The 136,540-nt window shown below is 36.3% G+C and overlaps 1 protein-coding gene across 1 annotated transcript; it reads left to right on the top strand.

Annotated features, from left to right (window-relative positions):
- The first annotated feature begins 6,693 nt into the window (after positions 1 to 6,693).
- Positions 6,694 to 121,446, top strand: NBEAL1 (neurobeachin like 1). Its single transcript, XM_036319816.1, has 56 exons — positions 6,694 to 6,821; positions 7,649 to 7,932; positions 24,981 to 25,072; positions 29,326 to 29,487; positions 31,494 to 31,575; positions 32,129 to 32,256; positions 34,502 to 34,584; positions 34,938 to 35,023; positions 37,539 to 37,845; positions 38,011 to 38,117; positions 39,082 to 39,168; positions 41,137 to 41,220; positions 43,607 to 43,705; positions 43,794 to 44,374; positions 45,462 to 45,594; positions 46,792 to 46,911; positions 47,864 to 48,167; positions 51,247 to 51,332; positions 52,521 to 52,610; positions 54,080 to 54,248; positions 54,674 to 54,807; positions 55,234 to 55,393; positions 55,501 to 55,603; positions 56,539 to 56,695; positions 58,471 to 58,629; positions 60,061 to 60,220; positions 62,890 to 62,978; positions 65,253 to 65,828; positions 66,187 to 66,362; positions 67,576 to 67,729; positions 68,025 to 68,153; positions 70,163 to 70,468; positions 70,558 to 70,707; positions 73,144 to 73,301; positions 78,479 to 78,603; positions 79,535 to 79,661; positions 81,352 to 81,500; positions 82,102 to 82,235; positions 83,207 to 83,308; positions 84,833 to 84,928; positions 85,735 to 85,859; positions 89,749 to 89,889; positions 93,073 to 93,203; positions 95,848 to 95,957; positions 100,022 to 100,139; positions 101,545 to 101,642; positions 104,433 to 104,549; positions 105,675 to 105,764; positions 106,946 to 107,055; positions 108,298 to 108,470; positions 109,470 to 109,564; positions 112,032 to 112,148; positions 114,376 to 114,537; positions 115,419 to 115,567; positions 116,867 to 117,002; positions 117,572 to 121,446. Exons 2-56 carry the CDS (start codon positions 7,882 to 7,884, stop codon positions 117,671 to 117,673), a joined length of 8,169 nt encoding a protein of 2,722 aa, XP_036175709.1. The 5' UTR covers positions 6,694 to 6,821; positions 7,649 to 7,881; the 3' UTR covers positions 117,674 to 121,446.
- Positions 121,447 to 136,540: the final 15,094 nt, after the last annotated feature.

Consider the following 136,540-nt stretch of genomic DNA (forward strand, 5'->3'; position numbering starts at 1 on the left):
TTCCTCCAAAATACCTCATAAGACGACGGTATTGTAGGTCTAAAAGAGAAAAATCACTTTGTTTCGTATGAGAGACACCACTTTCCATACTTGAAGTATTTACAATTACTGCCTCCTGCACGCCCCCTACTGGGGTTGACCGGGACTCAAACTGACAACATTTTGGTGCATGGGACAACACTCAACCAACTGAGCCCCACCAGCCAGGGCGCTTAACTAACTGCCTTAAACTATCAATTTTTAAAAACCATTTGTATACATTATTCAGCTTTTAATAAACTATTTAACTTTTCACTTATTTTGCTTTTACCTAAAATATGGTTGGTTGGCAATACAAATTTTGGCTTTTAAAAGATGACTAGAGCATCCTTCTAGTTGCGATCCTGTTCATGAATTGCTTAAAGCCAATTAGATCTTGAAATTCTTATGTAAATACACTCTCTTAAGATCTTTCCACCTTTTCAAGTTTGATTAACATTTGAAAATATATTGTAATGTTTTTAGTAATAAAAAAACATGGGTATATTTAGACCTTCAAGAAGAATTTAACCAAGGGAAATAGGCAAGAACAAAACAGAAACATTAGCTTTTAGTAGCTGTAAAACAATGTGTGGCTTTCACAGTAACAGACTTCTATATCAGTTGCATAATAGTAATTCTTTATTCATGAGGTCTTTATTTCCATGGAAACACTGAGATCATTTTAATTTTTAATTACACTAGAGTTTACAGTTCCATAGATTTTAACTCTATCAGTAAGCACAGAAGCTAGAGCTTCACCCACTTCTAATTAAAAAATATAAAGGAAGAAAAGGTAGTTTAAAATGATCAAGAATTTTATGTAGCTGTAATTGTTTTTTTTTCTTTTTAATTCTTACAACATTGTATTGCTCTAAGAAAGAAATATTCCTTGTTACATGACAAGTAAAGAAATCCAGATATTGATTAACATGAATTTGAATGAGAATAATTGAATTTCAAGAAAACTGCTTTCTGCCGAAACCGGTTTGGCTTAGTGGATAGAGCGTCGGCCTGCGGACTGAGGGGTCCCGGGTTCGATTCCGGTCAAGGGCATGTACCTGGGTTGCGCGCACATCCCCAGTGGGGGATGTGCAGGAGGCGGCTGATCGATGTTTCTAGCTCTCTATCTCTCTCCCTTTCTCTCTGTAAAAAATCAATAAAATATATTAAAAAAAAAAAAAAAAAAAAAAAAGAAAACTGCTTTCTGAGGACAAGAAATCTCTCCCAGTCTCAAAATTTTCTTTTCTTCTCAGGAAATAAGAACTTAAAAAGAGAAAAATGCTAATTTTTAAATAAAAAATTTCCTGTAATTTCCTTTTTCTTCTTGATTAAAGAGTTTTCTCGACTGTAGATTGTGGAAGTCTTAACTTTTAATTAACTTTCCAGCCATGATAGAAAGTTCATTATACACGAAAGCAAAGTGGTTTTCTTTCATGTTTCGACTGAATTTTAAGTACTACATTTTGTATGGTGAGGGGAGTGTATGATTACATGTCGCCTTGGGAAATACATCACAAGGTCTAGAACAACAAATATAGTTTTAATCTTGTCCTGTCTCTACTTAAAAACTCTAATTTTATACAGAATGAAATACAAATCATTGAGCCAGCAGTCAGGACAATTGCAACCGGAAAGGGGGCCAGGCCAGACTGGGTCTGCCTCTGGCTTGCCTGTAGTGTGTGGGTTCCTGACCTCATGCAGGAAAGAGTCCAGGTGGTTTTGAGTATGCTTATTCAAGCTGGGACAGTGGAACAAGGAAGGTCCTAGGATAGAAGCAGCAGCAGGAGACAGCCTAGGCGGGGCTGCTTTGGCTCTCTAGAAAGCTTATAGGAAAGAAGTGAGCCGAGGGGGGCTGCTGTCAGCTCACTGGAGAGTCAGAAAAAGGGGGCCTTGGGAACAGGTTCAGGGGTTAGCATGGGGTGAGCGGCTACTGCCCATAGCTCCCCTGGTTGCAAGTCTGGTGGGGTCCCTTAGAGCAGCAGTTGCTAACCTGTGGTCCGTGGACCACTGGTGGCCTGTGATGTCCGAAAGGCTGGCAACTGCTGCCTTAGAGCTTAGGAGATGCACACCTGTGGGGGAAGAAGAGGGAAAAGAGAAAGGTGCTGTTGTGCTCCCGGGAGGGTGGGAGAGTAGGAGCAGGGTCCTTCATCTTGAGGGTTTTAAAGGCTGGGAATTTAGGGGAGGTCTGAGGGCAGGATCTCAGTAGAATATCCGTCAGCTTTTCCAGGTATCCTTTCAGGTCATGGCTCCACTGATTGTCGGCATCAGGGCAGGGGTCACTAGTCATCACAGTTGGTCCTAGCATTGCCTACCTTGTGTTGCTGCGCCTGGAGCCGAAATACAACGGAGGCCTAGAAATTATCTCCAGGGAGGAAAGGTGTGTGTGTGTGGGGGGGGGGGGGGGTTGGGTGGAAGGGTGTCTACATCCCATGACTTGTGATATGAAAGGTCACGGGGATCTAAACCACATGGTCAGTGATTTGCCAAGGGAGGATATGCCAGTTTTGCCCATTGCTAGGCACCAGCGGCTTTCTGCCCTGGTGACCTTCTCTATCTGGCTGTAAATTGCTCAGCCAGTGTTCAGCTGTCTGTTTCCCCATTCCACTTGCCAAGGAATTTTCATAGCTTTTTACTATCCTGCCTCGGTTGGAGCATGCATTTTTAAATTTTTAATATAAAAATAAGTTGGAAAAAAGATATCAACTACCAGCCTGGAGAAGGTGACAGTCCAAGTGTGCAACAACCGTCCTGCTAGCCAAGAACCTACATGGCCTTCTTTTGGCCAAATATTGAAAATGTTTATTTTTTAAGAAAGATGACAAGCCCTGGCCAGGTGGCTCAGTTGGTTGGAGAGCTGTCCAGTTGCAGGTTTGATTCCCAGTCAGGGCACAGACCTAGTTGTAGGTTCTCTTTAGGAATGTTAGGAGTAAAAGTGATTGTAGCTTCACTGGAGAGACACTGATGAGAACTGGGAGAGCTAAGGGAACTGGGGATTGTCCAGTAGACACTTCTTATTAAAACCTATGCAGTGAAATATTGCACTTGTTTTCTTTTGGTGTAAGAAAAGAAATGACCTAAACAAAGACATAGCTCCTAACCTCCCCTGTGACTCTCTATAATCTTTGGTTGAGTTGAAACCTTCAGCACAAGAACTGCGTAATCCTTCACTGCAATTCAGATGCTAAGTGTGTCTTTCATCTGAGGGAAAATGGAAAGGAGATCTTAGAATGGGATAATCCTTGTTCACAAAAGTTTAATGGTTACCTGCCTACCCCAATATTAGAATGATTAGATGGGAAAGATAATCAACAGAGACAATATAGATAAATTCCCTGACTTTCTCCTCTTTAGTGCATAGCTAGGGACCTTCTGTGGAACAGAAAGGATGAACCTGCCCCACAGGTTACATGCATTGGTCCTTGGTGAGTTTACTAGGGTAAGTCAGAGCCCAGGAGTCTCCTTACTGGTGGCAAAGCTGAGGCCTGATCCTATGATGTGAACATTAAAACAAAATACTGCCACTCTTTGTGTCCCAACAGGAACATCCATGTGTCACATGATGTATCTATTTCTTTCTAGATGTAACTGCAATGATGTCGTGTTTGAAGACTCAGTGCCTACATGTAGCAATTCATTTGGTTTTGTGTCACAGATTACATCTCTTCAATATCTATTTCATTAGTCACAAGGGAAAGGTGAGGAAGAGGAGAATAGATGGATGCAAATTTATCAGTACTACTCCAAAGCAAATTCCATCTGTATCAACAGTGGGAATGTTAATACTCAAAGTGTGGACTGTGGATCAGCAGCATTGGCATTAGCTGGGAGCTGAATAGATCTCTGACCTACTGAATTCCAGACCTCCTGAATCAGAATCAGCATTTTACCAAGATTCCTTGAAAGTTTGTGAGGCAAACATTGAGAAGCAGTGCATACAACATTATCATCTTTGCTTATGGACAACACATTTTTTGCTATAATTTACAAATTGATTACATTTGTATTTTATAGTGCTATTATGATGAGTCCAAGATGCTATAAACTAACAGTTTGTAGTGGGAGCAAAACTGGAGGTGAAATAGTATAGATACATAGTGAAAGAGATCATTTATTTCTTTGATTATACTGTCTTCAAACACTTACTGTACTCCTATTGTGCATAAGACACTATTCAAGGACCTGAAGATATAGCATTGAATAAAGTCTCTGTTTTCATAGTTCTTACATTTTATTAGAGGGAAACTCATAATAGGCAAATAAATATGTCAGCTGGTAAGTGCTATAATGACAAATAAAGTAAGAGAGAAAAGGAGATACTATTTTCTAACAGAGGGTCAGGGACTGCTTCATGGATGTGTTAGTCTTTTGGGCTGCTGTAAAAAAATACCAGACTGGGTCATTTCTAAATATAAATTAATTTTCTCAGTTCTGAAGGCTGAAAGTCCAAGATTAGTGTTGTTGGAAGAATGCCCTCTCCCAACTCCCAGACTTCTGCTTACCTTCTCACAGGGCAGAGAGGGCTGGGAGCTCTGTGAGATTTTATAAAAGCACTAATCCCATTCATGAGGGCACTCTCTCATGACCTAAGTAGCTCCCCAAAGCCCCCACCTCCTAACCCCATCACATTGGGGTTTGGATGTCAACATATGAAACTTGGCATACACAAACATACACACTGCAGGAATGGACAAGGGGATTCTGGAGTGGAGACTTGAAGATTGTGTGTGGACATCAGGGGAAAGCATTTCCGGTCCGGTGGCAGTTGATGTAAAATCCCTGAGACTGCAGTGTGCTTTGTGAATTTGAGGAGCAGCAAGGAAGACTTGTGTCTGGAGTGAAATAAGGAAAGCGCAGGATATTAGAGAAATTAGGAAAGTGTGGGAGGAAAATACAGGTCCTTCCTGGCCATTTAAGGTAGGATGGGAAACCATCGGAGAGGTTTTAGTAAGAGGAATGGCATCTTATTTCTGTGTTAAAAAGATCACTTTTGTTGCAATGTTGAAAATCATCCACGGGTGGGGAGAGTGCATAAGTAGTGGCAGGGAGAAAAATTGGCTTTGCAATAAACCTGAAAAGATTATTTTCAAGTGTTTTATTTGTTTTTGTCTTTTTGCTTTAAAATGTTTTTATTGATTTCAGAGCGAGGAAATGAAATATAGAAACATCAATGAGAGAGATGAACGGGTACCTCCTGCACACCCCCTCGTGGGGGGTGGAATCCGCAACCTGGGCATGTGCCCCAACTGGAAATCACACCGGTGACCTTCTGGTGCATGGGCTGACACTCAACCAACCGAGAGCCACACTGCCGGGCAAACCAGAAAAGATTTAATGGTAACTCACATCAGGGTGGTAGTGGTAGTGGAGTAGATAATGGTTAAGTTCTGGATATAGTTTGAAGATGTAGCTGAAAGGATTAGATTGAATGTGACGTACTGTATGTGCGACAGGTGGCAAGGATACCCCCGAGGTTCTTGGACTGACCAGCTGGAAGAATGGAACTGCTAATGACTGTAATAGCAAGAGGAATTCCTCACCGTCCTTCTGAGCTGCACATGCCTGTTAGCCAGCCAAGGAGAGATGCTGAAAAGGCATAATTGGCAAACAACTACTCTTTACTCCCAACTCAGTCATCTTGGAGGGAAAGTAGCTATTAATAGTAAAGGAATGGGCATGGCGGTATCCCAACCATCTTTACAACACTGAAACTTGAATTTCACCAATTTTTCATGTGTCATGAATTATCCTTATTTTGATTTTTGTTGTCAACAAAACCTAAAATATTTACTCTCTGGCTTTTACAGTTTGCTGACTGCTGGTATATATGAAACAAGATGGGGCATTAGTTGATAATTTTTAAAGATTGGTAATGGTATGTACATGGGGTTTCATTATATTAGTTTACTTTTGTATATGCTTGACATTTTCCATAATAAAACGTTTGAAAAATGCTTAGGTGTACCAACGGCGATCAATCTTAAGAACTATCCCCTGCCCCCTTTAAACACACACACACACACACACACACACACACACCCTGAAAGTTGTATCCTGTAAATGCAGCCGTTTGTCTCTTCTCTTTCTGACAGAGTAAAAACCGTTTTTGAAACTTTGGGTAGTGGTAAAAGGAGATTTTTAGGACTGGACGCTCAGCGACAGGGAAAGTACGAGGCATAAAAGCACGTTTAAGGAAACGGATTTTTTGTGGCGTGTAGGGACCGTGGTCTGTTTTTTGACATTACTATAGACGACGAGGGCCAATTCCCCTTTTACAACAAGAAATCCAAACAAAATACACATTAGCTGTCACCGTATTGCCCGCTGCCCTCCGATGATTCCCGGAAATGACGCCATCAGGCCATTGCTACGTCAGCCGGACCCCAGCAGTGCCGGGCGCCGACGTCAGCACGTAGGCGCCCCCCTGCAGGTTCAGGCCTGCGAGAGGACCGACTGGAGCGGCGCCCGCCGCCGGGTTTTCAGGAGACGGCGGGAGTGCGACTGCGCCGGCATTCCGGGGCGGGGCTTCCCTTCACCCCGCCCCTCCCCAGCATGAGTGACCAATGAACAGCGACTGCCCTGGGGCCGGGGAAATTTTCAGAGGCTGGAATGATTAGCCGAGGGGACAGCCCCGCCCCTGGCCCCTCCCAGCCCTCGCGCCCCGCCTCACGCCGTCGCCGCCCCGCCTCCCTCTCCCGCCCGCCTCCCAGCTGCGGGGTGACACGGGGCTTCGGGTTGGTCAGGGGGCGAGGCAAAGTTAGACGAGGGCCCGAGGCGGCGGCGCCGTCCCCAGCGCGAGCGCGGTGAGGAGGAGCGGGTCGCCGGGGCGAGGGGGCTGCGTGGCAGAAACGTGAGGGCCCGGGCGCTTGGTGGGGCCGCGCTGTGGTCCGAGGGGCGGCTGTGAGGGGGCGAGGTGCACCCGGGTGTGTCCCGGTGCGGTCGGCCGGGCGTGGGCCGCGGGTGGGAGCCGCCGAGCTCTCCTGGCCCCGTTTCCAAAGCTTTTCTTGGCGGCCCGGCCCCCGAGTTTGCCTCCGGTCCGGTTGCCTGGGATGCGAGGAGGAAACGCAAAGCGCTCCGAGAGCACTTGGAGGCTTTCCCGGGGTGTGTTCCTCGCCGGTCGCGCGTGCCCTTTCTTCCGGGAGGGAGCGGCGGGGGCAGGTGGGCAGGTAGCTGTTCACGCTCGGAGGACGGTTCCAGCAACAGACAGACAGACAGAGAGGGATGCCCCCCCCTGCCCCGCCCCGCCGCCCGCGACAAACAAAAGTTTAAAAAGAAGCAGACTCGGGAATGCTGAGCGGTTCTGTACGTCAGGAGTACGATCGCTTTTTCTTTATTTACATAGAAAATAGGAGCGGCGACGTCGTGCGCTGTGCATTGTGACTGGGCGAATTTTTCGTCCTGAGCACGCGTCTTCCCGAGTCTGCCCGGGCGGCTTCTGACTCGATATTCCTGGGAGAGATACTGTTAGCTGTCATGTCTCCCTGCAACGCAAGTTTCCGCGAAATTAACTGTAAAGAAAGGCTGAGGCTGCTGTTCGTGGGGCGTGAGGCAGATGCCTCTCGCGTCCTGGTAAATGTAGTGTTTGCGCTGCTCTTTCCAGCAGGTATTTGCATGCTTCTCTCTCCCGCAGGTTTGTGGGGGGACAGCGACCGCCGAGGAGGAGAAGCTGGGTAGCCGCTGAGACGGAGTGTCAGTGACCAGAAGACAGCCCAGGGGCGTCGCGTCTTTTTTGCTTTCCCTGCCGCTTTGAGCTTTACTGTAACAGCTGAAAAACTTGGAAAATAAAATGAGCACGCTGTGGTCTTGAACATCAATTTTTATTTTTTTGGAGGACACATTAAAAGTGCCAGAGTGACAGCCAGAATGGCATCCAGAGAGAGGCTCTTTGAACTTTGGATGCTTTATTGTACCAAGGTAACTGCTTTCTTTTTTTTTTTTTTTTTACTTGTACGTTTTAAAATACTTGGTTATCAGATTTTGTGACTGGCCCTCTTAGCACTTCATTTCATGGATAATAACCTGTCTGTTGGTCGTTACGGCCCGCAATTTAAAAAGACGGCTTTGCTGCTTGCCATTTCTGCAGGTTCGAACACATGCACAGCACTGGCACACTGTTCCAAGCTCTGGGGTGTGGTTTTTATTTGATATTTGTCTCCAGTGATCCCCAAATTATATAAGTAACATGACGACCTTAAGAGAGAAATGAAGTCTTTTCCGTTTTTGTTTGTTCACTTTCCTCTTTCTTCCACAAGTGGGAGGAGACAGGATTTCAGGAGAAGAGCCTTGGACATTTTTCTCCTGGTTAACCTTTCACGTCACATTAACCAGGTGACTGATGATGACATGGGAAGGTCTTTGATTGGAGGCGGCCACTGCGATGGCCGAGATACTCGCACCTCTCATCTCCCCCTCACAGCCATCCGGTGCGATGGGTGTCGTCATTACCCCCTTTTACCGAGGAGAACAAGCTGGTGCTGAAGTCAGGGGGCCTGATGAGGTGCAGAACCGAGTTTGAAACTCAGCACCACCTGATTCACGCCCATGGTCTTACCCATGATGACCCCTTACTATTTTTGGTTTTGTCATTCACACAGAATTTTCTTTTCTCTCTCTGCCTTTATGTGAATTTTTTACACGTTAGCTTTGACTTTAGGGTTATTGGGAGGAGAAGGGTACCGCTTTAAGCATCTGCTTCAAGCGAATAGCTGCAGTACCACCTTGAAGATACTGGAAGGGTCAGAGGAACGGCTTTAATCTACGTTAGTTACTTTAGGTCTCTGTTTTCAAGTCTCAGCTTCCTTTTCTGTTACCCCTTCCGGCTTCTTTTTTATACTTTCAGCTCTTTAATGAACAAGTTATTCTTTAACAAATAATCTCAGTTATCTGTAATGTTAAATTTTAGAGGTCACACTGGAATTTTCTTTGACTTTCTGGCTTGGTATATATATTTTTTAAATATATTTTTATTGATTTTAGAGAGGAAGGGAGAGGGAGAGAGAGGTTGAAACATCAATGATAAGAGAGAATCATTGATCGGCTGCCTCCTACACGCCCCACAGCCTGGGGATTGAGCTCACAACCTGGGCACGTACCCTTGACTGGAATCGAACCCAAGACCCTTCAGTACATAGGCCGACACTCTATCCACTGAGTCAAACCAGATAGGACTGGTTTGATATTTCTTGCAATTATAGAAGGACATATCCTTTGAAATGTTTAATATGGATTTTTAAAATAGCTTTTAGTCTTGTGTAATTTAATGCCAGAGATGTCTTTTTAAAAATAGACCCCTCTTCCAATAAAAAAGAATCCAAATCACCAGACACTTTTGAAAATAGTAACACATTAGCCAAAAATTAAAATGCGTTTTAGTATGAATGCCTAGTAGTTTGAAAATGATTTTATTTAAAAATATCTCAAACTAATTAGGCTTTACTGTTTTCTGGATGACAAAAGGTAAATGGGGTTATATTGTCTTATTAATTAGTTATGTTGTTTCTAGGTTGAGTTCATGTTTTATTTATGTGACACTGCTAATTGAAAAAATAGTATAGTTCGTTGGCATACACAGAATTTTGTTCTTAATGACGCTTAATATAAAGAAGAACCCTTCTGTTCATTAAAATCTAAGTAAATAGTGAAGCCCTGTCAGTCAAATTTTGAAGCTATTCTTGGACAGGAATATAAGTCCCATTTTTCTGTTTAAGATTTAAATCACTTGTGCACTTAAGATTTAAAAATCTTTTCAAGTGTTTTTAAAAATTGTTATTTAATACAATGGTTTTATGTTTCACTAGCTCATGAGTAAGCTACTTGTAAGCTAGACAACAACATTCTTTCCCACAAACATCTTGACTTCAAGTAGCTTTCAAATATACTTCATAAATTTAACACTTCTGCTCCGTGGTGAGGATGATTACCATATATGCAGTTCTCTATACATTCTCTCTAGCTTTATTGCTCTCCCTCTAGCACAGCCTTGGGCAAACTATGGCCCCCTGGCCGGATTCCGCCTGTTTGAAATGAATAAAACTTAAAAAAAAAAGACCGTACCCTTTTATGTAATGATGTTTACTTTGAATTTATATTAGTTCACACAAACACTCCATCCATGCTTTTGTTCCAGTTTAAGAACCCATTGTGGCCCACCCCTGCTAGCATATAGCCCTTCAAGCCAGCTGACTTTTTTTTTTCACCTATTAAGACCTTTTTAAATCTTTGATGGGTTTTCGGACTATTTCAGGACTGCTTGCATCTTCTTTTAACTGAGATCCAACATGGAGCTATTTCTGGGCTTGCAATTGTGGAATCTAGTTTTGGTTCTGCTGGTGTTTTGTTTTGTGAACTTGAACAAGACTTATTTCTTTGGGTCTCAGTTTTCTCTTTTGTCAATTAGTAATAGTGTGTGTTCAAGGAGAATGCTTGTCTAACTCACCATTAAGATTTTAGTTCATTTGTTTTGACCTCTGAGGGACATAGAGTTCTTTTGTCCTTATTCTATGAGTTATCATACAGAACTTTTTAGTCCATTTTTCGTTTTTAATCTTTTATTATGGAAAATTTCAGGCAGTTAGAAATAGAGAAGATACTGTAGTGAACCCTTTTATATCTGTCACCCTGCTTCAGTAATTACAATTTACTGGAGGCCCAATACACGAAATTTGTGCAAGGGGCTCGGCCCTCACAGCCTCGGCCGGCTCTCGCAGCCCCGGCTTGCCCTCACAGCCCCGGTTTCATCCAGAAGGTCGTCTGGAATGTTGTCCAGACGGTAGTTCTGCTGTTCGGTCTAATTGGCATATTAGCTCTTTATTATATAGGATTTTCAATGATGTTTCATCTATAACCTTACACTCACTACACCATCTCTACCCCTGAATTATTTTGAAGCAAATTCCAGATAATATACGATCTTAGCCATAAAGATTTTAAAAATCTATCTATATATATATAAAAGACCAAGTGACTGTTCAACCGTCCGACCCGCCAGTAGGTATGACACACACTGACTACCAGGGGGGCAGACGCTCAACACAGGAGCTGCCCAGCTGCGGTGACTTGGCAGTGGTGGTTCTCAGGTGACGCACCGAGGAACCAGAGAGGAGGGAGCCCAATTCCGGGGTGTGTCACTCGAGAACCTCCCTCTTGCAATCCGGGACCCCTCGAGGGATGTCAGAGAGCCGGTTTCAGCTCTGTCCCCACAAGCCAGGCCTGCCAGAGAAACCCGGCCCACTCCGCAGAGCCCTTAGAGCCACGGTGTCACCCCAGGTGCAGCCTGCCTGGGAGGGACAACAGGAGGTTGACACCAGGGCGTGTCCAGCATGTCTTGCCCAGACCTGCCCTGCCGGCCACCTTCTAATTATTTTCCTTTCGATGTGCACAAATCCGTGCACCAGGACACTAGTTTATAAAATAAGAACTCTTAAAAACATAATCACAATATAATAATTCTTTAAATCAAAAATATTTGGTCAGTGTTCAAACTTTCATGGTAGTATCATAAATGTTTTTATTTATTTTTCCCTGTTTGTTTGACCCAATATTTATACAAAGTATACACATACTTTGTTGAAAATATCTGTTCAGTTTTTAATCTATACATTGCCCCTCACTATACTTCATATTTTTATTCCTTCTATATGTTGAAGAAACCAGGTTTTAACATTAGCGCTTTTCTCAGTCTGGGTTTTCTGGTCAAATTCCCTTGATTTAAATTATTATTCCTCTCTACTGGTGTCTGCAAACTGGGATATCTAGAGGCTTGATTGATTCACATTGTATTTGGTGGGGGGAGGCTAAATTAATTTATGACCGTCTTGGTTATCAGTGGATTTTGCCTGCATGCACTAATTATTTTGTTAGGAGTTTGCAAAGCTGTGACATCTAATCTGTCATTTCTATATTTATTAGTAGCACATATATTGAGAAATGTCCCCTCATCAGTTATTTTATTTTATTTTTTTAATTGTTTTATTGCTTAAAGTATTTCAAAGGGTATTACATATGTGTCCTTTTTTTTTTCCCCTGCCCTTGACAATCCCCTGGCCTCCCCTACCCTCCAGTGTCTTATGCCCATTGGTTATGCTTATATATACACATACAAGTCCTTTGGTTGATCTCTTACCTCCCTCCCTCCTGCTCCCCAACCCTCCCTGGCCGCAGTTCCTCCTGCTCCCCAACCCTCCCTGGCTGCAGTTTGAGGCAGCTCTGCCTCTGTATCTATTATTGTTCATACGTTTATAATGGTCTTTATTATCCATGAATGAGTGAGATCATGTGGTATTTTTCTTTCTCTGACTGGCTTATTTCACTTAGCATAATGCTCTCCAGTTCCATCCATGCTGTTGCAAATGGTAAGAGTTCTTTCTTTTTTACAGCAGCATAGTATTCCATCGTGTAGATGTACCACAGTTTTCTAATCCATTCATCTACTGATGGGCACTTAGGCTGTTTCCAGATCTTAGCTATGGTGAATTGTGCTGCTATGAACATATGGGTGCACATATCCTTTCCGATTGGTGTTTCTGGTTTCTTGGGATATATTCCTAGAAGTGGGATCACAGGGTCAAATGGGAGTTCCATTTTTAGTTTTTTGAGGAAACTCCATACTGTCTTCCATAGTGGCTGCACCAGTCTGCATTCCCACCAGCAGTGCACGAGTGTTCCTTTTTCTCCACATCCTCTCCAGCCCTTGTCGTTTGTTGATTTGTTGATGATAACCATTTTGACAGGTGTGAGATGGTACCTCATTGTTGTTTTGATTTGCATCTCTCGGATGATTAGTGACTTTGAGCATGTTTTTATATGTCTCTTGGCTTTCTGAATGTCCTCTTTTGAGAGGTGTCTATTTAGATCCTTTGCCCATTTTTTGATTGGATTGTTTATCTTCTTTTTGTTAAGTTGTATGAGTTCCCTATAAATTTTGGAGATTAGGCCCTTATCAGATATGACATTGGCAAATATGTTTGATGACAGTTCTTTAAAGGGAAGTCAGGCAGAATAAATGTTTGATATTTCTCTCTGTTTTTAGAATGACTTGATATGTTAGCATCCTTCCAAGGTGACCAATTATTTTTCTTGAGTATCAAGTTCATTTTTAATGATTAAAATTTAAACATCGTCTACTATTTTGCTGCTCTAGTTGGTATGCTATTTATACCAAACAATGTATACACTCCTGACTAAAGAAGATGACTTTGAAGACTTTTGAAGGTCTGCTTCAGGGCATTAAGATTAAGAGACATCCCTCTTATTTGCTACAGGGCTAATCTTAACACAGGTGTTCTACAGGGTATTAGCAATAGATCAATATTAAGTTACCATCCCAGCGTTTGTATGTAATGTGATGTTTTAAAAGTTTAGTAGGTGTTTAAGTAGAACTATATTAGAAATAACTCTTGGGTAATATTGTTCAGTCAAAGGACTATTACGAGAATATATAAAGGTCTTCTATCTATTAGTCTGGGTTCATTTGCAAGCCTATATATTACGATTGAAGTCCTTTAAATAGAACTAAAATAAGTTACTGGTTTTGGTTTTTAGCAGATAGATGCTCATATATTAAACTCAACATTTGAAAAGAATTTGGGTAAAAAAACTTTGCAGTTTATTTTTTAAACAAGCTAGCCTAACTTTTCACTTTCTCCTGCTGTAAATAAGATTTAATTGCATTGTTAGAAACATTCATTTTCTAGTAGGTTAACTGCAAGTAATTATCATTGCATAATACAGGCAGGATAATTTATGATCACCCAACATTCCTACTCTATACAGATTATTTCAACAGTGTATGAGACTAATTCAAATTGCTTCTAAATGGTCATCCCCACCCAGGGTCAAGGATTCTATTAACAGTGGTTTTCATATAGCTCTTACAAGTTAAACATTAATTAGAACAGGTTTAATGTTGTATCTGGATTTTAGTTCAATAGTTAACCACTACTTCTTGTCTGAACATATTTTTCTTGAGTGTAGAATGCAAATTGATTTACTTCTTAATATCTAAAGATTTTAGCTTAAAATATCTGCATTAGGCACCTTGTTATTTATTATTCCTTGTATCTTCTGACATTGCTTCATTTAATGTGCTTGTGGTAACAGAGATAGTGCTGGCAACCATTTGGTCTCTACATTATCTGACAACTTTTTGGAATTTATGTATTGCATAGAATAAGACATATGTAACATAAAGTCCTCGTTAGATAGGAATAAGGGTATATTTTTGTTGAACACTTAGTCTTTTGGGAGTGCTGCAGTTGGTCACCATAATATGCAGAAGAGAAACTGAGCCTTGAGAGGCTTATCAAATTCTTTGATAAGATTAAGTTATTTTTGTTCTGTCTGGTGGAAAGTATCAAATGCATTAACTCAGTAAAGAGATACAAAGTGACTCAAAAGCATGACATTTTGAAATGTGGCAATGTGGGATGAAATTTGTGGTTATTTTTGTCATTAGCAGGTTTATTTAATTTTTGGTAATTCAATTTACACAGAAAAATTTTGTGAAGCTACAGAATCAGAGCCAAGATTAGTCCACATCTGCTTCTGATCTTAAGGACCTAAAAACAAGTTACCTAATTTATTTATATTTTCAGATTTCTCATCTGTCAAATGGAAAAAAAACAACACTTTTGCATATTTCTCGAAATTGTTGAGAAAAAAATGAGTTGATTATATTTAAATGCACCATAAGGGGAAGAAATATAAAGATGTAATCTTTTAAAATGTAATCTTTTATTACTATTTTAAAAATACATATATGGGCATGAGAGTATATTAATATTACTTCCATTTTGCCTTTGTATTGTATAATAATAGAGGGCAGTATTTTGTTGTCTTTTTATCAGTAGGGATGAAGCTGTGCTCATGAGTGTTAACTTTTAATTTATCTTCTTGCTTTTAAGCATAGTGCTTAATTATCCTAATGATTTGTGGTTTTAATTTATTTTTTTAACTCTAAACCAAGTTTGTTTTGGACCTTGATGATGCTCCATTTCCTGCTGTTGCCCTTTGTCCTGCTAAATCTGGAATATGACTGAGATGGATAGTTTTGAAATGAGCTCAGAGTAAAGTTCCTTTTCAGAATAAAAGTTTTGTTTCATAAAGAAAATAGGTTATAGAGGTGTTTCATTCAAATAAAAGAGCAAGCACCTCTTTATATACATATATTTGGGAAAAAATGGAATGAATGAATATTCTGAGAAAATTATAATTTATTTGTTCAATTTTGGTTATAATCCTAAGCAAAGTTTTTCATAAGATACACAGTATACATCAACCCTTATAATTTAACCTCATTTAGTAAGTTTTAGTGTATGTAGAGTGTATTAATGGCTCTTAATTTTTTGTGGCTTAATCATTACTTTGTATATAAGGAAAGTAATGTTAGATCTAAGCAAAACAAAACAAAATCATTAGCAGCTCAATAGTAGTGGCTACCAATTGCATTTTTATTTGAGGACATTAGATGTAAAAGCAAAAAATGAATATTTGATATCTATAGACATGGGAATAGCTTTTAGGAATATTACCTTTGTGGTTTGAATTGAGCTTATGAACTATAAAAAGTTAAGATGCTTGAAAATTTCTTATTCTTTCCTTTTGAATATCAATTTAATATTTTCCTGGTGGAAGATAGAATTGATAGTATTTAAATGTGTAGATGTGTAACATGAGGGAAAAGAAACAATTTAAAATAATGACTAGTACTTGGTCGTCCCATTCACCAAATTAGCTAGCACAGGTTCACTAGGTGTTCAGGTAAACATGTGAGTTCACAGTGGGACATCTAGGTAGAGATACACTTGTAAGTCTGGAGTCCTAAAGGGTAGTCTGTCCTGGAAGTAAATATTTGAATATTAATCATATTGGCAATTATTGAAGAATTATATGAGAGAAGAGGTTCAAAGTCAGGGAATCCTGGAGAATGTTATCATTTAAGAAGTGGATAGAGGCCCTGGCCGGTTTGGCTCAGTGGATAGAGCATCAACCTGGGGACTGAGGGGTCCCAGGTTCGATTCCGGTCAAGGGCATGTACCTTGGTTGCAGGCACATCCCCAGGAGGGGGTGTGCAGGAAGCAGCTGATCGATGTTTCTCTCTCATCGATGTTTCAAACTCTGTATCCCTCTCCCTTCCTCTCTGTAAAAAATCAATAAAATATATTAAAAAAAAAAAAAAGAAGTGGATAGAGGAAGAAGAATTTGTAAGGAGTTTGAATGGGAGGAGAAACAGGTGTGAGTGGTTGCTTCTGAAAGTATAGAGATGTTATAAAGAAGGGAGTAGTCAGTAGTGTAAAAGTCAACAAAGCAGTGAAGAAAAACATTATGGAGCATGTATTGGATTTGACAGTTAAGAGATTATTGCACATATGCATAACCCATGGACATAGGCAATAGTGTGGTGAAGGCCGAGGCAGGGGGCGGGGGGCGGGCAGGTAGAGGCCAGGTGGAGGGAGTCAATGGGGGGGGGGGGGGGAAGAGGGATATGTAATACTTTCAACCAATAAAAATAATTTTTTAAATTGATTTTCAGAGAGGAAGGGAGAGAGAGAAACATCAATGATGAGAGAGAATCATTGATCATCTGCCTCCTGCATGCCTCCTACTGGGGATCAAGCCTGCAACCCCGGCATGGGCCCTTGACTAGAATTGAACCTGGGACCCTTCAGTCCGCAGGCTGACTCTCTATCCATTGAGCCAAACAGGCCAGGGCAATAAAGATAAATTTTTTAAAAGGTTATTAGCAAAGTAGTTCTAGAAAGAGTGGGGGAAAAAGATGTTAAAAATACAAGTTCTCATTTTATTTTTAAATTCAAGACTTTAAATTATTTCCAAATTGCTATTAAGTGTTTACTCTTCACTTTTGTATTTATCTGGATAAGTACCTTTATTGGTCTGTGTATCACCCTTTGCATGGTACTAGTCAACAGCATCTGAAAATTTTCAGATTGCCAAGAATCCATCTGTAATTTGAAAAAGACTGCTCTACAAATTGAAATCACAGATGATCCCTTGGTACCAAAGCATATGTGATCACTGGAATTGAGTAATAAATAGTACTAGTTACAAGGTAGTCAGCCCTAATATGCTTAAATTAATTTAAAAATTAATAGAAGTGTTAATGTAGACTTTAAAAATTCTTATATGGAATTTTTGGACTTGGGAAATATTTCTAATGACCCCAGTGTTGTTGCACCTAGTTTCAGAAACATAAGCCTCAATCAGTATCTGATATACTGCTGCAACTTTGCTTTTTGTACAGCTTAACTTTTTCCATTGCAAAATTACATGGCAAATTTACTACAAAGGAGTGAAAAATTGGGACCAAGCATCCAGTCTACTACAGTCATATTTCTTGGTTACAATTATTTGTATCCCTCCCATATGCAGTGTCTACTTCATGTCTATCTTAAGAACTCCAAAAGTCTCATCCAATCATGATATCAGTCTTAACCCCGAGATTTGGTGATATATTCAATTGTGATTTCTAGTCATACTGAAATCTTTGACCTCAGAAGGCACTTGATAATCTGGCCCCATATAGTGCTGAAACTGAGATAGGAATGACATAATAAAGACTTCTGAAAAAGAGAAGAAAGGTGCTTAAGAGGCATTGGTCCATGGCAATTCCGAAAACTGGGCAAGTGTTGCCTGGTGCTCCCTACCCTAAGAGAAGGAATGTTCCATTATTTATTTGACTCTGGTTCTGTTCCTTGGGAGTAGCTGCACAGTCTGCTGTTCTCTATTGCTTTTGGCTCCATACTCTAGGAGAGTCTTTTTCTAACTTTATTTTTTAATTATATCTAAAATGGGCATTGGAGACTATGTACTGTCTTGTGACTGAGCAGCTCCCTCATCTGGCTTCCTGCATATAGAAAGTTCCCTGTGAAAACTCTTCTGCTAACAGTTGTTTTCTCATGTCTAATTATATGGTTTAAAAACTCCCAACTTGTCTTCCTCCTCACTTTAGTGGGAAAAAGACTGGAGTGTCCTATTAGGTTATCTTCAGACTTTGGGGCCCCACCCTGCATGACTGGCTTCAATGAACTTTTAAAATCCAACTCATATATAAGTTGGGAGCTGCCTAACATAGGGTTGAAATATGTATTCTGAAAGTTTCAAGTTTTAAAACTTGAAGGAATACTGTAACCCAAATATTATTGCAAAGAGGAAGTAAGGTGTTTTCCTTATTCTTACCTGTAACTTTATGGATAAGAACTAGGTGAAATTGTGTGGATTCCTTCATTTCATTACCTGCTAAAGCCTCCCTGCAGGAGAATGGATGTTATCTATATATATAAAAGCCTGTTTGACCATTCGACCAGTAGCCATGATGTGCACTGACCACCAGGGGGCAGATGCTCAATGCACAGACATGGAAACATGGAACAGACTGATGAATCTCAGAGGGAAGAGGGGAGGAGGAGGGTGGGAAGAGATTAACTGAAGATCTTATATGCATACTAGAGGTCCGGTGCACAGATTTTTTTTTCTTTATTGAATAAGATATTACAAATGTGTCCTTATCCCCCCAATGTCCTCTCATCCCCCCAATCCTGCCCTCCCCCTCCCCCTCTGTTGTCCACACCCATCACTTATGCTTATACCAGTGCACAGATTAGTGCACCAGTGAGGTCTTTTGTCCTGGCCTGCGGGGACCAGGCCGGAATTGGCAGTCTGATATCCCCCGAGGGGTCCCGGATTGCATGAGGGCACAGGCCTCTAGTGAGAAGATAAAAGCCTCCTTTATTGTAATTTCAATCACATTTGGCTAGTGGCCACTGTATTGGACAGCACATCCCTAAGTGTTTAGATTTCATTTTATGGTAATGGGTAACCATTTGAGGTATTTGAACTGGAGAAAAGAGATAAATTTTAATTTAACAAATTCCATTATTAGCTGTATATAGGTGGAAGAAATTGAAGCTACAGAGACCAGTGGGAAGCTACATAGCAATTCAAATGAAAGAGTGTATTTATCTTAAACAGTGGCAGATAATTGAATGAATATTTGAGTGCAAAATCAATAGTTGATTTTGTAATTATTTTATAATTGCTTATTTTATTACATTGGACCATGACTGATACAATAGCACAGTCAATATTCTAATAGTGGTAGCCAACATGTTTTCAGCATTTGCTAAATGTCAAACCTTACATTTATTATTTCTTTTAGTTCTCTCAACAGCCCTGTGAGATAGGAAATACTATTTTCAATTTACAGATGGAAAACATCAGTGTGACACAGATAGTAAATGCAAAAAAGATTTGAAAGGAAAAGAATACAAAGTAATGTGGCAAGCAGGATCATGAAATATTTAAATATGTTTATATGTAGCATGGAACATTTCTATTTTGTGGGAGCTTCCTAATTTTGGTACACAGGTTATAAAAATATTTTATAATTATTAATATTTATTAAGCATATACTATGTGTTAGGCATTGTGATGTAATAAGCCTTGTACACATATTAGGTTGCTTAATTTTCACAATAGCTCTGTAAAGAAGGGCAATTTTCTATCATTATCTTCATTCTTATAGACTAGAGCAGTGGTTCTCAACCATCCTAATGCTGCGACCCTTAAATGCAGTTCCTCGTCTTGTGGTGACCCCCAATTTCATTGTTACAAATGGAACATAATTAAAGCATAGTGATTAATCACAAAAACAATATGTAATTATATATGTGCTTTCCGATGGTCTTAGGCGACCCCTGTGAAAGGGTCATTCGACCCCCAAAGGGGTTGCGACCCACAGGTTGAGAATCACTGGACTAGAGGAAGAAATTGATGTGCAATCATAGGATGACTTGTTTAAGAAAGTGACAGAGCAGGGATTAGGAGCCACATAATTTGGCCTCAGTGTTCCTGTAGTTCTTAATACATTTGTGTGCTGTGTTAATAAATATTGTACAATGTGGAGATAGATCATTCTGTAGTGTTTCAATATACCAAACTCTCTTAGCCATGAAAGTGACTAAGCTTGAGATTTAATTAATGTTGTTTCTGGGTGTGTATGTATCTTTCTTTTTGTGGCCTCTGGCAGTAAAGTATAGATCCTCAAAGGCTTTACTCAGGCTGTGTGGAATGGGGCTGATTTATGTGTTAAATTAGTAAGGCCTTGAGTTTATTAATTCTGATTAAACGCTTACCTCTTTTTGTCCACTAAACTCCATTTTATTCCTGCTCATGGTTCAAAGACAGTGTAGTATAGTGGGAAGAGCACAATTGGATTCGTATATCCTTGCATTTTAAACTCAGAACTATTGATTATTAGCTGTATGATCACAGACAAGTGACATATCCTTAGAACTTCCCTTTTTCTGACCTTCAAAATGGGGGAAATGAAACCTCAGGTAGTTATAAGAAATACATTGGATGATTTTATATGCTAAACTCTTTAATGTTTGCTATAGTACTAGACATATGGCAGATGCTAAAAAGCTAACTGCTTTACTTCTTAATAAATGAAACATTTAAGTATCATTTCTTATCCTTGTTCAACTTCCTAGGAGAACTCTGCATGTGCCAAACACTTGGTCGCTCTGACCTTTAGACTTTAAACCAGATTCTGTCGAGTTCCTAGATAAACTATAAGGAAAAATGCATTAATTCTTTATGACATTATGAGACTGTTTTGTTTCTAACTTTTACAGAGAGAATCCTCTGCTTTATTTAAAAGAAAAAATGATAAGGAAGCTCCAGTTACTTGTATTTCTGGAGGCCTATCCTGAATTGATGAATGAATGAATGCTCGAATGAATGAATGGCATGATAGTTGGAAATGAAAAGGCAAGTAATGAAATCCTTGAGAAAATTGCCCAAGAGATAGGTTTTTTTCCTCCCTGAAATATTTCCATCTTCTCAGTGATGATGAAGACTGGCAATTTATGATCTGATTTTGGAACCGTATATTAATAGAAAAACAAATACACAAAAGGTCAGCAGTCTGCATATTTTGAGAACATTCTTTTAGGAATTCTGATTTGTAGCGTAATATTTTTATTTTAGGGAAATAACTAATGATAAAGTAACAAAGACTCATGAATATCATGTTGAAATTGATTAAAGAAATGTCAAGGATGTGAAGGGAACAAATTTGAACATCATTTTAAAAAAATATATGTTTTTATTGATTTTAGAGAGAGTAAGGGAAAAGGATAGAGAGAGAGAAACTTCAATGAGAGAGAAACATTGATTGGCTGCCTCCTGCATGTCCCTCCACTGGGGACTGAGCCCACAACCCAGGCATGTGCCCTGATCGGAAATAGAAATAGCAACCTCTTGGTTCATGAGTTGACACTCAACCATTGAGCCATAAAGGCAGGGCTGAACATCATTTTTAATGATGCAATTGTAATTTTAAAATACATTCAATAAATCATTTTTTTTTCCCAAATCAGCTTTGAGGTGTAACTTACAGAACACAAATGCACAGATTATAAGTCAAATCTGATGAGTTTGATAAAACACATGTTAATGTAACTGCTATTCTAATAAAAAAAATAGAAAATTTCTATCACCTAGGAAAGTTCTCTTTGTGTTCTTTTGTAGTAAGTCTTCTGAGAGACAGCCAATGATCTAATTTCTGTCACCCTGCTCTAGAATTTTGTATAAATGAAATACACAATGTGTATGCTTTAATGCCTATCATCTTTTGCTGAACATGTTTTTAAAATTATTGTTTGTTGTTGTATCAATCGTCCATTCATTATTAGGGAATAGCATTCCACTGTGTGAATGTAGCACAATTTTTTATCAGTTAACCTGTTGATGGAATTTTGGTTTGTTTACAGCTTTAGGCTATTAAAAATAATTCTATGAAAATTTTTCTTATTGAATTTATTGGGGTGACATTGGTTAATAAAATTATATAGGTTTCAGGTGTATAATTCTAGAATACATAATCTGTATATTGTATTTGTGTGTTCAATGCCCCAAGTCAAGTCTCTTTCCATCACCATGTATCCATCCTGTACCATCTTCTACCTTCCCCCAACCTTCTTTCCCTCTTGTAATCATCATACTGTTGTCTGGGAATATGAAGTTGGTTTTTTTCTCTTAATCCCTTCACCCATTTCACCGAGTCCTACAACTCCCCTCTCCTCTGACAGCTGTCAGTCTGTTCTCTATCTATGAGTCTGTTTCCATTTTGTTAATTTTGTTTATTTGATTCCACTCATGAGTGAAATCATATGGTACTTGTCTTTCTTTGACTGGCTTATTTCACTTAGCATAATGCTCTCCTCTTGCAAAGGGTAAGATTTACTTTTTGTGGCTGAGTAGTATTCTATTGTGTAAATGTACTATAGCTTTTTTATCCACTCATTTACTGATGGACACTTGGGCTGCTTCCAAATGTTGGCTATTGTAAATAACACTGCAATGAACATAGATAGGGGTACATATATTCTTTCTAATCAGTGTTTTTGTTTCTTTGGATACATTCCCAGAAGTAAAATCACTGGATCATAATGCAATTCCATTTTTAATTTTTTGAGATAACTCCATATTGTTTTCCAAAGTGGTTGTACCAGTCTGCATTCCCACCAACAGTGCATGAGGGTTTTCTTTTCACCACAGCCTTTCCAAACCTTGTTTGTTGATGATAGCCATTGTGACAGGGTGAGATGATATCTCATTGTGGTTTTAATTTGCTTTTCTCTGATGATTAGTCACATTCAGCATCTTTTCATGTCTATTGACCATCTGTATGTCCTCTTTGGAGAAGTGTCTATTCAGGTTCTTTGCCCATTTTTTAATTGGATTGTTGTTGTTTTTTGGTATTCAGTTATATAAGTTCTTATACATTTTGGATATTAACCCCCTTATCAGATGTATCATTGGTGAATATATTTTCCCATTCAGTGGGTTTTCTTTTTTTAATCCTCACCCGAGGACATGTTCATTGATTTTAGAGGAAAGGAGATCTGAGAGACAGAGTGAGAGACGCACAGACAGAGAGTCAAAGACAGAAACATTGATTGGTTGCCTTTTATATGCACCTTGCCCAGGGACCAAAACCTATGACCTAGATATATGCCCTGAACAGGAATTAAACCTGCAACCTTTCTGTGCATGGAATGATGCTCAACCAACTGAACCACACTGGCTGGGGCGGGTTGTCTTTTCATTTTGTTGATGGTTTCCTTTGTTGTGCAAACATTTTTAGTTTGATGTAGTCCAATTTGTTTATTTCTTTCTTTTGTGTTCCTTGCCCAAGGTGATATATCAGAGAATATTGCTATGGGAAATGCCTGAGATTTTACTGCCTATGTTTTCTTCTAGGATTTTAATGCTTTTGAGTCTAACATTCTATGGCCATTTTTGTATGAGGTTTTTTGTGGATATGTTTTCACTAATCTCAGGAGAAATGGATAGGCCATGTGGTAAATGTATGTTTAACTTTAGAAGAAATGCCAAATTGTTTTCCAAGTGATTATACTATTTTATACTCTCACCAGAAAGGTGAGTTCCGGTAGCTGTACATTTTCACTTATGTCTTTTAACCATCTGTATGTCTCAGAAGTCACTTATACTTGTTACGGTTAGTCTCTTTAATTTTAACTATGTTAATGGTTGTGTAATGGAGTTTCATTTGATTTTAATTTGCATTTCCCTGAATAACTAATGATGTCGAACATGCTTTCATGTGCTATTTATCCATTTGTGTATGCCCTTTTGTAAAGTTTTTGAGTCTTTTACCCATTTTTAAATTGAGGTATTGGTTGATAGAACTTCTTGATAGAAGTTCTTTGTCAGATATATGTACTGAGAATATTTTCAGCTGATATATTGCCTTTTTATTTTCTTAATGATGTCTTTTGATGAGTTTTTAATTTTGATTAAAACCACATAATTTTTTCTTTTTTTCTTTTTGGTTTGTGATTTTTGTGTACTAGCTAAGAAATTTTTATCACAACGTTGCAAAGGTATACTCTTATATTTTCTTTTAGAAGATTTTAGTTTTCATTTTATGTTTAGGTTAATGGTACATTTTTTATTTGATTTATTTATACATTTTATATTTCTCAATTCATTGAGCAAATATTTATTGAGCACCTGTTCAGTGCTAGGCACTATTTTAGGCACTTGATGTCCATTAGTAAACAAAAACAGGTCACTCATGGTAGCCCCTTAGATAGGCCCTGCACTTGTGAAACCTACATTTTATAGGGAATGGCAAATTAATAAATAAGTCAATTATACAGTATTTTAGAAGCGAGAAAGAACCATGAGGTAGGGCAACTGAATAGGTAAAAGTAAAGGTGAGTAAGAAGGTTTGCAGTTTTAAGAAAGGGTGATAAAATTAGGCTTCATTGAGAATATGTCATTTAAAGAGTAAATTTAAGACGAGGGAATTAGCCATTCACCTATTTGAGGGAAGAATGTTCTGGGTAGAGAAAACAGCTATTACAAAGATCTTAAGGTTGGAGCATGTCTCACATGTCCCAGTAACAGCCAGCAAGCCAGTGTAGTACAAGGTAATAATGGATAAGGTCAAAGAGATAGGGGAGGACAAATGATTTAACAGCGGTTCTCAACCTGTGGGTCGAGACCCCTTTGGTGGTCGACCAACCCTTTCACAGGGGTTGCCTAAGACCGTCCTGCATATCAGGTATTTACATTATGATTCATCACAGTAGCAACATGACAGTTATGAAGTAGCAACGAAAATAATTTTATGGTTGGGTCACAACATGAGGAACTGTATTTAAAGGGCCAGAAGGTTGAGAACCACTGGTTTAGAATCTTATAGGCTATTATTAAGACTGTAACTCTGTGTGACACAAAAAGCCATTTGGGGGTTCATTATAGTTAGAACATATGTCTTCCTGAATGTCACTTAGAGATTTTATTTTATTTTTTCTTCAGATTTATCAATTTACATATGCATAATAGGAGTAAAATCTTTTTTTTATTTTTTGACAGATATACTTAATACTCTAACGGTTTTCTTATTTCAGAAAGATCCAGATTACCTGAAGCTATGGTTGGACAATTTTGTTTCTAGCTATGAACAATTCTTAGATGTTGACTTTGAAAAGCTGCCTACCAGGTATGTAGAAACACTTAATTTCTTACCCTGGGGTGAGTTTCTTAATTTTTGGCACAAAGACTTCATTGGTGACATTTACAAGGAAGGCAATTATGTGACACACATGATACTCCTTCCTGTATAACCCTGCTCTCATGGCAGACATTGCTCATTGATCACAGCAGCCCTTTTTGCTGATACTAGACTTGCTTCTGGTTCTTTTCTTTGGTCAGTCCCTGGCAACTGTCCTGCAATTTGCTTCAGTTCTGAAACTACACTGAGCATTCGATCCCACAATTTAAGGGGAAAGTCCTCCATAAGACTGCCTAAACTTAAACAGTTTGTAAGTCTTGGGAGCCACACATCCCACCAACCAGCTATAAATTTGGGGATTCTCACAACTCCCTCAGGTTCAATAATTTGCTAGAACGACTCACAGAATGCACTGAAAACACTATACTTACTGATTATGTTTTAATCATAAATGATACATGTAGGACATGGCCTGGAAGGGTCTTGGATGCAAGGCTTCATGCTCTCTCCCTGTGGAGCCAGGGCATGTTGCCCGCCCTGAACATCAGTGTGTTCAAATAAAGAAACTCTTTGGGCTTTGGGTGTCAGAGTTTTATTGGGTCTTATACTTCATTGATCATGTGGTTGAACTCAGTCACCAGCTTCTTCCCCTCCCAGAAAGTTGGGAAAGAGGGTCTTTTAGATGTGGCCAGCCTAGCTTTTCTCAAAACCTGCTAAGGGCCTACCCTGCGTCATTTCTTTTGTATAAAATTTCTTTATTATACCACAGGCATTTGAATTGAAACTTACTTTTCTATTTCTGACCTTAGAGTAGGGCCTTAGAAAAACATCTTGGTAGATGTGAAGTATTTGTATTTTAAAAAGCTAGATTTGGAAATGGGGGGAAAATTCAAATCTATGGAGACGTGTAAGTGAAAGTACAAATCTTCTCCCATTCCTCTTCCTGCCACCCCTTCCTAACTCTCACAGTTTCAAGCTCACTTCCCAGTTAAAGTTGTATCTCAAGTCATCTTGAAGACGCTAGTATAAGTCAGGTAGCAGAGGTTAGGTTGGCTGACAGGGTTAAAAAAGCTGGAGAAATGAGGAGACACTTTAATTATAAGAGAAACTTCATTTATAGAGATGTGTTGAGAGGGGAGGGGAAAAACGGATGGTGTTTGATGATGAGAAAGAATATCTGGAGAATTAAAAATCTTCAAGGAGGAAAACATTTGCAGTTTGGGGGTGGAGGTAGGCAGTAAGAGGGTAGGCGCAGATGAGTTGAATATGGAGAATCAAATGGGAACCAGATCATGAAGTTCCAGCATGCATTGTTAATGGACTTTGATTTTTTGTTATGGAAGATACAAATCTCTACTAAAGAATTTTCTGCATAAGAACATCATGATGAAGTGTTTTTAAAGTCGCTTTGGTGGAATTTGGAGGTTGGATTGGAAAAGGGTTAAGACTGAAGGTAAGAAGCCCAGTTAAGAGGTGATTGTAATAATTCAGAGAAAAAAAATCAGTAGAGCTTTGGACCAATGCATTGAACTTTTTTTTTTTTAAGGGAAAAATGGTTGTTTTGTTTTTGTTTTCAGTGCATTGAATTTAAGATGTGGTTGTGCTTCGAAAGCAATAGTGCTGCAATATTTATAAATACAGTTTCAGAATTCTTCCTCATTAGATTATTTATAACAGGTTTATAAAGGTTGAAAAGTATTAAAATTTTAACTCAAAATAAGGTTATATATTGATTCCTCCAAAGAGTATTCTTGTAGTTTGTGCTTAGAAGTGCTTTTAAAATAATTTATAGCTCACTTTATATCTTGAACCTAAGGATTTTATGGAGTTAAGATTTGGACTTTTGAATGCTTGGGATTTTCTAAGGGGCACTTGTTACTGTCCTTACATTATAAGTGTCTCTTTTTTGGGGACATCACTTCTAAAAATATTATGAACATTTATAGTACCACTACTATATTAAAGTAAGTGGAAGAATGCCAAGAACATTGCTTTATTTATAATTTTGTTGGCTTATTTAAAATTGTATTATATCTTCATCAGAAAACTGAATGATAAATTAGATTTTACTAGTAGAAAACTTTCAGTTTTTCAAGTGAATGCTATGTAGAAGATGTATGAAATTAGTCTAGTCAACCATAAAGTGGAAACTCACAGATAATCATTTAAAGTAAACTGATCTATAGAATTTACAAGTTAATTCATACCACAAGGCAAGGATTGCTTTTACTGGAATTTAAAGCCTTGGCATGTAAGCTGGATTTCTTCCTGTGTTAGAGACAGCAACTAGCAGCTCTTTACAATAAACATTCAGTAGCCAAATAGAGGAGTAGAACAGATTCCTGGAACTGATTTGGGAAATTTCAGGGAAAAGGAATATAGAATTTGGGTAGTAAAGTCCTAGAGGTGGGAAAATGCTTCGCAATTCTTAAATCCTCATCATATTAGAATATGGCTAAAAATTTCAACTTTGTTTATACATCATGTTCTAACCAAGCCCCAATTTTATAATGAGTTAGTTAAAAAAAAAATCAAACATAGATTTCTCTTTTAGAAGCTGATTTTTTTCCTGTTTAGTAAATACAAACGTGCAAATAGAGCATGGGACAACTAAGAACAAAAGGGACTACTTCTTTAAGTAACTAGATTGAATATTAGAAAATGTGGTGTTTGCTTACGTTTTTGGAAAAGTGAGAAAGAATAGGTGAGCTTAATCTTGAAAATCAGTTATCTTTAAATATTTATTATTTTGAAGTTATTCTGGTTTTTCTAATCACCTCTTTTTTTAGCTTTTCAGCAAGAAAAAAGTATATATATAAATGAGAGTTTCTGTGGTACCATCTATAAATAAGAAAGAATGAAAGAATCCACAGCTACAAGTGAAGTAATGCCTAGACTAAAATGAAACATGTAGTTTTGTAAGATGGTTGTAGAATTTGACAGTCTTGGCAATGTGACCTGTGATTTATTTTCTGTGTAATTTAATTAAAGTCAGGTGTTTATTTTATAAAACACTTTACGTTGTAGTGTGGTTCAGAAAGAGACTAATAATACTTAATATTTTTTAATGTGACTACTAGTAATGTGCTTTACATTTTCTGGCCACAGTGAATTAATTAACCTTTTTTTTAACTCAGCGTAAAAATAGTAGTAATACTTTATATTAAGCATTTTCAGAAGAGAGACAGTAATAAAGTATAATTGTTATTAGAAGTTTTTTAGGGTACTTCTTTGTGATTTGGGCATTTTTCTTAATAGAGTTAGGGAAATTAGTATACAGTGGCTTACAAAAAGATTCTTAGGCTTTAGTGATAGTACTTTTAAAATATATTACATTTTTAGAGTTATTTACATATTTCAAAGCTGAAAATGCACATTAACTTTCTGGTTTCAGAGCCCTGTGAAGTGAGGCAGATGATACTACAATTTTATAGATTAGGGAACTTTAGAGATTAAATGAAGTGCTTCATGTTACAGAGGTGGAACTTAGTAAGCAGGTCTTCTGACTGTGAATCTAGGGCATTTTTATTTAAGAGATACACAGAGGAGCCAGTTACATCTGGTGTTGGATTTGTCCTTAAAGAACCATATAGTTTTTTACACAGAAACCAGTTGTCAAAAATATTGAAATATTACTTTAAAAAATCTTCTATCGATGTTCATGCTTGGGGTCTACATTCACCTCTTTATTCTGTCTGCTTTCCTTTTGCTGGTTATCTTCTCTCCTTCATCTGATCGCATAGATAGGTGAATATTATTTATTTAGTAGAGCACTTGACAAATATTAAACTAGGTATAAGTACTACATTTCTGTTTGCTAGTTATTTCTTTTAGAAATAGTATACACACAGTATTTCTAAGTAGAAAGTGAACTAATTTATATTCTAAATATTTTCTTGAAAAATAGCACAATTGAAAATATAAAAAGTCTTTTTCTCTGTCCTTTCGGTAAGCCTCCTCTGAAGTAAGGCTAACCACTCCTCTCTAATAATCTTCTCAAGTATCTCTAATCATCTGGCGGTGCCTTGCAGAGAAGAAGGCATGGAGTATCTGGAATAAAAGAGCTTCTTTAGGATTTGAGCTGAAAAAGCAATTCCTCTAAAGTACAAAACATTTTCTTCCTGTATTTAAACACTCTCCTCCTCTCCCTCCTCCTCTTCGTTTAAAGTATTACATGAGTCTCCTTTTTCCCCCCATTGACCTCTCCCCACCCTTCTTCTTTTGTTCTCCTAATATTGTAGGGTAGATGATGTGCCTCCAGGAATATCTCTGCTTCCTGACAATATTCTGCAGGTTCTGAGGATCCAGCTACTACACTGTGTTCAGAAAATGGAAGATGGGTTGGAGGAACAACAGCAAGCCTTATCAATTTTGCTTGTCAAATTCTTCATTATTCTTTGCAGGTATCTAGTGCAAATAAACTAGTTATTTGTTTTAAGTAAATATTACCAAAATGGTAATGCATTTATTGATTATCAATGGTATATGGAGCATTAAAGAATGAGTGTACCTTTTGCAATAGGCTTGTGGTTAGTTATTATATTGAAAAGCCTTTTAGTAACTATACCTAGTTATAGAAAGATTCAGCCAAGATTTAAAAAAATTGCTTTAGAGCAGTGGTTCTCAACCTTCCTAATGCCACGACCCTTTAATACAGTTCCTCATGTTGTGGTGACCCCCAATTTCATTGTTACAAATTGAACATAATTAAAGCATAGTGATTAATCACAAAAACAATATGTAATTATATATGGGTTTTCCGATGGTCTTAGGTGACCCCTGTGAAAGGGTCATTCGACCCCCAAAGGGGTCGCGACCCACAGGTTGAGAACCGCTGCCTTAGAGTAAAGACAATGACAGTTTTTCCTAACCAAGAGTTTGTTGCACTGGTATTTTCTCAGTGGTTCTCACCTATAGACATATATACAGTTTTAGTATTGTGAATTATTTTTGAAATGTATTTTTCTAATGTTTTGTTTTATAAATGTACCAAGAAAGTATAGTTATTCTATAGCTTATATTTTCCAGGGTTTTAGATAATTAGGTCTGTGGTACTTAAATTTTGGTATGTCTAAGTATCAACTGGGAAACTTAATAGAAATATAGAACGTGAGCCTTACTTACAGAAATTCTGATACAGAAGAGCTCAGGCACGCTGTGTCTCAGTGGTTGAGGGTTGACCTATGAATCGGAGGTTGCGTTTCTCTTCCTAGTTGGGGGACATTTATATCTTGCTATGTTTCTGAATTCATTTATTAAATTTAGTGGTTTTTTAACACTAGATTGCCCAAGGAAGTCATTTGGACTGCTTTTTAATTTCAATTAGAAAAATAATTATGTATATAAGGACACAATGTCTTAGAATTTTGTGACTTTTTGTACAACATATAAATGCGTTTATTAATAATTGTAGTTACCTTCTCCTCCTTCATTTCCGGTATATATATGTGTGTTATACCTATATTGCCCAAAAGCAGTCATTTTGACTGCTTGGGGGGGGGGGGATTATGACTCTTATTATTGAATTGAGTAAATTTCTTATATGACCAGTTCGGCTCTGTATTGAAATAACAGTTTTCATTTTTCTTCGATTACCATCACATGATAACATAAAGTACATGATAAATTGTCGATACTTGATAAGTTGCAGTTGCTCAATAAGCTAAACTAGTACTTGTTATTCGAATCTTTATGTATGCAGTGATACTTGTTCTAATAAGTTGTTTATTTTATTTCTTTTGCGCCCTAAATTCATGAAAGAAATGTCGAATAGAAGTGAGTTATTGGAAAAGCTAAGGAACATAAGTGAAGAGTGCTCCGATATTATTCTTTCACAATGCAGTCATTTTGACTGCTTTTGGGCAATATAGGTATATACTAAATTTCAGTCTTTCTAGTGTTAATAGAGTCTTTAGGGTTTTATATATACAATATCATGTCCTCTGTGAATAATGATAGTTTTACTTCCTCCTTTCCAATTTGGATGCCTTTTATTTCTTCTTGTTTGATAACTCTGGCTAGACTTCCAGTACTATGTCAAACAGGAGTGGTGAAAGTGGGCATCCTTGTCTTGTTCCTGGTCTTAGGGGAAATGGCTTTAGTTTTTGCCCAGTGAGTATGAGTTGGCTGTAGGTTTGTCATATAAGGCTTTTATTATGTTGAGGTATGATCCCTCTGTTCCCACTTTGCTGAGAGTTTCTGTCAAAAAAGGGTATTGGATTTGTCGAATGCTTTTCCTGCATCAATTGATAAGATCACGTGATTTTTGTCTTACAATCTGTTAATGTGCTGTATCACATTTATTGATTTATGGATATTGTACCAGCCATACATCCCTGGAATAAATAGGAATACATTTTTCTCACTGTTCATATATAATAAATATATGTATATTATTTTCTTCTCACAGAAATCTATCTAATGTGGAAGAAATTGGGACTTGTTCTTACATAAATCATGTCATCACTATGACAACACTTTATATCCAGCAAGTAGGTGTGAATTAATATGTTCCTTTTTGTGGCTTTACTGAGAGTAACTAAGTTTTACTTTTTCTGTAGTATAGTTACTAAAGTTAAATGTTTTCAGAGTACATAATAATTGAGGAGAGAATTAAAATTACTATTGATACAATATATTTCAGGCATCTTATACATATCTAAAAGTAGAGATGCAATTATTAATATATTTAAATTTAAATAAGCAAATTATTTTATAAATGGCTTTTTAAAATGACACAACTTGTCATTTTATGTATTATTTATTCATCAAACATCTCTTATTGAGCACATAGGTTTTTTTGAAAAGATGTTTGGTTATTCAGTGGAAAACCTCCCTAGGAAATAAAGCTTGAGAGGTTACATTCAGTTCATCTGATTAATTGACTATATTTTTTAGATTCAAATGGAACTTAGACTTATTTGAATAAAAATAATTTATTATTAGATAATGAATGAAACATAGTCCTTTAATGTTACAGGTAAGGATGTTATACAGTTTAATATTTTTAACTAAATATAATTTTATGATTAACTTTATTCTCAGTTAAAAAGCAAAAAAAAAGAGAAGGAATTGGCAGATCAGACATCTATTGAAGAATTTGTAATCCATGCATTGGCATTTTGTGAAAGTTTATATGATCCATATCGGAATTGGAGACATAGAATTTCAGGGTATGTCTTATAAGTCGTAATTTTCATTTGAACCTGAATGTCATAATATGTGCAATTCTTCAAAGCAGATTTTATTCTCTATCAAAGCAATTGGTAAGATGTGTATAAGATGACCCCCATTTCTGTCTCTGAAGTAGAGACTACATTGGAGGTAATGAATTTATGATAAATGCCACTTCCAGATAATCAGTTTACCCTGAACTTTCATTTTGTGATGCAATTGAGTACTTATAATCAGATAGGGAAATTTCAGAGCACAGTAGCATTAAGTAGGGAGTACATATTTTTCAAGGAAAGGTCTCTGTTTTTAAAGCATATTTCATAATTTGAAAATGATTTTTAACATTTTGTCTAAGGGGCGGGTGCAGGGTGGAGGGGATTAATGGGAAAAAAAACAAAGGGGACATCTGTAATACTTTCAACAGTAAAGTTAAATTAAAAAGCAGAAATATGCTGAAACCGGTTTGGCTCAGTGGATAGAGCGTCGGCCTGTGGACTGAAGGGTCCTGGGTTTGATTCCTGTCAAGGGCATATACTTGGGTTGTGGGCGCTTCCCCAGTGGGGGGTGTGCAGGAGGCAGCTGATCGATGTTTCTCTCTCATCGATGTTTCTGACTCTCTGTCTCTCTCTCTTCCTCTCTGTAAAAAATCAATAATATATTTTTTTAAAAAAAAAAGCAGAAAAAAAAAATAGCAAACCCCACAACATTTTGTCCATTTATTTTTATTAAATGGAGCTTGTGTCAGTCATGGTCTAGTCAGGAAAACAAACCATACTAGTATTTAAAAAGAGAGAACAGCCCTAGCTGGTTTGGCTCAGTGGAACTGAAGGGTCCCAGGTTCGAATTTGGTCAAGGGCCCATGCCTGGGTTGTGGGCTTGATCCCCAGTAGGGGGCATGCAGGAGGCAGCCAATCAATGATTCTCTCTCATCATTGATATTTCTATCTCTCTCTTCCTCTCCCTTCCTCTCTGAAATCAATAAAAATAAAAATATATTAAAAAAAGAAGAATATAGGATGGGCAAAAGTAGGTTTACAGTTGTAAGTGAAACACAGTTTATTCATGTATTGCTATTATATTTTCTACAGGAGCAACTGTAAATCTACTTTTGCCCCACCCTATATAAATCAAGGAAATTGTTTAATAGATATTAGAGAACTCAAAAAGCATAGGGGGGCACTGATAATACAAACACAGTGACTTCAGGAAGCAACTACTTCCCTGGGGCCGAGGGAACAAAGGGAAGAGATTGGAGTTATCAGAAACTAGAGGTTTGGAGAGCTTCTGAAGTGCGGCTTGGACCTCTGAGGAAAGAGCATTGCTTAGCCAGTGTGGGTACTGCTGAGCAGCCATAAAGAGGCTAGTTCTGAGATTGCCAAAAATAAGTGGAAGATAGGAACCAACTGCAAATGTTGCAGTTAAGAACTATTGGCTGGTAAGGAATAAGGAATGAATCCCTTTTTTGCTCTTTAACCTTCTGGGCTCCATTTAGTACTCACCGTTGGGGAACTCAACAGTGGGGTTTCTTGGAAAAGTGAAATATAGTTTGCAGAGTGCCTGTCCCAGAATCACAAAGCAGATAGAATATAGGATGATGGGTTTGGAGTTTAGTGACAATAGTGTAATTACCAGTACAGAGCTCAAAGAGAAGAGTGGGTAAAAGTACATTCTATTTGTGTTGGCCTCACAGAAGTCTGTGGAAATATTTCAGCTATCAAAACTACTGGAATTGTCATTAAAAAAAAAACAAACTGATCCCCACCCATACTGGAGCTATATTCTTAAAATGGAAGAAGCCAGTAGTGTGGACTCTTTGTGTCTAAATAAAATTTCAAAAAGTGTCATAGAGTCGCCTGATTTCTGATGAATTTTAATGGCACTGTCATAGTAAACTATCTTAGGTACCGAATTAGCAGTACTGCTGAACAGTTCTTTTACAGATTGGAAATTTTAAATAGCTAGTTCCTTTTTTCATTTCTAGTTTGGAGACTTAACCTGGTAGCTATGTTTAACCATTAAGCATTTTTTAATTTCTGCTCACTTCAAGAGAAGAAATCCTTTCATTGGTGAGCATTTAAGTGATTGACTAGATTTCTTCTTTAAGATTATGTCAGTCCTGGAGATGTATTATTCAGTACACAAATTAAAAGTAAAATATTAAATTTATTTTATAGTTATTTTTGTAATCGTGCTATCTCTACTTGTCCATGATATAATTTGGTATTAACTTCTTTTTAATGATAGACGAATCCTTAGTACAGTGGAAAAGAGCAGACAGAAATATAAGCCAGCTTCTCTCACTGTGGAGTTCGTCCCCTTCTTTTACCGTAAGTAACTGCTCTAATTTCTCTTACTTTGATTTGGTGTTAGTAGCCCTGTGACTTTAGGGAAGATATTAAATTCTGACTTTCCATTTGCTCATTCGTAAATGGGGGCATAATATCATCCTCATATGGAATATTATGAGAATTAAATAAGATGGCAAAAAGTATCTAACATACTACCTGAAAGATCGTTTCTCTTTTCCTTTCCTGTGAAAAAATGCATATCAACCTTGCATTTTATAGATACTAGCCTTTTCACAAATAGTTCTTAATGCTTCATTGTCAGACATTCCCAAGACATAAGTCATATTATAAAAGAAAAATCTTATTTATTTCTTTGTGTATTATATTCACAGAGTGTTTTCAAGAAAGTGAACATCTCAAGGAAAGCCTTAAGTGTTGCTTATTGCATCTCTTTGGAGCCATTATAGCTGGTGGGCAGGTGAGGAAAGTGTTGAATGTTAACATATGAAACAGTGGTTAACAGTGCAAAAAGCTTTCCATGATTATTTAATGTATTCTTTGTCTTATTTTAATTTCATGAACCTTACAAATATTTTTCTAAGTTTATATCTTTTTAAAAACTAATCTGCTTCTTTTGTTAACTTCTGAGAAACCTAAGTAATAATATTATCACTAAAATTAAATTAATGCATAACCAGATTTAACAGTTTTGGGTATTATAAGTTCTTACTTGTGGTGACTTTTCAGCTGCTAGTTCTTTCTTTAGAGTATGGAGGATAGGAAGCCCTATTAGTCCACTTGATGAAATCATGCTCTAGCAATTTGATTTCCTAAGACATGAATTTAGTCACTCTTCTGTTGTCTTATAATTAGTAAATGCATATAAACAAAGTTTAAACAAAGCCTTAAGAAAAAAAAGAAAGGTTTATTTTGTAATGTTAATTTCTTTTTTTTTAAGTTGAACATCTTCAAAGCTGTCTGGTAAACTTTTGAGCATGATTACCATTTGAAGACAGGATTATAGTTCAGAAAGAACATTCCACATGTTTTCTTTAACCACACAGTTTAGATGAGAGGTTTCTAACACTTTTTGTATCACGTACCCCTTTGGCCTTCTGGTAAAGCCCTTTTTCAGAATGTTTTCAAATGCCTATAATAAAATACATAAGATCACAAAGGAAACTCATTCTACTGAAATACAGTTACTAAAATGTTAATAAAACAAATTTGTAACATAGTAACATGTGCTTTATAACACATTAAATAAAAAGATATACCAGCAAGTCTAGTATAATTAATGTAATTTCAGAGAAGAGATGAGAATAAGTGATGTTTTTAAAACACTGCAACATCTATGATATATGAAAATGTGTTTGATTTCTGTTGGTGACAAAATCACAAGTATTACTAATAATATTACTAGGGTTTCCTAGTGGACTACTTTGCCTTCTCTTCACTCTAGTAGAAGAGGGGGAGTCTCTTTGTAATGAGAAGAATGGTGATCAAAATTGTGTTTTTCAATTTGTTTTCTTTATCACCTACCTTTGTTAGCTGATATCATTTTTTTTGCTTTAGTATCTCCACTACTAAGAAGAATTAATAAGTATATGTGAATAAAATTGGAAATGACATTGTTTTTGACTAATGGAAGAAGCTGGTTTGATCCCATTTCCTTTTTGAACACAGAGACTTATTGTTAGTGTCCAGGGGTAACCAAACCCCGAGAAACCTCCAGTATTAAAACTAACATGGAAATCAAGTAGATACTAAAAGGCCAATTTATTATTTTATATACTGAAAATACTCAAAATCGTTATAATCAGATTATAGCTGTAATAACTGCTATATTGAAGCCAGAAGGTTATTTATTAACTACAGCATCAGTATAAGAGTATTTAGATGAATCGAACATCTAAAGGCATAAGAATGGCCTTGTCATAAAGAACAGAAATATTGAATTCTGATGACTCTTCTCCCTTCCCAAGCATTATGCCTTACTATTGGTATATTTGTTCTATTCTGTGTTATATTAAGAGCAAGGGCTTTGGAGCCAGATACTAAATTCTAACAGCTTAAGTTAGAAGTTTACTTTTTCTTTCATTAAAACAAAACAGCAGGAAGCAGTCCAGAGTTAATCTAGTGGCTCTAGGATCTTCAGGTACTCAGGCTCCTTCTGTGAAAGTCAGTTTATTTTTTCTTACTATTTCTTATGCTACAAGATAGCTCTAGAGCAGTGGTTCTCAACTTCTGGCCCTTTAAATACAGTTCCTCATGTTGTGACCCAACCATAAAATTATTTTCGTTGCTACTTCATAACTGTAATGTTGCTGCTGTTATTAATCGTAATGTAAATATCTGATATGCAGGATGGTCTTAGGCGACTCCTGTGAAAAGGTCAGTCGACCACCAAAGGGGTCGTGACCCACAGGTTGAGAACCGCTGCTCTAGAAGAACTCTAGATGGAGAGGGGGATGAAGAAGACAAATGGCATGTGCCAGCTTTTTTTAAATGCGATACTGAAAAGCTGACACAATGTTGTTTATTTTAATCTCATTTGCTAAACTCCATCAGATAACTGCAAAGAGGGCAAATACATCCAGATAAAAAATTTGATAAAACTTGCTTCGTTAGCAGCAGGGGAGGTTAGGAAATGTAATCTTTATTCCCAGAGCAAAGGGTCCTTTCTTTTTATTTGTAAAGTGATATAGTCTACTGACATATCGTTGACCAAAACTGTGTCACGTGGCTGTTCCAAACTATAAGGGAAGGCGGTGAGTTTTCTATGTGGGGAGATTGCTATCTGAGTAAGAATTCTGTTAGGAAATGAAGACATGTAAATCATTGGTAGTGTCTGTCAAAGTATCTGATTAAAAATGTTTTATATTTGATATACTAAAATAAAAAGTTGTCTGAAGACCTGTTAAATTCCTTTTTTTTGCAAACACAGAAATTCAGTTTTTTGGGTTTCATTTTTGTTGTCTCTCATGTTTCAGAAGAATGCTTTGCAAGCAATTTCTCCAGCCACCATGGAAGTTCTTATGAGAGTTTTGGCGGATTGTGATTCTTGGGAGGACGGAAATCCTGAAGAGGTGGGTAGGAAGGTAGAACTGACTCTGAAGTGCCTTACAGAAGTGGTGCATATCCTTCTCACGAGCAGCTCTGACCAGCGTCAAGTGGAAACCAGCACTCTTTTGGAGAACTACTTCAAATTGCTGAATTCAGATCATTCAGCTTTACCTAATCAAAGGAGGTCCAGAGAGTGGGAAAGCCGGTTTATAGCTCTACAGATAAAAATGTTGAGTAAGTATCACAAAGAGTTTATTATACCCATTCCTATTATTTCCTAATTAATTTACCTCTGTTTGTCATCTGAAAAGCCTAAATTTAAAGTATGGCTAGATTAAATGTTTTATGATCCCAAATTTTCTACTTCATAAATGGATGATTTTGTTTTTATTCCCCTAGATACCATCACAGCCATGTTAGATTGCACAGATAGGCCTGTTCTTCAAGCCATTTTTCTTAACAGTAACTGCTTTGAACATCTCATACGACTGCTACAGAATTGCAAGGTATTTTTCTATTATTACTATTCTTGATTTTTAAGAAGTCATTTTATGTTTTGATTCAATTTTGCGCATATTATTTCCATTTATTTATTGTGGTAAAATACACATGAAAATGTAATTTTAACCATTTTTAAGTGTATAGTTCACATCATTAAGTACATTCACACTCACATAACTGTGCAACAATCACTACCATCCATTCCCAATGTTTCTTTTCATCTGGTAAAACTGAAAGTCTATACCTGTTAAACAACTTCACATTTTCCCTTCTACTCAGTAACCACCACTCTTCTTTCTGTCTCTGATTTTGACTACCCTTAAGTACCTCATGTAACGGGAATCATACAGTGGTTTTTTTTGTTGTTGTTTGTTTGTTCGTTTGTTTTGACTTGCTTATTTCATTTAGCATAATGTTCTCAAGAGTCATCCGTGTTGTATCATATCTTCCTTTTTAAGGCCAAATATATTTGTGTGTGTGTGTGTGTGTGTGTGGTACTCCATATTTTGTATTTTTCATTCATTGCTTTGATTTTACCTTTTGGCTGTCGTGGCTAATATTGCTATGAGTATGAGTATACAGATATCTCTTTGAGACCGTATTTTTAATTCTTTTGGGTATATATCCAGAAGTGGAATTTAGTCTGTCTCAATAGCACATTGTCTTTTCTGTGAGACATTCTCTGCTGATTCTTTAAGAATTTAGGGATATTAACTAATTTAATTATTGCTATTTCTTATTTTAGTAACTTTGCGTTCCAACAGAGAGAGAAATAATAATTATAGTATGTGAATTAATGGTTGTTATCAAAAATGAATAGTTGATTGTCATTTTAAAAGTGGTATACTTCACAAGTGGATTCTTGGATTTATTTTCAAGATACGTGGAAATCCATTTAAGCTTCATTTCTGCTTATGGGTTAACAATCCAATGTTCTTTCTCCATTATTCTTGTCTCTGTTTTTAACAGCTGTTTTTAAATGCTAACAATAAGGTGGCAGACAAGAACGAGAAAGACCTGGCCAACAAATTACTGACAGAAATAAATGAGGACCAGGTATCTACAAAGCCTGCATCTTGTTTCAACTGAAGTCCAAAATCAATCAATGGGAGCAACTATTCCTGTACTTTTCTTTCTTTTGTCTTAAAATACACAAACATTATCTAATTCTAATCTAAATTATTTTTGAAAATTCTTTAAAGTAATTTTTATTTTTAATTTTTTAATCTAAAGTCTATTAACATCTTGGTAGTTGATATAAATGATCAATAGCATTCCACCTGTGTGTGCGTGTGTTCTTTTTAGTATGAGGAGATACAAAGTACAGGAATGGAATCCCACTATCAATGCTGTCCACCTGGTGGTGACTTCTTATTTTTGGGGCTTCCTTTTCTAAACATTGTGGTGTATTGGGACTTTAGGGCTTTGTTTGTGAAAACGTATGATCAGTTTTAATATCTTGATTCTTTGCTTCTTGTTGACAAATAATTATTATAAATCAATGGACAGCCTGAATCTTGGAGGAAGGGAAGAAGATGCTGAACTCTTTGAGTCTAAATTTAGAATAAGGCTTAACTTTTTTCTTTTCTAAATATTCAACTCTGTATAAGGTAGAAATATAATAGCTACGTTGCTTTTATAATACATTAGGTAATTTAGTTTGGTTAGACCACCTACAAAGTTGCTTTGTCATTTTCTTTTGCCCAAAAATGTTTGTGAATGAGCTTACATGATGTCATTATCTTAATGTTCAGGTTTATAGAGCTGTGATATAGAGAAGGACATGATAATCTCTCATTTTCTGTTCTGGATGTGCAATATCAATTACAGAGTATTGTTTTAGATTTCTCTGAATTAGTCCCTCTTAAGGCCTTATAGATTAATAAAATAGTATTAATTCTAGTATTTCTAATTTTAGGTACTGTGATGCCTAGTCCTCTTAGACAAAGTCTAGGAAAGATCTTTTTTGTATGAAATTCTGTATGCAGAATGTTTAATGCATATTATGTTTGTTAAATATATAATGTTTAATAAAAAAAGAACATCAAGATAGCTTAAATAACTTTCCTGAAAGTGTTAGAGCTTGGCTTTAAACAACAAAGATCAAATCAGTCCCCTTGTACTTAAACCTTTTTTTAGTGGGAGGGAGAGGAAAATTCTCTTTGTGGAGTGACTAGCTTCAAGTCATAATAATATATTCCCAAAAACAAATTTTGGGGACTCTTAGATTTTACAGCTTTCTAGTCCTTATGTTATGCTTTTGTGGTGGATGATTAATGTTCAGGTTTTTTAAAAAATATTGTTTAATTTATATTTGTTTTTGGTGGTGTTTTTTTTTTACTATAAATGCACTGATCTGAAATTTAATACATCTCTTTTTTATGATGAAGTTTAAACCGAAATAGGCAAAACAACTTTTGCATTAAAGGTTACCTTCTCAAAACATGACGATGCTTATAGATATATACTTCATTTTCTATTCTGCTTCAAATTCTGTATTTTATGTAAAAATAGATACACTTTATTGTTTGCACGTATGATTGATTAGTGCATGCACATATCATTTCAGGATTTGGAAACGAAGTAGACAAGACTATTTTAGACATCTCATTATACAAGCTAATGAAATTTAAGTGTAGGAAGTTCATGTGTATTTTTTAGGAAGATTAAAACATAATAGAATTTCCAATGATAGACCTCCCTCCCTTCCTCTTGAGATTGTCCATTTTTAAATAAAAAGCATGTATTAAGCTTGGTGTTTTGTGTTGTTGATCCCCTCTCCCCCAAAAAACACATTTTAATGTAATGAGTGAATGTAACCCTATCCTTGACACATGGCTTATTTTCTCTCAAGTAGGTAATTTTTCTTGCAGGTTCTATATTGTTTCAGAAATCAATTTTATTGAAAGAGGAATGTATTGCATGTTAAGTAATTATTTTTTCAGGTTTTCAGAACAAAGGTTTCCTAACTGAATATAAACCTTGACTACATTTATTAATTTCTTGCTTTTTCCCATCTGATAGGCATTTCAGGGACAGTTGGATTGTTTGGCTGTATCAACCATTCAGGCTTTGACAGCAGTAATGAGCAAATCTCCAGCTGCTAAGGTAAAACATATCCCTAAGTTATAAAATGTTATCTTAGATTTATGAGTTTGCAATATATAATCCCCAAAGTCACATAGGAAAGTGTAATGCGTAAAGTTTCATGCCTGAAATGTAATAGTTCACAAAATATCTCATCTTAGTGTAGGAGTTTTTTTTTCTGATAATTTTCAAGACAGATGCCTGTGATCACTGCTTTGGGATTAAGACATTGATGACTAAACTGCAAGCTAGTAAGGCTTTACAGTGTCAGTCAACACATGGGTAGAGAGCATTGGTTTTGAAATGGTGAAATGATTTTTTTAAGTGATTTTATGTAGTGCATTTAAAGAATTAAATGTTACAGTTTTTTTTATTAATAAAATAATCACACTTTCACTATTTGGTCATTTCTGACTGATGAGAACATGGACATTTTTCACACATCAATATCCCTATCAATTCTGGACTTGTTTTTCCATATGGCAATGAAAACTTTGCTCTTTGGTTGTGGTCACTTAGTATTTTCTTTTTCTTCTCATTTGTTTCACTACCATTGACTCTGACTCTATACTCATTTTGTGATAGCAGTTTCCTCATTGAGTAGTTTTAAAGATAGTGAGATCATCTATATAAAGTGGTAAGCATAGTGTTAGGCACATATAAGTGTTTAAAATGTTATTGTCTATTGTTATTAGCACTAGAGGCCTGGTGCACGAAAATTCATGCACTCGGGGGTCCCTCAACCTAGCCTGTGCCCTCTCGCAGTCCGGGACCCCTCGGGGGATGTCTGACTGATGGTTTAGGCCCGCTCCCTGGAGGATTGGGCCTAAGCTGGCAGTCAGACATCCCCCTGTCAGCCCAGGAGCCCTTGGGGAATGCCCACCTGTGGGGAGCGGGCCTAAGCCATTAGTTAGATATCCTTTGTACTACTGTGGAGGCAGGAGAGGCTCCCGCCACCGCTGCTGCCCTGGCCAGCCATGAGCCGGCTTCGGGCTGAGCGGCGTTCTCCCGGTGGATGTGCACTGACCACCACGGGGCAGCTCCTGAATTGAGTGTCTATCCCGTGGTGGTCAGTGCGCATCATAGCAACCGGTCATTCCCAGTCGTTCCACCATTAGGGTCAATTTGCATATTTGCCCTTTTATTATATAGGATATTATATAGGATTTACTTTTTTATCCATCACTTCTAATATGCTTTATGCCTCAGTTACCTTTCTAATACCAGAAAGGAATGAATTACTCCTTTTTCCCTGAGCCCTGCCTTCAGTTATATTCCACTCTTTGTTGTTTTTTGTTAGGGGACTAACTTTTGCTCTATATTCTTGCTATATATGAATCTTGGTTAGATTTCTGCTGAATAGGCTTTTACAACTGTTACAGGCTGGCTTGGGAATCTAATCTTCATTTATGACAGTTTATGTAAGGAAAAAGATCATTTCAAGTTCTAAGTATTTTGGCGTATGAGTATAATGGATTGCTTGTATTTAAAAAATGCCTTTTGGGAATATTTTCTACCCTTGATTCTCCTCCCCAGTTTTACTCATTTAGTTTAAATCTTTTGATATTATAATGAGTATATATATTTCTGCCTACTTTACTGGACCAGTTTAGTGTTGCTAGGTTTTTTTGTGTCTCACTAGTTCATAAATGTGGTTTAGACCTTACTAGAATGAACTCAATGTTCCACTTAATTCAGACCCTTTAGATCAGGGGTGGGGAACCTTTTTTCTGCCAAGGGCTATTTGGATATTTAAAACATCATTCCAGGACCTTACAAAAGTATCACCTTAAAAATTAGCCTGCTATATTTGGTCAGACATTTAATTAACTTATCCCTAATGCCTTAGCAGAGCCAGACCAAATGATTCCATGGGCCTTATATGGCCCGCAGGCCAGACGTTCTCCACCCGTACTTTAGATAACAAAGTGTCAAAAGAAAACTACCCAGTGTTTTGTTTTGTTTTGTTTTGGCCACTACTCAAAATTGTCAGGACTCTTTTGTCCTTTGAGGCTGCTATGTGACTCCTGTTACTACCAAATTCTCATTTTTTCTCCATTTTCGTTTTGACTTAATATAATACTGCCGTAATTATAAATCAAGTGAAGAAAGTAAAGTGTCATGTAACCTAACCTGTAAAATACAATCATTTTATGATACACAACTATTTGCTAATTTTATTTATTTTTCATTTTGGTAGATTATTGTAACATTGTATTCCAGAAGGTATATGGAGTTTATTTTAAGATGAAGACATGTGATTTGAGAAAACAGAAATGTTAAACTCATAATTTTTTTAATATTAAATTCATTAGCTTAAATGGATATTATTCAACATTTTAAAAAATACTCCAGCAAATTTGACCTTTGAAAATATGCTTTGATGTATTTATTTTCCCTCCCCTAGGAAGTATTTAAAGAAAGAATTGGTTATGCACATATGTTTGAAGTATTAAAGTCCCTGGGTCAGCCATCACTGGAACTACTTAAAGAACTTATGAATATGGTGAGTTTTTAGCTCTATTAAAAAAAAATTCTGTTATTTCCATATCAAAGACAGTAACTAACCTTTTATCTCTTCTGTTGATTTACAGGCTGTAGAGGGTGACCACACTTCAGTTGGGATTTTGGGCATTAGTAATGTCCAGCCTCTCTTGCTTCTTATCCAGTGGCTTCCTGAGCTAGAATCCCAAGACCTGCAGATCTTCATCTCTGACTGGCTGAAAAGAATTTGTTGTATTAATAGGCAGAGTCGAACTACTTGTGTCAATTCAAACATGGGAATTAGAATCATTGAAACCCTTGATTCCCATTCTTCCCTTCATCGAACTTGTGCTGAGAACCTGATTGCTCTCCATGGTTCCTTGGGGAGTCAGTCAGTGAGCTCAGAAGAAATCCGTCGACTACTGAGATTGCTGAGAGTGGATGAATCTGAGTATATACACCCTTACACTACTCCTGTGACTCGAGCAATCCTGACAATGGCCCGAAAACAAAGTCTAGAGAGTGCACTGCAGTATTTCAATTTGTCACATAGTATGGCAGGAATTTCTGTGCCTTCCATACAGAAATGGCCAGGGTCTGCCTTTTCTTTCAATGCTTGGTTTTGCTTAGATCAGGATCAGTTGACTCTTGGCAATGCTAACAAAGGAGGAAAAAGGAAACAGTTGTACAGGTACTGGTACAAGTTATGGAATATAAGTGAATGCTGTCATAGGATACATGCTGTGATTCTTAAAAAGCTTTTTCAAGCACCAATTTTTAATATATTTTTAATTTTTATAAAATTTTATTTCTCAGGTAACTTGAATGAAAATGTCAGTCCTTTCCCCCACAGCAGGGTGTGTGTGTGTGGTGGAGCTCAAAAGCAGAAATGCAGCTCAAGCATCTAGTTTTAAATATACAAGTTACCTGAAGCTTCTTCATCCTTAGGGTGTATACAGTTTAATTATAGGTGCTTTGTTGCTTTCATAATATTAATTGTATATCTTAAATATTTTTCTAGTTAAGTTCTGAGGTTAGTTTGGAAACAAGTTCCATCTTAAAAATATTGTAAAAATGGAGAAAAAAGGAGTAATAAATTTGAAATTGAATGATAATCTCTCTATCCCATTGAAGGTGCTATGTAATTATATGAAGGACCAGGAAACCTTTATGTACTAGTATGTACATCCAAAATTAGTTACTTCAGTAATAATTTTTATATGCCTTTGAATTTTAAGACCTTTATTTATGCTTTCTGAATCTTATTTGGGCAAATTTTTAAGATTTGAAAGCTTACAGCTTTACTATTGTTTACTCATGGGATTCAACCTATAAGACTACCTTTTATAATTTACTCAACTCTTATGCCCCCCAAAAAGACTTAAAAAACATTGTTGAAGCAAGGTTGAACTGACATGTGATAATAGAATATAAGCCATGACTTGTTTTTTTTTAAAATATATTTTATTGATTTTTTACAGAGAGGAAGGGAGAGAGATAGAGTTAGAAACATCAATGAGAGAGAAACATCGATCAGCTGCCTCCTGCACATCTCCCATTGGGGATGTGCCCACAACCCAGGTACATGCCCCCGACCGGAATCGAACCTGGGACCTTTCAGTCCACAGGCCGACGCTCTATCCACTGAGCCAAACCTGTTTTGGCGCCATGACTTGTTTGATAAAGATATTCATCATGATGATGTGGTGTTTTGTGCCTCAGTGATGATAAAACTGAAAACTGATTTTAAAAGTTCTGATAATATATATTTTTGTTAGCTTTTTTACAGGAAGTGGCATGGGTTTTGAAGCCTTTATTACCCATTCAGGTATGTTGGTTGTGGCTGTGTGCACAAAAAGAGAATATGCGACCGTTATGCTTCCTGATCACAGTTTCTGTGATTCTCTCTGGGTAAGGCTTTAGGGCATCACATTTAACTTTTTTAAAAAAAATCTTTGTTGTTGAAAGTATTACATATGTTCCCCTTTTCCCCCATTGACCCCTTCTAGCTGTCCCCATACATTTCACTTCTTGATTTTTTTTTCTTTTAAAAAGCACACATTTGGTGCATGTACATCAGGTGTTGTCATCTGCTTTTTTTTGTTAATCCTCTCCCAAGGACATTTTTTCTATTGATTTTTTTGAAGGGAGGGTGGGAGGGAGAGAGCGAGAGAGAGAGAGAGAAACATTGATGATGTGAGAAGGACACATTGATCATTTGCCTCCTGCATGTGTCCCAACCGGGGCCAGGGATTGAACCTGCAACCCAGGTACATGCCCTTGACCAGACGAGATCCTTTGATGTGCGGGCCATTGCTCTAACCACTGAGCAACATCAACTAAGGTGTCATCTCCTTTTTGAAAATCAATTAATTTTCACTTTCTATTCATGTTGAAGTTCATCTATAAGGAAGTTAATACTCTTTATCATTATCATTGTAAATTTAGCAGTAGTCATTTTTCTGCTAAAAAAATAAAATGCAATGTTACTTCTTTGATGTGTTCTAGACCTAAATTTGATTTTTGAATTCCAATTTAAAATGACAACATAAATTGTTAAAAACTACATTTCTGTTGCTGCTCTTAAAATATAAAATGCTTCTCATTAGAAAAAATTGATTCTAAAGAATACTCATAGACTTGGAAAATGCAGAAAAGATACTATGTAACAGTTGTGTATAGATTTTCTAGAATAGATGTAAGTGCTTTCATAGTACTTCAGGAAAGTTATTTAAGATCATTTTTTTAAAAACATTTTTATTGATTTTAGAGAGGAAGGGAGAGGGAGAGGGAGATAGAAACCTCAGTGATGAGACAGAATCATTGACCAGCTGCCTCTTGCATACCCCCTACTGGGGATCAAGCCCACAACCCGGGCATGTGCCCTGACAGGGAATCAAACTGACCTCCTGATTCATAGATCGAAGCTCAACCACTGAGCCACACCAGCCGGGCAAAATCATCATTTTAATCAGCATTTAGTCATGCTTAAACTTAATGTTCTGCTCTTCACACAAACTAGTTAGAGAGTACTAAATACTCTGATAACATTGTCATTCGAAAACTTAATGTGATTCTCACCTTTAAATATATGTTTTACTTTACCAGCACAACATAACCATTGTTCACATGCCTGGAAAAAGGCCCTTTGGTCAGAGCCTTGTCTATATCTACGATAATGGCCAGCAGAAGGTCTCTGCCCCTCTCAGATTTCCTGCTATGAATGAAGTAAGCACATCTCACTTACTCGTTATAGGACCAATTGATTGAGAATTCTTGAAAATTTTCAGTTTAATGTGGAAGGTTCTCTTTATTCTAAATATGTGCCCATAAAATTTTAATGTTTCCTGTTTACCAAGATATAGTAGGTTCATATTTAACTCAGTTCGCCTGTCATCATTAGATGAAGTCAGACAACATGTAATAAAAACAATTCAAGGAAGAAATAAATGTAATTAAAGACTTAGAAAAACAAAAACCACACACAACAGCCAAAGGAAAACCAAAGAAAATGAAGAGAGCAGAGCAAAGGATCCTTTAATAAAGCTCTCCAACTATACGAAATACAAACTGTTATGATGAACTTGTTTCATTTTCCTGTGAATTTGAAACAATAATGAGGAAACTTTACATCTTCACATTATAGTTGGAATTTATTTTCTAGGGTGACTCTTAAAGAACATTAGTGCAAAAGTTCTTTGAAAGTATTTGGATAATTTTGAAAGGGCCTTTTCTGAAGGTAATGGTATGGATTAGATTGCTTCCCGAGTCCTAGGATTCTAGTAATTTCTTGTTGCTGTTTATCTCAATGACCATTTCAGGGTAACCTGTAATTGGCATTATTTTACTGATGTATAATTCTCTGTTTATAAATTTGAAGGGAGAAAAGGAGTTTCCTCTATTTCATAATAGAGTAAAGTTGTTAAAAATTTTGTTCGTATACACTCATTAAAAATTAAAAATTTGCAAAAGGATATAAAGTGAGATTATAAAAGTAATGCATCCAAATCAAATAGGTCTAAGGTAACATCTGTAATATTCTCTTATGTGTACACATGCATACACATATATGATCCGGCAGATGTATTTATTTGCTTAATTTTATGTACTGTTTCATTTTAAACATGAGGATAGAAATTTAATTAAAAGAGTGTAATTTGTTTTGTTTCCTAATTTTTAGCCTTTTATTTCTTGCTGCATTGGTTCAGCTGGGCAAAGAACCACCACTCCTCCACCATCCCAAATCCCAGATCCACCTTTTTCTTCTCCCATTACCCCTCATCGGACATCATTTGGTGGAATTCTGTCATCAGCCTCCTGGGGAGGAACAATTGAAAAATCAAAATTGATGACCAAATTGATATCTGCGGGAACCCAGGACAGTGAATGGGGATGTCCCACATCTCTGGAGGGTCAGCTAGGGTCTGTTATCATCTTCTATGAAGCCATACAGCCTCCTCAGGTGAAGGCATTATATTTAGCAGGTGCGTATATTAACATTCATACTGTTTAATTCAGCGGCTCTCAACCTGTGGGTCGCGACCCCTTTGGGGATCGAACGACCCTTTCACAGGGGTCGCCTAAGACCATCGGAAAACACATATAATTATAATTACATATTTTTTTGTAATTAATCACTATGCTTTAATTATGTTCAATTTGTAACAATGAAAATACATCCTGCATATCAGATATTTACATTACGATTCATAACAATAGCAAAATTACAGTTATGAAGTAGCAACAAAAATAATTTTATGGTTGGGGGTCACCACAACATGAGGAACTGCATTAAAGGGTCGCAGCATTAGGAAGGTTGAGAACCACTGGTTTAATTAAACTTAGTTTTTTTCTGTTGCCTAAATCTGAAAGGTATATTTGTTTTAATTGAAGCTTAAAGGAAAGGGGGGAAAAACCTCCCACACACCATACTTCCCCCCCTTGGCATTATTCAGATGTTATTGACATATAATATACGTACATTTAAGGTATACAATGTGATGAGTTAATATACATATATATTGTAAAATGATTGCTGTGGTAGTTAACACCTCCATCCACTCTCAGAATTACAATTTTTCATATGTGTTAATAATATTTAAGCCCTTATCCGGCTTGGCTCAGTGGATAGAGCATCAGCCTGCGAACTGAAGGGTCCCAGGTTTGATTCCGGCCAAGGGCACATGCCTGTGTTGCGGGCTCGATCCCAAATAGGGAATGTGTGCAGGAGACAGCCAATCAATGATTCTCTCTAATCATTGATGTTTCTATCTCTCCTTCTCCCTTCCTCTCTGAAATCAATAAAGAAATATATTTAATAATAATAATATTTAAGATCTTTCTTAACTTTTAAGTATATTACATAGCATTCTTATTTTAATAATTGCATTATAGTTATTTTCAAAATTATAACTGTATTTTAGTAGGTTGTTCAGGAGTTAAGCCTTAAGTAGCCATGTATATTAACGCTGCAGAATAACTTATTAGTGTCAAAATTTCTTTTATAGATTACATGGGAGATTTGAGATGAATGAAAATGTCCAAACTTTCAAAGTTTTTATTACTTTAAAACTCACCAAAGTATTTGAAGTTGAACATTATAATCCATGTAAATTCCAAATTAATAATAAGTCATTTAGTGCAATTATCACAGCTCTATAGTTTTGATTTTATTCTTACAATTTTTCCTACTTATAATTCTGCTCTTGTAAATAATAATTATTTGTAACATAGTGTTCATAATGATTGTTCTTAATTGTTGCATATTATATTGGATTCATAATGCATGATTTACTTAGGCTGTTTATAATTTTTAATATTGATATAAATGTAAATATTCAATATTATAGGCCTGGTGCACAAAATTTGTGCATGGGCGGGGGGGGGGGTGTCCCTCAGCCCAGCCTACACCCTCTCTGGGACTGCTGGCTCCTAACAGCTCACCTGCCTGCATGCCTGATCACCCCTAACCATTCTGCCTGCCTGCCTGATTGTCTCTAACCCCTCTGCCTGCCTCTCTGATCTCCCCTAACCACCTCTGCCTGCCTGCCTGATCACCCCTAGCTGCTCTCCTGCTGGGCTGATCACCCCCAGCTGCTCTCCCCTGCCAGCCTGATCGCCCCTAACTGCTCTCCCCTGCCGGCCTTGTTGCTCCCAACTGCCCTCCCCTGCCAGCCTGATCTCGCCCCCAACTGCCCTCCTCTGTCAGCCTGATCACCCCTAACTACCTCTGCCTTGGCCCCCACCACAATGGCTTTGTCTGGAAGATGGCTGGTTGACCCAGTCTAATTAGCATATCACCTTTTTTTTAGTATAGATAGATTATATAGGATAGGATTGCTTAAATGAGGGGGGAAAGTCTTTTTCAGCAGGAGGAGATGCTCTTTGCCGACAGAAATACATAATCCCTATATCTGGACTGATAGCCAGCCATATGCATTATACCGCCAAACTGGTTATTGAAAAATTGAACCGCTTTCTTATACCTTACACCAAACAGCTATTGCCCTTAAAACCCCTCCTCGGCCCCCACCTTAGGTTCTGCCTTCGCAGTTCACCCAGATTAGGTTCTAATTGGTTAGTTTCTATGCCAGTCAGTGTCAAAAGCTCTGCCTCCTAGGCAGCCATTGGCTCCTCATAGTTCACCCAAATTTGATTCTGATTGGTCAGTTTCTACACCAGTCAGCATCAAAAGCTCTGCCTCCTAGGCAGCCATTGGCTCTTCTGGGAAATCCAGAATGGCCCTTCTGACAGCTGTCTGTCTCTCTGGGTTTATCTTCGGGCCTGATCCGCAGCCTCCACAGCAGCTGCTAATCAGATCCTGCCTCTCTCTCTGGGCCTGATCCATAGCCGCTGCTGCAGTGGTGAGGTCCTTAGGCCTCCGGCCCAGCACCAGGCCAGAGACTAAGGACCTTTCCGTGCCTGCCTCGCCCCCCTCCTCCCTGCCGCCCCTCCCGCTGGCCACCAGCCTTGTGGGCCTCGGGGGAGGGACCGAGAGGTGCTCCATGCACTTCCTGGTGACCGGTCATCCCTCTGGTCGTTAGGTCGTGACAGCCCTAGGCTATCATTAGTGTAGATGATGAACTGTTGTACTTACTGTTTTTTCTTATTTTGACAGATATCCTTATGATAAAATTGCAGGATAAATATTCAGAGTGTGCATATTATTATGGTTCTCAATGCATATCACCCAATCAGCTTCCAAAGGGATATACAGTCCTTACCAGTAATGCATGAGTATACCAAATTCATCACAGCCTCAATACTGTTTCCTCCATTTTTTAATGTAAAATGGAACCAGTTTTAATTGTATTTCTTTGATTTGATTTTTTATTAGTAAAGAGTTTTGTCCTGCTCATTTGTTACTCCATTTCTATGATATCTATTCAGATATATTAAAAGTGATATAAAAATAAAGTACATTTTGGCTAGTGTGTTTTAACTGTGTTATATGAGTAGCTAGAAACAGCTCAATTTAAAATTTTGTTCTGATTACGCAGAACTGAAGAGGTCAAATCTATTCAATGATATGTGTGTGTGTTTGTGTGTATAAATAATTTTTAGGTCCAAACTGTTTAAGCCCTTGGAAATTTCAAGAGTCTGACATGGCGGACCTGCCTGGTAATGTCCTCCTTCATTATACTGCAAAGGTCAGAGTAAATTCATGGATTGTTTATCTAGTTGTAACTAACTATGCTATCTATGAACTAGAATTTGTTTTTATATTTCTTTTGTCATTTCAGTGGGTAATTGAGAAGGGGCTTGAATTGCCATTAAAAATTATTAATTTTCAAAGGAAGATGAGAAGCATTAAAAATAAAGGTGCACCTCTCATCTACAGTTTAAATGTGATCATTAGTCATCCCAATAATATGAATAGGAATAGCTATAATGGGAATTTGTACAAATGAATCAACTTCAGTAAATGAAACTGTTTAAATTTTTTCCCCCCTACTTTTTTGGAAGGAGCAAGAAAACAGAATTGCTCAGCATTTGCTTTGTTAATTTTTAAAATAGGATGTTAGAAAACAAAAACAAAAAAGGAATGTTTACTTAGCATGGAGAAAAAAGCAACCTCCTATAAGCATACCATTCTTAGTAATTTTTCCCTTGGACAAAAGGTCAGCAAGGACCAAGTGAAAGAGATCAAAGGTAGAGCTGGGAGAAAGAAAAGGAAGAAGTTGCAAAAACAAACTATCAGTTGCCCTCATTATATTCAATGTTACATTGACCAAGAAAATGCTTTTGCTGTGTGAGATTATACATTATAGAACTTTTTCCTAGTTTAGTCTTCTAGTTTAGTCTTCTGGCCATAATTTATTACTTTGAATACTCATTTGTTATATCTAGCCTAATAAAATTTACTTATCAGTTGGAATTTCCCCCTAACTTTTTATTTTGATTCATTTCAAACCTAGAGAGAATTTGAAAGAATTTGAGAGAATTTGTAAGGTGAAGTCTTATGTACTCTTCACCTAAATTTCCCAATTATCAATGTTTTTAAAAAGGTAAAAAAGTCTTCTTGCATATATTGGTTTAAAAGAGAAAGAAATGTAAAACTATGTGGTTGGTGAGTGGTAAGTTCTAGCCTTAGCTCATCTGTCAGATGACAAGCAGCAGTGACCTGCATTTGATGAGTACTTTAGAATCTAGTCCCTGATTCTTTTAAGAAACAATCAGAGACTAATAATACTAAACTTAATATTGTAGGCATCTTAGGACTATGCTATATACCTTTTAAAGTTATGGTGAAATGTTCCATCTATAGTTAAAGTTATGTTTTGTCTTCGTTGTGCTTAGCTGTTTGCCATGTTATTTATTTATTTATTTATTCTTAGGCCTGCAAAAATTCAATCTGTCTTGATTTATCTACTAATTGTTTGCATGGAAGGTTAACAGGAAACAAAGTAGTAAACTGGGACATTAAGGTAAGTTAATGATAAATTGTAGGCAACATTTTTGTAAGTTTACTGATTCTTTAGAAGGGTTTAGGTTTTAAGCACCACCAGATTTATTTGAATAAGTAGTCACCGTTAAAATGTTTACAGGATGAACAAGTAAGTAGTTGAATGGCTGATTTGCTTGAAATTTAGGTTTTAAACTATGCTGTCAGCTTAACAATTTTCATGATAAAAATATACTATCTTATTAATTAATTGCTCTACTTGTTAAGGTATTTAATACCTAAAGCTATGTGGCAGATTTCAACCCTTCTGGTCACTTTAACACCAATTGAATATGCTTATTCTTGCAGTGGAACAAATCATTAGGATAATTTCTCCTGTCTAAAAATAAATCCATCAGTTAGTATTAATCCTCATGTTATTTCTGTGGTATAAGTAAATAAATATTTATTTATGGGTTTATTTATTTATTTATTTCAGAGAGGAAGGGAGAAGGAAAGAGAGATAAAAACATCAGTGATGAGAGTACCATTGATTGGCTGCCTCCACTACCCTACTGGGGATCAAACCCGCAACCTGGGCATGTGCCCTGACCGGGAATCGAACCATGACCTCCTAGTTCATAGGTCAACGCTCAACCACTGAGCCACACCAACTGGGCTATAAATCTTTTTTCTCTTTGATTTTAAGAACAGCTGTCAGCATAGTAAGATTTATGATATGCTTACCAATTTGTAAGTTAACTTTGGGTGTCACTTGTAAGATTGGTTTTACAAGGCTTGTAAATATGAAGAGGTGTATACAAAGTTTAGCTGGGTCTACATGGCAGTTTAGAACATTTTAGCAGTTCATAACAGCTAATGTTATGTAGACTCACTATATGTGAGGCACCGAGCTTACTTAATCCCTGTAACAACTTTACAAAGTAGGAATTAATATCATCCTAATTTTAGAGACGACGAAACTGAGGCAGAGAAATTAGTAACATGTCAGAGGATTTTGAATATATTTTGTTAAGCTATTCAAAATAGTCACTTTGAACTTTGGTTGAAGCCACCTATTCCACCTTTTTTGTTAAGTAAAAATAGAGGAGTCAGTCATATTTCTCCTGTCAAATATATTCTTTTTTTTTTCATGATTTATTCCCCTGTTCATTATGCCTGATTGCCTTTAGACAGTTTCCTCTTACATCCTTAGTGTTACATTATAAAGTCAACTCATGTCATGTTTAGATTGCCTGTTTGGAATTCCTGAACTTTGGAAAATGAAGGTGCAGTAAAAATGACCTAGCTTAGTCTCTGCTGAGTATTGATTATGGTGACTTCTAAGGCTGCTCTTTAAAGCGTATGCACATACAAGGGTTCCTGTAGCTTAGACTGTTCCATACATTGCCTAAAGATTTAGTAAATTATAACCTCATACATACTGTCTAGTTATCAAATGACAAAATTGCCCTTGTTTTAAAGATTAAAATACTATAATTTTTTTTTCAGGACATCGTAAACTGCATAGGTGGATTAAATGTACTCTTTCCTCTGTTGGAACAAATTAGCCACTTCAGTGAAGAACAGATTCCTAAAGGAATAAATGAAATAACAGTTTCTGAATTGATAACACCTGTAGAAGGAGATTGGGTGATACCGACCTCCCCAAAGACATCAGGTATTAAGATGAAATTAATACAAAATAGTCATTGAAAAATTGGAGAATTAATTGAAAATAGATTAAGATGTCTGTTAGGAAGAAATTTAACCATTTGTAGCTGAGGCAACCCATCCCTAATTTTACTAATGTTCAGAAAGTTTATAATACTTTAGTCAGAAGACTTAAGATGTTGGTTTTACTCTTATCCCAAGTTTGTACTTTTAGTGGAAATATGACAACATTGTTAAATTTATGGTAGAGAAAATATTGACATGTGCATATGCAATTGCTTCTTTCTCTGATATTTGTGTTCTATAAGTGGCCGTAGGAGGCAAATTTCTTAACTGGATTTTTGTATGTTATAATAGTCATTATGATATAGAAAATATGATATAAAGTGATTAGAGTAATTATGATAATTAATGACATGTTCACAATTCCAGAGTCAAGACTAGAGAGAAGTTTAGTTGCAACATTTATCTTGATTGTGAAACACTTGATTCAAAGACATCCTATTAACCAGGACAATCTTATTCACTCCCATGGAGTTGCCACTCTTGGTGCCTTACTTCAGAAGGTGAGCTAGTCTAACATTATGTAGATGTGGCTGATGATTGTAAATAGCAGTTAGTGTTGGAGGTTTTTCTTCCTAATAAGTAAATTTTTTTTAAATTACACTATTACAGCTTGTTATGTTAGTGCATATAATTTATTTCACAAGTAGATTTTAAGAATCATTAAATCACCTTATGCAAGAATTACTTATCTTACATACTAGGACCTTGTTTGTTAGCTTTGTTATTTGGGATATTTGATTAATTCATAACAGTAGGAAAATATGTTCTAGCAGTACTTCAGAAAAATTGTCTTAAGTTGTTTATGTTTTTCTAATCAACATTTTTATATTTAGTAGATGTTCTGAATAAATTATTTGAAATTATAGCTTAATAATAATGATTATTTAAACTGAACTTTACAGAAACCTTTTCTGTTTGGATTTCAGATGCCAAGCATCTTGATGGATGTTAATGTATTGATGGCAATTCAATTACTAATTGAACAAGTATCATTAGAGAAAAATATGCAGCTCCTGCAACAAATGTATCAGTATTTACTTTTCGACTTTCATATTTGGAACCGTGGAGATTTTCCCTTTAGAATTGGTGAGAGCAGGCTGTTAGATATAATTTTATAGTTGTTTTGGAAATCTATAACTACATATATGACTTAATGTTAGGTATATCATTTAAGAGTGAACTTTCTGTTTTAGGTCATATACAGTATCTTTCCACCATCATCAAAGACAGCAGGAGAGTTTTCAGAAAGAAGTATGGTGTGCAGTTTCTCCTAGATACCCTCAGGATTTATTATGGGTATGATGTCCTTATGCCTTCTCAGTTTAATATTTTCTGCCTGCTACTTGATTGGAATATCTAGATTGTTTATTTTCCAGCAATTCTAATATCCTTTAACTTCAGAGAGGCAGGATAGTGTGGAGGTCAAAATGAAAAACAATGAATCATATACTTTGGGTTTGAATCTTGTGTTTCCTCAGTTGACTAACCGCAGGCAAATTACTCAACTTTTTTGTGCTTAAGTTTTCTGTTCTGTGAAAAGGATATAATAAAACTGAGATATCTTATGGTTGTTTTGAGGATTAAATTAAATGAATTAATAATGTATGAAGCACTTGGAATTGTGTCTGCTACATAGTGAGTGTTGCATAATATATACATTAATGTCTTTGTCATTGAAACTCTTAACTTCAGAAGGTTTCCTGTTTAGAAAAAGAAGCCAAAGATACCATAGATTCCTTTTTCTAAAAATTAAATTTATTGGAGTAACATTGGTTAATAACATTATGTTATGAGTACTAATCATAACATGGAAACATCTTTTTTAAATTAATTTTTTATGTAAAAACTAGAGGCCCAGTGCACAAAATTTGTGCGCTCAGTTAGTATTTGGGGGGCGGGGGGCCTCTCAGCCTGGCCTGTGCCCTCTCACAGTCTGGGAGCCCTCGGGGGATGTCCGACTGCTGTGGAGGTGGGAGAGGCTCCTGCCACTGCCACTGTGCTTGCCAGCTGTGAGCCCAGCTTCTGGCTGAGTGGTGCTCCCCCTGTGGGAGTGCACTGACCACCAGGGGGCAGCTCCTGCATTGAGCATCTTCCCCCTGATGGTCAGTGCGCATCATAGCGACCAGTCATTCCTCCATTCGTTAGATTTGTATATTAGCCTTTTATTATATAGGATACACAAATATAAGAATTTTAAATTTCAATTCTTGCACTTTTACTTTCTCTTTCAGAAGTGATTGTAAATATAGTGAGCTGTCTCTAGATGATATTCGGACAATAAGGACTTCTTTGTATGGACTAATTAAATATTTTCTGTGCAAAGGTGGGACTCATGAAGAGATACAAAGTATTATGGGTTACATAGCTGCTATTAATGAAGAAGAACAGGTATTGTGCCCAAGATGATCTGATTTTTCCTTTTAACATTTAAGTTTCTGTATCATCATCTTTTAAACTTACATATGTACTAGAGGCCCGATGCACGAAGATTCGTGCAAGAATGGCCCTTCCTTCCCTTAGCTGCGGGCACCGCCTTCACTATGGTCCAGAGCTGCCTTTCTGCCTTCCCACGCTGCCCAGAAGCCAGGAGTGGCTGGGGCATGCAGAACGCCTGCGGGATGCAAGTGTCCTGCCCAGCTGCTCAGCGCCTGCGTATGCAAATTAACCTAACATCTTTGTTGGGTTAGTTTGCATACTCACTCCTGATTGGCTGGTGGGCATCATGAAGGTATAGTCAGTTTGCATCTTTCTCTTTTATTAGTGTAGATAATAAACATTCTAACAGTAAAATGTTTATAGTGTCGCATATAATATTATACAGTTAAATAAGTAAAATTTATCTCCTAACTGAAAGTTTAATAAACTACATGTCAGTATACTAAAATATTTTAATGAACTAGGAAGTAGGATGTGAAAAATAGTTGCTTTGTCTGGCAATTCTGAGCCTATTTTCATAGGTCACATAATGTACATTTACCTATCATCAGAGTTACTGGGCAGATTCTTAACATGAATTTTAACATAGATTCATAAAAATTTGCATAAAGTAAATTGTAAATGTATTTCTGTCTTTATATACATTATTTATTTATAGCTCAGAACTACTTTTTAATACAGTGGTTCTCAATGTTTAGTTAGCTTTACCTGGGAACTTTTTATAAATTAAAAGATACTACTGAATCAAGCTCTCCAGGTGATTGTGGTACATGGTAGAATCTGAGAACCACTTGTATAAAATATACAGATCAGGAATTCCTCTTCCCACTTGTACATTTGAAAATATATGTTCAGAAAGATTTGGAGACTTAAAAGTTTGTCACACCGCTGATAAACCTGGGACTAGAAGAACCAAGTGTCTGTACTGCTGTTTCTGTGCTCTTTCTATATCCCACTCTCAACATCAAATTTGAGGCGCTTTAATTTATGTTGACTTAAATATTTTTCCCTGTATCATGAAATACTCATTGTTTACTCAATGGTTATATGCCGTTACAATTGGTATTATATAGATAAGTGAACTTTGGCAGTTTCCCTATAAGGTCAGACTACTTCAAATGCTTCTTATCATTTAGAATAATGAGTAGCCATCTTATTAAATATTAGCTCTATTGTCACCTGCTATGATTCATTGCCAATGAAATTTTCTTGGCCAATTCAAAGAATTATTTTTTGAAAACTTAACCCTGTATAGAACAATACCAGCCATTCTAGGTTTATACTGACGAACCAATTATCATTTTTACTTTTAGCCTAATGGAGGCAGGGGTAAGAAAAGTTTATAAGTAATTATGAAACAAACAAAAAAAGAGCATGATAACATCTATAAGAGAGAAACAAAGTCCTATGAGGTTTTCATACGAGAGTATTACATAGTGAGGAGACCAGGAAAGGCTTTATGGAAGAGATTGCTTTCATATGGATAAAGCAGAATAGGTATGGTTCAGCAGGTAAATGTGGTAGTGAGAAGATATACAAAAGGAAGTGGAATAAATCAAAAAGCATAATGGAGTGAAAGGCAGGGTTCAGAAGACATCAGACAGTTCATTTAAGCTAGAATATTAGGGTATGTAGGATTTAGTTAAATAACTGTTTGTGGTTTATGATTTTGTTTGGCTTCCATATCTGAGTGTGGTCATTTGATTTGTGTTGTTTGATTTTAAAAGCTCTTTGGAATTTTGGATATACTCTTTAGTCTCCTGCGTACCAGCCCAACTAGAGGTCAGCTTTTCTTACTGCTGTTTGAACCAGGAAATGCTGACATACTTTATGCCTTGCTCTTAAATCAGAAGTACTCTGACAGACTAAGAGAAATCATTTTTAAGGTACATTTTTCAGATGTCTTTATATTTTGGGACGGTTATGGTATATGAATTTACTTGGAATATATACATTCTATGAATGTAAATCTATTTTATATCTACTTCTAATTATAAATGTCACATTTGTTTTGATATATATTTTCCATGTTTTTGTTTGCATATTAAAAAAAACTATATTGTAATCTTATCAATAATTTCAGTGGAAAATGTACTTTGTTATACCATCCTCAATATAAAATCTCTCATCTCTATTTTCACTTGTGGTGGGTCTACATGGCAGATCATAATTAACCTTATATAAGCACTATTTGTCAGGCACTTGCAACAACTTCATGAAGTGTGTATTATTTTCATCCCCACATTTCAGATGAAGAAACTCAGGCAGAAGAAATTGTAATTTGTCTTGTCAAAGAATATAGAACCTATTTTTATTAAACACTCTAGACTATTCCAAACTCCGAACTTTGGCTGAAGCCACCCACTACACCTTTTTTATTAACTAAAAGCAGAGGCAGTCATATTTCTGTTGCTGAATACATTCTTTTGTTTTTTTCATGATTTATTCTCCTGTTCATTATGCTTAATTGCCTTACAACAGTTGTTTCCTCTTAGAGCATTAGTGTTACATTATAAAGTCTCCTTATGGGTCATATTTGGATTGCCTATGTTTGAAATCCCTAAACTTTAGAAAACAAAGGTACACTAAAAAGTGGTCTCTTGCGTATTGGTTGTGGTGACCCGTGAAGTCACTCTTTAAAGCATCTGCCCATACAAATGTTCCTTTGTGGAGATGAGATTAACTGTTATTTCTTTAAAAAATGGCCTAGGAAGGATTCTTCATGATATTATTTTCAAGATTACCCTTTCCATATATGGTTTCAGTTTCTCTTTTTGAAAAATGTTGATCTCACTCTAAGAAGTATGGGGTTGCTGATTTATTACCTATTTTAGCATATTGATAGGTTGCTTTGCAAGCTATTTCTTTGTTATTAAAAATTATTTTGATAACTGCTACATAAATGGATTACTAGACTAATCTAGAAGACCTTTGTTCTCTTTGAGAACACACTATTATTCCTCTTATAAGCTACAGGGTTTGTTTCCATATATGCCTTAGCCATTAAAAGAAAATGTATATTATTCCTTTCATCTGCTAAGAAGTACATGTAAACTAGAATTTTAAACATATTAATTATTCTAACACAGATGTGTCTTAGTCCAATTTATTTTTCAATTATTTTTGAATGATGATAAGATATGGAGCACTCCTCCCTATTAGTGCTGGGTTTTTTTTTGGGGGGGAGGGGGGTTATACTTAAGAAATACAATTATGTTTCAAAAAACATATTACACCAATATTTTATTCAATATTAACCTATGACACACTGTTCTTAGTTCTCTATATTAAGAAGACTCTATTAAAATTGTAACCAGGTTATGGAACAAATGTTGAAATGTACAAATGTATATGAACGAAGTAAACAACGTATTCGACTCAGAGAAGTTGGCTATTCAGGATTGGGACTCCTTCTAAATGAAACACCTGTTAGTACTTCTCTCATTAAAAACCTCATCAATCAAATCATAAATACAGGTATGACAAAGGGTAATGGTACTGATGATATTTTAAAAATATATATATATTTTAATCCTCATCAGTGGATATGTTTTCATTGATTTTTTTAGAGAGAGAGGAAGGGGTTGGTTGCCTTCTGTACGTACTCTGACCAAGATCAAACCCAAAACCTTTTGGTGTACAAGACAATGCTCCAACCAACTGAGCCACCCAGCTAGGGCAATCCTGATTATTTTTAAGGAATGTTCTTCATAGTAGCATAATTCTATTTGATGGTTCTCATCCCTCCCCCCCTCGAGGTTTTTCTCCCTCCTTCCTCAGCTTTTTAAGTTACCTGTTGTTGTTTTTTAATATGTTATTATTGATTTCAGAGTGGCGGGGGTAAGGGAGAGAGAGATAGAAGCATCAATGAGATAATCGATTGGCTGCCTCCTGCATACCCCTTACTGGGAGGTATCGAGCCCACAACCCAGGCATGTGCCATGACCAGGAATTGATCCACGACCTTACAGTTCATAGGTTGACGTTCAACCACTGAGCCATACTGGCTGGGCTTAAATGACCTGTTATTTGATTCAGCAAGGCTTTCCTTGGGTACTGTTTCTTATGTGCCTTTGTTTCTTATTTTCTTCCTAAGTCTAACACAGTGCCTTACTTGGTAGGCCTTTACTTAATGTTGATTGACTGATTAGTAAATAATTGAGTCTCTAAAATAAGAAATGGACACTAGAGAAAATATATACAAAATACTTTATCTTTTTTCTTTTGGGAGCTTAAATTGTTAAAGGCAAAATTAAAACCTCAGATAATCCTTTTTTTATAAACTATTTTTTTTTTTTTAGTACATACTAAAAACTGTAAAATTATCAGATACTGGTGGTTCAAAAGGTAAGATAAGGTCTTTGTCTTGAGTGGTTTACCATCTTGCTGATAAGACAAAACATGCACTTAAAAATGTAAGTAATAGTATAAGACCCAAGTAGTATGGACAGTATGTTCAGGCAAACAAAAGAAAATAATTATTATTTACAGTTTACTCAGGAAGATGTCAAACATTCTAAACCTACTGTCTTTGTAAAATTTAAACATATCTATAATAATCAAAACCGTATGTTACAGGAATAAAAACAGACACATAGACCAAAGAACATAATCAATAAACCTATGTATATATGATCAACTAATATTTGACAAGGTGTCTAATAATACTCAGTGGGGAAAAGGTAGTTTCATCAATAAATGGTGTCAGCAAAACTGAATATCCACATGCAAAAGAATGAAAATGGACCCTCATCTTATACCATTCACAAAATTTAGCCCAAGTGGATTAAATATTTAAATGTAAGACCTGAGCCATAAAACCGCTAAAAGAAAACATATGGAAAAGCTTCTTATCATAGGTCTTGACAGTGGTATTTTGAGTATGATACCAAAAGCTCCAGCAAAAAATCTCAAAACGAGTGAGACTACAACACAGGCTTCTGCACAGCAAAAGAAACCATTAAAATTAAAAGGTAACCCACAGAGGGGGAGAAAATATTTGCAAGTTAAAATCTGATGAAGGGTTAATATTCAAAATATATAAGGAAACTATACAACTCAACAGCAAAAAAATCCAATTAAAAAATTAACATAAGTACCTGAATAGCTATTTTTCCAAAGAAGATGTACAAATGGCCAACAGGAACATGAAAAGGTGCTCAGCATCCTTAAATATCAGGGAAATGCAAATCAGGCCACAGATACCACTTTAAGATAGCAATTATCAAAAAGACAAGAGAGGAGTGCTGGTGAAGATGTGGAGGAAAGAGAACCTTGTGACCTATTGGTGCTAATGTAAATTGGTACAGCTATTGTAGTAAATGGTATGTAGGTTCTTCAGAAAATTAAAAATAGAACTACTCTATGACCTAGCAATCCCACTTCTGGGTATATATCAAAAAGACATGAAATTACTATCTCTAAGAAATCTTTACCCCCATGTTAATTGCATCATTATTCATAATAGCCAAGACATGGAAATATCTTAAATGTCCATTGACAGATGAATTTGGTAGAGAAGACATGTTGTATATAAATATACACAGTAAATATTAGCCATGAAAAGGAAGGAAGAATCTGGAGAGTATTCTGCTAAGTAAAATAAATCAGGGGACAAATACTGTCTGATCTCATGTGTGAAATCCAAAAAAATTAGCTCATAGAAACAGAGTAGATGGCGGTTACCAGGGCTGAAGGAGGGGTAGGGGGGAGATATGGGTGAAAGTGGTCAAAGTGTATAAACTTTTAGTTACAAGATGAGTAAGTCCTGGGCATCTAATGTACAGCATGGTAACTATAGTTAACAATATTGTGTACTTGAAAGTTACTAAGAGCAGATCTTGAATGTTTTCACCATACACAGGAAAAAAAGGTAACTGAGTTGATGAATACATTAACCTTATTGTGATAATCATTTTACAATATATACACATATCATCAAATCATATACCTTAAATTTATACTATGTGTTATGTCAATGATATCTTAATAAAGTTGGAAAAAAATAAAAAGGCATTTGTTGTTGACAGCAAAAAATAAAATGAAAATGAAGCAATTATTTCAACATTTATATAACTGTTACCTACAGTTCTTTCTTTGGTTATCTCTGGAATTTAATTTTAACTTTTTCTTTTTTCCCACCACAGATCCTGCTATTAATTTCAAAGATCTGTTATCTGTGGTATATATATCTCACAGAACATACATAAATGTCAGGGTGGTCATCTGCAGAAAGGTTAGTAAACTTTAAGATAGACTTTAAAAATAGCAGTGTCATTTGAATAACTTTTAGATTGAGTGTTATGCACCAGATGTAATTTTTAATGTCTGTTATTTTATAAATGACATTTTATGGTTTCCTTTTTTGATGTGAGTTAACTTCATGTACAAGCATTCAGCATATGAATTTGTTCTTTTGAGCTTATTACATGGGCTCCTGGAAATATGCCCTTTCAGAGTCAAAAATTTACAGCCAAAGAGTAGTTTCTTTATTAAGGACTTTGAATGATTATGACCATTCCTAATGCGTGTACTATATTTTCGAGTTTCTGAAACTTAGAACTTTGTGGAAAGAATTTTCTATAATCTGTTCATGACTATTCCAACAATGATTTGCCTTCAGTGCACCCATTTAACCTTTAACTAAGTCAACAATTAGTTATCCCTTGAGATTCTTTACGATTCCTCCTCTCTACTCCACTGGGAACCACTGACCTGTCTAGCATTTAATTTGCTTCCTTGCTTTTCTTTTCCTGATTAGGTCACAGTAAATCAATAAATGTGGATATATATCTTTCTCTTGAATGGCTACTTAGTTTTTCAGTTCTGACTATTCTGTTAAGTATTACTTGGTTCTTTGTTGATGGGCATTTAGGTTGATTCCTCTTTTTTTCTGTGTTAATAAACTTCTAGAAAGAACATTTTTTGCATATCTTTATCTATTTGTGGTGATACACCTGCAGTACATAATCCATGAAATGGAATTGCTGTGTCATAGGATATTTATAGTTTACATTTTGATGGATTTTGCCATATTGTTCTTGAAACAGATCTTGTAAATGGACCCTATCCTTTTAGTGAGCGATTAGAAACAGCTGTCCATGCAATCTAGTTTTTATGTGTGTGTGTGTGTGTGTGTGTGTGTGTGATTTTTTAGTAGTAGTTTTATTTTTTTTCTTTATTAAGGTATTATATATGTGTCCTTGTCCCCCCATTTCCCCCCTAGACCCCCCCCCATTCATGCCCTCACCCCCCTGATATCTGTGTCCATTGGTTAGGCTTATATACATGCATACAAGTCCTTTGGTTAATCTCTCCCCTTACCCGCACCCTCCCCTACCTTCTCTCTGAGGTTTCACAGTCTGATCGATGCTTCTCTGTCTCTGGATCTGTTTTTGTTCATCGCTTATGTTGTTCATTGTATTCCATAAATGAGTGATCTAGTTTTTATCCAAGGAAAGCTTAATCTGGAAGAAAAAAGAATTGGTATACTGCACCTTTAGAATAATGGTAGCTCACTGATTGATAGCATTAGTGAAGAAAGAAACTCCACATTTCATTGTGCCTTACTACTTTCTATATCAGCATCAGTGTACATTAGAACTATTAATATTGAAGTTCCTATCAAAATTATTCATCTCCTGGTCTGAAACCTGTCAGAGTTAGAAATTCTGATAAAAGAGATACTCTAAACACTAGGAGCCAAATTTCCTTTCATCTACATAGAAGTTTATTGGCTTTGTGTTAAAAATGTCTTAAGGATCTTACCTGAGTTTGACAGTGTTTGAGAACTTGTTTTTAATTTTCCCAAAAAGTGAAATCAGTTAGAAAGTAGAAATCATACACATTGCCACATCTCTTTAATTTCAATTTCTCATTCTAGTTAAACAGCAGCTTCCATTTTATTGGAATTAGTTTTTATGGAATTAAAATTTAGTTTTGTTTTGTTTGCACAATATAGAGTGAATGAAAAAAATGTTTTTGCCAAAACAACCATCAGCTTTGCCTGGAAAAAAAAAATTGAGATGGGAAAACATTATTCTTGAGGCCCTTAGGTCCTGTCTAAGTGTCTTGTTTGTCCTATTTACTCCCCTAACCCTAGTACCAAACTGTGTCTGCCACATAGTAGATGTTCAGTATTTGCTAAAAAAATGTAATAGGCTCATGGTAAGTATTTAGTTAGGAGGATATAACTTTATTAAATTTTAAATATACCTTTATATTTTCTCTCTGACCAAATTAAATGAATAACATGAGTGTGTTGACATGTGGAGGATTGTTTATCTTTCAATAAATATTTGAGTACATCTTTACTCTGTAATGAAATATGTGGATTAGTTTCAAACATAATGTCTGCCTTCCAAATAGTTTCTAATCCAGTTACAGACATAATTTTTTGAAAATTTCTCATTAAGTTACTTTGTCATTAAAATAACTGAAAAGAAATTGTTTTTGATGTAAAGGACTGAATACTTTTTTGACAAATTTTGTGTTCTTAATCTCTTTGCAGATTTTACAGATTTTACAGTCCCAGCCAGATGCAGCACATCAAATTTCTCAACAAGTGGGTTGGCAAGACACTTTAGTTAGGCTTTTTGTTAAAGCAAATTTTGAAAATGGAAATACTTTTCATAAGCACAATAGGGCTGTTTCAGTGAAAGACAATGATAAAAATATATCAGCTGAAGATATCAAGAGGAACTTTGATGAAAAGACAGACGATGAAAAAATCAACTCTTTTGCCTCAGCTAATGTGTCTTCTGATCAATGGAGTTTGGATGATAGACACTCTCTAGATTCAAACACACCATTATTTCAAGAAGATAGCTCTGTGGGAGAATTGTCTTTCAAATCAGAGAATCAGGAAGAATTCTGGCACAGTAACCCTTCACATTTGAGTTTAGATCTTAGTGGAATTGACTCATGTGAACTGAGTGATAGTGGCAGTCAAATGCCAGATAGCTTGCCTAGCACGCCATCCCCAATAGAGTCTACTAAATCATTTTCTGTGCAGTCTGACAAAGAAAGCAGCATCACGAATGATACGGGCTTTTGTGATGACTTCTCTTTACTTGAAAGCCAAGAGGTAAAATACCTTATTTGTCCAAATGCTGTTTTTATTTTTATATGTCTATTATATACTTCTAATCCTTAGAAATGTATAATTGTTAACAGTTCCATTTTATATTCAGGTTCTAAGTTTCATGATCTCAGATATTAGAAGCCTGTAAGTCATTAAATTGTCTTGAGAACAAAGCCAGTGTCTTACTTATCCTTGTATCTTTCTAGGACCTACTAGTAAAGTTCCAGGTTCATCCGGGCACTTTAATAATATGTTAAAGGATTACAGTCAGTATATGTGATGGTTCTTCTGTACTTTTAACACTAATATTAGATTATTATTAACCTTCAATAATCTAATATTACTTTATATTTTTTTATAGAGATGTGAGGAAGAGCTTCTTCAATTACTGACAAATATTTTGATCTATGTAATGTGTAAAGGACTAGAAAAATCTGATGATGATACTTGGATTGAACGGGGACAAGTGTTTTCGGCACTAACTAAATCAGTAATATCCAGTGAGCTGCTTCGACCATCAGATGAAATAAAACTAATGTAAGCATTCCGTTTTTGACTTCCCCTCTCGTCTTGGAGTGGACCAGAGTCTAAAATATTTTATTGAACATTTATCCAGTATTCAGTGGATGTAGAAAAAAGGAGAACCTTTGTTTTCAGCCCCTTTTTTGGCTGTTGCCCTTCTATTGGGATCTAGAGAGAAATCAAAACTAGCTCCAGTGTGAAGAGATTTAAATCTTAAATTAATTTGGATTTTAAGTCATTATATATGTCCTGTTGTTTAAATTGTTTTCTGCAGTACAAAGCACTTGGTGCTTGTGTTCTACGGTCTTGTCCATGTTTGAGGGTTTCCATGCTAAGGGAAGACAGTAGTGTTTTCATGAAAATTACTTCTCTAAAGCATTGAGTTCCCTATATATGATAGATAGAACTCTAGCAGTACACTAGAAGAGAGTTACTTCTTTCTTTTTCCACAGAGCTTGACCCACTATAAGTCATAATAAGGCTTCCTTTTCTAATCTAACAATTTCAGCTTTACAGAAACTTTTAAATATTTCATGGAGACTTGAATGTGGATTATTTTCATAGATTTTTTAAAAAATATATTTTATTGATTTTTTACAGAGAGGAAGGGAGAGGGATAGAGAGTTAGAAACATCGATGAGAGAGGAACATCCATCAGCTGCCTCCTGTACCCCCCCCACTGGGGATGTGCCCGCAACCAAGGTACATGTCCTTGACCGGATTCAAACCTGGGACCCTTGAGTTCACAGGCTGATGCTTTATCCACTGAGCCAAACCAGTCAGGGCTTCATAGCTTTTTAATAGTCAACAGGTAACTTTTACTTTGCCATTTAGTATTAGGTATGTTAAAAATAGATTCTCCAGCCCTGGCTGGTGTAGCTCAGTTGGTTAGAGTGTCGACCTGTGTACCAAAGGGTCGTGGTTTTGATTTCCAGTCAGGGCACGTGCCCAAGTTGTGGGTTTGATCCCCAGTTGGGGTGCGTGCAGGAGGCTTCCAATCGATGTTTTTCTCCTCCTACCTCTCTCTAAAATCATTTTTTTTAAAAAGATACTCCAGAGATTAAAAAGTTGCTTTATTATTATTAAATTCTGTCCAAGTGTTCTGTGATACCTGCCAGTGGTAGTGTATCTTTGGAGGTACAGTCTTAGTAAATAATAACTGTTTTATAAAATATCGTACTATTTTTCTAAGTTTAAAATGGTTTTAAGAGGGCTGTTTTACACTTAGTTTGCTGCAGAAGATGTTAGAATGGGCAGTCACAGAAAACAGAGAAGCAAAAACTAATCCAGTTACTGCTGAAAACGCCTTCCGACTCATGCTGATCATACAGGACTTTCTGCAGTCAGAGGGACTAGTTAATTCAAACACGTGGACTGAGAAGGTATAGTAATATTTCTTTGGTAATGAAAGACTCTTTTTTAAGGACTTTATTTAAACAAATTTTGTATCCCCTCTTTTCAGAGTATTAATATTTAATCAGATGCAATAAACATGGATAAGATGTGATAGTCACAGACTTTGTTAGCTTGTTACTAGGATAAGTCTTTTGGCTTTTACTAACTGTACATTGAAGTAGTTTTGAAATATTTATAATTTGTATTAGTGTTGGGGAAAACTCATCATCAGTAGATTAAAGAACTGAATGTTTTTCTTTTTCAATTCTCCCTTTGCAATAGCTTTTAGAGGATACGATGCTGCTCTTCGACTGTCTGTCAGTGTGGTATTCTGAAAGTCCATTATGGGGAAAACTCTCTCAAATTCAAACCCAGTTGCTTCTAGGATTTATTGGAAGGGGTAATTTGCAGGTTTGTCAATTCTTTTACACATTTTCTATATTTGCAAGTAGTTTAGGAATTATTTGTGTGATAACTAGATGATATGTTTCCAGTATTTTAATTTTTTAAATTAGTTCCAAAATATTTATGATTTAATTCTTGTTTCAGTTTTGTGAGTCAGCTAATTATTTTTTCCTGATTTTTATGACTCAGTATATTTTTAAAATTTCCCTTTAAAGTGGATATATATATATATATATATATATAGCTTATATTAGAAGGCATTGCTCATATCTATATTTAATGAAGCTAGAAGCTATACTGCTTGCATAGACTATTTATATATGTGCAGTTTAGGCAAATTATTTACTTTTAAAATATATTTTTTATTGATTTCAGAGAGGAAGGGAGAGGAAGAGAGAGTTAGAAACAGACTGAACTTACAACCTGGACATGTGCCCTGACCAGGAATCAATCCATGACTTCCTGGTTCATAAGTCGATGCTCAACCACTGAGCCACACCGAATGGGCTAGGCAAATTATATTTTTAAATTGTTCATTTCAAAATCATATTCTGGTACTCTACTAATCCACTAGTCCAGTTTACTTTCTGTTTAATACTTTTTCATTCATCATACACCTACTGAATATCTACCAAGTATTAGCATTTTTGAGAGAGAGAGACCGAGAGACATAAATTTGCTGTTTCGCTTATTAATTCATTGGTTGATTCTTGTATGTGCCCTGACCAGGGATTGTACCAGAAACCTTGGTGTATCAGGATAATGCTCTAACCAACTGAGCTCTACCTGGACAGGGCAGGATACTTAGATTTCTGATCAAGGACTTGGTCTCCTCTGTACCTGTCCTTTATGTATCAGAGTGCTTTTGATTGCAAATAGCAGAAACATCAAGTACAACTGACTTCTTAAGATTTATTGGCTCATGTAATTGAAAATTCCATAGTTCATATGATTTCAAGGCATGATTCAGTCAAGGCTCCAGTTCCATTTATTTGCTGTTCTTGCAGCACTGCTCTCCATCACATGTCCTTTGGTCCTAAGTTTGGCTGCTCTTATTGTCGCAGAATGGTTGCCAACAGCTCCTGGGGCTACGTGCTTCCTTACTCATATTCAGAGAAAGCGAGTGCTTCTTCCTGCAGTCATTGTTGGTAGATAGTTCTTCATGGGTCTCTGTGTTTCTGCATATCTTATAAATAGAGACCCTGGATGCCTTTGTTACGAATGGTCTTTCTGAGGATGCATGTATAGGGAACAGCTTTGGAAGGCAGAGAGCATGTCTTCCCTCCAGAGCAAAAGGCAGGTTTGTTTACTGTCCAGCATAATAAAGATAATGTCTCCCTGCCAGGCAGAGTTTAGGCACAGTTACTACCACATATAAAAGATTGGGGTTCCCTGTGCTCGGGGTTCCTCTCTTATAATGCAACCATGGTGTGTACAGGCATCATCTAGTCCTAGTCATACCTCACCAAGGGAATTGCAGTTGGGGGAACCAAGGTACATGCAAAAGAAGGCTTTTGCTAATGCTACAGATCTTTGTTTTTGACCCAGGAGTCTAATGTCTTCTGCCAGTATCTATGAAACTATGGTAGACTAACTTATTAGCTTGAAGGTGAGATAAATTCTGAGACCCTTCACATTTCTTAACAGTTACGTAAAAAAGTTCTGAATTTGCACTGATAAGGCTGAATGAATTCCTGAATGAATCCCTGTGACAAAGACAGTGACATGAGTTGATTGAACTAGTCACTGTGGCAAGGGGTTGGAAGTTTGGCTTTTAACCTTTAGGACCTATTATTGGAACTAGAGATGGAATCATTCCCCTATCCTTGCAGACTATAAGCGGAGTGGAATGGATGTTGGATTAATTATCCACCACAACTTTATTGCATATTCCAAATTAAACATGTGATAGATACATTTATAATTTCTTAAAAAAAAAAACTTCAAGAGTGAAAGAACTTTTGCTCTCACTAAATGTTGGCTTTTTTCTGCTCTGTCTTACCTATTTTCTTTAGGTTTGTGCAGTGGCATCAGCTAAGCTAAACACCCTTCTGCAGACCAAAGTGATTGAAAGTCAGGATGAAGCATGCTATATTTTAGGGAAGCTAGAACATGTTCTAAGTCAGTCAATCAAGGAACAAACGGAAATCTACTCATTTCTGATTCCCCTAGTCCGTACCCTGGTTTCCAAAATTTATGAGCTTCTCTTCATGAACTTGCACCTGCCTTCCTTACCTTTCACCAATGGTAGTTCCTCATTTTTTGAAGATTTTCAAGAATATTGCAGTTCAAGTGAATGGCAAGTTTACATTGAAAAATATGTAAGTTTTACCTTTTTTGAGTGAAATTTTTCTGCTAAATTATTATTTTTATGGAAGTATATATTAAATTTTGTATATATTTTTATAAGATTATACCTTATATGAAGCAGTATGAAACCCATACATTTTATGATGGTCATGAGAACATGGCGCTTTATTGGAAGGATTGTTATGAAGCCTTAATGGTGAATATGCATAAAAGAGACCGAGAAGGAGGAGAAAGCAAGCTCAAGTTTCAGGTAAAAATTGTTAAGTGTTTTAGTAGCTAGTGTTTTTTTTTAATGTTGATTTCAAGTAATAACAAGCCTGAACTTTGAAAACAAATAGTATGTCTAATTGTCTACAGTTATTTCAGAATTGGAAGGATAACATTGATCAGTAACAAAAATTTAGTAGTGATTATGTAAAAAGTCAATTAAGCTGATAGTAGGTTTCTCTAAGGAGTCTGGATATAAATCAGTGCTTAGAGGGGAATTTTTAGCATGAAATATTTATGTTAGAAAAGAAGAAGGGCCTTAAATTAATAATTTAAGTTTCCACCTTAAACTAGAAAAAGAAAAGTAATCTAATTAAATTGGTCTCTAAGTCAATGAAATTGGAAGTAGGAAAACATAGAGAAAATCAATGAAACCAAAATCTAGTTATTCAAAATATCAATAAAATTGATAAATTTCTAGCCAGATTTACAAAGCAAAAAAAGAAAAATGAAAAATAGCCAATACCCGAATAAAAGGGGAGGTATTATCACTGACTTCACAGATATCAATATGATAATAAAAGATTACTACAAACCAGTCTGTGAACATAAATGACATGACAAATGAAGTGAATCAATTTCTTGATAAATACAGATTTCCAAAACTAACACAGTAATAAGTAGATAACCTGGATAGTCTTCTGCATGTTAAAGATAATTGAATTTATTGGTAAAAACAAATAAACAAACAACTTCCAGAAGTAGGTTGTTTCACTGGCAAATTTTACCAAACATAATGGAGAAATTACACCAATTCCTCACAATCTCTTCAAAAATTGAAAAGTGGGACCAGCTCTAACCGATTTGACTCAGCAGATAGAGCATTGGCCTGCGGACTGAAACGTCCCAGGTTTGATTCTGGTCAAGGGCATGTACCTTGGTTGCGGGCACATCCTCAGTAGGAGGTGTGCAGGAGGCAGCTGATTAATGTTTCTAACTATCCTCTCTCTTCCTCTCTGTAAAAAATCAATAATATATATATATATATATATATATATATATATATATATATATATACATATATATATATTCTTTTTTTTTTAAAGTGGGATCAATTCCCAACTCATACGAGGGCAATATTACCCTCCTGTTCAAATCATATAAAATAGTACAAGAAAACTACAGACCATTGTCGCTCAGGAACATTGGTACAAACCAAATACAGGAATGTATGAAAAAATAATATATCACAACCAGGTAGAGTTTATCTTGGGAATGCAAGGCTGGTTCAACATTTGATAATCAATCAATATAATGGACCACACTAGCATACTTATCAAGAAAAAGATACACGATCAAATAACAGATGCGGAAAAGTATTTGACAAAATTTAACATCCATTTGTGATCAAAGCTTTCAGCAAGCTGGAAACAGAAGGGAAGTACCTAAATTTCTACAGAAATCCTATAGCTAATTTTGTATTTAAGGGTGAACAACTAACAGTGCTTTCCTATAGGATAAAGAAGATAGAGAACTAGGCAGGAATGTCTCCTCTCACTCTTCCTAATCACTGTTGCTTCATAAGTCCTAGCAAATGCAGTAAGAACAGAAAAAGAAATAAAAGACATTTACATTGGGAAAGAAGAAATACAACTATTTGCAGATAACATGATTTTCTATGTAGAAAATTCTAAGGAATCTACTGAAAATTTTCTTATAATTAATGACTTTAGCAAGATTGCAGAACACAAGATCAATACACAAAATTCAATCATATTTTTGTATGTTAAGCAATAAACAACTGAAAACTGAAATTTAAAAAAATACTTGTAGCCCTGGCCAGCGTTGCTCAGTGGTTGGAATGTTGGCCCACGTACCAAAGGGTTGGGGTTCGATATCCTGGTCAAGGATACATACCTGGGTTGCAGGTTTTATCCCATCACCAGTCAGGGCACATGTGGGAAGCAACCAAATGATTTGTCTTTTTCACAGCAATGCTTCTCTTCTCTCTCTCTCTCTCTCCTCTACCTTCCACTCTCTAAAAATCAGTGGGAAAAAATGCCCTCACTCCTTTGGTGAGGATAAAAAAAATACTATTTAGAGTATCTCTCTAAAAAAAAAAAATGAAATACTTAGGTATCAGTTTAACAAAATATGCATAATCGATATGCTAAAAACTACAAAATGAAGGTGAAATAAATTAAAGAAGACCAAATAAAAATACATGTTTATTTCATAACATAGGTTCCTTGTTGGTTATTTTCTCAAGTTTAAAAAAACCCAAAATGGATTATGGCTAGAATCATATCATGCTTCATTAAAGTAAATTATTCCAAAAGAATAAGAAAATCCTGTTGATTACGAGCTTCTGTCTTTTGCTATCTGATTTTATTGGGTCAAATTTTTAAAGCTATGGCATTAAAATTTCAAATATACCTGTAAATATATGATTCAGTGGTATTATTTATTGCTCTTTCAGGAATTTTTTGTGGAGCCATTTAATCGAAAAGCACGCCAAGAGAACTTGAGGTATAATAATATGCTTAAACAACTTAACACTCAACAGTTAGCCACTCTGAGACGCTGGAAGACAATACAGATCTATCTTACATGTGAAAGGGGACCTTGGGCTGAAAGGTATGAATGTATACCACCTATTCAGTAACCTTTTTCTTTAGAACTCTGGTCTAGAACTTTTTAAGCCAATGGCCTCTCCAATCCAATTAAAAAAACGTTCAATTTATAAAAGAACGTGAGAGATGGGAGAACAGGGTATGCGTTTATTTATTTTTTTTTTTTTATTAATTGTGAAGTTATCATACGTCCTTTCTTTGGAATATGATGAATGATTGGTATTAGGCTTATAGTGTTTAAAGACCTGTAAAATGTTAATTCAATGATATTAAATGGGGGAAAAAAGATTCAAAATATATGGGATAACATCAAGATATGTAAAATGCAGTTTAAGACCAGAAAGAAACACACTCAACTGTTAACAGTGATGACCTCTGGAAAACAAACAATGGAGGAAAAAGATTGCTGCCAGAGGTTGCAGTCACAAGTCACAGCTGCACACGTGTAGGCATTTTAAAATCCAAGATAAAAAAGCATCTGAGTTCCTTATATATTTTGGATATTAATCACTTATCGGGCATATCATTTGCAACTTTCTTCTGCCATTCATTAAGTGGTTGTTCTGTTTTGTTGATGGTTTCTTAAGCTGTACAAAACTTTAGTTTGATATAGTCCCATTTTTTATTTTTGCTTTGTTTCCCTTGCCGAGGAGACTTACCCAGAAAGGTAGTGCTAAGAGCATTGGTCAAAGAGTTTACTGCCTATGTTTTTTCTAGGAGTTTTATGATTTTAGGTCTTATATTTAAGCCTTTAATACACTTTTAATTTATTTTTATATATGGTGTAAGAAAGTGGTTCAATTTCATTTTTTTGCATGTATCTGCCCAGTTTTCCCAACACTATTTATTGAAAAGACTGCCCATTGTATGTATGTCCTTACCATCTTTGTCATAGATTAATTGATCATATAAGCACATATTTACTTCTGGCTGTCTATCCTATTCCATTGGTCTATATATCTCTTTTTACACCAGTATGAAATGGTTTTGCTTATTGTAGCTTTATAGTTTGATATCAGGGAGAGTTATATCTTCCACTTTGTTCTGTCTCACAATTTATTTGGCCATTCGGGGTTTTGTGGTCCCATGTAAATTTTAGGGTTAGTTCTAATTCTGAGAAGAATACCATTGGTATTTTAATAGGGATTGCTTTGAATCTGTATATTGCTTGAAATATGTAATATTTAATATATATAAGCAGCTCATACAACATAACACCAAAAAAACCCCCAAACAATCCAATTAAAAAATGGGCAGAGGACCTGAAATAAACATTTCTCCAAAGAAAACATACAGATGGCCAACAGACATAGAAAAAGATGCTCAATATCACAGTCATCTGGAAAATGCAAATTAAAATCACAATGAGATATCATCTCACACTTGTTAGAATGGCTGTCATCAATAAATCAACAAATAACAAGTGCTGGTGAGGATGTGGAGAAAAGGGAGGATTTTATTTACATTATATCCTAGGGTATTTTCAGGTACCCCAGGCTATTACTGGGTCTAGTTTGCATGTGTGTCCCTGGATCTATTTGTTGGGGAAGGGATAGTGAGGAAGTAAGTGAATTATAATCTGGAGCTTTTGCTGAATCTTCTGGAAAGCTGAGTTCAGGCACTACCAAGGGGAATGATGGTTCTATCCCACAACAGGCTTCAGCTTATTTGTGGGTTGTGAGAGTTGCCTTGAGGATGCCAGCTACAGGGAACCCTGTTATTTTTGTCTCTCTAGCATCACTTCCTCCTCCTGGTACTAAAACCACTCCTTTTTGTGAGGAACCCACTCTGATATGGGCCCTCCCAACTCACCTCATCACAAAGGAGCCACTGACTCAAGTTGGGCAATTACTCTTCCCTGAGACTTTGCTGCTGGTGCTGTCAGGGAGGACTGTGTCTTTTGGGATCACTAAGCTAATAGAATGTCACCCATCATATGGAGAACCCAGTCTGTGAGGTGGGAGAATGATTCCTGGTGACAAACCTTCGCATTCATCCAGACCAAATGCACTCCTAGACTTGCAAGTTATGAGAGCTAATATATGTCTTAGGTGCTTATAAGCAATTTGATTTTTGTTTCATTTACTTATAACCAAAAATGTAAAATTGACCATTATACTGCAGTACCTGAAAGAGCTATCCTATAAAATCATAATATGCAAATTGACTGAACGGCGGAATGACCAGTGGGGGGGGGGGTTGAGGGGGCAGGGCGGGTGAGCAGGCGGTGCCAGGCCAGCCAAGGCGTGTAGCAGCAGGCAGAGGGAAGGGACGGCGATGGGGGGGAGGTGGCAGCGAGCAGCAGCGGCGAAATGTTGGGGGGCGGGGCCGCATCAGCCAGCACTGTCCCCTAATAGGCCACCCAGTCACCTCCTGCAGAGGGAGGCCAGTGGTGGCAGCAGCAGCAGCAGAGTGATGGGGGCGGTTCCTTCCCCTTATTGGTCCAGTCACCTCCCGCAGAAGGAGGCCAGACTGTTAGCAATACTTGCGTATTCCAGTTCTCTACAACCTTACCAGCGCTTGCAGTTTTCCGAGTTTTTAACACATTGTTTGCGGGTAGTTTTTATCACGCGCTAACAGGTGGCACGGGCCATTTTTGCTCATTTTTTGCGCAAATGGCAACGTTCAGTAAAATTACGTTAACTTTAGTTTACGTATTTATACGTTACCCGCATTCTACCGCTAGTCTATAAAAAGCGTATTAATACGTGTCCCGCGCTCTACTACACTGGTAGAACGTATAAATACGTAAAACGTATAAATACGTTTCCCGCATACAATGTGTTAATTATAACTGTCCAATTAGGTGTGAAGTGTGAGGCCTTATGATGTGATATTTACCTAATGACTAATGACAGTTGAGCATTTTTCATGTACTTGTTGGCCAGTTGTATATATCTTCTTTGGAGAAATCTCTATTCAAGTCCTTTGCTTTATTTTTTTATTGTATTGTTTGGCTTATTGTGCTTGAGTTGTAAGAGTTTTCTTTATAGGCTCAATAATAGACCCTTACTAGATGTACCAGAGGCCCTGTGCACGGATTCATACACCAGTGGGGTCCCTTGGCCTGGCCTGCGCCCTCTTGCAATTTGGGACCCCTTGAGGGATATCAGACTGCCAGTTTCAACTTAGTCCCCTCAGGCCAGGCCGAGGGACCCTACCAGTGCACAGCCAGGCCTCTGGTATACATATAAGATCTTTGGTTAATCTCTTCCTGCCCTCCCCACTCTCCTTTTCCCTCTGAGATTCATCAGTCTGTTCCATGTTTCCATGCCTGTGCATTGAGCATCTGCCCCCTGGTGGTCAGTGCATGACATAGCTACTGGTTGGATGATCGAACTGTTGCTTAGGTTTTTATATATAGACTAGGGGCCCGGTGCACGAAATTCGTGCACTGGGAGGAGGGGTGTCCCTCAGCCCAGCCTGCGCCCTCTCACATACTGGGAGCCCTCGTGGGATGTCCTAGTGATGGCTTAGGCCCGCTCCCTGCTCCCCTTGGGGAGTGGGCCTAAGCAGCAGTCTGGCCTCCCTTTGTGGGAGGCGACCGGGCTGATCAGAGGAAGGCACCAGCCCCATCACTCTGCTGCTGCAGCCACTGCCAGTCACCGCAGCGATCAAGGTTTTTTCATCAACATGGACTCCAGTCCCTTCACCATGAAAAAATGACAACTTTCTTTAGGCATTTTCAAGATGTGTCTTTCATATAATAATAATTTATTTTTTTTTATCCTCACCTAAGGATATGTTTCCATTGATTTTTAAAGAATGTGGAAGAGAAAGGGAAAGACAGAGAGAAACATCAAAGTGAGAGGAACACTTTGATTGGTTGCCTCCTGCATGAGCCCTGACCTGGGCCCCGGCCAGGAAGGAGCCTGCAACCTAGGTACATGCCCTTGGTCAGAATTGAACCCAGATCCTGTCATCGGCAGGCCAACGCATTATCCACCGAGCCAAACCGGCTAGGTCAGGATATGACATTTCTTAGCCCTCCAGCAGTGGACCTTCGTTTTTTTCGCCAGGAGTGTGGTGAAAAACCCTAGATCACCTTTTTGGATTCTTATTACCCAAGTTACTAAGAATATTACCAGTGGCATACAGGGAGCCTAACCAATGAGCAGTCAGAAAAGGTGTTTCCTCTGTAGTTCACACCAATCTCCATCTTGGCCCCCCTGATCACCGGCTCCGCCCTCGCCCATGCCTGATGCCTCAGCTAGAGGCATCGACCCCCATCACCCTCCAATCACCGAATTGGCCCCTTGCCCAGGCTTGACGCCTCCGCCAGAGGTGTCAGGCCTGGGCAGGGGATCCCTATCTTTCTCAGATCACTGGCTTCTGGGCGGCTTCTGGGGCCGGCCTGCAGCCCGACGGGCAGCAGGCAGGCGGCTTCTGGGGTCACACACGGGGGCCTGGATGGCAGCTCTCACGCTGGCAGCTGCGCTGTCCCACCCTGCCCACAGTATGCAAATTAGCCGCCATCTTTGTTGGCAGTTAATTTGCATATCATGCTGATTAGCCAATGGGAGGTATAGTGAAGGTACAGTCAATTAGCATGTTTGTCTATTAGATAGGATAATTTGTAAATATGTAGGCTATCTTTTCACTTTCTTGATAGTGGCCTTCAGTGCACAATGTTTTGAATTTTGAAGTCCAATTTGTCTGTTTCTTTTGTTGCTTGTGTTTTTGATGTCATAGCTAAGAAACCATTTCCAACTCTAAGGTCATGAAGATTTATCCCATCTTTTTTCTAAGAGTTTTAACTCATATTTAGATCTTTGATCTATTTGCAATTATAGTACTTTATTTTTAATAAAATTATTTTATTTTGAAAACTTTATTTGGAATAAATTTGTATAGCTAATTAAAAACTTCCATATAACCGTGAAAGAATTAAAACATTTCAAGTTATACATATGAAGATTTATGTTCAGATATTATTTCTGCTACCTATAAACCACATGGCATTTTAGGCACACACACAAAAAAATTAGCTTGCCTTAGATACCTCATATGTAAATTGTTGTTACGCATGCATTGGTTTTCTCTCGGTTGTTTTTGGATCAAATAAGTTAATGAATTTGAATGTTTTTATAAAATGGTGTTAAGCACATGTAAAGTACCTGATACTTTCTTATTCTATTTCAGTCTTTGTAACTTTATGTATTTACTTACGAATATTCATAGGAAACAAAATCCAATTCACTGGAAACTAGCTAATGTAGAAAATTATTCCCGTATGAGACTTAAGTTGGTGCCAAATTATAATTTCAAAACCCACGATGAAGCTAGTGCTTTGAGAGATAATCTAGGTGAGTTCCAGTGGCTATTTATTTATTTGTTGAAGATAGTAAGGGTGTTGATGGGGTTCGTTATTGTTTTTATTAATTGTTTATTCATGAAAGAAGGATGGTGTTTTAGAATTGACATTTAAGTGGTTATATATATTGAATTCTGTTACCGTTGGCCTAAATCTAACATGACTTTCTATTTAAATTGATTGTAATTTTTCAAACAAAAACATAATTTAAAACCATAAAATTATACTGTCATTCATGTGAAATGTGTTATCTCTAATATCCATTGTGGTACATTGAAACAGTGGTCCTTTCTCCTTAGTTTTGCTTACCAAGACTGATGCCAATGTTAAATATATCTAAAAGTCTTGGCAATGCTAGGCCTTTCTTTTGTAACGTGAATTATTACAGATTTCTAGATACTTAGAGTCTTAGATGGGCCAATGTCTTTTTCTTAAAAATGCATAGCCTTGCAGTGATTTGAAGCAGATTTAAAGCAAGCATGTCAAAGTCGTGGCTCGCGGGCTGCAAGTTTGACATACTTCCTTTAAAGATTCTATAATTCTTTAGGAAACCATACTTTCTAACCTTCTGACTTGGCATTTCTCCCTTTTGAAGAGAGGTCTGTGAAATACTCCAAAATATAGATTAAGAGTCATTGGCCAGTTGTGTGTATACATAACTACCTGTGTTCCGTTGTGTCCATTGTGTTCTTTTGTGTTCAATGACTAAGTTATAGATGAAATTAGTACCAATTTTTAAATTTTTTAAAAGTTGCCTTAATATATTGGTCAGTAGAGTTGATGCCATAAAATTAATCAAGAGAACTAAGTACCTTCTTTACTTGTAATGCACATTATCATATAATTAATAGTCAGAAGTTACAAAAGAGCTACAATATGATTTTTTTTACTTTGTGTTTAATAGATATTTTGTTTTTAAACAGGTGTCCAGCCCTCACAGCCTTCCAGTGATTCATTGCTTTTGGAAGTAGTGAAACAAGTAAAAGTTAGTGATATGGAGGAAGATAAGCTAGATCTTTCTGAAGAGGAAATAACAGCGAGAGTAAATATGTATGTATATGTATTTGAAATAACTTAAAATTGTTTTGTCCTAAGAAATGGGATTATAAAATTGTGGAAGATAACTTGCTTGAAATTTTAATACTATACACTTCCAGGGTCCAACAGTTAACGCTATATCAGCTGTTAGGAGTGTGTCAGTGTTAACTGAGATTATTGAGGAAGGCTTCTTAGAACTGGGATAACTTGAAGCTGGACCTTGAAATTAGAAAGTATTTGATTCGAATGATAATGAAAATATAATATACAATTTATGGTTTATAGCTAAAGCTGTGTTTAGATGAAAGGGTACAGCATGAAATATAACTCTTAAGCAAAAGGAAGAAATTATAAAGATAAAAGCAGATGCCAGCCGGCGTGGTTCAGTGGTTGAGCATTGACCTATGAACAAGATCATAGTTCGATTCCCGGTCAGGGCATATGCCCAGGTTGTGGGTTCGATCCCCAGTGTGGGCTGTGCAGAAGGCAGGCAATCAATGATTCTCTCTCATCATGAATGATGTTTTTCTCTCTCTCTCTCTTTCTCTCTTTCTCTCTCTTCCCCCCTTCCTCCCTCTCCCTCTCTCTTCCTCTCGGAAATCAATAAAAAAAATATTTTAAAAGATAAAAGCAGAAATTCATGGAAAAGAAAAAGCAAAAAGATAAAAGAAAACCAAAGTTGGTTATTTTTGTTGTTGTTGTCATCGTTTGTTGTTAATCCTCACCTGAGCATATTTTTCCATTGATTTTTAGAGATAGTGGAAGGAAGGGAGGGAAATAGAAACATCAATGTGAGAGAAATATTACTGATTGGTTGCCACCTGCACACACCCCAACCTGAGCCAGGGATTGCACCCCAAACCGGGGCAGGCATCAAGTGTGCAACCAAGGTATATGCCCTTGACAAGAATCCAACCTGAGACCCTTCGGTCCATGGGCCAACGCTCTATCCACTGAGCCAAATCAGTTAGGGCTAAAGCTTTTTATTAAAACACAGATAACAAAATAATAAACCTCTAGCCAGACTGGTTAGGAAAGAAAGAAAAACAACATAAATTATCAGCATCAGCAATGAAAGAGGAGATAATACTACAGATATTAAAATTATTAAAAAGAAATACTAATGACCAATAAATTTGTGAACTTATATGAAATGCATAAATTCTTAACAATGTATTTTGTGTAAATAAAAAATCATATTCAAATATAAATCTCATGTCTTATAAAATTAATATCCAATAGTTTTTTAATTATCTGCAAAAATATGCTTCATATTTAAATTATTTAAATATCGTCCAATATTCTCATTACCAGTTTCAAAAAAATATGTTTTACATTTTAATTGTATATGACCTATTAAAACAAAATTCAGTGAATCTTTAATACTACTGGCAGAAGTCAGTTTAAACATGCAGCAATACTGGTCATGTCATTTTAGTTATATTTGGGAGACATGAATTGGCCCACAGAATATATTGTGAATAAAGGATTACAACATTAGTGGTTTCATAAATTATTATTAGAAGTGCTAATTATGATGGATTCTTAAACTGTGAAATGAGACTTTCTAAGAGTAAATCAAACTTAGAGCATCATCATTATCATAGTATCACCTGACAAGAAACAAGATAATACTATGTACTGCTAATCTCCATATCTTACTTAGAGTGAAGTGAGTTTTGATTGATTTTTGTTTTTACAGTGATGAGAATAAAGAACAGGATCAAAAAGAAAAGTTGGTCTTCTCAGTAGACTGTGAACTCATTACAATAATTGACATAATTCCTGGCAGATTAGAAATCACTACTCAACACATTTACTTCTATGATGGCAGCATTGAAAAAGAAGATGGTGAGGAGTTCTGGGGGAATAATTTCTGTTGTTCAATATTAAGTATCCAGTTTATCAATCATTAATGTGAAAAGAGCAACCAAATGGGACTGTAATTATAATCTATCATGAAAAGGAGAATTGGAGAGTCATATGGGATTAAATTTATATTCAATGATGTATTGAAGGGAATGCTTTTGTTTTATCAGTGTTCTCAAAAGGTTTGGTTGAAGGGATTGCTATAAACTTAAGTTATAAAATACAGTATTAATTTTATTTGTATGTCCACTCATTCCTGTAGGCTTCTCACCTAATCCTTTATCTAAAAATAAAAGGATATTTAAATCTAAAATGTCAACATAAAGAGAGAAAAATGTTTCTGAGATATAATATTCAGAATTATTTTGTATTCTAATAGGAAGGAAGTACAATAGCTATAGCATTATAAAATAGTTTTAAGAGAAACAATTTAAATATCCAATAAATTAACAAATGGTGTTTTGATATAGAAATTGAATTTATTTTTCCTAAGTGCTACTTTTGTTGGGAACTAGGAGGTATTTTCTGCATAGCATGAGTAACTTTTTATGGTACTTAGTCACAAGATTCCTTCTGTTTTAAGGAGTAGGCTTTGATTTCAAGTGGCCTCATTCTCAAGTTCGAGAGATTCACCTGCGGCGTTATAACTTAAGGAGGTCAGCTATTGAGATTTTTCATGTTGACCAATCCAACTACTTTCTCAACTTCAAAAAAGAGGTATGTAAGATACTACCTTTTTGGGTGCCCCAAAGTATTAGCTTGAAATAATTTTCCAGTTAGTGAGCTATACTGAAACTTTGGAATCTATTCTTTCATCAAGTCAGAATGTTAGATGAAAAAGTATGTACAGGGTTGGGCAAAAGTAAGTTTACAGTTGTCCATGTGGAAAATAATAAATAATAATACAAAAATAAGCACTATGTTTTGCATACTCACAAATGTAAGCCTACTTTTGCCCCACCCTGTACTTTGGAGGCTAGGCAGTATGTGAATTTTTGTTGAGATTATGTTTGAGCATATAGGGTGCTTGTTTTCAGTTTTTATATATGGGTAAGTAGTGGAATGTTGAGTGTTAGCCAATACATAACTCACGGTATCCAATTGTGAAATAATATGGAATATAAATAACATGATTGGATTTATGCAATTAGGTTGGGTTCAAACTAAACAATAATGGGGCATGTATTTCGTCTGGAGAAAAGTAAATTCTTAAGCAGTGTAAATAATTAATAGATTACCACTGAAGCCAGGTTCCCTGGGTCTAAGTATCTGCTCCACCATTACTTGTGTAAACTTTGACATATTACTTGCCCCATCCTTTCTTCCCTCTGCCATTATCTTGGAGTCAGACTTGACATCACATTCTGACATCTGTCCCCTCCTTGCTAAGCTCTCTCTCCATTCTCTCTCACAGATGTCTCTCCTAATAAAATTGTTTCATGTTCAAGTCTGTCTTGGGGAGCAGTAGCTAGTGAGTAAAGTTTCTTTTGGGGATGATGAAAATATTTCAAAGTTAGATACTGCTGATGGATGCACAACTCAATGTACAAATAAGCCCACTGACTAGAATACTTAAATGGTGAATTTTATGGTATAGGAATTATCTCAATAAAGCTGTTACAAAAGCTTTAATAATCCTGGTTTGTCTTGATCAATTTTTAAGCTATAAAATGCTGTTTTTTCAATAGGTCAGAAACAAAGTATATAGCAGACTATTGTCATTTCATTCTCCAAATAGTTATGGAACTAGATCACCACAGGAGTTATTCAAAGCATCAGGATTGACACAGGTAGGAAATGGTGTTCATTTTACATCTCAGAGTTTTGCATAAAAGTAAAACTTTCTTCTTCTGATTATTTTATTTTGATTATTATAACTGCTGTTCTTTCATTCAGGTTGATCTTTTGAATTATCTTTGAATCTTTGTTTCCCTCACACATACAGTGCCCTGTCTTTCAGCTCTCATATTACTCAGTTTATAAGCATGTCTTATGAATTCTTTTATTCTTTTACTAATTTTCTCTTTTTAAAAAATATGTTTTTTCCTTAATAATAAAAGTAATCCAGGTATGAGGTAAAAAATGGGGAAATATAAAAGGCATCATGGAAAAAAGGTTTAAAAAAAAAAAGCATCATTCTTTTGACAGCCAAAGCTAATGCTTTTGTGTATTTTACCCTCACCTATATCCTAACATCTCTTTAATTTGTACTGCCAAAATCCAAGGAAAGGCCATTGTTTTTTGCAGTCCAGAACTGTTAGTAGTTTCCTAATTAGGGTCTCTGACCCTGGCTCTCTCCATCCACATGTGCATTAATAGGTTATTTTATTTTTCAATTACAGTTGGTATTTAGTATTATTTTATATTGGGTTCAGGTGTACAGCATAGTGGTTAAACAAATATATAATTTAGAAAGTGATCCCACTAATAATTCTAGTACTCACCTGACACCATATATAATTTTTACAGTATTATTGACCATATTTTCTATATTGTACTTTAATCATAATCTTAAGTGTTGTTCAAAAAGCCGTCAGCCATTTCTTTTTTGTTGCTTATGGAATAAGCTTTATGTAATAAAAGACAGTCTCTGTTTTCTGTGGAATAAACTTTATTAATTGAATTACTGATTTCTCAAATTGGCACTTAAAAACAATTATAGTTGGGCTTTTAATAAAATCTGTATACATAGATTAATTTCTCACCGTTTCCCATAAGTTACATACATACCTTGAATGTTAGTCTGTCAGCAAAATTCTCTAGCATACCCACACTGTGTAGAGTAATTGTAGCAGGCTAGGTGCAATAAGGTAGTAAAAGAAAAAAAATACGATTGTCTTTCTTCAGAAAATTTTGTATCCAGTGTGTAGCAAAATCCTTCTACCATTGCTCTATAAAGACAGTTTTCTGAGGTTAATGTAATGCTCATATAAAATTTGTAGATCATTCTAGTACATTAAGGTAATTTTTAAAAATATGCACATATGAAAATTTCATTTATAACAAAATTTTAAAATTTAAAGGTAACCAATAAAATATTTAATTGAAATACAGAATTTGTATGAAGACTTTTTAGATTGAAGTATAAAATTTATGTGAAAGTTTCTGTTCCTTTTCTAGAGGCCACTTTTAAAAAGGAAGTGAATTTAGAAAAAAATACTGATTTTATGTATCTATTTAGCCTTTTTTGAAACCCCATTCCTGTTATCAGAAATATGATAGAGATGAGAAAAAAAAGATTGTTAGTAATCAGTAATAGTTACTAATTTCTAAGACACATGGATTAATTTTGTCTTTTTTTTTGTGCTGTCTAGAAATGGGTGAATAGAGAGATATCAAATTTTGACTACCTCATTCAAATAAATACAATGGCAGGGCGAACCTATAATGACCTTGCACAGTATCCCGTGGTAAGTTTTATATAAATATGGAATTGCCTTTCAGTTTTATAGTATACAAAATACATGCGTATGACAGTTATTTTTTATTTTTAAAAAAATTTAAAATGTTTGCCTTTCTGTAAATTTTCTAACCTACTATTTTAAGAATTACATAACCATCCTATCTATTAAAGAGGTAATATGCAAATTGACCATCACTCCAGCGCAAGATGGCCGCCCCCATGTGGACACAAGATGGCCACCACAAGATGGCCGCAGGGGAGGGCAGTTGGGAGGGACCAGGCCTGAAAAGGAAGGCAGTTGGGGGCAATAAGGCCTGCAGGGGAGGGCAGTTAGGGGTAACCAGGCCTCCAGGGGAGGGCAGTTAGAGGCAATCGGGCCAGCAGGGGAGCAGTTAGGCATTGATCAGGCTGGCAGGGGAGTGGTTAGGGGCAATCAGGCAGGCAGGCAGGTGAGCAGTTGGGAGCCAGCAGTCCTGGATTGTGAGAGGGATGTACCAGATTGGAGAGGGTGCAGGCTGGGCTGAGGGACACCCCCCCTCCCCCCACTCTGCACGAATTTCATGTACCAGGGCTCTAGTAACAAATAATTGAAATATAGAGGCCTTTTTTTCTTTTGCTTCATTGAAAATATCCCAGTGGAATTATAGGAAATAATACTTCCGGTTATTGAAATAAAGATGAATAAACATTTGCAGTAGGTAAAGTACTTTTAAAGACTATTCTTTTTTGCTGTTAGATAAGCATTTGATGTTAAATATGGGGATAGTAGCTTCTCTAGGAAGGGATGTCTAAATTGTAAATTGTGTTTCTTAGTTCCCCTGGATTTTACAAGATTATACTTCAGAAGAGTTGGACTTTAATAACCCATCTGCATTTCGAGATCTTTCCAAACCAATTGGGGTAGTTAATGATAAAAATGCCAAAGTCATGCGAGAAAAGTAAGTGCCTTTTATCATTTTGAAAGATACCCATGGGTTGTTTGAATTTGCGTTTATTTCTATGGCCAACCAAGTGTTACTCTGTTTAAATGCACAACTACTTTTGCTAGTCAGTCTGATAATTCCTTCAATAAGTTTTCTTGAAAATGTATCAGTTGTCCTTTAAGTATCTTAACTATAGGCTATTTTCCTTTGCCAGATTTAAATTAATATTACTTGTAATTTCTTTTCACCTTGTAGTAAGTTTGTACAGAAGCATAATAAGTGCTTGAAATTTTTCTTCCAAGGTATTGTAGACTTAACTTGCTAATCTAACATGTCAAAATATCCATCTAAGGTAATATTTTAGTAGATATGAAATTAATACTATCCTGTTATTCACAAATATTGTGAGTGAAGAACAGTGAAATGTGTGGACATTTTAAAAGTGCCATTTTAGTTAGAAAATATTTTATAATTTTATATATTTACTAGAGGCCTGGTGCACAAAAATTTGTGCACTTGGGAGGAGGGGGGGGTCCCTCAGCCCGGCCTGTGCCCTCTCGCAGTCTGGGACCCCTCGGGAGATAATGACCTGCTGGCTTAGGCCTGCTCCCAGGTGGCAGAGGGCAGGCCCAATCCCTAGGTGCAGCCCCTGGTCAGGCTCAGAGCAGGGCTGATTGGGGAGTTGGGGCGCCGCCCCTGTCATGCACAGAGCAGGGCGAATCCGGAGGTTGCGATGCCACCCTCAGTCATGCTCAGGGTAGGGCTGATTGGGGGGTTGGGGCACCGCCCCCTGTTTCACTTAAGGCAGGGTCGATGGGCAGGTTGTGGCGCCACCTCCTGTCATGCACAGAGCAGGGCCAATCAGGGGGTTGGGGCATTTCCCCCTGTCACTCACAGAGCAGGGCCCATCAGGGGGGTTGGGGCTCCGTACCCTGTCACACACAGAGCAGGGTCGATCAGGGGATTGGGGAGCTCCCCCTGTCACGTACAGAGCAGGGCCGATCAGGGGGTTGGGGAGCTCTCCCCATCACTCACAGAGTAGGGCCGATAGGGGAGTTGGGGCACCGCCCCCTGTCACACACAGAGCAGGGTGGATCAGGGGGTTGGGGCGCCGCACCGTCACACTCAGGGCAGGGCCGATGGGGAGGTTATGGCTCTATCCCGTCACACACAGAGCAGGGCCCGTGGGGGTGGGGGGGTTGGGGCGCCGCACCCTGTCACACACAGAGCCGCAGGGCAATCGGGGTTGGGGAGCTCCCCCCTATCAGGCACAGAGCAGGGCTGATCTGGGGGTTGGGGCGCCTTCCCCTGTCACGAACAGAGCAGGGCGGATAGGGAGGTTGTGGCCCCGCCCCGTCACACACAGAGCCGCAGGGTGATCAGGGATTTTGGGCGCTGCCCCCTGTCACACTGATCCCAGTGCTGGGAGGCATATTACCCTTTTACTACATAGATAGAGGCCTGGGGGCCGGCTGGTTTGCCCTGAAGGGTGTCCTGGATCAGGGTGGGGGTCCCCACTGGGGTGCCTGGCCAGCCTGGATGAGGGGATGATGGCTGTTTGTAGCTGGTCACACCCCCTTCAGGGTCGGGGTCCCCACTGGGGTGCCTGGCCGGTCTGGGTGAGGGGCTGAGGGCTATTTTCTAGCTGGCGGGTGACTGAAGCGCCCAACCGCTCCTTTTTTTCTTTTTTTTTCTTTTTTATTCTGGGCCAGCTTTAGCTCTGAGGCTCCAGCTCTTAGGCCTCCACTGCTGAAAGCAGGTTTCTGGCCTTTGTTTACCTTCTGTATTTGAAACAATGTTGCGATCCTGCTGGCTGAAGCCCAACCACTAAAGCAGGTTTCTGGGGTTTTGTTTAGCTTCTATATTTGTAACATAGTTGCTTAGAGTTGTAGCTCAGAGGCCGGCAGCCGCAGGCGGGGAACGTTGGAGTCCTCTGTCACTGAAGCAAGGAAGCCTCATGTTAGTTTCAAGCTGCCTGGCTGCCAGCTGCCATCTTGGCTGGCAGTTAATTTGCATATTGCCCTGATTAGCCAATGGGAAGGGTAGCGGTTGTACGCTAATTACCATGTTTCTCTTTTATTAGATAGGACTAGAGGCGTGGTGCACAAAATTCATGCACTCGGGTTGCGGTGGGGGAGGGGGGATCCCTCAGCCTGGGCTGTGCTTTCTTGCAGTCCGGGACTGCTCAGGGGATGTCCAACTGCCAGCTTGCAATCTGGGATCCCTCGCTCCTTACCGCTCGGCTCACTGCTCCTTAGTACTGCGGCGGAGAGGCTCCTGCCACTGCGCTTGCCAGCCATGAGCCCAGCTTCTGGCTGAGCGGCTGCTCCCCCGTGGGAGTGCACTGACCACTAGGGGGAAGCTCCCGCATTGAGCATCTGCCCCTGGTGGTCAGTGCATATCAGAGCAACCGGTTATTCTGCCGTATCAGTCGCTTAGGCTTTTGTTTATATAGATTATGTAGATGATCTACCCTATAAATGTCTCAGGTTTTTTTTTTCAAAGTCACCTGCAGACAAGTAAAAGTAATTATTTTCATTCCCTTTTTCTCCATGTGAACTTGTGAATGACTTGTCAGTTATGACTTCTAATAATAAGGACAGAACTGTTTTGCCAACAAACTTACTTGTAGATTTATTTGGGTACAGATTTCTTTCTTTATTCTTTTTATTTATAAATCTTAAGACTTTTTGTAGTGTTTAATATTTGATTTGATTTGATTTACTAGTGGAATTTGGCAGTGTATGTATTACCTTACTGCTATTAGTCAAACATTTTTTTCTGACAATAATAAAATACAAGGTTTATTTTTAACACTATGCCACAGGAAATACTTAGCATATAAATAACTTATTGATAATTGAAGGTACAAGTTATTTTAAATTTCAATAGTATATTTTTTTTTGCATAGTTACAAATGACTTTGACCTGAAAACTTTTTTTTATTCCCCTGAATAATAATGATTTCAATATAAAAGAAAATGGCTTCAGCTTGAGGAACTTATTAGTATTTTGGTTGAAAAATTTGTGTCTGTTGCTTCAAAAAAACTGTTCACTCATATTTAAATTTTATACCCACTGATTCAGATATCACCATTCAAACTATTCAAAACAATTACACCTATAAGTATCAGTGATAGTGCTTGCAGAATCACTATATGTCCTTCTATAATGATCTGGTTGAGGCCTTCCTACCGTCCACTATTTCCTTCATTTTTTCTTTTAGACTTTTAGGCATTCATTTTTATAGTTCTTGACTGATTCTCCATATGTTTCTTCTATTATCTTGGCCACAATAGAATGTCTAATTATCACATTGCTTACAATAGCAAAAAAACAAACAAACAACCTAAATATCTAAAAGTAAGAAATAGTTATAAATTATCATATATCCATACATGTACCTGTTATAAATACCACGTACCTATGAAAGATAGACTATTTAGTCATTTGGAAAGATGTTAATAGAAAACTGTTAAATGATAAGTTATAAACAATATATTATGTATAGGACTTTTATGTTAAAGTATAGTTGTGTATTAACTTATACATTAAGGATTGACTGATACTCACAAAAAATGTTCATATAATAGCTGATTTTAAGCTTGGGTTTTTTGTTTTTTTTAATCTCTGTGTTTTCTCATTTATCTACAGTGAACATGTATTATTGCATAATACAGAACTGTTCCAGAATTCAGTATTAGTAATATTTCATTGTTCAGAAAAAAGTATTACTGAATAAATTTTTTTTCTGTTTATTAAATGGTGTGATGATATGAGTACATACATCATGGAACATTAATAAGAATTTCTTAAAAACTGTTTTCAACAATGCAATACAACCTTATGTCCTAATTTAATTTTATTGTTGTGGCCACAAAACTTTAATTTCTTTTTTTTTTAGATATGAAAATTTTGAGGATCCTATGGGAACTATTGATAAATTTCATTATGGTACTCACTATTCAAATTCTGCCGGGGTTATGCACTATCTTATTCGTACAGAACCATTCACTACCCTCCACATCCAGCTTCAAAGTGGAAGGTATGTTTTGGGTAAATACACTATTTCCTTAAGACTACACGTTATTGTTAAAAGCTCTTTGCCTTCCTGTCACGTACTGTATAATAGGGCCATGTCTTTTTTATTCTTCTCTATTAGGTTTTGATTCATGTAGCTTCTAGATCAGCTGTGGGCAAACTACGGCCCGCGGGCCGGATCCTGCCCGTTTGAAATGAATAAAACTAAAAAAAAAAAAAGACCGTACCCTTTTATGTAATGATGTTTACTTTGAATTTATATTAGTTCACACAGACACTCCATCCATGCTTTTGTTCCGGCCCTCCGGTCCAGTTTAAGAACCCATTGTGGCCCTCGACTCAAAAAGTTTGCCCACCCCTACTCTAGAATAATAGCCAAAGTAGTTTGAGAATGGGTAACTCCAGGTGACTTACACAAATGACTTTTAAGGAGAATTTCTTTTTTTTTACTATTACCCAGTGCACCTTTGTGATTCTTACCATAGATTTACTAAAGATTTAGAGTTAGAACTGATTTAGGGCTAGATCCAAATCATCTACCAGAGATTAAAACCTAGCCAATGCCCACATAGTCCTCCTAAAATTATTAATTAATCAAGAGAAATAAAAAGAAGGAGGACTAAAGCGCTCCTACATCATCAGTAGCAGCTCAAAGGGGTCTGTATGCCATTGTCTTATATTACCCGTTAGTTTTAAAATGTATCTATGTTACACATTTTCCTAATGATCCTGAAGAAACAAACTTCTTCATGTGTCTTCACTTCCTCAGTGTATCCCCCAGTTAGTTCTCTCCTGATTCACATCTCTCCTGATTCCATGTCGCCGTATTCTTTAACATTACCATTGGCCTTTCCTACCCAATTAAGAGCTATGTAACCATTGCCTATTCTACTGTCTTTACATGTAAGTTTTATTTCTCAAAATTAACCCTGGTCCCTTATTTCCAATTTTAGTACATTAAGCCTTAGTTTTTAGGATGAGAACTCTGTTCTCAAGATCACTACAAACCTCCAAATGTTACATTTATAATGGTAAGCAAGTAATTTCCCCTCCAGTAAACTGTGTTTTTTTTCCAGCTTTTAATTTTATGAATAAATTATTTTTTACAAAGCTTCGAAAATAGATTCTGTTTTTGCTTCAAAGGACACCATTAAGAAAGTGAAAAGATAGGCCATTTAGTGGGAGAAAATATTTGCAAACTGTATATCTGATAAGGAACTTGTAACTAGAATATACTAGTATAGAAAACCCATACAACACAATAATAAAAAGACAACCCAATTAACTACTGGACACAAATGATCTGAATAGACATTTTTCCAAGGAAGATATGCAAATGAACATGAAAAGATACACAACATCATCAGTCATCAGGGAAATTTAAATCAAAACCAAATTGAGATATCACAAGGATGGCTGTAATCAAGACAGAGAATACCTAGTGTCAATTAGCATGCTGAGAAATTGGAACTCTTATGTACTACTGGTGGGAATGTAAAATTATGCGGTCCCTGTGGAAAACGGTCTTTAAAGGGTTAAACATAGAATTGCTATATGACCTAGCAGTTCTACTCCTAATTATCTCAAGATAATTGAAAACATATGTTTATGCAAAAACTTGTAGACAAATGTACATAGCAACATTACTCATAATAGCCCAAAATGGAAACATCCAAATGTCGATCAACTGGTAAAGGAATATATAAAATGTGGTATATCCATAAATGGAATATTATTTGGCCATGAGTGAATAAAAGGAATGAAAGCTTGATGCATACTATGACATGGATGAACCATAAAAACTGTATGCTAAATGAAATAAGCCAGACACAAAGGCACATCTTGTATGGTTTATATGAGATGTCTAAAATAGGCAAATTCATAGAGACAGAGAGTAGATTAGTGGGTAGATGTAGGGTGATTGAAGAGTGACTGCTAGTAGATACAGGTTTCTTTTTGGAGTGATTGTGGTGGTGGACGCACAACTCTGTGAATATACCAAAAACCATAAACCATTGAATTTTCTACTTAAGAAGAGTGCATTATATGTTAATTACATCTCAATAAAGCTGTTCTCTCCCACACAAACAAAAAGATTCTACCATTAAAACTGTACCTCTCCTTAAGTTTGGATACACCATCATTAGACTTATTAATGACCCAATCATTGACAATAATTAAATTCAGAGTTCTGCTAAGTTTAGCTTAGCCTCAATCCATGATTGTTAAGCATAAAAAGAGTCAAATTAGTCATCAGTGTCACTTATTAAGTCATTATTTAATAAATCCAGGAAAACAATATTAAAGTTGATGAAACAGAAGGAGGTTACACTTTTTGTAATTAGAGAGAGCATAATAAAATTGTAGCATGGCCACTTGGGTTTCTTTCAACTACCATAGAGCCATGATGGAACTTAAAAATAATGTTAATATTAGATAATAGTATATATAAGAGCTGTTTTCCTAAATCACCCTCTGGTTTTTAGTAGAAGAGCTTGTAAAGCTATTTATGTATCAAGGGCTAAGTCAGCAGCATTCTGATAGATCTATTAACCACATATATTAATACTATAATACTTTGATATTTAAACTGTAATTTAAAAATATCCAAATAATATTTATTCACTTTCTGTAATAGGTTTTACTCAGCAAAAATTATGCCTTTTTCAAAGGGATTAAGAAGTACAAATGGGTAGTTATATAATAGACATGGGGACATGAAGTATAGCAAATATAGTCAGTGATGCTTGTGGTGACTATGTATGGTGCCAGCCAGGTGCTGGGATAACAGGGAGCATTTTCAATATATGATTGTCTGACCACTAAGCTGTACACATGAAACTGGTACAAAGTTGTATTGAATGTAAACTGTAATTTTAAAAAAGTGCCATTTTTAAGGTGTCTTAGGTTTATATTTAATCTAATTCTAAAAATTTCCCATTGTGATTGGGTTTTCATCTATTTTAACTAAGATGATACTAGTGATGACTATGGTAGTATTTAGTTCCTTATAACAGAGTATGGCAGTCATAAGAAGGAGAGCAAATTGTGTTTTTAGACTTAACGGAGAAATGTTAAGAAAAGAGAAGCTAATCATTAGGAAATGCTTAAAGGGAGGTTAAGGGTTTGTTTCATGCCTGTTGTTCTCATTCAGCATTGACCTTTCTCTTTCACTCTCCGCGTGCAGGTTTGATTGTGCAGATCGACAATTCCATTCCATCCCTGCTACCTGGCAGGCTCTCATGGACAATCCAAATGATGTGAAGGAACTGATTCCTGAATTCTTCTATTTCCCAGAGTTCTTGGAAAATCAAAATCGTAAGAAATAGGAGATTAAAAATTTGACTATAATATTTTAGATCCCAATGGAGGATCCTGAAAAATATTTTTCAGAATATCTTTGTGATGTTCTATTGATTAGTTAAGATGCATTCTGCCTGTGTATTATTCAGTGACAGGGCTTACTGATGCCAGGGTACTTGTCTTACCTTCCAGGGAAGGGCTACAGTAAAGTAAGATAAATGAGTAAAATTTGAATTAATAAGAGATTTTTGTCAGAGTACAGTTTTTATTAGAGAAGCAAAAATGACCATATGCTATTTCAGCCATATAGCAATTTGGTTAAACATGTTTGAGTTAGATAAAATGAGGATTTAGACCAGGGATCAGCAAACTATAGCCCATAGGCCAAATCCATGGGCAAATGTATGTGTTTATAAATAAAATTTTGTTGGAACACAGCCAGCCAATTCATTTATATATACAGACTGTGGCTGCTTTCACAGTAAAAGAGCAGATTTGAGTAGTTGCAACAGAGGCCGTAGGGATCACAAAGCCAAAAATATTTATTATTTGATCCTTTATTTAAAAGGTTTTCTGATTCCTGATTTAGAGCAGAAGACAGGAGGCAAACTGAAAAGAATGATGGCATTAGTTGTCACAATATTTGAAAAATCAGTATGTTTTTGAAGGAGAGAATCACGGAGCTAAATACAGTCGTTTAAAATATCCAAATATTTATTCTATGATGTAGTTTTAGATTTAGTTTAAGCACAGATAAGGAAATGAGCAAGATTGTTACTACTGTTGTTCTTTCAGGAAATTTCACAGTGTCAAAGAACCATCACCAACTTCTTTTTCCTAGCATGCAATGTTAATGTTTGACCCTTTGCTTGCACAGTGGAATTATCTGTCAGGCCAGGGAGAACATACTCAGGGCCTCATGTCCTTGGTCATGCACATTGCGACAGGTGTTTGGAGGCAGGGCATCTGATTCTCAGTAAAGCAATTAGAATTGGTCACTTTAAGAAAATCAAGTGAATCTGTTAATTGAGTCTGATCCTATAAATTCTTAGTCAGTCATAGGACTGGAGTCTCCTAAAGCAGAGTATCTGGGATAGGTGGGATGAGCAGATTAAATCTGAATGAAGAATTTAAACTCTTCTTAGTTTGATAATTTCTAACATTCACCAGAGCCATTTCTAACTATACATTGCCTTCTTTGTTTGAAATGAGCTGGTTGGGAGAAAGCAAAGTATATTAGTTAGAATGCCAACAACCATTAGTTTTATATTAGCGTTACATTAGTAAAACAAATATTGGTAAAAAAACAACTCATAATTGTGTGATTCAGAACATTTTAGTGTTTTCCCTCATAAAAACCCCGAGGTATGGTAGTTTCAAGTGGCTTAACAATATCATCCAAGCAAAGTTCTTTCTGTATTTCACTCTGCTATTCTTTGTCCTTGGCTAGTTCCTCTCATGGTTACAAATGACTAAAGCAGTTATAGGTATCATAGGCAGACATAATGGTGTCTTAGAAAGAAGTGAGATTGTTAATTGTGTCATTTCTTAAGAGCAAGAAACCCTGTTATAACTTCCCCTCATTCTTCAGAGCTGGGTCATATACCAACCCCTATACCAGTCACCTGCAGCAGGCATGAATTATAGGGCAGGGATGGACAACTTGAATAAAATCCAGGTTCTGCCACAAAATGAGGAATGGCTGTCAGGTGGCCAACACTATCTGCTCTACAGTGGTTGGGTTGACAAAGCTATAGACCCTGTGTGTCCTGTCATTCTATGACATTAAACCTCTCTTAAACTTTGAGACACACGGATATTTTAAGGCAACTTCTTTTATGAAAGTCTTTTGTGTTAACATTGTTCCCTTTCCACACTTTAAAAATGAGAAAATCTCATTTTTGAGTTCTAACTATATGAGCAAATCTTTATGATGTCAGTATCTACTTAGAATATTGGTATATAAATATTTTTCTTCCATAAGGCAAGTATAAATCTTAAAGTGAGTTTAATGTATGAGTTAAAAAAGCTCTAAGGAGTTATGTTTTGTAAATTAACCATTAGAGTGACTATATTATTTTTAAATTTAAGAACACTTAATCTTGCATTTTTGTTCAGATTAAGTTTTTGTTCACAGCTATAAGTTTCCTTCAATAAAAAATTGCTTTAACCGGTTTGGCTCAGTGGATAGAGCGTCGGCCTGTAGACTGAAGGGTCCTAGGTTCGATTCTGGTCAAGGGCATGTACCTTGGTTGCAGGCACATCCCCAGGAGGGGGTGTGCAGGAGGCAGCTGATCGATGTTTCTCTCTAACCGATGTTTCTAACTCTCTATCCCTCTCCCTTTCTGTAAAAAATCAAGAAAATGTATTATTTTTAAAAATCAATTATTAATCTGATTTACCTTGTATTAACTAATTTGAAGTGATTTTATTTTTATATACCTTTTTAATTAACTGATAAACACATTCTAATAGATAAGAATTATTTTTACCTGTTCCGTAAATTTAGATTAAGGAGGGAACTTGATTCTCACCTTTCACTTTTAATGAAAGAAGGAAAAAACCTTCAGTTTTGCTAAGAAATGTTCCCTCATATTTGTTCTACTTGATTTACTTAAATATAAAATGACTTGATACATTTTTATTTTATATGTCTTAGAATTTAACCTGGGTCGTCTACAAGTTTCCAAAGAACTAGTAAATGATGTCATTCTCCCCAAATGGGCTAAGTCAGCTGAAGATTTCATCTATAAACATAGGAAAGCTCTGGTAAGATTCTTTTGTTTAGTTATTAGATTAATAAGATAAAGATGTATGTGTTTTCCAGAGGATGGAATTAAGTGTATCTGACTATTATTTTTCTACATTAATTTGTAATCTGTGATATATGATGTTTGCATAATATAATAATTTATTCTGAGGGTAATGAATGTTCAGATGTAGTGAAAGTATAGTCAAGTCCCATGGGTATATGGCAAAAAAATGTCTGTTCTGTAAGGTACCTGCCTGTTGTATATGAAACTATTTCAGTCACCAGGCTTGGTATAGTTTGATTTATTGTAGTTCCCACATTTGTTTCAAATCTAATATAAGGATTAGTACACTTTTGTTTTCTAGAAGGATTTTAGTAAGTTTTCAGGATAGCTAAATCCTAAATGCCACTTTAAAAAAAATGTTACTAATTTTTAGCTAAATTTTCACTTTGGAATCGAAGTACTAGTGAGAGTTAGGCTAATGTTGATAATTGCATTTTATCTTGCAGGTGATGTGCCCTCCCCCCTCTCCCCGCAATAGCCCACCTAGTTCTCTATTTAAATTGAAATGGTGCATATTCTAAAACTAATTAGGCCAATACTTGGAAACATTCCCTGTCACTAGTATATAGTTTGTCAAATTTACAGTATTCAGGATTAGATTATAATAATTGTAAGCAATAACCTTATGCATGAATAAGGCAACTCTGAAAAAGAATCTGTTTCTTATAGCTAACCAGGAGCTTCTCAGATGCTTTCCTCTATATTATCGATGACATGCAATAGGGGTCCAGGATTTCGGGGAAGCATGCTTCCTACTAATAAGATGTTAGAAGTTTGTGTTTCAGTTATGTATTTCTGCCTAATAAACTATTCCAAAATGTAGTGACTTTAAACTATAGCCATTTTATTCTCTCTCACAGTTCTGTGAGTTGACTGGTCTCAGTTAGATAATTCTTCTGGTCTTGTTTGAGGTTCTCATGCCCTTGGAGTCATATGATAGCTAAGGCTAGAGTCAAGTAGGCTTCATTGAGACACTGGCATGCTGGACTTTTCTCCTTCTTCATGTGGTCTCAGGATATCGCTTTTCCATGTGGTCTCTCTACCTGGGTAGCCAGACTTCTTACATGGCAGCTCAGGGTTCCCCTGAGTGCAAAAGTGGAAGCTTCCACATTTTCTCATGACTTAAGGTTGTGAACTGTCACAGCATCACTTCTGCCACCTTGTAATCGTTAAACAGGATCAGTGCAGATTCAAAAAGAGGGAAAATAAATTCCCCCTCTCAATGGTGCAAGTGAGAAAGAATTTGCAACCATCCTTAATCTACTATACAAGTATGCCCTTGGGCCACAAATTTTTCACTTTCCTCTAACATACAAATTACACATATTTCTTCTCAAAAGCCCCCAGAGCCTCATTTCTTTAAGACATGGATCTTTAAACTTTTTTCAGAAAGGACAGTATAATAAACTAGAGGCCTGGTGCACGAAATTTGTGCACAGGTAGGGTTTCTAGTGGCTGCCAGCTGCGGGCGGGAGCCTCTCTTCCCAGCTGGGGCCTTCCTTCTTTCCTTCTGCACCACCCCCTGGTAGTCAGCGCACGTCATAGCAAGCGATCGAACTCCTGGTCAGTTGAATTCCCAAGGGACACTTTGCATATTAGGCTTTTATATACATAGGTATTTTCATTGGCTGTAAGGTCTGTGTTAAAGTTCTGCCGTGGAAGTGCAAAATAAATGGGTGTGGCTGTGTTGGACCAATCTACCAATCTGGCATCTAATAAGATTTAGCATACAAGGAGTGGTTTGCTCATCCTTGCATTAAGGCATGAGGTCTAAAGTCCTGAAACTTATTATTCATCTAAATGTGGGGATGAAACTGTTTAGCTGTGTCTCCTGGATCAGAAGACTGAAGTAAAGAAACAAGTTATCTGCCCTCACATAACAACAGTGATGTGACAAGGGCAGAATTTGATAGACTTTCTCATTCAAAGGGAAGAGGAAAACAAGAGGCACCTAGCAGTAACTAGTTTGTAACTATTAAGAATTCTAGCAGGAACATTATCTCAGTTCCTTTATTAGGATCCAGTGCTATTCCCTGAGTGATTCTTTTTTTTTTTTTTTTAAATATATTTTATTGATTTTTTACAGAGAGAAAGGGAGAGAGATAGTCAGAAACATCAATGAGAGAGAAACATCGATCAGCTAAGTGATTCTTTATGGCTCCTTTGTTCTAAGTTCTTGAAACCACCCCCACCTAGTCATTCTTTGTTTTCCATTAAAAAAATAAATTGTTTACGTGAGTATTTTTGTCAGCCTCTTTCTTAACCACAGTAACTTGAAAGTCAAAGGTCTTCTTTTTTGAACAGTTTGTATCTTTTTCAGACTGAATTAATACATTTTCTTTTAAAATATTTTGGGTTTCATAGGCATCAATTCTATTGGACAAAAACCTTCCCTATTACTTTGGGCTGAATGAGAGGCTCCTATGGGAAAATGCCCTTAAGATTCTTGTTAAAAAACAAGTAAATTTGAAGACTTAATTGGCTTTATTCAGTGATTCATGATTTGGGCAGCATCCTATCTACCCTAGAAAGGAGTTCCCAGATGCTGTATAAAATAGAAGGCTTCTGTAGGCAGAAGGAGGCAGGAAAAGGAAGTCTAACATAGAGTGGGTTGTTTCTGGCAGCTCACCTTCCTTTGGGGGAAAGGCAAGGCCTTGTCATGCAAATTACCTCACTAGTGCTCATCAGGTGATTCCAGATTGACTGGTTAATAAAGCTCATATTCCTGGAATAGGCTGAAATTGCAATGAGTTTAGATATTAAATCTTGGTTTGCACAAGTGACTCCATTTTTGGATTATTGTGTCTCTCTTTCTCTCTTTAACAGTCTTAAGATGCTCTATATTCTCTTGAGTGTGCCTATGAGGGGGAAAGACCTCAACATATGGTTTGATAGCCAGACTCTTAAACTAAACTTTTGACTGAGGCCATATTTTACTGGTGACGTTGATTCATCATTGATTTAGGCCATTTGTTAACTTTGGGAATCTTTACTCTCTAATGACACTGAAAATGAGAAATAATTTTATTTTGAACCCAGCAAGACCTGGCTTTATATATTTTTAAAATGATGCTAAAACCTGAACAGTCCTTGCCCCCCCACTCCCCACCACCAAGTCATCTTATTCTTCCCACACTTTATCACAGGCAGCTAAAAAGAAACCAGTCATCACTTTAAAATATTCTGCCTGGAACCCTAACTGGTTTGGCTCAGTAGAAGAGTGTCGGCCTGCGGACTGAAGGGTCCCAGGTTCGATTCCTGTCAAGGGCATGTACCTTGGTTGTGGGCACATCCCCAGTGGGAAGTGTGCAGGAGGCAACTGATCAATGTTTCTAACTCTATCCCTCTCCCTTCCTCTCTGTAAAAAACCAATAAAATATTTTTAAAAAAATTTTTTTAAATATTCTGCCTGGAAATCTTCATATCCAGATCCAGGAGTTCATTATTTACCCTTTATGTTTTTCATGTAACTAAAACATTGAGTCCTTTTTCTCCTTTCTGCAATAACAATTTCCTTACTGTCTTTTAAGCCATCTCAGAGGCTCCAGGAGATCCTTCAAGCCTCTGCCTGCTACCCAATCCTCCTCTTAGTGGAATGGGATGGAGGGAGTGATTTGCAGAATCTTTCATCTTCCCCATTGTAGTTTTATTATTTCCTTGAATTGAATTTTAGACAACTATTTCAATGGAAACTTTACAACAAAGATGTATTCCAGAGCCATCATTAATTTTTTGTCATTAATATTTGGGCTGTTAGATGTATTATTTTTTCACCATTAGTTAAGAGATGCATATGTAGTAAATAGTAATAAATACATTGTCTATGTTGTACAGGATATAGTCCATATATATAATAGATGATGAATAATTATTTAACTTGATTTTGAGATAATTTTATTTACAGTGGTAAGATTTTGTGTGGAAATGCTTAATTTACTCTTACTTTTTTAAAGGACCCATCTTTACATTGTACTTGGAAGGTATTTTATATTAATTACTTCTTTGTTCTTTTCCTAGGAGTCTGAATATGTTTCTGCTCATCTTCATGAATGGATAGATCTGATTTTTGGCTATAAACAGAGGGGGCCAGCTGCAGTGGAGGCACTCAATGTTTTCTATTACTGTAGTTATGAAGGTAAAACCTGTGCACTTTTTCTCTTGTATTAAATTGCTAGAAAGTGTAATTTAATATGTGCTTATAACATGATATTTTGGACATAACCATTTAACATGATAAAACTACATTTTAAAAAATAATTTTAAAACTATTTGAAAGATAAGAAATATCCTTTTGTAAAAAATAGTAATTAAAAGTATATATGCAAATCTAATTATAAGTGTCAGTTATTGGTGGCATAAAAGTTTTTGATCTCTGGCAGATATTTCCTATTTAGTCAGGTCTTACATTAAATATTTAGTATTAAGTTTTTAGCAGACTTTGAAAAAAATACCTTTAGAATTATAAATAATAATTCTTTAAATGATAATGATGACATTCTAATGTTTATTAGCTCAAGATCAAGAGATCAACCAAAGGACTTGTATGCATGCATATAAGCCAAACCAATGGACATGGACAACAGGGGGATGAGAACATGAGTGGGGGGGGCGGTTAATGGGGGAGATAACGACACATTTGTAATACCTTAACTAATAAAGAATTTTTTTTTAAAAAAAGAACATTTTTTGAGGGCTTTGAAAGTCATACTAAGCAGTCCTTTTCTAATCATTCAGTAGAACTAATAGTTCTAAAGATTGTGAATAGTATGAAGTTATATGAATTATAGCAGAGCCCACATGACTTTCTGTAACTAGACAAGCATGTTTTCCTTCTATAAAAATTTGTAGGGAGGTAGTATAGCATGATAGATAGGAGCATAGAAATCAGACTCACCTAGTTTGGCCAATTACTAGCCATTAACAATTCATGTTAGGTATGGCTGGGAATAATCAGTTAACCATAATGTCACCTTCTCCAGCATTTATTAGATAAGCAGTAATTTATAGCAGCATTTTTGTTAATCCTCAAGGCTATTTTCCCCCCATTTTTTTTAGAGAGTAGAAGGGAGGGAGAGAGAGAAACATCAGTGCGAGCAACACATCGATTGTTTGCCTCCCACACGCACTCTGACTGAGGCCATGGGTCAAGCTTGCAACCCAGCATGCCCTTGACCAGGAATCGAACCCAAGACCCTTCGGTGTTCAGGCAAATGCTCTAACCACTGAGCAATGCCGGCCATATAGGGCGATACCAATATTTTTGTGTGATCATTACATTTGTTTCATCTTGACTATGATGAGGAAAACAATTCGGTATATTATGAGTATAGTTTGCATTTTTCTTAGAGAAACTTTTATGGATATCTTAAATTTGTTTAAAATATTTTAGTTCTAAACAGTGGATAAAATGTATTCTTTTACATATTTAATTTTGATATTTGATGAAAATGTGCTAATCACTCTCTGGTATATTATTCAGTTGTGTGGCTTACCAATTTATTTTCACTCAGTAGTGAGTTGATTACTTTTCCTGGTTTTAGGAGCTGTGGATTTAGATGCCTTAACAGATGAGAAGGAAAGAAAAGCCTTAGAAGGGATGATTAATAATTTTGGGCAAACACCTTGTCAACTGTTAAAAGTAAGTCATAAAAGTTACTGATTATATAAAAAGTCTAGAATTTAGTTGCTAAGGAGTATTACTACCAGCATTTTCAAGGATTTTGATGATTTAAAACCCTATATCAAAATTATTTAGAATTAAAGAAAAATACACTGTCCCTTAATAAAAAATAGATTTAAATGATTGTTTCGATTTTGAAATAAAATATTTAAGTCAATCCACATATACAGTCAATTACTCTTAAATCTCCAGAGGGCTATGTTTATTCAGAAAGCCAATCACTTTATTTTGTTATTTCTGAGAAAGAAAATGATGAGGTTGAAGGCTCCCTGTCAGATGGGATATTACTCTCTCCTTTATTTTATTTTATTTTATTTATTTTTTTAAAATATATTTTTATTGATTTCAGAGAGGAAGGGAGAGGGAGAAAGAAATAGAAACATCAGTGATGAGAGAGAATCATTGATCAGCTGCCTCCTACACGACCCCTACTGGGGATCAAGCCCGCAACCCAGGCATATGCCCTTGACTGGAATCAAACCCGCGACCCTTCAGTCCTCAGGCCAACACTCTATCCACTGAGCCAAACCAGCTAGGGCTCTCCTTTATCTTAATTGAATGCCAGTTAGGTTATGTCATTAAAACAGTCCTTATATTGAGACTCGTTCTATGTGTAAGACTTTTTTTTTTTTTTTTTTTTTTTTTGGTATAGCAAAGGTGGAGATTTATTGAAGAACAAGTACTGACTCCCACGTGGGGAAGGGGAAAGAATTTCACAGCACAGACTCCCACGTGGGGAGAGGGAAAGAGTCCCCTGTGTAAGAATTTTTTAATAGCTGACATCTGCCCAAAAGGGGCACTTACCAACCCGAGCCCAAACCCAGTCCTGAAACTCAAATTATAGAATATAAAACATATAGAATTAAATTATAAATATTACTATATCTCTTTCCCCATACTAGTATCTGAAGTTAAATTGTCTTTCTGGTTGCACACAGCTTTGGATTCATAGAAGTTAATCCAGTGTTAGTTTTCAAAGATGTTTTGTTCTTTGTTAATATATGAATTTAGAAATGAGGAATACACAATAATATACTTAATTTTTTAATTTAATTTTAGAGGAAGAGGGAGAAAGAGAAACATTGATGTGAAAGAGAAACATTGATCCGTTGCCTCCCATATGCACCCTGACCAGGGATTGAGTCCTGGGTATGTGCCCTGACCTGTAATCAAACCTACCACCTTTTGGTGTACAGGACGATGCTCCAACCAACTGAGCCACACGAGCCAGGGTACAATAATATACTATTGATTATGTCTTCTTTTTTTTTAATGCAAGCACAGTGCTACGTGGTTTACCCAACTTTCACAATAAATATCTAATTATCCTCATTTTTCTGACGGTGAAGCCAAGTCTCAGATAAAATAATACCTAGCTTACAACACCTTAGAGAAATCAGATACTAGTTTTTCCAAGTTTACACAACTAGAATGTGACTCTACCATGGCATATCCTGAATTTGTAGCTGGAAGCTCCCTTGTTGAACAAAATCACATTTTTATGTTCTTTGGGCTGTTATTTTATAATCCTAATTTTGACACTTTCTGCCTTAGTTGTATATATATATTTTTTGCCTCACTATATTGTAAACATATAAAAGCAGCAACCTTCTCTTCATTATTCTGTATCTTTCTGGTATATGGTATGTGTGCAGTAAATGTTCATTGAATTGAAGTCTCCAGTTATTACAGCAGTAATAGTCTAAACTCTGGCTGATAGATGTACTTTTGTTTTTTCAGTTATCAGACTAAATTTTATAATGGCTATTATTCCTTAACAACAGTTTTTTAAAGCTGCCAACATTGATTTTTGTACAATAGTCATTTAAAGTCAGTACTTTATTCCTAACCTGCTAATTGAAGCAGAAGGCAAAAGTAACAATAAAACAGAACACTTCTTTGGGATTTGAAATAGATTCTTTAATGTTTGGAACCATTAATTTTTTTTAATAAGAGTAGTGCTAATTTGTCTTTATTACCTTACAAAAATGACACAAAAATCAGCCTTTTTAAAAAAAAAAATAAAGTGAATAATAATTACATGGATAATTGAGAGTTAAGTATTGAAGTACTTATAGCTGTCACATCTATTACCTATAGTCTAATATTTTGTGATGGAGATAGAAGAATCCCTTTCAGATAAAATTCTATTCTGCATTTTAACTGTGTCTTTGGAATGTTAACTTGATTTGTCATTTTCTTTTTATTTAATTTATAAAGATACTGTTCCGTGTCTCTTACATTAACCTTCAGAAAGAATATTTTATTTGAAAAGAAATGCAGTAATATCTATAAATTTTTTCTGATAGTATTGACATTTTTATCTTATTTCAGGAATTAAAGATTCACCATATTATAATTTTTTATTTTTGAATAATGCATTTAATTTTACCAAAATTTAGGAAGACAGAGATCAAAAACAATTATATGTAATCCAACATAGAAATAAGTGTTAAATAAAATACCAAATAAAGTAATGTGCTCAGGAAAATAATATGAGAATAATTAATTCTGACTTAGATATCTAGGAAGATACCTATAAGAAACACTTTAAAGTAGAAGCAGAGTTTTTTAGAAACGAAGATGGTAAGAACTCTACCAAGGGAGCAGTCTGAGCAATGACCTGGAATTGGCAATAGTGCATGGTATGTAATCTATTGTAGCTAGAGCCCAGTCTGTCTGGAGGAATACAGTGAGAGATGTTTTAATATAGTTATAAAATTATTTTTCCTTAAAATTATTTTAAAGGAACCACACCCTCCTAGATTATCAGCCGAGGAAGCAATGCAGAAGCAGACCAAAACCGAGACTTCAACCCTAAACCTATTTCAACACCTCCCTGAACTCAAGTCATTTTTTATAGAGGTAATATCCAACTTGGTAATGTCAGAGTTTTCTCTGTGAATTCTTACACCTCAGTGTTCCTTTTACTTTTCAGTGTAGGGAGTGGATTATAATATTTAATCCAAAGTAGTAAATAATTCTGAATTACCTGTTCTTGGAATTTTAAAACAATCTTACTGAAAGCTTTTGCTTGCTACTGAATGGTAGTCTGAACTGTTCCTCTTGGCTTGTTTCTTCTAGTTCACATTTTCCTGGCAAGGAAGAATAAATACTTTTTTTATTTTTTATTTTTATTTTATTGATTTTTTACAGAGAGGAAGGGAGAGAGATAGAGAGTCAGAAACATCGATGAGAGAGAAACATCAATCAGCTGCCTCCTGCACATCTCCCACTGGGGATGTGCCCGCAACCCAGGTACATGCCCCTGACCGGAATCGAACCTGGGACCCCTCTGTCCGCAGGCTGATGCTCTATCCACTGAGCCAAACCGGTTTTGGCTTAAATACTTTTATTTAAATTGCTCTTTCTGACAATTGAGATGATGATAGAGGGAGTGTAAAATAACTCTTAATTATAATGTCTGCTCATGTATAAAATATGGCTTAATAAGTCAGATTTTTAATTGCTAATATCAGGAGTAGTCGGGTAAAACAAGATAGTTAATGATGTAATTGAAAGATTTCCTTCAAATTTAAATGTTTAAATATACATACTAAATTACTTTGAATAATTCAGAACATGGTTATGAAATGAATTTGGATAGGACAGATAATAGTAACTCTTTTGGCAAAAAAGTAAGAATCATTCAGAGATATATATAGAAAAAGCAGTAACTCTCATGCAGTACAGCAGAGGTTGGTAAACTTAAAGGGCCACATAATAGACTCTGGCTATGTTCTTTGAAATTTACATCTAAAGGAACAGCAGAGTAGTGGAATACAAGAAGGTGATAGGTTTCAGAAATTACAAGTATGCCATTCAAACATGGTATATAATATCTTTCCTACATTTTAAATTAAATATGTTTTAATAGAGTAAATACTGTATCACAGGGTTCGTTCTTATTTACAGAAACAGTTTTCAATAGTTTGTGCCTAATAAAGATAAACAGAATCAGCCACTAAACCTCTCTCCTATATTTTTTAGGGAATTAGTGATGGTATTCCACTAATAAAGGCCATTGTCCCCAAAAATCAGTCTCGTTCTTTTATGTCTCAAGGCAGTCCTGAGTTACTGGTAAGTTGATACACCTTTTGCACATTGTCATATATATCCATTACAATTTACCAAAAAAATGAGAAAATAAAAAAATTTTAAAGCCTTTTAAAAAAAATGAGAAAATTTTTATAGAATTTGACCAAGTATAAAAATGTATTTTTCATTTTTTATATAGCTTTTATTTTAAGTAGTTTCTATAATTTTAAAGTTTATCTGGAATAATAAATATGTGAAAATATGAGAAAATTTTGTATAAGAAAAATGGGGTATAGCATCTTAGGTATTAAAATTTATCATTCAGCAGTAATTATGAAAATGAGAAGTAATACAGAATTGATTACAGTTTACTTGCAGCAGATGCTAGTGAGTGCTTTAAATGAATTTTGTCAACTAGTCCACCTAAATAATCCTGTAGGATGAGCAGTATTATTACTTTTCTTCTACAGATGAGAAATTAAAACTCAGAAGTAACTTGCTCAAAGTCACAGAGTTAGCAAGTAAGGGATCTGGGACCCTGGCATGTGAACCAAATCTAGGTCTGGCTTACTCCAGTTTTGTCACTTAGGAATTATAAAAATGGAGTACAGCAGAGTGAATAGTAGAGATTCCAAAATTAGACCTGTTTTTCTAATTATGCATATTATATATTTACCCAGAAAAAAAAAGTTTGTAAAAGATACAAAAATAATAATAGTACTTTTTGAGTGGTAGAATTCTTATGATTTTTCAGATTTAATACCTGTAGTTTTTTAAAGGTATTGGATTTTCCTTTTTGGCAATCTCCTACTTTTATAATCATAGGGGAGAAAAACTGTTCTTTCTTTTTTTTAAAATATATTATTATTGATTTCAGAGAGGAAGAGAGAGATAGAAACATCAATGATGAGAGAGAATCATTGATTGGCTGCCTCCTGCACGCCCCCAACTGGGGCCCGAGCCCGCAACCCGGGCATGTGCCCTTGACTGGAATCGAACCTGGGACTCTTCAGTCCACAGGCCGATGCTCTATCCACTGAGCCAAACCAGCTATGGCAAAAAAAAGCTTTTCATTTTTAAAAGAAAACATTCACTTTGACTGTGAGATCTTAACAATTCATCATAAGTTCTATTTCTGATTATATCATGTGAGCATTTGGTTATTCTTTATTGCTTTCTTTAATCTTTCATTTAATTTTCATCTTCATATGTTCTTTTTCTAGATAACAGTGAGCATGAATTATGTTATTGGAACCCATGGATGGCTGCCTTATGACAGGAACATTTCTAATTACTTTACATTTTTCAAGGATCAAACTGTGACAAATCCAAAGTAAGTAAATGAACATTTAAAGTAAATCAGATATAATACCTTATTGTCTAGAAAAACAACTAGATTGATTGATTGGTTTTATTTTTAAAGTAATAATGTATACATCCAGATTTTCTTTCCTCTCTCCTTCCCTCCTCTACCATTTATTTCTTCCTCTCTTCCTTCCCTCCTTTCTATCTTTCCTTCTTCCCTTCCCCTGACTTGACACCAGCTTAAAGAAAAAATAATTTCTATCATACCATATGGAAGCACTAATTATTGGAATTAGTTTTTAGGCTTAATTGTAATTATTTTTATTGTTCAATTTTATCTCAATATGTTTTGTGTAATAAGACTTTATTATTTACCTTAATTGTCTTTTAAAATATCCAAAGGTTACATTCTAAGTTCAGTTGAATTCTCCCTTACTCTTGAGTTGTTGTAGCTATATGTTTGTTAGGGTCAATGTCTTTTCCTTCTTATCCCACGTAGAACTTAGTACTGTTTTGCTTTGTGCAAAGTATACCTTCAGTAAATTAATACTGAATAATAAAGGTTTGGAGCTGAATGAAGGGTCAGAATTGGCCCTCATTATCCATGACACACATGAAATATAATCACTTTTTTGTGTCTTTCTGTAGAATTTAGATTGGCTAAGGGCACAGGCATTTCAGTGGGAATCAGATAAAAACTATATGCTTTCTTTGGTTGGGATAGAAAATGATCTTCATGGGTATTGTTGGATACACATTTATCTCCCTGTGTTGGTAGATCCTAGTTTCAGTTTATTTATGACTTTCCTGATCTTATTCTTTATACAGGGGTGGACAAAGTAGGTTTACTGTTGTGAGTACATGAAACACAGGCAGCGTTTATTCTTGTATTATTATTTTTTAGTTATTATATTATTTATGTATTATAACTGTAAACCTACTTTTATCAAGCCTGTACTTTGAGGCTACTATTTCTGACATCTTATTAATTGGCTTTGAAAAGCAAGATTTAAATCTTTTTTGACACCTTTACCAATCTCAGTTTCTTTATGCTTAACCCTTGAGGCTTTGTTATATAAAATTTTATTTTATGAAAAGTATAAATAAAGTAAGATTAATGTATTTTCTGAAAGTCTTAATCATTTATTAATAGACATTTCAAATTGAAGGTTGAACAGACATTTTTTATTTCTTTTTAAGAGATGTTAAAAAAATAGTTAAGTCTAAGTGATCTTTAAAGGAAAAGTCTAATATTTAATTGTGTTTACAGAACTCAGCGTAGTCTGAATGGTCCTTTTGCTCCGGGGCTGGAGATCACTTCTAAGCTATTTATAGTGTCACATGATGCGAAGTTGCTTTTCAGTGCTGGACACTGGGATAATAGCATTCAAGTGATGTCACTTACAAAAGGCAAAATTATTTCACACAATATCAGACATATGGGTAAGCATTAACGTTTTTCTCCCCTAAACACAAAAATGTCTCTATTTTTTTCTAACTATAAAAGTAAAAAAATAAAGTAGTACATACTTCTTAGAAAAAAACATTACATTTTACCTCTGAAGCTGAGTGTACTTTTTGATAGAGCAGTGTTATGAATATTGTATGCTTTAAGAGTGTCTAATATATTTTGGGTATAAATATATTATCACCATATAAATTAAATACAGCTTTATAGTATCTTAAATATGTTAGGCTAAAGTCTTTTCTTTAAAATTTGTTGATGGAAATAAGAAATTTAAGACAACTTTGGTAAGAAAAAAATCTGTCGTAGTTGAACAGTACATCAACTGCCCTATTACTTTGTTAATAATAAAACATGAAAGAGGTAAAATTGTTGAATGTTCTTTAACCTGGTGCTTCTTAGTGTCTTAGTGTTCAATATAAGAATAAAATGAGTAGATTTTTCCCTAATAAACCTAATAGGAAGGGGAATAGAGTCTGCTAATAATTCTGTACCAGTGACTTCTAAGATGTCACTGAGCTCAGATTTTTACAATTTAGGAAAGAATGTGTTTTATATTGAGAACCTATAGTATAATATGTACTTTGTTGGTTAAGGTCACATATTGTATAGGATTACAGTTCCAAATGAGAATAGAAGGTTAGTGGGAATGAGAGAGCAGAGAAACATTAAAATTTACTGGGGCTTCATTTCAAGCTACCAGACCTGCTGCCATGATTCTGACAGGCATTTCCCTGCCCTATGTCTATACTTCACCCTCAAAGAAGGGTGGTCCCAAAGAAATCTCTCGAATGTGCTTTTAATACTGCTGCCTTTTTGTGTCACTCTTTCCCAATGCTTTTCCAATGCCAGTTCTATATTTCTCCATTAGAACAACTGATTTAGTAATAGTTTGCGCATAAACTAAAATTGCCTGTTTCATTCCAGCAAAACCAAGCAATTTAATTTAACTTTTTTATTTTTATTTTTTCTTGCAGATATTGTGACTTGTTTAGCTACAGATTACTGTGGAATACATTTGATTTCTGGCTCCAGAGATACTACATGTATGATATGGCAAATAACACAACAGGTAGTTACACATTGGAATACTCTGTTTAGGTCAGAGATTCACCCTGGGAATGCTGTTGAAATGTTCTAATAGAATAGTGAATTGTTCTCTGGCATTGAAGGATTATTTGAGCCCCTTTGTATTCTTTTACCCTCATTCTGTCCTGTCCTAAATCACCACATTTTCTCCTAGGTTTATTGTCTGATTCTTTACCTGTTATCCTCTATTATTTTCCAAATACTCCCAAAGAGGACATACAGATGGCCAATAGACATATGAAAAAATGCTCAGAGTCACTAATCATAAGAGAGATGCAAACTAAAACCACAAGGAGACATAACCTCAACACCTGCAAAAATGGCTACCTACCATTAATAAATCAACAAATAAGTGCTGGCGAGGATATGGAGAAAAGGGAACCCTAGTGCACTGTTGGGGGAAAACAGTATGGAGTTTCCTTAAAAAATTAAAAATTGAACTGCCTTTTGACCTGCCGGGAGCCGGTCCATCCTTGCTGTTTCAAGGGACCTGGCATATATGGCATACTGTTCTTAATATGTTTGCTCACCTTCTTGGCACTATGTGTTTTAACCAAGGTCTCTGAGAAAGGTTGTTTCCCCAGGTAGGGATTTCCCCTGAAGTTAGGGAGGGAATAAAACCCCTCAACTAAGTGCCAGGCGGGTAATTAATCACTTTAACTACGAACAATCATGCTTAAGCTACATAATCTTTACTCCCTGGAATGGAGATAAGAAACGCCCTAACCTTTGTAATAGAGATTGATAGGATTGAATCAACTGGTATAAATACAGATGTAACAAGACAGCAAGAGTCAGAACTTAGAATACAGAGCTTAGAACACAGAACTAAGAAGACAGAACCTACACAGAACTAGAGACAGAAGAGCTTCACTGGAGAGAACATGGCAAAAGATCCTGGACTGAACCTGACTACAGAAATGGGCAAGAGAACCTGACTAGAACCTGGTGACTGAACCTGGCTGGAGAACCTGGACAGAACCTGGCTGGAGAACCTAGCGAGGGAACATGGCTACAGAACCTGGCTGGAGAACCTGGAGAACCTAGCAAGAGAACATGGACTCAGAACTTGGCTGGAGATCCTGAAACAGAACCTCTCTGGAGATCCAGACCAGAACTTGGCTGGAGATCCTGGCTGGAGATCCTGGCTAGGCTGCTGATCAACTGAACGCTGTCTCCGTGTCATTCCTTCTTCCCCTACTCCATCCACACCTTTGGGGACCCCTGGACCTGCTGGGGTTGGACTCCGGCATTGACCCAGTGATCCCACTTTTGGAATATAGCCTAAGAATTCCAAAATACCAATAGAAAGAATATATGCACCTCTATGTGCATAGCAGCATTATTCACAATAGCCAAGATCTGGAAACAGCCCAAGTGTCCATTAATAGAAGAGTGGATAAAAAAGCTGTGGTACATTTATACAATGGAATACTACATGGCTGTCAAAAGGAAGGAACTCTTAACCTTTTGCAACAGCATGGAATGGCCTGGAGATTATTAAGCAAAATAAGTCACTCAGAGAAAGACAAATACCATATGATGTCACATGTGGATTCTAATGAACAAAATAAACTGATGAACAAAACAGAGCCAGAGACATGGATACATGGTACAGACTGACAGATGTGAGAGGGTGGGTGGGTGGGATAGACTGGATGAAAGAATGTGAAGAGAATAGCCAAAGAACATATATGCATAGCCCATGGACACACACACAGTGTGGTGAGGACCAGAGGGAGGGGAGGGCGAGGTCTGGGTAGAGGTTACAAAGGGGGAAAAATGGGGAACATCTGTAATAGTGTCAACAATAAAAAAAAAGAATATTCAATAAAATAAAACCTCAGAAATTAAATTACAAAATAGCGTTTTAAGATAAAAAGGGAAATTGCAGAAAAATCAAACTGAGATCAAAGCCAATGCCATTACAAATATATTAAATCCAAAGCAGAAATAGTAAGGATCAGATTTGATGTGACTAAAAATAATATTAGAATGGAAGATAGAATTAATGTAAAAAACAAAATAATTAAAACTATTAGATAAAGTGTGATTACTATAGAAATCAGCGAAGTCAACATAAAGATAATTGATGTTCCTGAAATAGGTACTCAATAAATGAAAAAGAGAAAGTGTTGAGAAATATAATAGAAAACATTTCTTTGAAGTGAAGGGAGAATAAATTTATAGATAAGGGAAAACAATATACCTGTTAAAATTAATCCAAAATAATCAACTTTGAAACTTCAGATTTCAATTTTTGAGTTACCAAATATTGAGAGTAATTTTAGAACCCAAGGAGAAACAAGAATGAGTACTGTGAACAGAATCAGTGGTAAGAACTAGTTGCAATGTTAGTTTGTAATTAGACAATTTAAATACAACATAAAATCTTTTAATAGGAAATAGTCTACAAGGCAATTACCTTTGCTTTTCTGTTTTAATATTAGGGAGGTGTTCCTGTGGGTTTAGCATCTAAACCCTTTCAGATTCTTTATGGACACACTGATGAGGTATTGAGTGTCGGCATCAGCACTGAGCTTGACATGGCAGTGTCAGGATCAAGGGTAAGATTCCACCTTTAAGAAATGCTAATTTTTCTGTCCTATCTAATAAAAGAGAAACATGGTAATTAGTGTACGACCGCTACCCTTCCCATTGGCTAATCAGTGAGATATGCAAATTATCTGCCAGCCAAGATGGTGGCTGGCAGCCAGGCAGCTTGAAGCTAACATGAGGCTTGTTTGCTTCAGTGACGGAGGAAACCAACGTTCCCCGCCTGCCTTGCCGGCCTCTGAGCTTGCAGTTTGAAACATTGTTACAAATATAGAAGCTAAACAAAACCCCAGAAACCTGCTTTCAGCCCGCCGGGATCTCAGAGCTGGAGTTGATACAGTGTTTTGATTATAGAACCCAAACAAACCAGATACCTGCTTTCAGCAGCCTCAGAGCTAAAGCTGGCCCAGAATAAAAAAAAAAAAAAAGAAGGAGCAGTTGGGAGCTTCAGTCACCCACCAGCCTGAAAACAGCCCTCAGCCCCTCACCCAGACTGGCCAGGCACCCCAGTGGGGACCCCCACCCTGATCTAGGACACCCTTCAGGGCAAACCAGCCGGCCCCCACCCGTGCACCAGGCCTCTATCCTATATAGTAAAAGGGTAATATGCCTCTCAGCACCGGGATCAACGGAGCTGAGAGGCCTCCCGGCACCGGGATCAGTGTGACAGGGGGCAGCGCCCAAACCCCCTGATTGCCCTGCGGCTCTGTGTGTGACAGGGGGCGGGGCCACAACCTCCCTATCTGCCTTGCTCTGTTCGTGACAGGGAAAGGGGCCCAACCCCCTGATCGGACCTGCTCTGTGTGTGGCAGGGTGCGGCACCCCAACCCCCCCCCCCCCCATGGGCCCTGCTCTGTGTGTGACAGGGTAGAACCATAACCTCCCCATCGGCCCTGTCCTGAGTGTGAGAGTGACGGCGCCCCAACCCCCTGATCGGCCCTGCTCTGTGGCTGATATAGGGCGGTGCCCCAACCCCCCCTCCACGGGCCCTGCTCTGTGTGTGATGGGGTAGAGCCATAACCTCCCCATCGGCCCTGCCCTGAGTGTGACAGTGGCGGCACCCCAACCCCCTGATGGGCCCTGCTCTGTGGGTGATAGAGGGCGGCGCCCCAACCCCCTGCTCCGCCCTGCTCTGTGCATGACAGGGGGGAGCTCCCCAACCCCCTGATCGACCCTGCTCTGTGCGTGACGGGGGGAGCTCCCCAACCTCCTGATTGGCCCTGCTCTGTGCGTGACAGGGGGCAGCTCCCCAACCCCCTGATTGGCCCTGCTCTGTGTGTGACGGGGTGGCGCCGCAACCTCCCCATCGACCCTGCCTTGAGTGTGACAGGGGGCGGTGCCCCAACCCCCCAATTGGCCCTACCCTGAGCATGACTGAGGGTGGCATCGCAACCTCCCGATCCGCACTGCTCTGTGCATGGCAGGGGGCAGCGCCCCAACTCCCCAATTGGCCCTGCTCTGAGCCTGACCAGGGGCTGCACCTAAGGATTGGGCCTGCTCTCTGCCACCCAGGAGCAGGCCTAAGCCAGCAGGTCGTTATCTACCGAGGGGTCCCAGACTGCGAGAGGGCACAGGCCGGGCTGAGGGACCCCCCTCCCCCCCCGAGTGCACAAATTTTTGTGCACCGGGCCTCTAGTATATAATATTTGTTTAATTCTTGTCCATGGATATTTTTTTTACTTGATTTTAGAGAGGAAGGGGAAGAGAGAGAGAGAGTCATCGATGTGAGAGAGAAACATTGATCTGTTGCCTCCCATATACACCTCCACAGGAGATTGAACCTATTATCTGGGTATGTGCCCTGTCCAGAATTGAACCTCACCCTTTGGTATACAGGATGATGTTCCAAACAACTGAGCAACCTGGCCAGGGGTAGAGCAATATTTATATTTAGAGTTTTTGTAGGGGAATTGATAAAAGTATAGAACTTTTTTATTATGTGTAGGACTTTGCAAAAGTAGAAAACTGCAAAAAGGACAAACTTAAAGAGACAATTTTATTTTGGGAATTTACTGGTCTTATTATTTAATAATAATAGGGCATTTTATGAAATAAAAGACTATTTGAAATTTCAGGATTGGAATTTTTCCTCAAGTAAGTACTAAGTAGAGGAATAATCACTTTCTCAGTTCTTTTCCCTATTTCCTTATCCAGTCCACTTTCTTTTTCCTTTTCTTTTTTCAATTTTGGTGGCTTTTTTCTTTTTGTTTTTCATTTTCTAAAATTTTCTGTGTGTAGGATGGCACTGTGCTTATACATACCATTCAGAAAGGTCAGTACTTGAGGACTTTGCGACCACCTTGTGAGAGTTCTCTGCTCCTGACCATTCCCAATCTGGCCATATCTTGGGAAGGACATATTGTCATCTACTCCAGCACTGAAGAAAAGACCACCGTCAAGGTATCTACCAGTTTCATGCAATAGGGCTTGTTTTTTTTCCTTCCCACGTTGTATATATAAAACATTTTGAGGAAGGAAAGAAAACATATTTTAAAAAGAATGTGTTTTCCTTCATCATTCAGTTTGTTCATTCCATACAATTACCTTACCCTATCACAATCTTGGCCTCATGTTTGTATTTTGTTTTAGGGATTTCTATTGGTCTACATAATATATTATTTCAAAAATAATTTGTTTATGTAATAATTTCTTTTTGCCAAGGCAGGGTATAAATACACAAACCATGAATTTTATATGTGTACTTTCCTTTCAGTTATAAAGCTTTTAAAAAATTAAGAGAATCTATTTGTTTTGTTTTAAGAATGTAGAGGGGTTTTTGCCGTAGCTGGTTTGGCTCAGTGGATAGAGCGTCGGCCTGCGGACTGAGGGGTCCCGGGTTCGATTCCGGTCAAGGGCATGTATCTTGGTTGCAGGCACATCCCCAGTAGGGGGTGTGCAGGAGGCAGCTGGTCGATGTTTCTATCTCATCAATGTTTCTGACTCTCTATCCCTCTCCCTTCCTCTCTGTAAAAAATCAATAAAATATTTATTTTTTTTTAAAAAAAAAAAGAATGTAGAGGGGTTTTTTTTGTTTGTTTTTTTCTTACTGGATGAGGTTTTAAGTCTTTTGAAGGAGTAAGAGTTCTTAATTAGTATTTATTTACTTGGCAGTCTGATTTGAAATCACTTGAATAATATTGTTTACACACTTTCTCTTTAAATATAACCATGTATTTATTCAGTATTTTAAACCTAATAATTGTTCTGTTATATAGTTTTAATTAACCGTATTAAAATTCAGTTTTAAATTGAGATAGATTTTCTTCATCTAATCTTTGCAGGATAAGAATGCATTGCATCTGTTTTCTGTAAATGGAAAGTGTCTAGGGTCTCAAGTCCTGAAGGAACAAGTATCAGATATATGCATAATTGGAGAACACATTGTCATGGGTAGTTTACAAGGGTTCCTGTCCATAAGAGATCTCCACAGGTAAATAATAAGAATTATTGAAGTGAAAATCACTCTAAGGTTTCTAATATTTTGGTTTATAATTTATTATGAACATGTCTTTTTTTTAGTAACTATGAAAAAATGGGGAAGCTAATTTATTCCTGGATTAGTAAATTACAGATGTGCATTTTTTTAAATGTAAAAATTTTATGCTATGTATATTTTACCACAATTTAAAAAATTTTTTTAATAGCCAGGAAGTGCCAACCCTGGATTATAAATTTAGAAATTTGTCCAACTACAGTTTGAATTTTTGCAAACTAAAATTAGGGTTTTAAAAAATATTTTTTAAATTGTGATAAAACTAAAGTATTTTAAAGGCTGATGTGTCTTTATGATTAAGTGTGTGTGTGGATGAAATTGGTGGAGAATCTTATTATTTAAAGCAGCGAAGGAGAAGGAAGTTTGAATAGTGGATATGTTTTATGTTTCCTATATGCCAACATGTTCTTTTTTCTCTTTATAAAGAAACTTATTGTGGCTTGTTTATATTCCTCAAACTGTTTTGGCCTTTCCAAAAACCTTTTTATCTAAATTATTTTATGATCCAAGATGTTCTATCTTACTGCATTCAATCAGAATTCTATAACCAACATCTCTTTCTGTTTTCGTATTTCCCTTCTCATTTTTATTTTTCTTCCGTGGTAGAGCATTCCAATAATATTGTTCCAACATTTTGTTTTACAACCTTACTTTCAGGTCATTTTAAGAAAATCCCAAGTTAGAAAAATCAATGGGCTATTTTAGCATGTTAGTGTAGAACATATTCATAACATCATAAGGTTCTTTATTCTCTAATTATAAAAGTTGTGGGTATTTTTCCTAATGGTGTATTATGTTTCATATGAAATTTTAAATATGTATTATTTTATCATACTATATTTATATGTTTTACATATTATATCTTTTAAGGTAAAGTAAATAGACCAATTTTATTGACCTTATCCCCCCCACATATATTTTTTGAGCTTTTTTTTTTACCCTTCTTATTCAACTTTAACTTGTTAATCAGCAAGAAAAACGTCATTTAATAAGAGCTCATATATATGATTAGAAGAAAAACAGATGTTGAAAATAAAAGATTTCTTAAATATTTTAAGTTATGCTATAAATGTGGACCCTTGTGTGAGGCACTCAGACTTTCTGAACCTAATTTCCACATCTGTAAAATTAAAATACAGAACTAGATTATCATTAAGTTAACTTCCAGGAATAAAATTCTAAGGATCTATTTATATTTCCATGTAATTATGTGTGTGTGTTTTATTTCTCTTGTAGTTTAAATCCGAGTGTCACCCCATTATCCATGAGAATGCCTATCCATTGTGTTTCTGTAACCAAAGAATACAGCCATATTCTGGTAGGATTAGAAGATGGCAAATTGATTATAGTGGGTGTTGGCAAGCCAGCTGAGGTAAAACCTAGTCAAGAATTTCATTTGCCGTAATGTGGGGGATTTCTTTGGTGGTTCTTCATTCCAACTGAATCAAAAATATCTGTTATAGCCCTAGCTGGTTTGGCTCAGTGCACAGAACGTCAGCCGGCGGACTGAAGTGTCCCAGGTTCGATTTCGGTCAAGGACACGTGCTCAGTTGTGGGCTCAATTCTTAGTTGGGGGCATGCAGGAGGCAGCTGATTAATGATTCTCTATCATTATTGATGTTCCTCTCTCTCTCTCTCTTCTTCTCCCTTCCTCTCTGAAATCAATTTAAATACACACACACACACACACACACACACACATACACATATGTACTAGTATATATAGATAAACAAATTTTAAAAATGTGATTTTTCAAAGGGCAATAAAAAGGGGTTAAAATTAGTAGTATTCACGAGTGTTGCTTATATTATGATATGATTGAAAGCACACATTTGGCAATTTTTATCTGTCACTCTGTATGAATAAGAAAGTTATTTTATTCTCTGTCTTTCCTTCCTTAATAATAGTTATTCTTTATTTCTCTGGATTATTTTAAACAGATGCGTTCAGGTCAGCTTTCTCGAAAACTGTGGGGATCTAGCAAGCGACTCAGCCAGATTTCATCTGGAGAAACTGAATATAATACTCAAGATTCCAACTGATTGTTATTTCCATCTTCTCTCATGGGTAACTGGAACTCGATATACTGCTTTGTCACTTTAACCACATCTACCAACTATCGGAAATGTTTCAGGGTTTTATCCCTGAAAATCACTTAGGAATTACCAAAATTTGGTATGGTATGTGTATAAAGATGTCTGTTGTATTATTATTCACGTTAAAAATTTCTGGTTAACATTATTCTTTTTCATCCTTGGCCTGCACTATGGTAGATTTTAGAAAATTTACTTTATTATATTTAGTGGTCCATTCTAATGATCATTAGTCCATTTGGAAAAACAAACTTCTAAAATGTTAAGAAGTTATATTTAATATGCTTATTCTAAACAGCAATATTTAAGGTATATCTAATAAAAGTACAAATAAGACGGTTGCAAGAAATGGCTTTTAATATATTCTTTAATCATTTTCATATTTACTGTCCACCATATTTTTTAAAAAGTCAATTTACTTTGATCTCCTGATTGGAAGTAATATTTTAAAGGTATTTGTTGCATACTTGTATTTTCAAAACTCAGTATAAATTCCAGATTTTCCTGATAAGTTGAAAATAAGTCTATTGAAACTGGTACATTGGTTCATTCCACTACTACTAAGCACATTACTAGTAATATTTTATTCTTCTTCTTAAATAATAATAATAATATTATTCTTAAATAATAAAGGTTGAGTAGGAATAAGAGAAACAAGAGATACAAAATGCTGATCATGATTTTGACAGTTGGATCCTTACTGTAGAAACATTTGCAGCACAATTTATATCTTCAAAGTTCAAAATTTCTTGACTTTTTCTTTACTAAGTGAATACTCCTTTTTCCTCTGATAATTAGAAGAGTTAGCAATAACCAAATATATTACGTTTCTCAGTAGGTCTTCCACATGATAGATGAATGAATGAAAAAGACATGTATAACTTAAACTAGTCATTTAGATAATAGTAATTTTTCAAGATATACATTTCTATTTCATGTGGTGTGTGACTTTTAGAATTACAATTATTTTTGTTATGCATAGCTAAATGTTACATTATGCTTTATTTAAGATTTTATAGTAAACGGTTGATAGATTTATTTTGGAATTCAAAAAGAATGTTAAACCTAGTGTTTTTATAAGGTCATCTCTTGAGTTAGATCAGAGAGCTTTTACAACTCTGAGTGTCCTTAATTTGAGATTCTATGGGTTTGGGGGCACTTATGAATGAGATTTGTGTGAAAATTTTTTGTGTTAATTGTATTTTTTTCAGGAATGAATGGTTGCATGGCTCTCTTAAAGAGGTCTGTGGTCAGGAGAAAAAACAAATAATTTCTACACTAATAGCTTCTTAAAATAAGAATATTCTTTTTCATTCCACAAATCATAATTTCCTTATATCCAATTGTCATCTCATTTGAATCTTTAAAAAGTTTTCCCTTAGCAATTCTTCTCTCCTGGTGCCCACAGTATCTACTACCCTTTTCTTTATAACTCTGTGAGTGCGTAAAAATTTATAAGAAGCAAAGGATTCTGTGTAGGGAAGCTTTTTGAGTAGATTTGATCAGAGTCTTGACTAATAAAAGGTTGTGTACTCGAATAATTTCTTCCTATTTTAATTCCTGTTTTATTCAGTAAAAAACAGTTCTGTTTTAGGTAAATAACACTGAAATAAATTGGTGCAGCAACTGTAAAATAGAACACGTGAATGTAAAGGTTTCCTTTTTGAGGAATTTTGGTGAAAATGTCTCAAAATAAGTCAATAGAGAATTACGATTTTTTTGATACTTAGATTCTATTTTAATTTTTATCTTACATATTTATGCGTTTTCAGGTTAGCAGAACTAACGTGATTGCTTTATGGTATTTTAAATGCTGATCTGTAAAAAAACTTTCAAAATTAACACTTTAAAATTGTTGTTCTACTTATTTATCCAGATATTTTGGTATAAGGATGTCTTCTTTACTTTTAAGGTCTTGAAAGTGGTTTTGAAAATTACTTTAGATGCTTATAAGTTACAAAAAGTTTAATTTAGATTACCAAGGGAAAATTCCTAAATTTATGTTTTTTTTACTTTGCTGCTTTTTAGATGGAGGAACTGAACAAGGAGTACTCATTTTATAGCACAAGTAGGCAGCTTTGTTCACAGTAAAATAGATATCCTATCTACACTGACAAATGTGCAGAGCAGTGGAATTATACTTTATATTACTCTGTCCAAAAAGTAAAAACCCAAAATGTAGAATTTTGAAGTAAATCTTTGAGAATACTAGCAACAGTCTGGAGGAACAGAACTTAAAGTGTATCTATTAAAATAAGCAAATATAGTAGAACCATTGGTTGAATAATATATTTCTCCTTTAAACAGTTCAGTCCAGTGAATTAAAAATCACTAGATAACACTAGCTGGTTTGGCTCAGTGGATAGAGCATCGGCCTGCGGACTGAAGGGTCCCAGGTTCAATTCTGGTCAAGGGCACATGCCCAGGCTTTGGGCTCAATCCCCAGTAAGGGGGCTTGCAGGAGGCGGCCAATCAATGATTCTCATCATTGATGTTTATCTCTCCTCTGCCTTCCTCTCTGAAATCAATAAAAATATATTTTAAACATAAAAATCACTAGATAATCACTGGAAAGACATACTTTGGGAGATTCTGGTGTATTTAGATGCTATCTATATAAATTATTTCTATATTGTATAGTGGGTGATATTTACAATATCATTAGAATGGACTAACAGGTGGACATTTCAGTTAATGAATATATCTTAACTTGGCTGTTATAAAGTCTACAGAACTTTTCATTTGCTTTTGTTTCTTGACACTTGACAATGGTAATGATGGAAATAAAATTCTCAGCATCTATTGATGAGAGATTTATAGTAAGATGATGATTTTACTTTTAGAAAGTGAGGTTAGGTATAAAACAATACCTGTGCTCACTTAGAGAATAAAAAAGCTTTATAAGCCTTTTTCCAATTCTCCTCAATTAGTATTGTCATTTTCTTAAAATTGGAGGTGAGAAGATAAAATAATACACCCCTTTTCAACTAGTCCCAGTTAGTATTTTGTCATTTGCTTAGTTAAAATTAGAGGAGAGAAGATAAAATAGACCGTTACATGAAAATTAGGAAAGTATATGAAAATGAAGCTTGGCCAGTTGGTTTAAAATATTTAAAGTGTGGACCATGGCTGGTTGTTTAGTTCGTTAGAGTGTTGTCCTGATATGCCAAGCTTGTGGGTTTGATGCCTGATGAGGGCACATACAAGAATCAACCAATGAATGCATAAATAAATGGAACACCAAATTTCTCTCTCTCTCTCTCTCTCTCTCTCTCTCTCTCTCGCTCTCTCTCTCGCTCTCGCTCTAGCTCTCTCGTCTCTAAGAAATAATTAAAAATATTGTAAGCATTTGAAGCTCAATTTTCTTGAGGTCACAGTGCTTTTTTGTAGGATACATGCTTTTCTAAGAGATAAAATGCCAATTATTCACTTGTCATTAGGAAGGAACATTAGTAAAGCTTTTTTCCCCCCTATGTAAAGCATATAAATATTCTTAAAGAGCTGTTACTAAAAATCAGTTTTATGCTTCTGCAGGAATAAGTGTGTCCTCATACTTAATTAGAATTTAGAATTGAAAGTTGAATCTTAACCTAAGATTTTTTTTAGATACTGCTTGAGTAAGATAGGCAAAGAGCCGAAACCGGTTTGGCTCAGTGGATAGAGCGTCGGCCTGCGGACTGAAGGGTCCCAGGTTCGATTCCGGTCAAGGGCATGTACCTGGGTTGCGGGCACATCCCCGGTGGGGGATGTGCAGGAGGCAACTGATCGATGTTCCTCTCTCATCGATGTTTCTAACTCTCTATCTCTCTCCCTTCCTCTCTGTAAAAAATCAATAAAATATATTTAAAAAACAAAAACAAAACAAAACAAAAAAAAGATAGGCAAAGAAAATTTTATCTTGAATGCCAGATTTTTATTTATTTGCCCTTAAGTATATTTTATATTGTTACCACTGAGGAAATCACTAATGAAAATCTTTTAATTGAATTTAAAGAGGTAAACTCCTTTTATATATTTATATTTAAAAATGAGTAGCATTGTCTATATCACCTTTCCAAGGAAAGATGTATGTTTATGGGATATATTATATAAAAATTAAATACTATCTTATGTAATAGTATGAATGGGGTGAAGGTTGATCTCTTCAAATACATCATTAAACTTGTCTTCCATAAATAAGTTCTTAAACCTGTCTTTAGGATAGAGTTTTTGACATAAGAAATGAAATAGATTCTTTTTCTCTTCTGAATCTAATCTGTTTTCTTTTATCGGCCAGACACATAGCTTGTCCTAATTACTTTTTCTCTCATCAACTGAAACTGTTCATTCCAAGTAAGTGACCAGTCTTAAGCATTTTTATCACTCTCTCAACCAATACCAATTCTCGTTATTCTTTTGCCTAATTCATTTATCATATATATTCAACATTTGATTTGTTTTAAACTTGAGCACATGTATAACAGTGTTTTAGAGAGTTTTCCTTCATCAGAGTCCTGATGGTACTTTTTCTGATGACATTAGGCAGTGGCAGTTTATTGTTATCAGTCATCATTTCAATGATTAAAATGTTGGCCACAACCTTCTTCTTTAATTTGAATCTAGCATTTTCTAGGCCACTGTGTCTTTTCTCTTTTTCTTGTTAATCCTCACCAAGGATATTTTTTCCATTGATTTTCAGAGAGAGTGGAGGGGAGTGGGAAGAGAGAGAGAGAGAGAGATGAGAGGCACATCAATTGGTTGCCTCCTGCAAGGGAATCGAACCTGCAACCCAGGAAATTATACCTGGGAACCGGGCCTGGGACCCTCTGGTGCACGGGCCAATACTCTAACCACTGAGAAACACCGGTTAGGGCTCTTTTTCTTTAGTTCTCACCCAAGGATATACTTTTATTGATTTTTAGAGAGAAAAACATTGATCGGTTGCTTCCTGTGCATGCCTTAGCTGGGGATCAAACTCACAACCTAGATATGTGCCCTGACTGGAAATAGAACCTGCAACCTTTTGGTGTACAGGATGACATTCCAATCAACTAAGCTTTTTTTTTTTTTTTTAATATGTTTGTATTGATTTTTAGAGAGGGAGTAAAAAGGATAGAGAAAAAAACATCGATTGGCTGTCTTCTGCACACCTCCTACTAGGGATCAAGCCACAACCTGGCCATGTGCCCTGACCCAGAGTCCAGCCTGTGACCTCTTGGTTCATTGGTCAACGCTCAACCACTTAGCCACACTGGCCTGATTAGGCCACTTTCTTAATTGAGATTGCAAATCAGACTTATTGAGGTTTTATAAATGTACAGAAATCTTGGCACTACTCTGGACTTTCTGAATGACTTTACTTGATCTTGATATAAAATAATGTCTCAGGATTATATTAAATCTTAAAATACTTTATTCTATAGAAATTCATTCATTTTTATAAATCAGATCTAATATTCACAGGCTTATTTGAGAATAGTTTTAATCATTATCCTTAAATGAGACATTTTATCTAGAATTTGCTTGGAATGGGTTCTTTGTATTGCGTGCTATAGAAACAACTAAATTTCCTTTTTAGTTGCATTATTATTATAAGCCCTCTTCATACCTTTCATATTTGAAACTTGTAACTAATAGTTGCCCTCAAAAGTATTCCTAGTGGCTGTCAGTGAATACTTGCATATTTGAATTAGGTAACATTTAAAAGTTTTAATAAAAAGCGTGAGTGACAAAATAGAATTAGACCTCTATAACCTTGAAGCTCTAGTAATCAATAGAATTTTCCTAATTAAAAAACATTGATAAAGTCCTTCCACATCAGATGACTTTGGCAAGTATAGCTTCTATATGGAAATAATTTTTAATTTTTCATATGTAAAGTGCTAGTATTACAGAAAATAAAGCATTAACATTTAAGATATTTTGACCTGTAGTGGAAATGATTCAATTTTCTACATTAATAATATAAAGCCATGCTTGATTATGGGATTTAAGTTATTTTCTTCAATTAAAGAACCTTGTGTAAAAGTGGCTACGTTATCAAATATTTTTCTGGTACGTTATAGTAATTCTTCAAGACACATCTTGGATTATCTCTCATTTGTCATATGTGGGTGATTTCTAAATACATTGCAGGATTTTGATCTATGAAACTAACGGTTTTATTGAAAAAAGAGATATAACTGTATTTACTTTTGTCTTAATGTCTATAATCTTATGAACTGAAAGTACAAAGGAATAGAACAAGTAGAAAGTCACTATTTCAATTTGTTTTCCATGGTATAGTTTTAATATGTTTCCTTGAAAACTTATTTTGCAAATATTATCATAATGATAATAACCAAAAATTTGTCACTGAAAGAATTACCCATTTCTCATTTTTCAACTTTGACTGTTAGTGAAGTTTTGTGTGTGTGTGTGTGTGTGTGTGTGTGTGTGTGTATTTTCACTTAAAATATAGCTGTCGCATTATTTTTATTTATAACTATTTTTGAGTATAGAAAGTGATTAACTATTAGTAATATTTTTCAATGACATGTTGTAATTTGAGAATAGAAGAGGTTAGGAGTTAGGTGAAATTGGAAAATAAAATTATATTTTGATTAAAATCTAACTTTTTAAAAAAAGTCTTAATCAAATTGAACCTTTTAAAATTTTATTTTGGTAATAACATATTTCAATTTAATTTGTATTAAAACTAGAGGTTCTCTGTTAGCCAGTATATTAATTATTGTTAAAATGCTATTTTTGATGTTCCTTCTCTTGGAAATATTTTGCAATATTCTATTAGCAATGTGTTTGAAGACTTAGTGGGCTCACCTACAAATTCAACAGATATTTTGCATTTTGAAGGGAAAAATTTATCTGAGATAGACATTATTTTGCTCTTCAGATTGTTAAAATTATATTAATTAACACTTTAGAAACTGGTTCTGGTAAGGAAATACCAGTTTCAGACTTAACTGAAAAGAATTTCAACCTCTTAGTTTCTTATTTAGGGATTACAGAGAATTTACTATTTCTTCCTTTGGGATTTTGATTGCTTTTCTTGGATAACTTTTAAATTATTTAATTATAATAGTTTCTATACTTTTCCCAAAATTTCTGGCATATTATAGATCTTACTGTTTAAAATCTTTTCTATTTTAGACTTTTTTTCTTAATCTGCTTTATGACTGCTTTCTGTGATTCATATATACCATAACCAAAATTTTGTGTGGCTACTGTTTGTTTTGTAGTTAGCTTTACATAAGAAAAATTGTTAGTAAATTATAGGGTTGGTCTGTTCTCTTCAGAACTCCTAACAGGTATGGCTTTTCTTCCCCCAACTGTTTGCTTTTAAAGACTTGGAGGAAAATTGTTGTAGAAGTGCATCCATTAAGACAGAAAACTATTTGTCTTTCATGTCAGTTTTTTGGGACCCAGATTAAATGGAAGCATTTCAGTGTTTTCATAGACGATGACAGTGACTTGAATATGTGTGTGTATATACATCATACACACCGTCATTTCAGAGGAGGATAACTGAAAATCTGAAATTACATTTTAAAAAACTTGCAATTTGTGCTGCTATTTAAATATTTAATTCAAAAAGTTATATAGTTAGCATAAAAGTTCCTTCTCATTTTTTCTACTGGAATGGACCATGGAAAAGAATATTAAGCCTTATTTATATCTAATTATTGACTGTGCAAACTGTGACTCAATGAATATTTGTATGCCAAAAAAGGTTTTAAAGTTGAGAAAGTTTTAAACATAATAAAGATTTGTAAATTATTTTGATTAATAGTCTCATTATAATGAAGTTACTGTTAATTTGGTGCAATACATTCTTCCCTTCCTCATCCTTTTAAATTTAAATATATAAGATGTATGTTTTGTTTTGTTATATCAAATGCTGTTTTAAAATTTTTCAGTGTGTATATGAGCTAATGTTTTATTTGTTTCTGTATAGCATGATTGAAGATAATAATTGAAAATTTTGCACTTTTTTTAATCCTTTGGAAATTTGTATTCTAAAAGTTTTTAAGAATGTACATTTATTTTGTATATAGTTAGCTTTGTACATGAAAATGGATTTGAATCAAATTAAAAGATGATGTTACTTTCTTTGATTGATTTGTAATTCTCAATTCATAGTCTGATCTTAACCTTGGTTAAGTTACTTGAGTAGGGAAGGAATTGAATACAGCCCTGACCTGTTTGGCTCCGTGGATGGAGTGTCAGCCTGTGGACTGAGGGGTCCTAAGTTCTATTCTGGTCAGGGGCATGTATCTTGGTTGTGGGCACATCCCCAGTAGGGGGTGTCCAGGAGGCAACTGATTGATGTTTCTCTCTCATCGATGTTTCTAGCTCTCTATCCCTCTCCCTTCCTCTCTGTAAAAAAATAAATAAAATATATTTTTTAAAAAAGGAATTGAATACAGTATTTGTTAAGCAGGAAATTGATCACTGCTTCTTTCTCTTATGAGCAGAATTTCTTCTGTAGTCCTGTGTGCATTAGATAAATGTAATGTTAAATGACCAGTTTTTGTCATATGTAACAACAGATATAAAGCCTTTTTTTAAAAAACATGGTTTTTTAAATTTTTTTTAGAGAGAGAGGAAGGAAGAGGGGTGGGGGAGGTAGAAACATCAAGGAGAAACATCAAACAGCTGCCTCCTGCATGCCCCCTGCTAGGGATTGAACCAGCAACCCTGGCTTGTGCCCTGACCAGGAGTCAGCCGATGACCTTAGTGCATGGGTCAACAATCAACCACTGAACACACCAGCTGGGCAGTATAAAGCTTTTCAAGCCACCTTTTGTTTTATTTATTTATTTTTATTTTATTGCTTAAAGAATTACAAAGGGTATTACATATGTGTCCATTTTTTCCCCCCTGCCCTAGACAGTCCCCTAGCCTCCCCTATCCCCCAGTGTCTTATGTCCATTGGTTATGCATACAAGTCCTTTGGCTGATCTCTTTCCCCCCTACCTCCTGCCCCCAACCCTCCCCGGCCTTCCCGCTGCAGTTTGACAATCTGTTTGAGGCAGCTCTGCCTCTATATCTATTATTGTTCAAAAGTTTATAATGGTCTCTATTATCCATGAATGAGTGAGATCATGTGGTATTTTTCCTTCGACTGGCTTATTTCACTTAGCATAATGCTCTCCAGTTCCATCCATGCTGTTGCAAATGGTAAGAGTTCCTTCCTTTTTAGAGCAGCATAGTATTCCATCGTGTAGATGTACCACAGTTTTCTAATCCATTCATCTACTGATGGGCACTTAGGCTGTTTCCAGATCTTAGCTATGGTGAATTGTGGTCAAGCCACCTTTTGTTTTAAAGCCACCTCAAAAACATGGTTACATTTCGCCCCCCCCCCCCGAAAATGTTCATAAGCCCGAAAATCTCCACTTGTAGGTAAACAACACTACATTAGGTTGGTACTTTATTTTACTTTTATTTTCTTTCATAATTAAAATCTTTTATTCATCAACTTTTGGTAGTCGAAGTGTTGACCTAATCTTTCTGTTTTTGATAAGGTTAATAGAACCTGATCCATAATAAGACAGAACCCAAGCTCTGTTTCAGTTTCTTGCTAGTACTTTTGTCTCTAGATCCAGAGTGACAGGACAAGAGAAATGAACATTAACCGTTTTCTAGCCTAGCACCATGTATGCACTGTTCTATACTTTATTTGACGACACTTTGCTAGAATTGGAAACTTTCTGCATTAATTCATCTGGTAAAATTGCTCAGTCACTGGACAATTCAAGCAGGTCAGTTAAAGGCTTAATTATGGCCACCTTGCTTTTTTGATGTGAAATACGTCCATAACACCATCCCAAGCATCAAATAAATGTGTTTGTTTTACACAGTAATACTGGAGCTTATATATTTTTCACCATATATCATTCAGTTAATGATTAAATGATTTTTAAAAACTTTATTAGGAATTTTTTTACTTATTTTTAACTTTTTTCACTACTGAACTTTTAATAATTGAGTTTCTTCAATTCTTATAAAACCCTTTACTTACATAGTGTTTAATGCATTTTCAAAAGTTGCATCCATTCAAAGGTGATTCAATTGTAATTTTGCAGAGATTGGAAGAGTTAAGGGAAGGGTACAGAAAAATAATGAATTTTCATTATCCACACTCTAGTGATACAAAATTCTTTTTTAAAAAAATCTTTATTATTGAAAGTATTACAGATGCCCTCTTTTCCCCCCTCCTGTTGACCCCCTCCACCACACGCCTGCCCCCTCCTCATGCCTTCCCAGCACTTTTGTTTGTCCATGGGCTATGCATATAAATTGTTGGGTTAATCTCTTCCCACCCTCCCCTCCTTCCCTCTGCAATATATCAGTCTGTTGCATGTTTCAATGTTTCTGGATCTGTTTTGTTCATCAGTTTATTTTCTAATAAAATTCTTTTTGAAAGTAGGTGCCTTATATTATTCAACTTTAACTTATAGCCCAAATCTTTTTTTAAAATATATTTTTTAATTGATTTCAGAGAGGAAGGGAGAGGAGGCGAGAGATAGAAACATCAGCCATGAGAGAGAATCATTGACTGGCTGCCTGCCTTCCTCATGCCCCACAGTGGGATTGAACCCGCAACCCGGGCATGTGCCCCGACCAGGATTTGAACCGTGACCTCATGGTTCACAGGTCGACACTCGACCACTGAGCCACACCAGCTGGGCTATAGCCCAAATCTTGTAACATATGAATTTCAGAAGAAAAATAGTATGCCAAATCACTCACATGCATTTGTGATTAGAAAAGGTGAATATGGATTTAATTCAACCTAGAACAATACTTGCAGAATTTTATTTAAGTTTTTTGGTTTTTTTTGGTCAGAATACTTTCAGGAAATATCACAGAGGCATCTTACAGATGGGAAAACACTTGAGAATGTGCTTAGGTGAACACAGTGTCAAAGAGGTTAAAAAAAATAAACCCACTAAAAACAATGTAGTAAATTTTACATCTGAAAGGGAATATGCAGATCATCTAGAACTTTTATTTGGGGTATAACAGTTTGAGGAACAGTATTGGGCAAGATTTTGAGATATTGTCATATATCTCTAATAGAATATGATAGAGTGGAAAGGGCATGCACCTGGAACAAAAGATCTGGCTTCAACTTACCTTTCTGCTATCAACTAGCTCAGTGACTTTGAATAAGACACTTTATCTGGTTCCAGTTACTTCATCTGTAAAATAGCAATGTTTATGATGGCTTAAGGATCAAATGAAATAATGTTAAAGGACCAGAACTGAGAAATACAGCATTGTAATAAGTTTTATTTTCACTTTAATGAAAGAAGAACTATTGGCATATTGTTAGTTTGCTATGTGTGTTTAAATATTGGGCAACAGGTATGGAGTTCCATCATAAAAGTGCACGGAAAGATTAATAATAAATTATAAATTTTTAAACAAGGGACTATAGATTACATGTTAAGCAACACAGATTTTAAATAAAGGGACAAATCTTATTCAAGAAACTCAGTACTGCCCTAGCTGGTTTGGTTCAGTGGATAGAGCATCAGCCTGTGGACTGAAGGGTCCTGGGTTCGATTTTGGTCAAGGGCACGTGCTGGGGTTGCAGGCTCGATCCCCAGTGGAGGGTGTGCAGGAGGCTGCCGATCAATGGTTCTCTCTCTTCATTGATGTTTCTATCTCTCTCTCCCTCTCCCTTCCTCTCTGAAATCAATAAAAATATATTTTTTAAAAAACTCAGTGGTTAGATTATCTCTTACAAAAGGGAAACCTATACTTCCCTGGAAATGGGGTAATCTTTTAATAAGAGGCAATTGAAGTGAATAGCTTATATCCTAAATCTAATTACCTCTGTTATAAAGTATTTAATTGGTAGGTGGTATTGATTGTAACATTAGATACCTTGCCTTGTCTCCCTTTAAGGTACATCATTGCATTTAAGTGTGACCATGTTGGTCATGGTCAGTTTGGTTCAGTGGATAGAGCATGTTTGGCTTGCAGACCAAAGGGTCCCAAGTTCAATTCCAGGCAAGGGCACCTCAGTTGCAGGCTCCTCCCCGGCTCGGGCCCTGGTACGGGCTCATGCAGGAGGCAACCAATGGATGTGTTTCTCTCAACATCGATATTCCTCTCTGTCTTTCTGTCTTCCATTCTCTCTAAAAAGCAATGAAAAAATATCCTCAAGTGAGGATTAACAAAGTGACCAGGTTGTTCCTATTGCTGGTGTACATTACCACAGATTTAGTGGCTAATAACCCATAAATTTCCTCTTACAATTCTGGAGGTCAGAAATTTTTTGAAATCAGTTTCACTGGGCTAATGTCAAATGTTAGCAGGGTTAATTTCTTCTGGATGCTCTGTAAGGAAAATCTATTCCCTTATCTTTTCAGCTTCTAGTGGTGTTCCTTGGCTTATGGCCATCATCTTCAGAGCATAGCACTTTAAGCTTTGCTTAAACCTACAAGGACAAAAAAACCTACAAGGATAAAGGAAATAGGAGATAAACAATACAAATTTGGAAGGTGGAAAATTAATAGATGAATGGTAAAGCAAATCCAAAATGGATGAATCTGGATTTATAGGGTGCCTAAGGTAATGACAGTTAACTATATTTGAATTTATCTTCATGTCCTCCAAAAAACCTCCACACATACACATATACAAGAATAAATACAACCTCGCAGCTATCCCATTTCTTTAAGATATCTACAAGACAGATAACACTACAAACTTCAAATTCTGAGAAATATAAAAAACAAATTCCAGCAGAGGTATCTAAGTTTTTATAGTAAGCCTTTGCAGGAGCAAGGAGAGTCCAGGAAAATTGAGAAAGAGTAGGTGAATGGAGAACCTAAGATTAAACTAATAATAGTAAAAAGGACTCCCAGAAAGAAAAAGCCCATCCTTCATGCAAAAATACTGAAAAAGAGTTTGGGTGGATCAGAGTACTGTGTACAGAAAAATGGATTTAGTGTGCGGCATTTGATGTGGCAATCTCAGCAGGCATTGCTGCTAGCGAAGAGTATGAAAATGCAGTCACTTTGGAGACTAGATGGTGAAGGAGGAAAAAAGACTTGGGGAAATCTAGAATTTAAGATTCTACAGCCAATAGAAAAAAATATTGAAAGGCATATAATCCTACCCTCACCCTCACCTCTGCAAAACAACATACAAAAAAACTACAGTCCGTTATCTATCATGAGCAAAAATAAAAATATTTAAGAGAATATCAGATCAATTCTTGCAATATGTAGAAAGGATAATGCATGATGATCATGTGTAGTTCATCTGTTAAGATTTTAATTTAAGATGGGGTTAACATTTAAAAATCAATGCATGGCCTGGCCAGCATGCTCAGCATTTGAGCATTTACCCGGGAACCAAGAAGTCATTAGTTTGATTTCCGGTCAGGGCATACATGCCCAGCTAGCAGGGTTTATTCCCAGTGTGGGGTGTGCAGGAGGCAGCCAAGCAATGATTCTCTCTCATCATTGATGTTTCTACCTGGTATCTCTCTATCCCTCTCCCATATTTTAAAAAATAAATGCATGTAATTCATATTATCAGAAAGAAAACCCATATAGTCATCTTAATATATGCAGGAAAATCAATTGACAAAAATTTATCTGTTCAAGATAAAAAATTCTTGCTCTAGCCGGTTTGACTCAGTGCAAAGTGTCGGCCTGTGGACCAAAGGGTCCTGGATTCAATTCCTGTTAAGGGCTTGTGCAGGAGGCAACCAATCGATGTGTTTCTCTCACATTGATGTTTCTCTCTGTCTTTCCCTCTCTCTTCTACTCTCCCTAAAAATCAATGGAAAAATATCCTTGGGTGAGGATTAACAACAACAACAAAAAGATAAAAAATTCTTAGCAAACTAAAAATAGAAGGAAACTTCCTTAATGTAATATAGGGTATTTATGAAAAGCCTATAGCTAACAATATTTAATGGCACAAGACTGAACTATTTCTTCCTAAGATCAGGAACATGGCAAGAATACCTATTCTCACTACTATTCAAATTATACTGTAGGTCCTAACTAGTGCAATAAGGCAAAATATAAAAATATACATACTGGAAAAGAAATAAAACTGTACTTTTTGGCAAATATGCATGATGCAGATGTAGAAAAGCCTAAGATACACACAGACACACACTGTTGGAACTAATATATGAGCCTAGAATAGTCACAGGATTCATGGTCGGTTTACAAAAAGAGGATAGAGTTCTATAGATTAGTAATGAAAACTTGAGATTCAAAACAATACAATTTAATTGAAAAGTATGAAATACTTAGGAGTAAATGTAATAAAACATTTGTAGGACTACAAAATATTGTTGAGAAATTTTGAAGAAAAACTGACATTTGAAGAAACTGAAAAGCTGATTCTAAATTTTATATGGAAATGCAAAGGATCCAGATTAGCCAAAACAATTTGAAAAAGAAAAACAGGGTTGGAAGGCTTACATTCATTGATTTCAGGACTTACTCTAGAGCTATAGTAATCCAGACATAAGGAGAGACATCTAATTTGATGGAAAAAAAATAGAAGCCCTCTAGATATATTTATACATACATAATGAACTGATTGTCTACAAATGTGCCAAAATAATTCAATGGGGCAAGAACAGTGTTTTCAACAAATGGTGCTAGAACTTGTTATCCATGTGGGGAAAAAAATGATCTCACCTTTACCTTACAAATTTGAAGTGAATTATAGACTATAACTATAAACTTCTAAAAGTAATTGTAAGACTGTATTTCACAATCTTAGGTCACAGCCGAAGAATCTGAGTCTAGGAAAGTTGAATCTTTTATGATGGGATGTAACCAAACCTGCTTGACCTTGGCCCAGGAGGAAGATGTTACACTGATAAGTAAGCAAACTTGCCTTCTATTCCAGAGTGAGACTGTCTCTACCTTCCAAAGTTTGCTGTACAAAACCCTTGAAAAGGTATGTCCAGAACTCAATTTCCCCAATACTGCCGATTATCGGCGAGGTCTTGTTACACCACCAAGCCTTAAGGATCGCAGGGTGGAGGCAACCATGAGGAAGTAGCCCAGATCCCTATAGCATCACCTAGTGCTTTTCCCTCAGCTAACAAATTGGCGTTTGGGGGTGATCCTATGTGATCAGATGAAGGAAGAGAAAAAACCCAAGCTTGATCTACAAATGGGATGGCTCAGTATGTGGGTAAAGCTACATTTGGGTAGCAGCTGAATTGAAGCCTTATTTATGGGCAGTCTTGAAACATGGTGGCAAGGGAAGACTATTTCAGTGGGCAGATCTTTAGTGGTGCAACATGTCATTCACCTAGGAAGAAAAAAGAGGAGGAGATACTATATATGGAATTATGGGCAGTGATGAAAGGTCTGGCCAATTGGTCAGAGGCATGAACTGAAAAAATACTTTAAGGTTAGGGACAAAAAGGTCTGGAACAGAGGTATATAGATGCATATGGGAGTGGGAAAGAAATATGAACATCTTTTAGTTATAAATTAACAGCCAACAGATGTTTCTTTCACATTGATATTTCTCTGTGTCTTTCCCTCTCTCTTCCACTCTAAAAATCAATGGAAAAAACATCCTCAGGTGAAGATTTTTAAAGAAGAAAAAAAAGAATATGGTGCTATCCTTAAGGATTTACTATTCTCATTAAATCAAAGCCTTTTACATGGTCCTACGGCTTCAATTAGAATAATGCATAGGTCTGGGAGTGGACACAGGAATAGTACCTCTGACTTTTACTCCTAATTATCCACCGGGAGACTCTGTGCTTCCCATTCCCACAAACTCTGGTTCTTCATGACTACAGGTCCTAATCCCCAAAGGGGCACAGAAGACAAAACAAGAATTCCAGCTTTGCACGAAGAGTTTATATATTTAAAAATGCTTGATGACATTCATCACATCACTATAGTATTTAAACTCCTTTTTCCAATTTAATAGAGATAATTTCAAAATGTGAATATTTATAACAATTCTTTAAAAAAAATTTTTTTAATTTGATTTCAGAGAGGAAGGGAGAGGGAGAGAGAGATAGAAACATCAATGACGAGAGAGAGAATTCATTGATCGCTGCCTCCTTCACACCCCACACTGGGGATCGAGCCCACAATCCAGGCATGTGCTCTGAGCGGGAATTGAACTGTGACCTCCTGGTTCATAGGTCGACACGAAACTACTGAACCATGCCAGCCAAGAAATTTAATCCTTTAAAGATAAAAATTTTAGATGTCAATACAAAAATGTGTGAAAGTATATACATATCTATGGTTGTAAAAAAAATGCTTTTAGGAAGCATTTAGGCAAAAATTTTAAGAACAGAAAAAGATGCTGTATAGTTTTAGAGATTCAATCTCTAAACTACTGTGCCTTGCTCAACTTCTGTAATTTCTGTCCCTTTTTCACCAACCCTCAAAATTTCAGAGAGTCTCAGGCTAATTTAGTACTAAAAGGGTCAGTTTAGGACTAACAGGGGAGTGAATCCAGATATCTGTGAGGATTGGTGCCTCAGGCTAGGGTTACTGTTATGTAGCAATGTTGTGCATTTAAAAACCTGGTATTTACTGTTTTGGAAACCTATTTGGAACATGTTTTAGATGGGAAATGTCTTCAAAATCCAAAGAAGAGATTGAGTCCTGGTCACTGTGGCTCAGTTTGTTGGAGTGTCATCTTGTACACCAAAAGGTGGAGAGTTCAGTCCTGCTCAGGGCATTGAACCAGGTTGCTGGTTCAGTCCTTGCTTGGGGCACATGCAAGAGGCAACCATCGATGTTTCTCTCTCTCTCCCTTCCTATAAAATAATGTAGCATCCATTCATGATTTTTTTTTTAAAATTAACCCCAAGAAATCCGAGGCATTTCTATACACCAATAGTGAACTTTCAGAAAGAGAGATTATAAAAACAATCCCGTTTACCATCGCACCAAAAAAATTAAGCTACCTAGGAATAAACTTAACTAAAGAGGTAAAAGACCTCTACTCAGAAAACTACAGGACGTTGAAAAAAGATATAGAGGAAGACATAAACAGATGGAAGAACATACCGTGTTCATGGATTGGTAGAATCAACATCATTAAAATGTCCATACTACCCAAAGCAATCTATAAATTCAACGCACTTCCCATTAAAATACCAACGGCATACTTCAGAGATCTAGAACGAACTCTCCAAAAATTCATCTGGAATAAAAAAAGACCCCGAATAGCTGCAGCAATCCTGAAAAAGACCAAAGTAGGTGGGATCTCAATACCAGATATCAAGTTGTATTACAAAGCCACTGTTCTCAAAACTGCCTGGTACTGGCACAAGAATAGGCATATAGATCAATGGAATAGAATAGAGAGCCCAGAAATCAGCCGGAACCAATATGCTCAATTAATATTTGACAAAGGAGGCAAGAACATACAATGGAGCCAAGATAGTCTCTTCAATAAATGGTGTTGGGAAAATTGGACAGATATATGCAAGAAAATGAAACTAGACCACCAACTTACACCATACACAAAAATAAACTCAAAATGGATAAAGGACTTAAATGTACGACAGGAAACCATAAAAATTCTAGAAGAATCCAAAGGCAACAAAATCTCAGACATATGCCGAAGCAATTTCTTCACTGATACAGCTCCTAGGGCACTTGAAACGAAAGAGAAAATGAACAAATGGGACTACATCAAAATAAAAAGCTTCTGCACAGCAAAAGAAACCTTCAACAAAACAACGAGAAAACCCACTGTGTGGGAAAACATATTTGCCAATGTCATATCTGATAAGGGCCTAATCTCCAAAATTTATAGGGAACTCATACAACTTAACAAAAGGAAGATAAACAATCCAATCAAAAAATGGGCAAAGGACCTAAATAGACACCTTTCAAAAGAGGACATTCAGAAAGCCAAGAGACATATGAAAACATGCTCAAAGTCACTAATCATCCGAGAGATGCAAATCAAAACAACAATGAGGTTTCATCTCACACCTGTCAGACTGGCTATCATCAACAAATCAACAAACGACAAGTGCTGGAGAGGATGTGGAGAAAAAGGAACACTTGTGCACTGCTGGTGGGAATGCAGACTGGTGCAGCCACTATGGAAGACAGTATGGAGTTTCCTTAAAAAACTGAAAATGGAACTCCCATTTGACCCTGTGATCCCACTTCTAGGAATATATCCCAAGAAACCAGAAACACCAATCAGAAAGGATATATGCACCCCTATGTTCATAGCAGCACAATTCACCATAGCTAAGATCTGGAAACAGCCTAAGTGCCCATCAGTAGATGAATGGATTAGAAAACTGTGGTACATCTACACGATGGAATACTATGCTGCTCTAAAAAGGAAGGAACTCTTACCATTTGCAACGTCATGGATGGAACTGGAGAGCATTATGCTAAGTGAAATAAGCCAGTCAATGAAGGAAAAATACCACATGATCTCACTCATTCATGGATAATAGAGACCATTATAAACTTTTGAACAATAATAGATACAGAGGCAGAGCTGCCTCAAACAGATTGTCAAACTGCAGCAGGAAGGCCGGGGAGGGTTGGGGGGCAGGGGGTAGGGGGGTAAGAGATCAACTAAAGGACTTGTATGCATGCATAGAAGCATAACCAGTGGACATAAGACATTGGGGGATAGGGGAGGCTAGGGGACTGTCTAGGGCGGGGGGATAAAATGGACACATATGTAATACCCTTTGTAATACTTTAAGCAATAAAAAAAAAAAAGAAAAAAAAATTCCAAAGAATAGATTGAAAAATAAACTTTTGGGCAGATAACTAGAGTTAAAAATATAATTTCTGCTTAATTAAATCTCAAATAGCA

This window comes from Myotis myotis, unplaced genomic scaffold (genome assembly GCF_014108235.1).
Source record: "Myotis myotis isolate mMyoMyo1 unplaced genomic scaffold, mMyoMyo1.p scaffold_m19_p_8, whole genome shotgun sequence".
In the NCBI taxonomy this organism is placed as follows: domain Eukaryota; kingdom Metazoa; phylum Chordata; class Mammalia; order Chiroptera; family Vespertilionidae; genus Myotis; species Myotis myotis.

Coding starts and splice junctions, on each gene's coding strand:
- NBEAL1 (XM_036319816.1), top strand. CDS start 7,882: ATGGCATCCAGAGAGAGGCTCTTTGAACTTTGGATGCTTTATTGTACC. Junction 62,979..65,252: donor GGGTGGTCATCTGCAGAAAG/GTTAGTAAACTT, acceptor ATCTCTTTGCAG/ATTTTACAGATTTTACAGTC. Junction 84,929..85,734: donor ACCTTGCACAGTATCCCGTG/GTAAGTTTTATA, acceptor TGTGTTTCTTAG/TTCCCCTGGATTTTACAAGA.